Source organism: Cupressus sempervirens, chromosome 9, assembly GCF_028749045.1.
Source record: "Cupressus sempervirens isolate cs-2001-9-10 chromosome 9, ASM2874904v1, whole genome shotgun sequence".
NCBI classification, from domain to species: Eukaryota; Viridiplantae; Streptophyta; class Pinopsida; order Cupressales; family Cupressaceae; genus Cupressus; species Cupressus sempervirens.
Genome location: NC_143126.1, coordinates 256,160,325 through 256,282,220, shown reverse-complemented (window position 1 = coordinate 256,282,220; position 121,896 = coordinate 256,160,325). Strand labels below are relative to the sequence as shown.

General features: G+C 33.6%; 1 pseudogene; it reads right to left on the bottom strand.

Moving 5' to 3' along the window:
• Positions 1-750: 750 nt before the first annotated feature.
• On the bottom strand, positions 751-85,068 carry LOC149538419 (putative sucrose-phosphate synthase 2; annotated as a pseudogene).
• Positions 85,069-121,896: the final 36,828 nt, after the last annotated feature.

Sequence of the window (121,896 nt, the reverse complement as noted above, 5' to 3'; positions counted from 1 at the left end):
CAATGAAATTGTCTTCTCATCAAAAGTTATTATGTAGTCGAATAGACCCAAGCATGGACTACACACTTCCAACTAAAAATACAACATTATGCAAATGAACCCGATATAATTGAACCATCAAAACAAATAAAAGTTATGCTAAAGCAACTGATATAATTGAACCATGCTACACTACAAATAAAATACAAAATGAATGGGTAACAAGGTGACATGAAAATTAAATAAGACTGACCTTAGAAGGAATTAATTTTCCATAGCCCATAGAAATAGATCACTCTTTTTGAGTTATACTGTGTATACTTTTTAAGCTCAAAAAAAGTGTTCAGACTTAACCTTGCCTCAGAGATCTTCACTAAGCAATAGACCAAGATGACATGTTTACCTGGAAGAGAGGAATTCCTAGTATTACCATTTCTCAGAAAGAAAAAATGACTTATTTTTGAAGTAAGTAAAAACCACTCCTAAGGGTTCATATACAACTTTATGGTTTCACAATGAGGTAATCCTAAAATAGGGGTGTTACAATCAGTTGGAAAAATTTCCCCACCCCTTGATCCAACTACTTCATCAAACTTCACCCATGCCATGCATGGACTCATTCCCCTAATTTTTGCACCAAATTGTTTATCTTATGTTGTTACAAATTCAGTAGGTTTATTGTGCTACTTTGACTGATCTAAGGTTGCATATTTTTCCTTCTAAGTTACCAAGGCATGACAAACATTTTCCATCAGTTTCTTCTTTCTTGTGTCAAACAAATCTTTTTATAGAAACTATCAACTCTTCACTCTTAAAGCCTTCATAGTCTTCACTTACAGTAACTATCATTATATTTGGAATTTCTGGAGGAACAACATCCTCTCTTCCATAACTGTTGGGACTCCTCCCCATCTTTTCACTTCCACTCTTAACAATATTAATTAGTATTATTGTCTTGTGCATACCTAGAATCAGCTCTTCATAGTCTGTGCCATCTCTTTCTCCCATTAACACACACATGTTAGCTATATCCAGACTCCATCTGACATATAAGTACCTACCATCACCAGATCTAGAAATGTTAAGTGATATTAATAATAGGTTTATATATCATCAATACTTGCTAAGAATAATAAATCTGTTTGAATTGGACAAGGAATGCATGCAAATCTTTTGGTCCTAATTACCTCAAAGCTTGAGACCTAGAAGCATGCAAAGGCAATATCTGCAATCGAGAACAATTTTCCTCTTATTCTTAGTTGCTTCAAAAAATCATCTACTCTGGGAGCCTACAAAAATCTGGAGGATAAAGCTTATAATATCAGCTATTGTCAATCATGGACTAAGATACTCTCTTAATAGTAAAGTTTTTCCTTGGGAATCTGGAGTACTTTCTAACAAAAACAAGTTGTGCCTATTGTTTCATCAGACGGATTCAATTTTTGTGTTAGGTAGGTTGGAACAATACTAGGAAATTATTCTGAAAAGCAAGAATACATTGAAAACTATAAATAACATAACCTTACAAAAACTTAGTCATGGTAACCATAGATTTGTAACTCATAGTGGATATGTTCTTCACTTTATAGGCTAAACAATTAGAATTAGATGTTGACGCATCTTGTTCAAAGAATGGAGAATCCTTTGGTCCACATAATTTTAACATATGTTTTCTCAATGCTACTGCATTCTCCCAGTGGTAATCTATATGAGAATCATAATCTGGATCTGGAAATATGGGTGAATCTACATTATCACCAGAGACATAGAAGAGCTCACTTCCACTGCTACAAATTAGGGCATCAAAATAAGACAAGTTGATTGAACCATACTGGAGCAAAGAAAGTGTTTCTATAATTGTCAATGAAGTCAACTTGAAACAAATTCAAAGGATGTAGAGGTGTGTATAGAGAAAATTGCTTTGATAATCTCTTGCATCATATTCACTAGTTTCTAAGCACAAGGTTCTTCATTGGAATCATAACAATCCACTACAATCACATATAGATGCTTTCTTCTTCTTAGATGCAATTTTGCTGGTGAGTTTAAGCTATTACCATGTTCAAGATTTTTTTTTTCCCATCCATTCTCATTATGCCTTTCTTGTGCATTGGATGATCTTCCCTTAGATCTCTCTATAACTTTCCTAATATGCTCAGGAATGCCTTCATTACGAGAACTATCATCTTGCACAAGTCTATCTAAACTATTGAATGAACTAGAGCAATAATCTAGGTCCAGAGAAAGTTTGAGAGATGTATCTTGTGCATCCTTAAATGAACCAGTCTCTGATTTTGATTTTGCATTTTCAATAGGATCACTCTGCCACTGTGGATGTCTCATCTTGCATTGTGAAATTCTTAACAAATATACTTTGTAATGTTGAGGCCAAGAATAGAGGTGAATCTTCCTCAAGCCATTTTGTCTGCACTTAGACCAGAGATTCTTATTGGCTACAAGTCTGTAGAGAGAAGATGCAATAGACTTGTCATCATGGGGATCTATCAATAACCTATTTTTTAATGTCTACACATGAAGTGATTGAAATCACTCAAACACTAATATATTATATGAAAACTCTGTTACAAATTCTTGAGCTAAAATTCTTAGATATAGAATATACTCGATGAATATCAACTGATCCTCCCTTATTTGTGGCTACCATGGGCAATCCATGTGCAGCTGCCTGCACAAAATTAATTCTTTACTATGTGAACTTCTTTTTGATGATGTAGATGGCACTGGTCATGTGTTGAGACTTGTTTCATCATTCCTTATGATTTTCAATAATACTCATACACTCTCTCTTAGAATTCCTCACATGAATTGTACATTTTCTTCTTAAACATCAGTAAAAGCTATTATTTTTATTATGAGATAAAACACTGTTGACAATAAAAAGTTTGTTAACCTACCTCAATGAGAGTCAAACCAAAGGGTTCCACTAAAGTTGGATTAATGAAAAACACCTTGCACATTGTAACACAATAATTTTGAAGGTACATGCATTTCATTTATCATGGAGAATGCAATGTAGTTTAGAGTTTTTATCCAATATATAGATAGAAAGCTTCACCGACCTTTGTTTTTGTAGCTATTCTATAGATGTCACTGACAACTGATTGTTTGTGATGCTTTGGATATGCCACTGCTCTGTACAGATCATACTTGTCAATTAGCTTTAGAATAGTAGTAAGCAAATTTGCACTTGCTACAGGCATTAGATCAATATCATCTCGATTACCCATGATTAACATCTATCAGTTCATAACAGAAACTAAAAATCATTAGCTATAGAAGTAGTGCATCATGTCACAAAAAGGAGACAAAATTTTAGAAAAAAGGCATACTAAATTTGCTAATTTCCTCATTTTGTTGCACTCCCCAAAAGCCTTCACTAAAGTTGTGATATTTTTTTAAAGATCAGGTCGAGCATGAGCCAATATTATTGGCTTTGAAGTATTGTTCAAGAATCACAGGGTCTAAAAATTAAAATATGGGTGTCAAGTCCATATCATTTATGCTAAGCTCATGACAATGCATTAGACCTAAACATGCTTGTGTTTCCAATTAGAGTGCACATGTTTATGCAACCAATTTGTAAAGTATACCAAACCCCATCTAGAAGTAATGAACAAAGTTTGTCCCTCTCTTACCTCAGCCCACAAAGGGCACTCAGATAATGGAGCAAGACCATTCTCCAAATCTTCCTCTATGCTATCACATTGTACAACAACATTGCCGAAGTCCATTCTAGGAGGTATGACCTAAAAAAGTATAACCATTATTAGAAAATTATGACTTCAAATTGTAACAAGCATCCATACCTAAGAAGTCATTGACTATTTCTCATACACATAAACAAAACAATCTGGAGAAGGTGGGTCTGAGGCCTATGTCAAAAGATGAATTTGACTTTTGAGATATTGTACTAAAATTTGGTGAATGCCTTATTATCCTTTCAAAATTTGAGTGTGGATTGAGTAGAGGTTACAAATAATGCAAAGTGAAGATGTTTTATGGCAAGAAATAAATGATTTATTTTAAATTTCAAACCTTCCCACTGTATTACTAAAGTGCCAAGGAAGTCCTCAATGATTTGTGGAGACACAAAGACTGCTTATAAAGATTGCTTATCGGGTGATAGATTATTTGGTGCAAAGATTCTAGCGAGGAAGAAAATGGTATTGATCCACCACTAAAAAAAAATAGAGCTTTTCTATCAAATGACATTTATGTAATCTGAAGTTAAATGTTGAATTGAATGTGACAATTCCTTGGAATGACTGGTGAAGTGGTTTCAATTTGGTAGCAAAGACTAGATTTCTAAGGCCATCCCAGTGGGCATTGAAAATGCCATAGGTTTCTCCAAACCTTGGCTACTTGTTCCAAATATAATAGTTCCCTTGCAACATCTACAGAGCCGCTCAAAGTCTATAGATCAATGCACGTGTTTTTTTTCTATGTTTCTACAAATGCATCCAATTTGGGAACCTTAATAGAAGACATTCTTTATTTGATTTCTGATGATGATGGACTTCATGGAGAGTGGTTATGCTTGTTCTCACTCAACTAAAGCTTGATTTGATGTAGGAGCCTACTAATTGTACAAATCTCAGTCATGTGCTAATGACCTTGATTGTTTTATGAAGGAGCTCTTAGTTTCATACAGAAATATGTGCTCGCCAAAGCATTCAGAAACAAAATTAGTTGAATAGAGCTCACATCTTATTCACATGGAAATCCATACACAAACACATAGCCTTAGTTGTTCTACTTAATGGGTTTTACTAATCAGGCCAAAACAAAAACCTAACTATATAGACAAACCCTTCTCATATGCCAATGCACAAAAAAATGAATAGCTATGATCTTCTCCCTATTTTAGAAAAATCCCTTATTGTTAGCAGAAAGTTAAGTCCATTTTATGTGGATCTGGGATTTTTAAGTTCTCTTTCAGTCTTTTGATTTTGATCTTGTTGCTTATCCCAAACTCCACTCCTCCCAGATGGATCTTTTAAAGAGTGATAAGTGAGAAATATCAGCCAGGAATATGATTTTCAATTTGTGATATGTAGTGTCATAGGTGATTTTCTTGCATTGGTTAGGACTACAGACGAGCACCTCAATATATCCTCGTGACTTTCATCAATCGCATACATGGTAATATGATTAAGATTGAAGAAAATTGAACAAACTGTATTAAGGGTAATATGGTATACAAAGGAAAATAATTGCATCAATCTGAAGCAGAATGTCTGCTCTTGGTGTCTTTTACTCTTCTATGTTGGTAATGGTGCACTTTGAAATTCAGTGGTGAGGGCAAGTGGTTCTCTTACATTCTTTAGGTGTCAGTTTAGTCCTTTAATGAGGCTTCTTTCAGCCTCTCTATCTTCTACAAATTTTGGTCTCCATCCAAAAAAAACTCATTTGATTAATGAGAAAACTAGAAAGAACCTTAAGCCCTTGTTTGTTTCCTTTCAGAACATTATTTAGATAGCGTAATTGAACCTCATCTTCCAATCTGTTGATAAGGAAAAGTAACAAAAATAACCAGTAGTAAAACCTTTTGATTCACAAGAAGGTACAATATCTTAGAAACCAATTTCTAATAGTAACTCACAATGAAAATGCTAATTCAATCCATATCACAAGAAGCCTTTTTTAACAAGAATAAAAGAGAGTGTTTCTTGAGAATAAAAGGCTATGTGCATGTAGTTCCTAAGTTTTCATGCATACATTCAAATTTCCAATCAATCTCCTATATTTAGAAAAAATATTTTTGAAATGTAGGGACAAAAGCAGGTGCAGCATGACAAAAAAACTCTTTAATATTGGATTTGATTTGTATGGCATATAATGATGATTTCTTTTTGAAAGGAGAGTGACAAAATATTGTGATATTGCTACCATGTTTCAAGTGTGCAATTTTTGAGTCAAATTTGACCTAGGCTTCATGAGTAGTATGTGGTTCACAAGAACCCATCTCTCATGAGAATGAATGGAACACTTGGCACTCATGGGAGACTGCATATGTCATCTTGGAGTTAATTAACATAAAAAGAGATTACAATTTACTCAAATTTCAGCCAAGGCTTGCCTTATAGACATATCAGATGTTATTGTAAGAATCTAAAGGAAGCATTAAATAGTGAAATTTTCAATAACCACCATTTTGGCAGGGGACTTACCATCACAATTTATGGCCATACAATTTGGTAAATATATCCTCACTTTTGAATCAATGTGTTTTAAAATAGAAAAATAAAAAATTTGAATAAAGAATAAGCAATCCCATAAACTTCTTTCTATACATTATAGTACAGAAAGGTTTTGACGATACAAGTTATTTCTGCCATTCGCGGGCCTAGATGTTTCATTAAAACAATTTAATGGACTATCAAAGGATAAAAAGTGATGGTTAATCTATTATTACCATAGTCTCTAGGAGGCAAGGGTACTTGAAGACTAGTACTAGTACTGGCACAACTAATTTTAAAAAATTGGAGATAGGTACTTGGACACCATTTTGACTAATAGTGGAACTTTGAAAACAATAATAGTAAATTACAAAAAATAGTCATAAAGAACTAATAAACAGTAAAGCAATTCTCTATACAAAAATTAGTCATACAACTGTTTTATGCCCAAATGTATACACTGTCAATAGACCTGATCATACTATTACTTTGCATGGATTTTTGTGGCATCAAGAACATCAAAATGAAACATTATACGAGCTTATTTTACTTATTTAGCTTCTATTTTCTCTTTTAATGAGTTTTTCCCTAAGTTTTCTGGCAGGGAGCATAAAATTTCAGAGAATCGGAGATTGCAGGAGATAGCAGCCAATAGAAGCTTGAGTAAGGAAGTTTTTGAATATCTCCAATATTGGAAACACAACACATCTCTATCTCTCATGATGATTATAATGATGATTTGCAGTATCTACTCATGTTACATTATTTGCAAATCGTGATTGCTTTAAAAAAAATAGATCTTCTCTCAAGACATGCTTTCAAAAAGAGTCTTGAAAGATCAAGATAAGATGGATGGAAATAAGAAGCATAAAGGAAACAAGAGAAAACCCATTCAATACTAGCTAAAAAAAATTATTTTTCTCTTTCAACAGATTTCAAATTTGAAATATATATAAGTGCATGCACATTTTCCACATTTGACGTGATTACATGGTAGAGAAATATTACAAAGCAAACAACATGTGTGATCATCACTAATTAGGGAAACATTTTTGGAAAGAAATGTTTGTGTGTGCGCACTCATGCTTGTTCTACATAACAAGACACTCTTAAATGCCACATTAAATTTCATTGACAATTGTTCTTTAAAGAAGCACTTGAACTTAACGCCTTGTTTGATTTCCTAGATAATGTGTATTTTCTCCTATAAAATTATTCTTCCATGCATCAAAAGAACTTTGAAAGAGAGATTTTTTTGAAATAGCTTGAGTTCATATTAAATATTATTTTTCCAAAATACACAATAACAACTTTGTTGATGAATAATGTCAATGATGACATTCCATTTTTCAGGTTGCTTAAACAAATACTATGAAAACAAAACAATCAATCATCTGCGATGTTCTCAAACTCCAAATATTAATTAGCTTTCCTTGATTCAATAGTTCATCCTAACTACTACATTCAAAATTACAAACCTAATCTATAGTCGAATTCAATCTTGCAAAATACCAAGAGTGTCATCCTCTCGATACAAGTGATACCTAATTCCAACATTGACAATAAAAGATGACAATCTGCATTAGAGAAATCTATACATGGGGTAATCTGCAAATTCAGTGTCATTTCTTGGAACTTTTCTTATATAGTAAAATTTGTATATAAGACCAAAGCATCCATTATACAAATCACACTTTAAAACCATAAGAAATTAAATATTCAATGATGCAAACTTACTCTTTGTCTCCTAGTTTGATTTCACTACCACCATATTCAGGTAGAAGAACATGATCACCTTCCTTAAAGCTAACAAGAATGGTGTTTCCTTCCTTACTGTGAGCCCTTGGTCCAACTATTACAACCCTGCTAGAGTTCAACTAAACATAAAAAATTCAAACCACTTAATCCCAAACCATAAATAGAAATATTAACAACATGCTACCTATGTATAGACCACAATGTAGGTCTTTAAATAAAGTTGAAAGAGGAAAGGATTTGCTCTGCATTCAAATTAATTCAACCTAAATGGAATGTGGAAGTCAATTATATTTTTACAATGCAGATATAAGACAATTCTATTTTAAGAATTTGTTTATATGTCAAGTTAAAATTATAAGATTATGAGAACATGAATCATCTATTTATTTCTATGATTACAATGAAAATAGGAGTATCCATTACAATAACAGAAAAAAGCCTATTGATTGTACAAATCTTAGTCATGTGCTAATGACCTTGATTGTTTTACAAAAGAGCTCTTAGTTTCATACATAAATCTGTGCACACCAAAGCATTAAGAAACAAAATTAGTTGAACAGAGCTCACATCTTATTCACATGGCAATCCACACACAAACACACAGCCTCAGTTGTCTTACTTAAGGTGTTTCAGTAATCAGGCCAAAACAAAAACCTAACTATATAGACAAACCCTTCTCATATGCCAATGCATAGAAAAACAAATAGTTATGATCTTCTCCATGTTTTAGAAAAATCCATTACTGTTAGTAGAGCCACAATGAGAAAAGCCAGGTGAATTTTTCCTCATTGGAATGAAGTCCCAATTTTTCTTCCACCTGTGCTTAGGCGAATTTTTCCTCATGGCAATGAAGTCCCAATTTTTCTCCTGCCCATGTTCATACCTATAGAATTGCCCATGAATTAATGAAATTTTTTCTCTTTTACCCGTGCGTGAATGAATGAAACTTTTCTTTTTTTACATGTAAGCCCCATGTTGGTCAAAATTTTGACCAACACGGGGCTTACATGTAAAAAAAAAGAAATTTTTGCCTTAACATTCCAACCAATCTAAAGTTATTTAGCTGATGGTCAAAAATTTTGGTAGAAAAATGAGGTTAAATGTAGTAGTGTATAACATTAACAAGCTCTTTGATTCTTCCACAATACTAAATAATATTTCTCAACTTCCATCATTCTCATTTCATCAAACTTACCTCTCAAGATTTCTGATTTTTCCCTCAAGATGTTTTTTGTCTCCTCTATAGATGGTCTACAGTGTATCCCACATCTTCACAGTAGTTTTGTAGCATTTTATGTCATCAAACTTGGTGTAGCTTAGGGTTGATGCAATCTCTAACATAGCTTGGTTGTGATCTTGCTTCTCTTTTAGTTGTTGAGCTATTAGATGAAGAACTATTATCTCCACATATGCATTATCCACAAAGTGTATTACACCGTCTCTAATTCCTAGTAGATGTAGCCTCATCAAACTTTTCCATCCAAAGAAGTTCTCTTTGTTTAACCTTGGCACCTCATTTTTGTACATCTTGATCTTTAGCTTCAAGTACCTTCAAACTTTTCTCTGTAAGCACCAAAGATCTGATACTAATTATTAGAATGTTTAGAATAACTGAGACGAGATGAATCAGTTATACAAGGTCCAAATGTACCAATACAATAAATAAAATCTTCAACTACTTCAGATTTAAGTACCTATCAGCTTGGCTATTGTAGTTGATTATCAATAACATCAACTAGCAGTCCACTATCCTTATAATAATAGACTTGCAAAAAGTAAAACATTAACTAGTGAATCATCACAAATAACATCCACACAAGTTGACACTAGGATTGAACATGGAAACCTAATTTGGGAAAAAAATACTAGTAACATGTCACTAGTCTTTCACTCTTTTTAAGTGAGCTCTACTAGGAGTAAACCCTGTTAAATTTTACAAAACACATTGTTAAATTTTACAAAGCAAAAAAAATTAATCACATTGTTAGGAGTGGCCTTGTTAGAGGACTTTAGAACATTCCATTAGAATGCTACCTTGATTAAAGGATTTACTTATGATTGTTAGGCCAACCTTGGTTAAAAGGTTTCAATATTGATCCAATGGTTAGAAAGTAATAGTAGGTTTTGATCTGACTAATACAACTCACTTGCAAATACAAATCATTGTTTGTCTCACATGTTGATCCATTGACTAGTCTTCATTGTCATCTTTGTCTCCGATCTTCTTAGCAACCCTTCAAGCAATCACTCTTAACTTCTTTAGAACTCTTATTAGCCTCCTAATCAAGTTCACCGATCAATAGCATCAACAACTGCTCTAATGTGTATTGGGTCTTCACCAGTTTTGCTAACTACAGACACTTAAAATTGTCCTAAACACTATATTAATTGATTTAATATCTCCCTTAACACTATAATTATTTATTTATTAATTAATTATATTTTTCATGTTCCTCTACTTATTTAATTAAATAGGCTCACTTTCATAAAGTATTTAAATTTAATTTAAATGCATCCCCTCTAATGTGTTCAATTTATTTAATGCATAGTGATCCATAAATCCCATTTTAAATAAATTTCAATTTATTTATTTCCCTCCACTTTATTAAATTCTATAATCCTATGATTAAATTAAATCCTATTTGATTTAATCATAATCTCACCTAGAACCTAGTCTACCACCCATCACTCTCATCCTTCTAAGCCTACCCACTAGTTAATCCTACTTTATTATCATAAATATCATTTAGCCCCTAAGTGGTTTCTCACACATGTGTGAGAAAACCTTGGGCCATCTCTATCACCAAAAAGGCTTATGTTGACCTTTTCATGGCTTGTCTCCTTAGCCCATGTGTCTCCCTTGTGGCACCTATGTGGATGCCACATAGATGCCACCTCCCCAAGGCCTCTCTCAAGCCTATAATTAGAGCCCTTGTCTCAAGCATTTTCAATCTCCCTCATTCGCATTGTTATCATGCTAATAATTCTAGAGCTCTTAGTAGTTTCATGCATTGTTGATAACTCTTTTGTAGTTGTTAGATTTCATTCCTTGCATTGATAATTTAGTTTACTTTCTTGCTTTCATCTCCATTTCGTAGAATTTTTAAAGAATGGCTTCTTCCATAGCCTCCTCTTGAAGCATTCATCACTCATCTAGCTTATGTTCACATCTTAGTTTCACACTTTCATCATCTTGGGTTTCATTAAATAGTTGTTTTTGGGAGAGAACATCCACATCCCCCACTATTGAGCACACCAATAAGGCCTCTTATGGGTGCCCTTGTTGAGCTGCTTTGAGGTTGCATGAAGACTCTTTCTTTTCAGTTGTATTATGTTGTAAAACTTAATTATAGGATTAGTTGTATTTTGATTTATTTTGAATCTTTGATATACATGTACAACTAACATTTTCTTGTTTACACGTGCTCTTGATAGGTTAGGTTTTCTTGTATACACTAACATAAACAACTTATAAAGTTAACCCTTACACCTCCTTAAATAGGTAATTCTAATGTTTTTCCACTTAAACACCACCGTAGATCTTAGGGTTAGGTCATATTCATTGAATCCTTCCAACATTTTGTCTCCTCTTTTCTCTTCTAAAAATTTCTCCAAACTTATCCTTAAATAAATGTCCAAACAAAATTTTCCTTTATTTAAATGATCAAACTCACCAGTCCTTATCTTTAGCACATTTTACATATTCCAGGAAATCAACTGTATTAGTTGGAAACCACAATTTCCTCATAAACACTTAAATATTGTCCCTCAACCAACACTATGTTCTGACACTCAGTCATCACTCGGTTATTCGATTGCTACTTTATTTTATGTTCAACACATATCCTAACATTTGGTCAATACTAATTCTCGGTCAACACTACTTTTTCTCAACACACACTAGCTCTTGGTCAACACTAGCATTACTCGGTATACACTTCAGGTTCCTTAATATTTTGCTCTTTTTCTCAGTCAAACCTATGTATTTAGTCATTCTTTGATCACTTCTTCAAGGCTTCAATACAACTGTCTTCTTCAGTTGTATCATGATTAAACAATCACTCTATCTTTTCAAAGTCTAACTTATCAAGTGTCCATTGTAGTTTCATCTCCGTAACTCAACCTTTCCTCTAGGTGCTCTTGTTATGTCTTCTCTCAAATCCTCTTCATCAATCATCTAGATATGAAACTCAAATCAGATAGAAAATTGTCTTACTAATAAGGTTTGACATCAATGACAATATAACAATTGTTCCAGTTGTAGTTTCCATCATGTCGGTAGTACCTTGCATTAACACCTGAGATCAATTTGGACCTGGGACTTAAGAAGCAGACCCAAAATAGGTCATTAATAGGGATGCATTGTATCCCTATTGAGGAAGGATTTGATGTGTTCTTGCTAACCAGGCCCCTAAAGGGTTTTGAAATAGTTCCCAATCTTAAAACATTAGGTGCAATTTTTGAGAAAAGTCCATTACGATGTAGAAAATAGATGCCAAGTGATTGATGGAAGGAAAGGGAGGACACAAGTGGTTAGATCCTACTTCAAGCTTTATACTATGAAATAGGATACCAAGGAGGATCTATTAGGTCCTACCCTAATTCTACCTAGGAGAAATGAGAAGAAAATAGGAGAAATATAAATAAATGATGAGTCAACATTAAATGAGTTCTAAACCATCATTAAATTTAAACGCATTAAATTTAAGATGGTACAATGATGTACTCATATAAAATTTCCTTGTGAAAGGATGTGAGATTATTAGGAGCCAATTACAATACAATTAGTGCATTTAGTCCCTATTAGTAGAATTTGAATCCATGTCAAATGATTCTATCCCTATTAGGTGCATAAGGAAGAAAACTGAACCCACTATCCCAATTGATTCAACAATGTTATACAAATGTATCTTCAAGATAACAATCCAAGTAGTTAATTGACCAAACCTAATATAGTTCCTTTGAAATTATCAAACCAAGATCAACATAATCATGTGCTCTACTTTGATCAATTTCACATCCTTAGCATCCAAACATAACATCTCACATACACAGTCACTTAATCACACTTTACTCCAATAAAATAAACTTTCCTTTAAATCAAGTTTGGTTGATATATTATAATCCCTACTAAGGGAACCCTAGCTTTAATATCCAAATTGAAAGTAATGACCATGAAAAAAGTGTATTAGAGGAAAACATCATTATTGAGGAAAATATATCCCTCACTAAGCATACAAAAAATCATTGTAAAGAATTAAAATTATTTTCTAGATGAAACAAAGAGGGGATCCCTGGGGGGGATGCAACAAAATGGTCCCAAAACCACTATAGGAATAAGTTATGTATTTTTGTCTTATCTAAATTTTTCTTTTATGTTGATTATTGTAATTGCAAACTAAAATCAGATCTTTTGGCCAAGAAAAGCTCCATGTTTTAACCTAATTACGATAATATTTTCTTCTTAGTATACAACCTGATTTTAACCCTAGTAAACTAAATAACTTCAAGGTAAAGAAAATGGATATGTTCCCAAATCTTCTTATAGAATTAATAAATATAGACAATCCTAAATATTTAGGAAGAATACATGAGGATGTCATTATGCTAGAATATGATCCAAAAACATATTTAGATGTTATAATGGAAATTAGGATGGAAATTATTATTAAAACTCTATAAAAAGTTGAGATTAAATTGGACAAGGCTATAAATGAGATTCACCCTTCATTCTTAAAGGACTTACCAAACCCTATTGGAAGTTGTATATGTGAAAATGCGGCCTCTGCTAACACACACACACTTCAACATGGTCATTGTATGCGAATTCATCCTGGAATGAACATTGGATTGTTCATCTGAAAACCAGCAGGCAAAGCGACCTGTTGCCTTCTATCTAAAGGGAATTGCTTGTCAAATATCCTCAGATTCGAGGTGATTAAGCAACCAGACCCTGTAAGAATGAAGGATTTGAAAGAAAATGCGACTAATCTATATGAGAATGCAGATTAATCTAGAATGAGAAATGCATTCTAATCTAAGAACAAGTAAAAGAAAGCTATGCTAAAATGTATGCATATTAAATCTATATGAGAATTAAACTAGAAAATGAATATGAAAGTAGGGAGCTCAAATGAATGCACAATCTAGCAGCAATTCGATGCAAATTCTCCAAACTCATCCTCCAAAATGAAGAGATGAGGGTCTCTTAAATAGACTGTCCTGGAATCCATCAACGGTTGAGATCGATTTCAATCAATGGTAAGGATTAAAGGTGAAGTTCAGTCATAAAGGGAGATTCCCAAATTAAAGGGAGTTAACAGACTTGATTTGAGTAAAATAAGGAGTTAACTGATTCAATTTGAGTAGAAAAAGGAGTTAATTGATTTAACTCATTTTTTATCAATAGTGAACTAGAAATTTCCCTTTTTGAACTGAAGAGAGATTTTGGTGAAATATTTAATTTAATAAAATGAGATATGCTCTCATAATTACCTTTTCTATTTAATTAAATAATCTTTTAATTAATTTAGAGGCACTTTTCTTATTTAATTAAATAACTTCATTTAATTAATTAGGAATGGCTTCCCATTTAATTAAATAATTTTGTTTAATTAATTAGAAGTAAGTTCTCCATTTAATTAAATAATTTTGTTTAATTAATTAAAATAGGCACATTTATTAAATTAAATAAATTTAATTCCATAGTACATTAGCCTTTAGGATATAATTTAATTTAATTAAAGTATAAATACTTAGTAATTAAATTAAATATTAATCAATAGGTTTAATGTGACTAACATGAGTACGTACTATAGAAATTAAATAAGAAATATGATGAATGCAGATTAGGGTCTTCTGCATCTAACAATTAAGTCAAGTAGCGAATAGCAGAATGATAATTGCCTATTAGAATAGGTCTTAGGATTGATCAGAAATAGACCAGAATTGGTTAAGATGGCAATGAGCCAATTTTGGGGTATTATAGAAGTGAACCCAAAAAGTTCAAGATGGATTAATTTCTTATTCAAAGCATCTAAATAAGCAAGTAGTTAATATCAAGTTTTTAGAAAAATAAGGGTTTAGAATAGAAGAGCTAGTGGGAGATCCTCATCCCTTAACCCTACAACTCCAAATCTAATCTCAAAGGGAGGAAACCTCACATAAGTTAGAATTGGAATCTCATGATCAAAAAAAAAAAATGATTAAATCCATTCAAATAGATAACTAGGCCCAAGATTCCCTTCTACACAATACAAAAGAAGAAATATAGTTAATGATAAAACACAAAATCTAGATGTTGACATTACAAAAGAATGGAGGTATATTGTCAAGGATATTAAGCAAAAATTTGATAGAAGATTAAATATCATGCCTATTTCAGAGGAAGTAGAAGGAGATGTCATCAGTAATCAAAACCTAGGTGATACACTTACTATGGATGAATCCCTAAACAAACCACAAGCAATTAGGAAAAGGAGAAACAATGGTGAACAATTTGTGAGAAGGTCATGGAAGATAATATCAATAATAGTATGGTTGAGATGGTTGATATGGAGATAATAAATATAGTAAAATAGATCAAAAGCTCTAGAATACCAAAATTGGAAGAAGAAGAAGAGAGATCATAGGAAATCTTTGAAATAGAAGAGAGATAATAGGAAATTTTGAAATAAAGATAGTGGAATTAGGAGGAAAGGAAGAAATTACCCCTCCTTTAGGATTGGTAGTTAAATAAATGGATAAAGTCACCCTTAAGTGTAGAAAAAATAATGAAAAAAGAGGAAGAAAATCCCTTAGCAAGTTAAGAAATAATGATGGGGTGGTTGAGAATCACTTAAAGATCACCTAACTTACTTTATACAGGGAAGGATAAGGTCCTTCCCACAAAGATATAAAGATCATATCATGGAATGTTAGGGGACTCAATGCCCATAACAAATAACATCTAACAATGTAAAGATATCATTAAGAGAAAGTCAAGATTATGGGAGTTCATGAGGATTAAATTAGAAGTTTCCTTGAGGGTCCTTATAGTTGGATGGGACCCAAGATGGTCAACCATCACTATTATTAAACAAAAAAAAATTTGGCAATGTGGAAAGGCTCAAAGTATCCAATCTAATTTATATTTAATAATCATTAGCATCTGAGGTCCCATTTAGAATAATGACAAAAGGAAGGTATGGAAAGAAATTGGTGAATATATGCAAACCATTAAAAATCACTTGTGTATCATTGGAGGAGACTTCAATTCAATATTAGAACCAAAAGAAAAATATGGAGGATCAAATAGAACTACTACATTCATAATAGACTTTATATCTTGGGTCAACAGGATTAGCTAACAAAAATCAACATAGATAAAGAAGGGTATACAAAAAATAATATAAGAAATTTCTTTATCAATATAATGTAGAAATTGGATAAATTTTTCATCGGTGGTAATTGGGCCAACTTCCCTTTTAATATTTTATATAATATTCTACCTTAATCTAGTTGTTACGATTATCCTATTCAAACTACGTTAATGGAAGAATCCCCCCAGAAATAGTCCTTTTAAATTGGAGGAATTGTGATTCAAGGATGAGAATGTACCCAAACTAATTTAGGAGTGGTGGGGAAGTGTGCAGGTAAAATATGATAAAATATTTTGTCTTATTACTAAACTTAAAGCGATTAAAAATAGGATTCTTACCTAGAATAAAAATGTCTTTGGTAACATATTTGATACCAAAATCTCTCTTAAGGAAGAATTAGACACCCTTAACACTTTGGTAATGAAAAATGAATGAATATTTTTCTAGAAATAAAGGAAATTAAAAATTCACTAAGACATTTTAGCAAAGAAATATTTTGGAAACAAAAATCTATAGAGACTTGGCTAGAAATTAGGGACAAAATTACTAATTTTTTCTTAACAATGCAAAGAAACATAGGAACATTAATAAAATTTCTTGAATCAAAAAAGAGGAAGGAATTTGGATGGAATATCCCATGGTTATAGCTAATACCACTATTGTTTCCATTGGCAGATTGTTAGAAGTTTGTTGGCATCACCTATTGGACATTAGTGCTCAAGGAGTTTGGAGGATTGTCAATATTGAGTGAAAAGCATTATGTAAATATTTATATGGTTGCCATTGATGGAAATCCATAGAATTGATTGGTGATAAATAAGTTAGTTCATCACAACAAGATGATTGGTATAGATAGATGATGATCGATGAAGACAGAGGATAATCAGTAAAGGTAGAACACAAGTAATGATTGGTGATCACAAGAGATGATCGGTGACTATAAAAGAATGGTTGATAGAGTTTAGAAATTTCACAAACCAGTCAAGGAAGAAGTCAAATCTAGAAATGTGATCAGGTTGGATAATGTGATACTATAGAGTGAAGGATTCAAGATGTTAAAATTGGTTTTAATTAGATCGTTGGATTAATGTAAGGAAAAGGTAAGATGATACATTGGGAAAGGTAATACATTTTGGCTTGTCCAAGTAATAGACAAGTAAATCTAGTTGAAGGCTGACAAGACCAGAAAAAATTATAATGATAATTTGAAATATGTAAATACTTAAGAAGAATATGTTGGAAGTTTTAGATTTTAATGGATGGTAAATATTAAGAGGCAAAAGAAAATAGTTATCAAAGAAAGGTTTGTAAAGGAACAAGCAAATAAGTAAGAGAGTGTGCAAGTAGAGAAGAAATGTAATCCAAAATTTGATGCTAACCATCTTCTAAAAGGATCTGACAAGAAAGGAGTTCCACAACTAGATTAGTAATTTTTTTTCCCCTAATAGCTATAATAGGTAAACCCTTGAATTGGGTAAACCCTAATAGGTTCTAGTTGTAATTTCCCTAATAGGGTAAGCTCTCAAAAGAGTTTTGTAAATCTTTTGAAAATGTAGATCCTAGTAGATACATTGTACTTATAACAAGGTACAATCTACTCATAATAGGGTGAACCCTTAGAAAGGGTAATTGTATGCTTGTAACAAGGAAACTCATTTACTACGATAGTAAGCTTTGCGGGCATCATTCCCACCACATTTTTTTACCTTCTAAAAATCATTCCATGATACCAAAATCATTGTTTCATGTATGATGAATGTGTGGTGACTTGATATTGTTATGTTTATTACTAATGCTATATGTATTCTTTATAGTTTGGAATTTTACATTTTAATTTATCAGAATCATGGGTAATTTTTTGAGTTACTTGTTTTTATTGATTCACCCCCCTAGTAAGAATTAACCACTATAATGCACTAATGAATAAATGGGAAGGGTCTAATCTATCATAGTGGAGGATTATACTTGATAATATCCCCAAAATAATTTTAGTAGAACAAAATAAAAGCTTAATTTTAGGTTTACTAAGGAGGAAATTGAACTAGCCTTAAATCATATGAAAGGGGATAAACCACGAGGACTAGATGGGTTCTTGGCTTTCTTTTTCCAAAGGTTCTAGCATTTCATTGGGGAAGAGGTAAGAGATACATTGGAAGGAATTAGGAACCATCACATTCTACTAAAAGAAATAAATAACACCTTATCTCTTATCCCTAAAAAGGAGATATCAAAAAACTTTGAAGATTATAGGCCAATATATCTTTGTACCACTATTTATAAAATACTAACCAAAACTTTGGAAAAAAGACTTAAAATTAATTTACCCTACATTATTAGTGAGGAAAAAACTAGCTTTGTTCCAAGTAGATCCATATATGATGGAGTTATTATTGTTTAAGAAGTAATACACTACACTCAATAAAACAAAAACCCTAGTATGCTCATTAAATGGGATATTAATAAAGCTTGTGACAAAGTTGACTGAAATTTTATCTATAAAGTAATAGAGAGCTTGCATTCTCCAAGCAATGGATAAATCTCGTATATGAATGCATATCTACCCCCAAATTCTTAGTTTTGGTTAATAGCTCTCCAGTAGGTTTTTTAGCATACTTAGAGGTATTAGATAAGGAGGCCCTATTTCCCCTTTCCTTCTCATTATTATGGTAGAATCTCTTGGTAGGTCCATAACTAAATCTAGGGAGCAAGGTATTCTCCAAGGTATCAACATTACTAGAAACATGCAACCCACTTACCACCAATAGTGGATGGCATAATTCTCTATGGATTATGTACTATTTAAGAATCCAAAAAATTTAAAAACCACATGTATTCATACTCTAAAGAATATAGTCAAGAAGTAAACAATACTAAATCAAAAATATATTCTTCAATATAGAGCCTGAGTTGGAAGAACAAATTCGCAGCATCCTTAATTTCAAAAAAGGCCACTTACCCAACAAATATCTAGGTCTCCCTCTGGATTTAGGCTCTAGATCCAAAACCCTTTGGGACAACTCTATTAAAAAACTAAAACAAAAAATAGAATCTTGGAAGGGAAAATGACTATTATCAACAAGAAAAGGAACTTTATTGAAAGCAATATTGGCATCCATTCTCATTTATCATATATCTTGCATCCAACTTCCAACAAGTTAAAGGGATGAAATTAATTGTATTATTAGATTTTTGTTTTTTGGAAAGTTTTAAAAGACAAGAAAAGGCTAGCATTAGTTTCATGGAATAAAATATGTAGACCAAAGGAAGAAGGAGGCATGGGGATAAAAAGAAATATTAAAGAGAAAAGTAGGGCTTTGGGAGATGTTGGCCAAAATTGAATTCAAATGCTTAAGCCCACCCAATAGTCACTTTCAAATATTTAAATATGAAATAAATGAATAAAAATTTAAATATTTCTATATTTTCCTAATTTTATTTCTCGCACCTCACAACTTTTTGCACCGTCAGATCCTTCAAGATCTACGATGGTCACTTTACCAATTTCTAAAGATGCAAGTTCTTTAGATAATGTGGGGAAGCGACATCATGCCACATGTACTCGTGGGTCCGTTCTTCAGTGTGGGCTGTCAGGGTTGAAAGAGAGGTGTCAAAAGATTGTCAGGTGGATGTTTCTCATTGGGCAAAGGTACTACTTAGGTCAAATGATTGCATCATGATCCCACCCAAATTTGAGCCATAGATGATAATAGCATCTATGGTTGTCACTTCCCTACTTTATGGAATTGCAAGAACTTTAAGGAATGCAATGAAGTGACTTTGCAACATGTGTATCTGTGGGTCCAGTTTCTCTTTGTGGGTTGTGATGACTTTTTGGGCATTTCAGAGTTAACATATACAGTGTGATATTGTTGGTTGGATGCAGTTTTAGTGATTGATCTCCACCATCAGTTTCTTTCAAATCTATGCATCCCACTTTCCCACATTATGGACTTGATCAGTTTTTAACCAATGTAGGGAATCAATGTGAGGACATGCATCCTTGCAGGCTTGGGTGACAATTATAAAATCATAGAGGCTTAGGTCAAATGCGGGGTGACTTTTCTCCATTATTGAGCTAGGAAATAAAATGGTCTTCGACCAATGAAAATTTAGGAAAGTCCTATGGTGGTGATAGAATACGTTGAACTACTAGTTTTTCAACTCGACATGTTGTTGGTAAGGAAGAGGTGATTCTTTAATGGTGAATCTGATCTATCAACCCTAGGTAAATTATTTGTAGTGTTCCCCATGCCTGGTAAACAAAGAAAACACTCCACTACCCTAGTTTTATCTATCTACCCAATTGGAGTGTTAATGGAAGTCATTTCTCAGAGCTCTGTTGGTGAAATATTTAATTTTTTTTCCTCTAAGGATGTACAAAAGATCTAATTTTCTTGATCTACATGATTTCTCTCTACAATCTTAATGGTTGTTGTTGTGCTTTGCCTTAAAGTAGAAGTCATTGGAATTATGCTGGAACTATAAAAGTAGATTTTGTAATCTTTGTTAGGGTCCATCCTTCTCTATTTCTTTAGCATTGCTTTGGTGTGCACATTATAAATTTCCTTTTCCTCTAAACTATTCATGATATTCTACCTTATCTCTTTCATCTATTGATGTACTATACAAGATCTATTTGCCTGTCTTCAATGTTTTGTTGTTATCTTTCATTCTACATGACTGTATCTCTTTTGGCATATGAATGATATATAGTGAATCTCTTCTTCCTTGTATCATTTGTATGGTTTTCTAATATGCATGTGATTGATAGGTTAAACAAGTCTAAATCTATATATTTTGGTGTCATGATAGTGAACTATGCATGTATTGGCAGAGATAGGGTTAAACACTCTATTTTGGTGCATCACCCCTTAGGGTAGAATAGGTAGATTTGCTTTCACACATTTCTTCTCCCTTTTCCTCTCCAAGTGTAGTTTAGGTGCACCCTAATAGAAAAGGAAGTCGGCCTTCTCCAGAGACTCAACCTCATAGTTCAAGTCACACATCTTGGAGGTTGTTTCCATGTTTCAAAAGGTTGACTAAGATGAATTACCTTAGGCAGGGTGCAAGCCTTTGTGACAACAATTTTTGGCATGCCTAGTGGGACATATTAAAGAATATTACAAGTTTACTAGTGTCAAAGAAAGATTTCATCTTCATGCTAAGGAGATAGTACTGACTTCAACATTCAAGCCTTCAAGAGGCTCATTTCTTCAAGTACTTAGCGACTCCATCTCTACATCCTAGTTTCCAAACCAAATTTGTTGTGATTCAAGCCCAAAGTTCACACAAGAGAATCTTCTGGAGGTAATTTTTAGTATTCTGACCTTTCATTTTCAAATCCTAGAAGAAGGAAGTCTAGATTGTCTCTATCACTAGTTAGGAGCACAAAAGAAGTCAATACACCTAAAAGATCCATCTCTACCCCTTCTACTAGTAGATATCAACCTAAAATACCATCTACTCATATCAATAGGCCACTTGTTTATATGGCACAACCTAGAGCCCATGCCTTTTCCACCTTCAATGGTGGAAGTCCTCTCCTCTTGGCTCAAAGACATGACATACTAGTATCAGCTCTAAAAAGTATACCTGACTTTACTGGTGAGACTTCCAACCCCCTTGTTGATCACATTCAAGAAGTTTCAAATGTTTGTAACATTCATGGTATCACTAAAGATGATGTAGTAGTTAGGCTTCTATCCTTATCCTTGAAAGGAAAAGCACTTCAATGGTATAGAGGGTTTCCTTATAACTCTATAATAGATTGGGATGGGTTAGGAGTAGCCCTACACAAAAATTTTGAGGATAAAAGTGATCACCTGTAAGTTTTAGATCAGCTAATAACTATAAAGAGGGCACTCCATGAATTCATGATATATTTTAACTAGAGATTCCAAAAAACATGGAATAGAATACCAACTACAATAATGCCTTGCCCTGGTAATTCTTTCTTACTTTACCTTAGAGCCCTAAATAGTGATATTGCCACTACAATCCAAACCATTGGAGGAGACACTCTGCCTGCTTCCTATGAAATTTCCATTAGGGCAGAGAATATCTTGACAAAGGGAGAAAAGTTAGCTCTAAGGACTCCTATGCCCTTCTTCTCTGATATGCCAAATCACCAACCAATAGTAGCCCCTATTCACACATCTTCTACCACAACCCCTTGCTCTAGCCCCTGAAGCCACTACATCCCCAAATGAGATAGATAAGATTGAGGTCATGATGCAGATGTTTATGCAAAGTATAGATAAAAGACTTCAAGACCATAGTTCTAACATGGGTAAGAGATTCCAAGATCAAAGCTTAGAAACACAATCTATTTAGTAGGCTATTAGTTAGCAACAATCATTGATTTAGAACCTTGGAAATGAGGTAACATCCCTCAAAGGAAAACAATCCTAGATTGTTAGGTTCCCTCAACTCTTACAGTCATATGGGCCAGTACATCAAGGATCGGCTCCATGGACACAAAATAAATCTTTGAATGCTATGCCTTATGTAGCTCTAGACTAGTCAAGGGCAATTTTTCATCAGAACAATCTAGCTTAGGAACAAAAAGGATATAGATACAGTTTTCCATCTAATGATCAAAGTTCATTTCCTCAGGCCTTAATTGTACAAGATATGCCAACAACTTTAGGACAACAATGCAATACTAATCAGTCCAATGTTGGATATCAAGTTCAAGTGCAGGGGAATGCTTCTTATGCTATCTTTGGTAAAGAGGATTTTGGTAACAGAAGCTAGAGGAGAAATAGTAATGAAAATCATGCATGGCATGGACCCAAGGATAGCAAGAGGGGCAACCACACTAGTTCAAGATCAGAGTAAAGGATAGGGTTGCAAGAATAAAGAAGAGCCTAAGGTTGCTTCTATATCAATGCAAAGTGAATCTTCAAATACAACCACCCATACATAGCCCCACAAGGAAGGAAATCAAAGTAAGAAAATGAAGCCACATCTTTTTTATATCTATTTAGTCATAGGAGATAAAATAGTTCATAATTTCATGATAGACTCAGGTGCTTGCACCTCAATCATGCCTAAGAGGATTTTTGATCAGCTAGGCATAAAATATGAGCCTGTGACTAATGGGATTATTTAGTTGGATGGCAGTTCTTGTAGGATTATAGGAGTATTCAAATATTTAGAGGTGACCCAACATGCATGTCCTGGCTATACTATGTTGCAAGATATACCTATTATAGATCTCCCTGCACACTCTATCATTTGCTTATCCAAAGATTTCACCGCTAAAACTAGTGGTGGATGTATTGCTACTAATTGGTCCTAGATCTTTTTTAAATATAGGAATGGTACAAAGAACTTCATCATGGAAGAGACATTCAATAATAGGCATGTGAAACCCTACATGATTGACCCTTCAAATATGAATTGTACTATCTTTGATAAGGAGGAGGACCACTGGTATCCTTTTAGGCATAAGGATGGAATTGAGCCAGGGGTCTATGTTATACATGAACAAGATGTTGCCATTCGAAATCTGATCCAGGCTACAAATGAAGAGGCCCTACCCAAGTCATCACTAATTGGATGGTTTGAGCATCAAGAACAAGCAAAGAAACTAGGGGAATCATAGTTCTCTCAAGGGTTCAATGATGATATTTTTGTCTTCAAGGACATTGAGGATAATTCTATTCATCAGGGTGAGAAGCATAAATGCAATGGTAAGCCACCTTTTGTATTAGGTTTTGATGGAGTATGGCATTGCAGTCAGCCACTAAATGGTGGAAGGATGATGTTTGAACATGTCAAGCATTCCAAGGTTAGAAAGAAAGGGAGTTATTTCAATAAGCTAGTCAACAATTTTATTTGACTTATTTTCTCTGTTGTTCATGTACATAGTTAGAGTAGTTTTGTTTTCTATTCTTTCCTATTTTCCAAGAAGTGCACAAGCACATGGTATTTTTTGAAGTCTTGTAGAGGTTGCAGAGTGTTGTTTTTTGGTTTTATAGTTGTAGAAGGGCAATTTTAGGATTTTCACAAAGTGGATCTTCACATTTTTTATGACCCCATAGTGCAATAGATGTTGTAGGTCACTGGTTGTATGTATAGCAAGCTTGCATCCCCCTTGAGTCATCGAATTTTTTGGTCAACATTGCCTTCTTGCCAAAAAATTGTATTCAAATGCCTAAGTCCACCCAACGGTCACTTTCAAATATTTAAATATGAAATAAATGAAATAAAACTTTAACTATTTCTATATTTTCCTAAGTTTATTTCCCATGCACCGCAACTTTCTCCACCGTTAGATCCTTCAAGATTTGTGATAGTCACTTTCCTATTTTTTGAAGATGCAATTTCTTTAGATAATGCGGGGAAGCAACATCATGCCACATGTACTTGTGGTTTTTTTCTTCAATGTGGGCCATCATGGTTAAAAGAGAGGTGTCAAAAGATTTCCAAGTGGATGTTTCTCATTGGGCGAAGGTACTACTTAGGTTAGATGATCGTTTTATAAACCTTCACCCGAATCTGAGCCATAGATGATAATAACATCTATAGTTGTTGCTTCCCTACTTTATAAAACTATAAGAACTTTAAGGAATGTGGGGAAGTGACTTTACAACACTCGTATCTATGGATCTAGTTTCTCTTTATGGGTTGTGATGAATTTTTGGGCATGTCAGAGGTAACATACGTGGTGTGATCTTGTCAGTCAAATGGTAATTATTGTATGCATTTTTAGTGATTGATCTCTACTGTTAGTTTCTTTCAAGTCTGCACTTGCTGCTTTCTAGCATTATGGACTTGCTCAATGTTTAACCAATGTAGTGAAGCGACATGAGGACACATGTCCTTGTGGGCCTAGGTGGAAAATATAAAATTGTAGAGGCTTAGGTCAAATGTGGGGTGACTTTTCTCAGTTGCTGAGCTAGGAAATAAAAGGGTCTTCAACCAATGAAAATTCAAGAGAGTCCTAGGGTGGCAATTGAATATCATTGACCTACTGGTTTTTTGACTCAGCATGTTGTTGGCAAGGAAGAGGTAGTTCTTTAATGGCAAATCTAATCTATCAACCCAAAGAAAATTATTTGCAGCATTCCCCATGCCTGGTAAATGAAGGAAACACTCTACCACCCTAGTTTTATCCATCTACCCAGTCAGAGTGTTAATGACAACCATTTCTTAGAGCTTTGTTGGTGAAAGATTTAATTTTTTTGCCTTTGAGGATGTATAAAAAATCTTATTTTCTTGATTTGCACAATTGTTTTCTACAATCTTAATGGTGGTGGTTGTGCTTTGCCTTAGGGTAAAAGTCATTGGAGTTATGTTGGAACTATAAAAGCAGATTTTGTAATCTTTGTTAGGGTCGATCCTTCTCTATTTCTTTGGCATTTCTTTGGCATGCACATTGTAAATTCCCTTTTCCTCTAAGCTATTCATGATATTTTTTCTTATCTCTTTTAGCCATTAATGTATTGTATATGATTTATATGCATCTCTTCAATGTTTTGTTGTTATCTTTCATTCTGCATGATTATATCTCTTTTGGCCTATGAATGATATATAGTGAATCTCTTCTTCCTTGTATCATTTGTCTAGTTTTATAATTTGCATGTGATTAATAGGTTAAACAAGTCTAAATCTGTATATTTTGGTGTCATGATAGTTGTGCATGTATGGGCAGAGATAGGGTTGAACACTCTATTTTGGTGCATCACCCCTTAGGTTAGAATAGGTAGATTTTCTTTCACGCATTCCTTCTCCCTTTTCCTCTCCAAGTATAGTTTAGGTGCACCATGATAGCAAAGGAAGTTGGCCTTCTCTAGAGACTCAACCTCACAATTTAAGTCCCATAGCTTGGAGGTTGTTTCCATGTTTCACAAGGTTGCCTAAAATGCATTACCTCAGGCAGGGTGCAAGCCTTTGTGACAGCAAGAGATATTCTCATTTGGGGTATTTATAACAATCCAAAACTTAAATGGGTCAAAATTATAAGTAACAAATATATAAATGGTAGTATCCATGAATCCTATTTATAATGGAAAATCCTCCCAAAGGGTCTCATATATGGAATTTCATGTTGGATTGAAAAATCCTAATCACTTAATTGTTGGAAACATAAGAGGAGTAGTTGAGAGGGGAGGGGTGAATCAGTTACCACTAAAATATTTCCCATATCCCTTAGATTTCAATACAAATCAAAACTATGTGTAAACTGTATTCTGTTGTAACTTGGCAAATACACATACACTTGGTTTACACAAGTAAATGTTGTAACTCAGTAAACACTGCAATAACTTGGCATATGCTTATCATAAATTTTTAAAGATATTATTTACGATTAATCTTACTTTAACCTAGCTGTATACACATGAAAGAAATAGCATAAACACAATTGACACCAAGAATTAACATGGAAACCCAATTTGGGAAAAACCACCAATTGCAACTAGTTACTAATTTTCACTCTTCTAAAGTGAGCACTTTAGGAACCAACCATGTTAAAGGCTACAAAACACAATGTTAGGTGTGACCCTATTAGAGGATTTAATCACCTTGTTATCTGTGGCCTTGTTAGAGGTCTTGAGATAATTCAATTATAAATGCCACCTTGTTAGAGGATTTACAAATAGTCATTAAGCCAACTCAGTTAAGAGATTTAGATCACTACTACAATGGTTAAAGAGTAACAATGAGATGAACTAATTTCTAATGCAATTGAATTGTTGATTATAGATTTCAATTATGGTTGTATACTTGATCCTTCTTGATCGAATGTATCTTTGCAACTCAACAAGGATATTTTGGTTATCCTTCTAGTTTGTTTCCTCTAAACATCATCAAATCTTCTATTAATTCCACACATTCAATCCTCAACTTGATCTTATATTTATAGCTTACACATTATCAAGTTGGCTTGAATACAACTTAGAATTGTTAATATTCATATTCTCATTTGGCTAGAACCAACAAACAATTCAATTGAACTCAATATGCCAAAATAGGAAAATCCTTCAATAGTTGACCCTGCTTAGTAGATACTAACACAACAAAAAATTTCTTGTGTTAACCAAGTGAACTCAGTTAACACTACATATTTACACAGTTCCTTTGGTAACCAAGTGAACTTAGTTAACACTGGTTCCATCCAACATTTACTTCATTAATTGAGTGAGCTTGGTTAACATTCAACTTTTGTAAACTTTCCTTTGTCGCCCAAGTAAATTTGGTAGACACTATCTTCTAAACTAGGGAGACTTTGGAATGCTCGGTAGACATAGGAAACTGTAGACATAGGAAACTATCTTCAATGCTTGAGTGAGCTTGACATTACGACATTTTGTGTAACATCAAAGACAATACACAATTAATCAATTTATTTCCAACATGAACATCTAACCATGAACTTGGGAAAATGCGAGGATGTTCTTTGATGGGATGATTCATGAGGTGGTTATAGTAGGATTTCAACACTAGAGAAATTTGAAGCCTCCAAGATCACCTTGGTAGAAATATGGGGTAAAAAATCAAATATTATGATGAATTCCCAAACCCAAATGATCCTTGTACTTGAAATTATATAAGCATGGATGGTATAAACATAAATGAGGTAGAAAAGGAGAGATTTAGGCACATTTTAAATCAGATAAGTGTAACCTTTAATCTATGAAAATATAGATTATCTTGGATTGGTGATAAAATAAGAAATTAGTCCCCTAAGGATGAATATAGTTTTCTTCAAAAGAAATATCTAGGGAAAAAATAACTATCCTTCACACCCATCTATGATGGGACAAACTTTATATTTCAAAAGTTGGCCTCTTCACTGCATTACCCTTGAGAAAAAAATCCTTATAGTTGGCCAGTTTACCAAAATGTGTTATAAAGGGCCAAGTTGATGACTCTTATGTCAGAAAAATGAAGAGACTAGTGATCACATTCTTCTAAATTATGAATGGGCTCATAAATATTGGGCATGGGGTTGCAAGCTTTGGGTTTAACTGTGGAGGAAACTCCGTAGTTAAGCGCGCTCAGGCTGGAGTAGTACTGGGATGGGTGACCTCTCAGGAAGTCCCGATGCTTCACCCCTGTGAGCATCACCTAGATCCAATGAGTGCTAAGTGTTCCATTTATTCTAATGAGAGATGGATTCATGTTGAATCACTACTCATGAAACATGGGTCATCGAGTTTGACTCAAAATCACACAGTTAAATCCTGATATTCACATCACAATATTGGGCATGTCTATGCAAGAAATTAGGATGGATCACAACCTTTCCAAATAATATGTTTTCCCTCTTTCAAGGATGACTTAAACTACATAGAAACAACATATATAATCTAATAGGATAATTTGACTAGCCCTCATGTTATGAGAAATATGAAAAGAATAGAACATGAGAATTTTCAAAGACAAATATATGACTATAGACTGATTGATTAACAAGATTAATGCTTATAGAAATGGTAAATTAATATAATCCTAAACCACCCTATTAATAATGTTACCATGACCTACTGGAATAAATGGATTAGAAATATACAGGATAATCTAAAACTTCTTGACTTCATTTTTCCAAGAATCAATGACTTGGATAAAGCTAGAGCTAAATGCATATGGGAAACCCCCCAAAAATAATTGGTACAAGTTAAATTTTAATGGACCTTCTAGGGGAAATTTTTGGTAAAGTTAGATTGGCAGTTGTCATTTATAATTGCAAAGGGGAAGAGATAGAATCTATGTCCAAACCATTGGACAACGCTACCAATAATATGACATGAATTTAGGCTTTAGTAGAAGGTCTAAAATTTTATAAAACATTAAATACTAATAGGCTTGAGATAGAGGAAGACTCAACCATTGTCATTAAGTCATTAAGAAAGGGTTCCACAGTGAATTGGAAATTAAATGCCTTACTCTCCAATGCTCTAGTTCTTCTATCTGTGAGGCCTCACCCAATCCGTCGTAGTATAGATGACATAATTGCATTGTGGTACTTTTAATTTGGCATTTTGATATACTTTCGAGACTATAGGGTTATGTTATTTTAATATCTACATTTTGATGATCCACATTTATGTCTGCACATTAAGGCCTAAATGATATAATTAATCATTTCGTTCATGAACTAGACCTTTTCTATTGCTTTGATAGAGGCTGAATTGCAGAAATGCTTGTGATTCAATATTTATATTCGGTATTTGGAAATTTGACATTATTCAAGATCTAGTAGGAAAATGGCTTACTTTATCTATTGATTTTGACACTTACAGTAGTGTTTTGCTTCTACGATATGCACTACGAACCTGATATTGTGAATGGAATGATCGAACACATATGGATGCAACTTTATGACATGATAAAATTAGATTATAATATGATGATTATGATGATATATGATATGTAGATAAATGATAATTTGATTAAGATGGCTTATGATTTAAATGCGGATAAATGTTTATTTGATAATGATGATTTAGGATTTAATGCGGTATACAGATAAATGTTAATTCGATTATGATGATTTATGATACACAGATAGATGCTGATTTGATTTTGATATATAGATCCTGATATTTTAAAATTTTGAATGATTTACTCGAAATGATTAGGAAAGGAAATTTATTTGAATTATGTTAATAAGATTATGTAACGTTTGAAATTATAGGCATTTATGATATTTATTTATATAACCTCCTTGGACTACTGATGCTCGAGTTGAATGTGCAAGAAGTGGAACCATGGATTTTTTTTTGGGGGGAAACAAGTTCCAAACCTATGTGAACACAGGTTAACCAAGGAGAATCTTTGGAAGATTCAAAAGCCTTATTGTGAAAGTGTTTTGTTTTGTAATGTAAATTTGTTTGCATGAGGAAATGTTTAATCATAATTTAGTTGTATTAAGGACATGTCATGGTGAAGTGTAATGTATTTTAGTATGTCACTTGACACTTGTATTTGTCTATGTGTTGATGGCATGTCACCTAGAGTGTTGGTCATAAGGTCACTTAATCTTAGTTATTTCATTTTCTTCAATTAATGTTTAAGTACACCCAGTTGGGAGAGAGTGTTAGGATGGGTCAACGCCATGTTGATTTTCGAATATAAACTTGTGAGGGGTTTTAGGAGGCCTAAATGGGATCCTGGAGTGTCTTTTTATTGAAAATAAGCCACCGTAATGGTAGTATAACATGTTAGGGGCTTAAATTCAACCATTTTAGTGATTTGCTAACTTAGGGGACCCCTTAAACAATGCCCTCTTGAACCAATTCGAAATATGGGGTTTCCCCATGATTTTACCCTCACTATCCCACTTGATCAACTTTCTTATTTGGAAGGAACAAAAATGTAAGAAAAAGGAGGCTAGATGTTCCTACTAAAAAAAGGTTGGTAGAGAGTCTTTTTAGTGGAGGGGTGACAAACTAATGAGTTGTTCACCCACTCTCTAATTTTAGAGACAATTAAGTTTGGAGGGAGATTAAGGGAGCTCTACTAAAACTATCATTACCCTAGCTTGGACCAAGGTTGGTGTTTTTCAACTATGCTTCACTTTCCTTTATTCTTTCTTTAGTATGGCAAGTAAATCTGCAAGTGTGAAGGTTTTGTTGATGGAGTATGCATTGTACCTTGAATCTTGCATCATGGGCATGGCATTTGGTTGTGTAAATGTGATTATGTTATGTGATCTTGAATATTTCCTTGGTGTTTTGTTGCCTTCTTGATTTTCTGGTTTTTGAATGTGAGTGTTGAATGTGTTTATGGGTGTGAAGGCTTCACTCACCCTTGGGTGAAGGGCATAGTTGGGCTTGCATAGTTGAGGAACTTGGAGTATGGGCTCCATTGTATGTCATTTTCATTCATATTCTACTTTGGGGGTGATAAGGGAAAAATGGTGAAGAAAGGAAGTAAATGAAGTATGCATTTCAAGGAAGCTAAAGTTGTTGGTAGTGTGTGGTGGAGGATGTGTATGAAGCCCCGAAAGGGCATGATATTTTGTTGATTTGTGAAGCCCCGAAAGGGCATGAAAGTTGTTTATGGCAGATATGATATGATATGGCAAACCTCCTTGGAAGCACACTTTCACCCTATGTTCAAGGTTCCAATGGTGAACCTTTATGAAATACCTTGGGATGGGATTGTTAAGTGTTGAAATGTGATGTTCATGCATTTGTAAGGTTGGAATGAAACTTGATTTGGATCTTGTTTCCCCTGCTCGGGGGTGGCTAAGCCTAGGTTGGGAGGTGAGCCTCCATGGTTCCTATTTGTGTGTGTTATGTGCAAGTTTTGTGAAGATGTATGCCATGAAGTATTAGGGTTTCACCCTTGTCAAAGTGGAGAAGATCCAAATGTGAAAGGAAAGCTCAATGTTCGTGATTTTCAAAGTCTTTGGTGTTGTTTCAATGTGATGTAGAGGGATTGTGCTATTGTTACCATGTGAGTAGGTAGAGAGAGGAATTTGAGAATGTTGTACATATATGTCTCCTTGTAAAGAAATGTTCATTTTAAGTTTTATGTGTTATGAAGCATTAGTATGAGTTGTCGAATAGATTGATATCATTGTTACCAATTTAAATATTATAGAAGGAGGGATGCAAGACTATATGTTTATATATATTTTTACTTGTAATGGAATTCTCTATGTTAAATTCCATGTGTTATGAGATAAGATTTTATGTGATTCTTCTCTCTTGGATGTATTTGGAGATATGAATTTCATAAATAACATGTAAAAGAATGTGATGATAGAGTTGATAAAATTAAAATATATTAGTTATATTGAAAGGATATATGTTGTGCATTTCATAACTTGGAATAAAATTATTAAGTTGATACTTCATTTTCTATGTATAAACATCTATACATTGGACTCTTAAGTTCTATTAATTTGCTAAGAAATCAAAACCATACTACTAACAAAGATGTTCACAAAAAAAAAAGGGGGGAGAAAGTTTTGTTGTAACGAAATGAAGTATTACATGAGTAGAGAAAAATGCATATTGCAACCCTACTGTAGGTCCTCATTTTTCTCTCTGGAAAATGTATGAGGATTGGCAAAATGATCTTTCCTTATTACAGTCCATTAAAAAAATCAAGGGAATATACTAAGATCTTGTCAAAACAAATATATATATATATATATATATATATATATATATATATATATATATATATATATATATATATATATAAGGAGAATGAAATGGGATTCCAAGGACATAGCTAGATACCTAAACTTATGTCCATTCACTCCTAGGATGTACTAACAACCTATCACCTAATAGAGTCATGTGAAGTAAACAAAGACAAAAAAAGACTCATCAAAATGCCACATCAAATATAATATTATCACACTACATATATGAAATCACCCATTTTAAACATTTTATCTATAGCCTAGACATGCATTTAAACATTTCATTTTACTTTACAATGGATCAGACCAACTTGGTGTCAGCTTAAATGATGAGCAAAGAAATGACTTCCAACAAAAAAAGTGGTCCCCATATAGACAAATTGTTTTGCTTTACCTTGGTACCTTACAAAAAGGTAGTCATGAGTGCTTGTTGACATGACATCTCATTCCTTTTCCCCTCTTCCTAGGTGACCAACATGGAGATTTGTTGCAGATTTTGTTTGGTTGAAATTCACTCCACCATGCCTAGGGAATAATGAGCCCTTACATATGGAAAAGGTGGGGGGGAGATGGTAGATTTGATAGGAGAATGCCCTGACAAATTTGACTCCTAAGGACCAATCCCCACAAGCCTTGAGTCAGGAGCACTTAGGATGTACATTCATGCTAAATTAAACTTTTAAGTTGAGGGGAGAGCTAGGCACGTGACCCTAGGATAGAAGAGAGTACACCTAAAGGGAGTTAGCTAAAAAAGAAGAAAGGAAAATGTGTCAAATGGGAGTTGGGGTATGTGTAGCTCGTGTAGGGGCTAGGTAGATCATAGGAATTTCTTTTTGTTGAAGGATAGATATATTTATATTATGTAATGCGGCCTCATGTGGGAATAAGGTATGTTCTATTTGTAATTATGTTTACAAGGGTTAATAATTAAGTAGTAGGATTATTTGCTACTAAGGAATATTAGTTAATAGAAGATTGAGTATAGTTTGTACTTAGGAGTTGTTACTAACTAATGATGTATAGGGATAAGAGAATAATTAGAAATGCATTTAATTAAATTGATTTTTTTTTTTATTAGAAATTAGAGTTATAATTTAAATATTTTATCGAATAAATAAATAATTAAAATAAAAAATTAATTAATTAAAAAAAATTGGTTATGTTTTTTTTCTGGTTAAATCTTGGGCATGACACTATCTTACATCCCTAATTTAACTATCAATCACATTTTTAGAGAAGACAATAGAAGAGAAAAATTCTTGGTAAACCAAGGACTTGATGGTACTAGTTCCTTTATATTAATCCTTTAGCCTCCTTACTTAAGTCGTTGTAATTAGTGAGGTATCTTGGAATTTTATTTTGATGACTGTATCATTGTTTCTTATGGTTTACATTTTCTCTTTTACTTCATTTATGGTCTCATTTCATCCTTTTGTATCTTTCACACTTCTCTTATTTTTCTCTTATCTATCTACATAATAGTTAGGTTTGTTATTAGTGACACACACTTATTTATATTGGAAGTATCTAGCAAGCATATTGTATAGTTAACAGAGTTAACCAAGCATGTTAGACTCTAATGAGTTCTACAGTTGCTACCAAGTTCAAGGGATAATATTCAGTTTACGTTGAGAAAATTCTACCATGATGGTGATCAACAATATGAACCAAGATTCATAAGGTTGACCAAGTTCCTTAGTTCAAACCAAGTTGTGTAGTGCTTACTAAGTTCGCATTTATTCACATTTATAGTGATGTGAATCTAGTGTTTATTGAGCCACTCAATGTTAACCAAGTGACTCAGTTTATACTGAGCTTGTTGTGATAGCATTGATTGAGCTATGAAATGTGAATCAAGTGATTCAGTTTATATGCTAAGTTTCATAGTGTTCACCAAGTCACCAGTGCAAACCATGTTCAAACTACTTGGAAGTGATTAGTATGGACTGGGCTTCTACATATATCAAATGCATGATGATGTTGAGCATTGATAGTAGATGTTGAGTATCAGAACCTCACTGAGCTAGTCTTCAGAACCTAAGTTCCTGCAGTTGTGGCCAACTTTGTGTATTTTGTGTAAACTTGTATTGTAGCTGACTTTGTTGATTTGTAAATTGGATTGGTATATATGTAATGTATTGTATCACATCTAATTGGAAGTAAGTATGTAGTGTAACTAGCAAAGAAGATGCAAAATATAAAGGCTATAGCAGTAAAAGGAGCAACAATGATTTATCTATCAAAGGAAGGTGATCAGTACACTCAAAGGACGGTGATCCTGCAATAATGGGTTCCACTTTTTGACCAATTTTGACATTGAAATCAATATTTTTGCAACAAACGTCACGTTCAACTGACTATATCTCGAAAACTATAAATAATTTCAAGATGACATAAACTAATGATTTTGAGTACTCTGTTCCTACTTTGTAACCATATTTTTTAATCTAAAAAAAAAAATTATTTAGGTCAATTTTTCATCTCCTTCCAAAAGTGGTACATAATAAAATTCAATATTTTTAAAGAGTGACAGTCTATTTGACACACATAACTTTTTTTCTAGAAATGATAATGATGTAATTATTTTGGTGCTAGATTCCTAACATCAATATCCAGAGGATGCATTTGGTTTGATTCATTTTGGTTGAATATTGTATAGTTTATGAAGTTTTGAAGTGACATGAATCATAATTCAGACATACATTCTGTTTGACACAGATAATTTGAAGTCAATTTATCAGAAACCTTTTTTTTTTCTGAATAGAAAGGTATCTCAATAAGCTAGTTCCTACATATTTTTCAAAAAAAAATTTGACCTAATTTACTAATTTTCCCGAGGTGTCGAAGTCAATTGATGCTAAATCAGTAATGAACCTATAATGAGTTAAACTCATATTTGAAAGTCTTAATGAATATAATATGTATTACAATTATATTCATTGGAAAGCTTGCTCTGAGTAGCACAAATTGACATTTTTTATTTTATAGTAGGAGATCATTCAATCTCAATTTTTGGGGTCAAAAGAGCCAATTTTATTTTTTCTCCAGAAAACAACACCAAAAATTTGTAATTTGAGATGTTTGCATGAACACAATGTTCGTGCGAACTTGTCTAATATGGTCGTGCAAAAAAATGTTCACACAAATATATGGGAAAAATAATTTGGCAGCTAGAAATTTAATTTAACGTGTTTGTGCGAATATTTATAATCATTTGTGTTCGCACGAACATACAAAAAAGGCAAATTTATCAAGATCTCAAACAGAAAAGTGGAATTTTAATTGCAAAATCGTCATTACAAATATGTTCGCATGAACATATTAACAAGGTATGTTCATGCGAACATACCTTATTTAAACTTAATATGTTCGCACGAACATAGCACGCTTATATGTTCACACGAACATAGTTAGCACGTTCGGGCGAACATACATAAAATTCTACATGCAAAATTTTAATCATTTCGCAATTTCCTTTGTCCCCCAAAAGTGGTACCTAGTATTGTGGGTTCACCCAGGAATCTCACTCAGTAGACCAAGTTACAGATAAGAGGCCAGCCACTGTTTCATCCTAACAGGTGGATCAATTAAATCCTTTCACAAGGTAGACTTAACAGTCTTTTGTAAATCTCTTTACCAAGAGCATATTTCATTGCATGTTTGTAAATCCTTTTGCAAGGTGGACCTAGCAGTCCTTATTGCTCCTAACAGGGAAGATCATTAGAAGTGATCATTGTAAGCCTTAACAGACCAACTTTATACTACAGTACTAAAGCTTGTGGGTATCATCCCCACCCTAGTTTTACTTTCTATTTGGAAGGTTTCTAGGTCACTATATTGTGTGAAAAAGTGTTATGAATATTTTAATGCTTTCAGTTATTCATGCATGCAATTAGACCGGAATAAACATGAAGGATTAACCGTTAATTAAGGATTAAGTTTTATTGGTTACTGATTCACCCCTTTGCTCTTAGTAACTTAGCTTATCATATATATTTCCAACACCTTTATATTAATCATTTAGCCTCCTTAATATACTTAAGTTTTTGTAAGTAGTGAGGCATCTTGGCATTTTATTTGGATGATTGTATGATTATTTCTTAGGGTTTACATTTGTTCTTTTGCTTCATTTATGGTCTCATTTCATCCTTTTATATCTTTTTCACTTCTCTTATTTGTCTCTTATCTATCTAACCTCATTTTGGTCAATCTCCTTTGTTTGTGTCTTTTGGATCTTGTTTCCTTTCTCTACTTAGTTGTATCTTGTTAGAATTTAGTCTTTTCTCATCTTCTTTACTAGGTACATCTTACTTTTTCAAGAGTATCCACTCATCTCCCCCCTTTCTTAGGTTGATTTTAAGTTTAACCTTTATAGGTGTATCTTAGTAATGACTTGAAGTCTTTGGTTTCCTTGTGGAATTTCAAATGTATAGAATATGTTTCTATTGCATTCAATGTGTATCCATCACTCTAGTAGTTTGAATGGAATAGTTGTCTTTTATAAAATTATTGGATGCTAATGATTTTTAATCAAGCATGTAGGGGTTGATCATAATGGAAGTATTTCTAGGAAGGTTCAATGTGGAAGATTATAATTAGAATATTAGAATGTTGACAATCTTCTATTTTAGATGGTGATGTTTTTCATGATTTCTAGATAATGTGAAATTAAATCATTTCACCATTTTATTTTCAAACTACATCCAAGACATTTTATAAAGATAATGTTGCATGCTATATTATTTGTAGCTTCCCAATTTAGATTGTATTTATTAAGGCTTTGGATATTATCACAATATCAAAAGTTCATAGGAAAATTACATACTAAATCTTGTGTGGAAACCGAGTCATGAGAAATAGATATTTCTATTTATAAACAGCTTAAGGTTTTTTTTTAAAGCTACTAACACTGATCCTAGTCAAAAAGAGTTGAGTTTTTGTCTTATAGATGTTCATGACCAAGATATGTCAAAAGGTCCAAAATCTAATTTACTAAAAAATCATATAACTAGCTATTATTTAATCTTACAAGCACCAATTTATGTATAAGCTTCAAATAATGTTATCTATTGATGTAAGAGAAGGAAAGCCTTCTCAAAGACCCCTTATTCAAGATAATGAAAATGTAATGGACAACTAGTATACAAGATAATTTGTCCCAAGCTACACTAGGGGTTTTCTTCCCTAATATTTTTCCCTTGGTGCCTGCACTTTGGACAAGGTTCTAATTTTTTTTTCTATATTGATAGAAATATGAAAGGCATAAATAGTAATGAACTAAAAAAGTAAGAAAGGGTTTTAGAGGCATTCAATGAAAACATATGAGAATAATGACAAATATAGGTGGCCTTTCAATAGGTGGAAAGATGATAGGTTAGGTTATGAATGGAAATTAAATGATAGAGACAATTGGAGAACTAGAAGAAAAGATCTAGAGTTGAAGGTAATGTGTTTGGGAGTTACAAAAATGGGTCCCTAAGCTATCATGTTATCAAATATTTTATATCTACAAATCTGGGAGGATGGATCAATTTTAGGGACATACAAGAGAAGTTTTAGTGACTAAAACCAATGAAGGACTGGGAGGCTTCAGTAAAGGTATGTTCAAATTAGATTCAAAGTAATGTGATGTCCATAATAATAAATAAGAAAGAATGGTTGGAGTATATTACCTATTTAAAGAGCCACATCCCATTTTTGAAATGGGGAGGGGAATGAACAACTTTGTTAAATATTGAAAGTTAGTTTGATAAAAAAAAAAGGGGGGTGAAATAAATAGTTTGAAAACCTGAGAGAATGGGTTTTATTTGGTCATTATCTTGAATGAACATGATAGAGAACTTATCGTGACCAATGACACTTATATGTTAGAGAAAAAAGGTTTTACTTGAAGATATGGAAGATAAACTTTGATCAACTCAAGGAAGAAATAAAGGAATATCTAATATGGATAGGGTTAAGAAATCTCCCATAAGAATATTGGAATGTAGAATCCTTGGAAATAATAGAGAATAAACCAAGCATTTATGTGTAATTGATGGAGGAAAGAAACCAAGTGACCTTCCAAATGTTCCCATGGATCTGTGCAATATGGAAGTCAAGACATCATCTATTGGATATGATTTAATTAGTTTAACTCAAATTAAGGGACATGGATACAACATTTGTTAATAGATGAAGATCTAAACTTTTATACATATTTCTTGAGTGAAGATCATGAGGTGGATAACTATCTTGTGATAATAAAGGGTAAACATTTGGTCCAAAACATGTTAGGTGAGATAATTGTTGAAACAATTGATTAATTGTGTATTGTCTTTGATGTTACATAAAAAGTCATATCATTTCTAGTTAGTGTATGTTGAGCTCGCTTAGGCATTGAAGATTCATTTTTTGTGTCTACCAAGCATTCTAGAGTTTGTCTAGTTCAAAAGGTATTATCTACCGAGTTCACTTGGGCATCAAAGGAAAGTTTGCAGAAGTTGAGTGTTAACTGAGCTCACTTAGTTAATGAAGGAAATGTTGGATCGAACCAATGTTAACTGAGCTCACTTAGTTACCAAAGGAACTTTGTTAATATGAAATGTTGACTAAGTTACTTGATTAACATAGGAAAATCATTTTTGAGTTAATGTTACCAAGTAGGGTCAGCTAACAAAAGATTTTCTTATTTTGGCATATTAAGTTCAATTGAATTGATTGTTGGTTCTAGCCAACTGAGTAGATGAATATTAATTATTCTAAGTAATATTCTAGCTGAATTAACAATATGAAAGATATAAATATAAGGTTAAAGTTGAGATTTAGAATAGTTAATGCATGGAAGCTAATTGAAGATCTAATGATGCTAAGAGGAAGCAAATTAGAAGGATGAGTAGAATATCATTGTGCAGTTGAAAAGACACATTCGATCAAGAGGGATCAAGTATACAAGCCAGAATTGAGATCTCTAATTAGAAATTCAGTTGCATTAGAAATTAAGTCATCATTGTTACTCTCTAACCATTGTAGCAGTGATCTAAATCTCTTAACAGGGTTGGTTTAACAGTTATTTGTAAATCCTCTAGCAAGGTGACATTTCTATTGAATTTTCCAAAGACCTCTAACAATGCCACTCCTAACAGGGTGATTAAATCCTCTAATAGAGTCACACCTAATATTGTATTTTGTAACCTTTAATAGGGTTGGCTCCTAATAGGGCTCACTTCATAAGAGTGAAAATCAATGACTAGTTGCAATTGGTGGTTTTTCCCAAATTGGGTTTCAACCTTAAATCTTGGTCTCAAATGTGTTCATGCTATTTCTCTTATATTTTTGCACATAGATTAAAGTAATAGTAATTACACATAATATCTTAAGATTTGCATGTTAAGTATTTTCCAAGCATTTTCAGTGTTTACCGAGTTACAACATTTTTTTGTGTGCTTGTTAAGCATCAACGGAGTTTATTTTGTACTAACATCTAAGGGATCTAGGATTTTTTTTTTTGTGGTAACTGATTCACCCCTCCCCTCTTAGTTACTCCTCTTATATTTCCAACAATTGGTATAAAATATTTTTGGTGCTTGCAAAGAAGGTTTCAAGGACCTAAGATAAAGATCAGGATGTCTTACAGAAGAGCGATTCCCAAGTTAAACTAAGACAATTTTGTGTATGGAAAGGACTAATGAGACATTTGGAAACTATTAGTGACTTAGGTTGTAATTATCTTGATACTAAATACAAGAATCCTACTAGAACATTATCAGTTGAAGATATTGCTGAAAATAAAAATTATAACATCATGATGATTGACATTGCATCTACTCTCAATTATGTTGAATTTGATGAAGTCAAAAGTTGTACTATAGCTCATAGTATGTGGATCAAACTAAAAGCTATCTATGGAGGAGATCACAATGTAAGAAGAGCCAAAGTAGAAAGTCTTGGAGAAAAATTTGATTAGATGAAGATGAGAGAAGATGAAAACCTTGCAAAATATGTAGGAAGAATCAAAGCAAGTGTGAGTGCGATCAAAGCATCTAGAGGAGACATTGATGATAAAATAGTTGTAAGAAAGGTCCTCAAAACCCTTCTTCCTATCTATGTAATTAGAGTGTCTACTATTCAAGAGATGTGACATGATCTAAATAGCAATATAACTTTGGATGCTCTAGTTGGAAGATTGACATCCTTTGAGTTGGATAACTATGTTCCTTGTTCCAAAGGTATTGAGTCTCCATTTGAAGCCAAACACTCACTTAAGAAAAGAGATAATAAATCAAACACTAATCAATTAGGAAGTGAAGAAGAAGAAGAAGAGAGTTCAGATAGTGATCTTGAAGTTGTTGAAGCCCTACTTGCAAGGAAATATTCCACAAAGGCAGTGAAAAGTACAAAGGTAAGATTCCTCTAATCTTCTTTTCTTGTGAAGAAGTTGGTCACATTGCTACAAGGTGCACAAACATAGAAAACAAAGATGAAAAGAAATGAAATAACTACAAAGGCAAGAAGGAATTCAAAAACTACAAGGACTACAAGGAAAAAGGTAAGAAATCTTGTTTTATGGCTAAAGACTCTGATAGCAATGAAGATGAAATGGTATATATTGTTTAAAAGATGAATCTGATGAAGAAGGAGATGGGATGGCACTTATCTCTCATATTAGTAAAAATGATACATGGATTATTGACAATGGCTACTCACATCATATGATTGGAGACAAAACAAAGTTTGAGCATATGGAATATTATGATGGCGGTAGTGTGAGATTTGGAAATAATGAACCTTGTTGCATAAAAGGAAAAGGATATATCTCATTGACCAATGAGCTTATATGTGATAATGATTATTGGGTTCAAGGACTAAAGCATAATCTATTGAGTGTGGCATAGTTGAATAACATTGGATTCAAGGTAGATTTTATGAATGGAAGGGCCAAACTATTGGATGGAAAAGGAAATATGGTTGGATCTGGCAAACAAACAAAGGTTAACCTATTCTATCTAGATCTTAGAAAAGTTCATGTTTTATTGCTCAAGTAGAAGAAAGCTAGTTATGGCACAATAGATTATGTCATGTAAACTTTGATAATCTAGTTAAAATAAGAAAAAATAGAAGAGTAAGAGGTATTACTAGCTTGAGGAAACCTGATATGGGTCTATGCAAAAACTGTCAAATTGGTAAGATGGGAAAGACTAGTTTCAAAAGAAAGAACTATCATTCTGAAGAAGTCTTAGAGCCTATGCATATATAATTATGTGGACCTATTGGAATAGAGAGTTACAGTGGAGATAAGTTGTTCAATTTTTTTGTTGATAACTATTCTAGAATGATGACTGTAATGTATCTAAAAGAAAAATTTGAAGCTTTTCAAAAATTCAAATGGTATTTGGCAAGAGTAGAAAAAGTAACTGGAAAGAAGTTGAAATGTTTGAGATCAAACAGAGGTGGTGAATTCATTTCCAATGAATTCAATGAATTTTCCATTGAAAAAGAAATTAAAAGACAAGTATCAACCCCTGGTACACCTTAGCAAAATGGTATTGCTGAAAGAAGGAATAGATCCATCATGGATTGTGCAAGAACACTGATCGTAGAAAAGAATGTTGCAATCAAATACTGGAAGCAAGCAATCAACACTATAGTACATACCTTGAATAGAGTACAATTGAAGAAATACTCAAATCAAACTCCTTATGAACTATGGTATGGCTACAAACCTAATGTAAGTTACTTGAAAGTATTTGGTAGAAAATGTTATATCCTGAAATAATTTACAAAAGGTAAATTTGATGTCAAAGGTGATGAAGGCCTATTTCTAGGATACTCTTGCAAAAGTAAAGCATACAAATGTTTGAATTTGTCTACTCAAAAAATCATAGAAAGTGCACATGCAAAAATTGATGAGTTTGTATAAAAGAGTGAAGAAGAAAGCAACAAAGAGCTTGAGGATTATAGAAGATTTGTTTACTATGAACTTGATACCCTGCCAAATCTATCTAGTAGACAAGATGCTTCACCTCTCAAGTCCTCAAAATCTCCAAAAGATATTGAGTTACAATTAGTGAAACTTGAGTCACAGTCTAAAGGACCTAAGTCACAGTTAGAAGCTATTGAGCTATTACTAGAGCAAATTGAGTCTAATGACCCGAGTCACAGACAGTGGGACTTGAGCTTAATATTGAAGTTCATGAAGAAATTAGTAAAAAAAATTCTAAATCCAAAGAACCTATACTAGCAAGATATGTCAGAAGACATCATGCGCTTGATCAGATCATTGGAGACAAATCAAATGGAACAATAACAAGAAACAAATTAAAAGGTACATGTTTACTTGTTGAATTTGAACCTAGAAATGTTAAAGATGTTTTGGATAATGAAAGTTGGATTGAAGTAATGAATGAAGAAATAGAACACATAGAGTAAAAAAACACTTGGATTCTTGTTCCTAGACCCAAGGATAAAAATATAATTGGCACAAAATGGGTATTCAGAAATAAGGTAGATGAAGATGGAAAATTTTCCAAGAACAAAGAAAGGTTGGTACGTAAAGGATATTCTCAAGAAGAAGGTATTGATTATGGTGAAACTTTTTCTCCTATTGCAAGATTAGAAGGTGTTAGAACTTTACTAGCTTATGTAGCTCACATAGAATTTAAAGTTTATCAAATGCATGTAAAATATGCATTCTTGAATGGAATTCTTGATGAGGAAGTCTACATTGAACAACCTAAAGGTTTTATACATCCTCGCAAAAAGGACATGGTCTACAAATTACACAAGGAATTATATGGTCTCAAGCAAGCTCTCAAAGCTTGGTATGAAAGACTCCATAACTACTAGGTACAGATTGGTTTTGAAAGAATAAATGATAGCAATAAGTCTATATATTAAAGAAGGACCAGACAAGAAGATTGTGTTGGTAGAAATATTTGTTGATGATACCTTATTCATAGGAAATGATGACTTGTGCAAAGCATTTTTAGAAGAAATGAGCAAATAATTTGAGATGTTTATGTTTGAAGAGATAAAATTCTTTGTTGGATTGTAGATCTAGCAGAAGAAAGATGGTAGTTGCATTACTCAATCTAAATATATCAATGAAATACTAAAGAAATTTGGTATGGAAAATTCAAGACCTATAGGAACCCTATGTCTAATGGACATAAAATTTCCAAAAATGATGATTCAAAAGAGGTAGGTCAAACCACATATAGATCAATGATTGGAAAATTTTAGTATGTAGTGTACACAAGGCCTGATATTACATTAGTAGTTGGTATAGTGGTAAGATTTTAGCAAATCTCAAAGAAAATCACATGATGGAAATTAAAATAATCATGAGATATCTTAAAGTTATTGAAGAATATGGTTTATGGTACAAAATAGGAGGCAATTTGGATTTAAAAGTATTCACAGATGATGATTGGGCAGGAAGTATTGATGATAGAAAAAGCACTAGTGGTGGAGCATTCTTTCTTGGTAAAAGACTTGTGTACTAGAAAAGCAAGAAATATAATTATATCTCTCGATCCATAATAGAGGCAGAATATGTGGTAGCAATAGTCAATTATTCTAATATTGTTTGGTTCAAACAACTGTTGGTAGGAATTAAGATATAAATCAAGGATCCAGTAGTTATATACTGTGATAACACCAGTGTAATCAATATATCAAAGAATCTAGTGATGCATACCAAAAAAAATACATTGCTATAAATATCATTTCTTAAGAGAATTAGTACAAGATAAAGAAGTCAGATTGGAATATGTAAATACAAAAGAACAAATTGTAGACATATTCACCAAGCCATTACCTAAGGATGCATTTTTGTATCTAAGAGGTAAGCTAGGGGTCATTCCCCTATCTGAACCTCACTAAATGAAGTTTAGTGATTCTTCAACTAGAGCATATTGAAGATTAATCAATTGGTGCAGTATTGACAAAGGCATATGGAAAATGAATCAGTACTTGAGGTACATTGATATTTATTGTTTATTGTTTTTGGCATGAGATGTCAAAGAGAAGTTTTCTATCATGTCTCATAGAAATTTTGCAAAGAGATGTAAAAGGCGAGAATGAACTTGGTTTGATATCAAAGGCAGAAGAAGTTGTAGCAGACAAGAAGTCTTTAGATAGAGGGAGAAACTAAAGGTAGAAAGAGTTCAAACTGATAGACGGAGTTCTCATGGATGAGAATCAGAATGAAACTAAGGATAATTCCTTAATTTATTCTTACTCTAAAAATTTCATTATGTTATGACATGTTGTGTTGCCATCAATTCCAAAGAGGGAGATTGTTGAAATAATTGATTAATTGTGCATTAACTTTGATGTTACACAAAATGTCATATCATTTCCAGTCAGTGTATGTTGAGCTCACTTAGGCATTAAAGATAGTTTTCTATTTCTAACAAGAATTCCAGAGTCTATCTACTTCAGAAGGCAATATCTATTGAGTTCACTTGGGCATCAAAGGAAATTTTGTGAAAGTTGAGGGTTAATTGAGCTCACTCAGTTAATGAAGGAAATGTTGGATGAAACTAGTGTTAACCAAGCTCACTCAGTTACAAAAGGAACTTTTCAAATATGTAGTGTTGATCGAGTTTAATTAGTTAACATAAGAAAATAATTTCTAAGTTAGTGTCTACCGAACAGGGTTGACTAATAAAGGATTTTCTTATTTTGGCATATTAAGTTCAATTGAATTGATTGTTGGCTCTAGCCAATTGAGGAGATGAATATTAATTATTCTAAGTTATATTCTAGCTAACTTAACAATATGAAAGATATAAATATAAGGTCAAAGTTGAGATTTAGAAGAGTGAATGCATGGAAGATAATTGAAGATCTAAAGATGCTAAGAGGAAGTGAATAAAAAGGATAAGCAGAAAATCCTTGTGAAGTTGAAAAGACACATTCGGTCAAGAACGATAAAGTATACAAGCCATAATTGAGATCTATAATTAGGAATTTAGTTGCATCAGAAATTAGGTCATGTCATTGTTACTCTCTAACCATTATAGTAGTGATCTAAATCTCTTAACAAAGTTGTCTTAACAACTATTTGTAAATTCTCTAACAAGGTGACATTTCTATTAAATTGTCTAAAGACCTCTAATAAGGCTACTCCTAATAGGGTGATTAAATCCTCTAATAGGGTAACACCTAATAGTGAGTTTTGTAACCTTTAACACTATTGGCTCCTAACAGGACTCACTTCAGAAGAGTGAAAATTAGTAACTAGTTGCAATTGACAATTTTTTTCCAAATTGGGTTTCCACGTTAAATCTTGGTGTCAAATGTGTTCATGCTATTTCTCTGATATGTTTGCACCTAGATTAAAGTAATAGTAATTACACACAATATCTCATTATTTTCATGTTAAGTATTTGTCGAGTATTTTTAGTGTTTACCGAGTTACAACATTTTTTTGTGTGTTTATTAAGCATCAACAGAGTTCAATTTTTAGATTTTATTTTGTACTAACATCTAAGGGATTCGGGATTTATTTTTGTGGTAACTGATTCACCCCTCCCCTCTCAGTTACTCCTCTAATATTTCCAACAATACTAATTTATCTTAAAGAGAAGTGGAAACAAGAGAAGGAAAGGGGAATTTCAAGAAGCTTGGAAAAATTAATGGAGCAAGAAGAAGCTATGATGGAAGCAAGGTTGTTGATAAAGGTTAGTTGATCAAATAAAAAATAAACCATTGATATAATTTTTAGAGAGGAACATGCTCCTCAAAGTAGGTGTGGGTAACACAAAAATGGCATAGTAGAATATAATAATGGAGGGTTTCAACTTTGATACAGAGGAAACAAAATCAAGAAAAAATATGGAAAAGGAGCAGGAGTTTTCCTAAATTTCCATTGAAATAGAGGAATTGTGGAATGTAGACCTAGAGGAATAGGGTTATGTTGCAAAAGTTGAAAATCAAAACCCCTAAGTAAAGAACATTGATGAATAGTTAGGGAGTGACAATATGAATGTTTGGTCAAGAAGATTGGAGGAATCAGAGGATGCAATGGAAAATCATCGTAGAGATAGTGAAAATGGGGTTAGCGTATCAGTTGAGCTACCCTCAAACTTCATGGAGAATGAAACAAAGGACATCTAAATATCCATAATGCATGAATTAGCCATTTAATTTGATTATGTAAGGGATTCAAGTGGATTTAGAGAAGATTCAAGCTCCTACTATGAATTGAAAGGGCAATGACAAGAATAATTTTTGTGTGGGAGACTAACAAGGTGTAAGTACCAAATTTTTTTAGACAAATCATAAATAAAGGAAAATAAAGTCAAGGTGGGGGAGAAATGGGAGAGGGGTATAAAATCAAACCATTCCTTTCTATTGAAAGTAGGGAGCACTTTTGGACAAAGCAAATCGATACTAGTAAAAGACTATTCCTTTTCTTGATAACCATGAGGTTACATTCATGGAATGTCAGGGGTTGAAATTCCCATGACAAGATTTTCTTGATCAAAAGATTTTTTGATCAAGTGAGACCATATTTTGTTTTATTAAAAGAGACTAAGGTGAAAGATCATGATATTGAGTGATTTGGAAGAGTTTTTAGTAGATGAAAATTTATTTTAATGGGAGAACAAGGAGCATTAGATGGTTTAGGGGTTTTGTGGGAAGATGAAACAATGTGAATGACATTAGTAAACTAGGCTCAAAATAGGGAATGGATGAGAGTTACATAAAAATAGTTGGGAGTGTAGTTATCTATTGTAAATTTATATGGCCCAAATAGTAGTGCAAAAAAGAGAACCTTATAGATGAAATTGTTGGAGCTAATGAAGAATATGGAGGATGAGGTATATATTTTAGGGGCTGATATATATGCAATTATAAGCCCTAAGGATAAGCCTAGAGGGGTGGGATGGAAGAAGCAGAGTCAAAAGGATTTTAATGAATTTGTTATGGAAAATTGTTTGGTGGATCTTCCCTTTAAAAAAAAGGAATTCATGTGGGCCAATAGAAGGTTTGACTTTTTAAACATAGAAAAATAATTTAGATTGGTTCCTTTTGGAAAGAAATTGGGCAAATTCTCATTGGACTTGTGATGTTGAGATTGTGCCAATATACAACTCTAATCACTTCCTTATAGGATTGCATATTTGAGAAGTGTCCACCCCAAATAGATGCCCTATCAAATTTTAAGCAACGTGGTTAAGGGAAGAAGGTTTTAAGGATTGTGTACAAGGGTGGAAGCTAAAAGCTTCAAAAATCTAAAGATAACAAAACTTTTGTTTTCTTTAAGAAGCTCCAATATATGAAATTAAAATTAAAATATTGGAACAAAGAACACATTAAGAACATTTTTGTGCAAAAAATAAATTTGGAAAAATATCTTATTCTTCTATATGAGAAGGTGATTGAAAAGGGCATGAGGGAAGAAGATCATGAGTTGGAAATATAGTTAAGAAAAGAATATGAAGAGGTTTTGGCCATGACAAAGTTGTTTTGGAGACAAAGATTAAGAGACATAGGTAATTGATGGAGATTAGAACACATTTTTTCCCATAATTCTGCTAAGATAAAAGAACCCATAATAATAATAAAAGCAATTGAGGATGATTCAAGAAGATTGCTTAGTGAGAAGGAAGAGATCAACAAGGAAACAATTTCTTATTTTACTTTGAAAGGTAGGAGGAATAGGGATGATGAAGTAGATTTGTTATATGTCCTAAATTTGATTCTATCTTGTATGAATGAAGCCTAGAATAGGATGTTAACAGAGGTATTAACAATGGGGGAAGTGAAAAAAACATTAATTGGGCTAGAGAAAGAAAAAGCACTGGGCCCTGGTGGCTTTTTTCCTTTGTTCTTTCAATTATTTTGGAATATTAATGGAGGTTTAGGAGGTCATAAAGAGGAATGAAGAATGGGTTTTTTTAAAAGAGATTTAAATAATACATGCATAGCTCTAGTACCAATGAATACTGAAGTGTTGTTTTTTGATGATTTTAGGTTGATTGCTCTTTGAAATAATATATGTAAGGTAATATCAAAAGTGATGGAAAATAGACCAAAAGGGTCTTAGACTTGGTTATATCTATTGAACAGAGTGATTTATCATCCAAAAGATATATTAATAAAGGGTTTATAATTGCTCACAAAATGATTCATTCAATTAGGACCACTAAATCAAGAAAAATGATAGTAAAGTTGGATATTAAGTAAGCATATGATGAGGTGGATAGAGGTTTTTTATTGAGGTTTTTTGAGAAGTTTGGCTTGGATGGTTCTTTGGATAAAGTGGCTCTAAAGTTGTATTAAAACACCCCATCTTTTAGTATTGGTCAATGATAGCCCTCAAGTTTGCTTTGAGATGGAAAAGGTATTTGAAAAGGGGGTCCCTTATCCCCTTTCTTATTTATTATTATGAAATTTTTTTGGGGTGACTTATTTAAAGTAAACTAAATGAAGCTAGTGTTGGAATACTTTAGAATAACTAAGAGGGTAGGGGGAGTGAATCAGTTATCCAAGGTCCAAATGTAGAAATAGAACTTTTCACAACTTAGTGAACCCATAAAACATTCATACCCATGCATGAATCCATTATGCAATCATTAAAACTTGTATGTTACTATCAAATCAATTTGTAGAAATGTAAAGCATGAAACACAACAAATTCATCATCACTCTTGACACAATGATTTATGTGGAAACCCAATTTGGGAAAAACCACCAGTAACATGCTACTTCTTTTCACTCTTCTGAAGTGATGCCCCATGAAAGGTCAACCCTATTAAAGGTTACAATGCACACTGTTAAATGTGACCAGGTTAAGGGATTTAAAACACCTTGTTAGAAGTGAGCCTTGTTAGAGGACTTTAGGCCATTCACTTGGAATGCCACCCAGTTAAAGGATTTACAAATGACTATTAGTTCAACATCAATCCAAAGGATTTACCCTAGAATGATACAATTGTTAGAGCATAACAGTAGTGCTTTGATCTGATACAACTTATAAATTCTCTTATAGATTATAGATCTCTATTTAGTCCTTAATTCTTCTTGGCCTTCATACTTTACAGCTTTGACAGCTTGTTCACCCTTCAAGCATTCATCTCCTTAAGCCTTCTTGCTTAACATGCCACTGCAAACTCTTCTCTTGGGTCACTTGATGAAGAAAAACCCTTATCTCCTTCTCCTCCTTAGATTCTCGTACATGACAACTTTGCTTCATGACCAGACATTCCTATAGATAGGAAATTGGATATTTTCTTGCTCATTTTCCATCGTCCAATTTAGGATTTTGATAGATTAGGTAGGATACAATGCATCTACCCCATATCTTGTATCTCTTCTAGAAAATTCTCCTAGAATCCATTTGAATTCACCTCAAAATGGTTTACATCAAATTATGTGCCACCAACTCATCAACCTTATCTTCCTCCTAGTTCACAAGTTTCAAGAAAACAAACTTGTCAGCTTAGATTCGATGAATCTTCAATTTTTAACATAATTCAATAGCTCAACATTATCAACCTTCTAATGCTCGACATATACTATGTTGCTCGATATCAACCTTAAAATCACTCGACATCAATTAAAGATTTCTAATGTTTGGCATCAACTAAACTTTACTAGACATCAACTATCTTGCTTGGTATCCACTAGAATATGCTTTCACTTAGCTCCAATTGACTTTCTACTTGGCTTGTACTGACGTTGCTCAACACCTACTATCCACTTAGTCAAGCTTGGCAGACAAACTTTGTGTAATTTGTTCTTCTAAACTTTCTTAGTGTAGCCAACATTTGTAACCTTAAGTAGATTATCAATACATCATTTCATCACTATCTTAATTGATCCTTATACTTCATTACATAATCATAACCCAAACTTTCCTCTAGGTGCTTTTTTTACGTCTTATTGATCAAATCCTCTTCATTAATCAACTAAGTGATAGTACTTGAATCTTGTAAGAAATTGTCTTACTAGAAAATAGAAGGTTTGACATCAGTGATAAAACAATGATTGAAACACATAGTTTTCTTCAACAATCTTCCTCTTTCAATAGCCTCTCTCAATAATGATCTTTTCAATCAGTTTTCAAAAATCTCCTTCTTTAGCATTGATGGAAAACCAAATTGGTCAACCAAGTCAATCAAATGATGAACATCATGTTCAACCAACCTAACTAGGTTAAAATAGTAAGACAATACCAAAAAGAGAACTTGTATCAAAATTTATCCCTCTATCAACAACTTCCATCTTCTAATTAGGTTACAAAACTCTTTCTTATAACTCCCTCTAGTTTCCTTCTTATATCTCCCTCTTACTAGGTAGATTAGGATTTCTCCCTCTTTCTCACATCATTCATGTGTCTTCTTCTAATCAGCAACATTGACAATTATATGATCTTCCTCTAAGATTAGTAGCTTCTCCAACTTCTTTGACAATAATTTCTTGTACTTTCTCCTTCAATATTTATAAGGAATATCTCCCTCTATGATTATACATTCTAGCTCTCTGATCAATATCTCTGTTCTCTAATTAAATTTTATTTCTTTGATGTACTTTCTCTCTTTTTGGTCAGTAGATCTCCCTTTCTGATGGTGATCAGTTTAATGTACTTTCTCCCATTTTGATAACAATGCCAAAGACATGTACCAAAAACTTTTCATCTTAAAACATGTAGATATAAGCTTTTCAATTTCTTCAACTTCTCCCTCTATCACCTTGCTTGTGACTGATTTGAAGTTTCAATTTTGTGATTACTTTAGGTGGCTCCTAAAGTAAGATCCATTGCATCAATTTGTATTAAATGAACATCAACTTGTTCGATGTAGGGCAGTCCTCTTGTTACTTAAATGGCCTTTGATAGGGGTATCACCTGTACTTTACCTCTTGGATAGTCATGGGCATCCTTAGGTAATGGTTTTGTAAAGATATTAGCAATTTTTTCCTTTGAGTTAACATATTCCATCTTCACCTCTTTGTCTTGAACTAATTCTCTTAAGTATGATACTTGATTGCAATGTGCTTTATCTTTGTGTGCATCACTGGATTCTTTGATATATTGATAGAACTTGTATTATCACAATAAAGTATCACTAGTTCTATGATCTCTTTCTTCATTCCTTTGAGTAGCTATTTGATCCATACAATGTTAGTGTAGATTATAGCAACAACAACACATTCACCCTCAGTAGTAGATTGTGAAGTACAAATTTGTTTCTTGCTAGTCCATGTAACTAGTCTCTTGCCTAAGAAAAATGCTCCTCCACTGGTGCTCTTTCTATCATCAATTTTTCCATCCCAATCAGCATCAGTGTAGGCTCTTAGATCAAACTTTTCATTCTTCTTGTAGTATAGACCAAACTCTTTTGTTCCTTTCAGATATCTCATTATTCTCTTTACAACCATTAAATGATTCTCCCTAGGATTAGCAGAGAATCTTGCAACTATCCCTACAGATAATGCAATATTAAGTCTACTATGTACTGCATATTGTAATTTTCCAATCATAGACCTTTATAATGTTTGATTCACTTCAGCATAATCATTATTCTTTGACAATTTGTGTCCTACCACCATAGGTGTACTTACTAGTTTGGAATCTTCTAATCGAAAAGTTTTTAATATTTCTTTGACATACTTTGACTGAGTGATGTAGATACCATATTTCATCTGATATACTTGCAATCCCACAAAAATTTTGATTTCTCCAAACATAGGCATTTCAAATTCTTGCTTCATCTAATTTGTAAAATCCTTACATAAAGCATCTTGACCTCCAAATATGATATCATCAACAAATGTTTTAGATAACAAAATACCTTTTCCTTTCTCTATCTTTATGTGTATATTTTTGTTATCATTAGCCATTTCAAATCCAATCTTCACAAGATAAGTATGAAGTCTCTCATACTATGCTTTTGGTGCTTGCTTCAAACCATATAGAACTTTGTGCAATCTACATATCATATTCTTATTTTTATCATCAACAAAATTGTTCTCACTTAGGTTTTCACCCTTGTCCAAAGCCTATGTGTGAGGACAACCTAGTGAAACATGGAAACAACCTCCAAGCTATGGGACTTGAACTGTGAGGTTGAGTCTCCGAAGAAGGTCGGCTTCCTCTTACTATCAGGGTGCACCTAACTACTCTTGGAGAGGAAAAAGGAGAAGGAGAGCATGAAAACAAATATACCTAATCTAATCTAAAGAGGTGATGCACCAAAATAGAGTGTTCAGACCAATCTTTGCCCATATATGCACTATTGAACTAGAATGAAACTAAGGATATACACATTCAGACTTGCTTTAATCAAATAACCACATGCAAATCAGAAAACCAAGATGAATGACACAAGGAAAGAGATATTGACTTATATATCATTCATAGGCCAAAAGATATACAGTCATGCAGATTATAGACTTTCACAAAACAATGGCGAGGGCAAAGAGTTCTTGCACTTTCATACCAATGGCTGAAGGAGATAAAATAGAGAATCATGCAGTTCAGAGGAACAAGGGAATTTACACTATAATTGTAGAGCAACAACAGAGAAAAGTTAGAGAAGGGTCGACCTTTACAAAATCTATAAAATTTGCCTTTATAATGCAGGCATAACTGAGATTTTCCCTCCAAAACTGTCCTGCAACCATCGCCATCAAGGCTCTGCCAAGGACAATCATGCGGATCTTAAGAAAATTTGATCTTTTGTGTCAAATAATGCCTTGAGAAGATAGAAACGGTGCCATAGTTGTGCTTTGACCAAGTAGATAGGTTGGATCGGAGGGGTGGAGTGTTCTTTCTTGTCTCGTATTCACTTTTGGATGGTTGGGATTGATCATAGATATCAAATCTTGCAGAAAACCTGATCTCTTATCATTTTTGGTGCATGAATCAGTAGAGTCAGCAAGTTAACCGAACTCTACATCCAAAACGGGCCACGTGGGCCAATAACCCTCTTTCTTTTTGCCACCTTGCAATGTCTTCCCATGTTGACCACTCTCTTTCTTTACTAACTGCGCCAACCTTTTAAAACTTGACTGCGACAGCTTACAACATAATCGCCAACACTTAACTATTACTGACTGCATTGGACCCACTAGGACACGTGTCACCTAGGTGCTATGTCGCTATGCGTGTCCTCTGAGTAGCTTTCCATGGTGACATAGCGCCAATCATCGATTTCCTTAGATTCGACGATCGTGAAGACTCATCATAATGCTGCGCTATCCTCTCAAAATTTTGGGCCCACTGATCCATATGGCAAAAGGGTGCTATGTCGCTAATGTTAACATCCTCGCAGTTCTCCATAGCGAGATAACACCTACCGGGGATCTTCTTTTAGATCTACGGTGAGCCACAAAATTGTACCACTGCACATCGGGCTGGCTGAATGGACCAATGAAAAATCACCACCGTACTATGACCTATCTGACAACTTCCACCAAGGATGAGCTGTACTATCACTTTGGAGAAGGGCGAGCCCATTATGTCATATGTGCCACGCATCACCTAGGTGCTATGTTGCTATCGTTAAAATTCTCGTAGCTTTCCATAATGCCAATCGTGGATCAGATCACATCGGATGGTGAGGGTTCATCAAGTACCTAGCTGTGGTGAGGGTGGGTAAATGGTATCAACTGGGACACATGCCCTCCACCCTCTTTCCCACATTGTCAGAAGGTCTGACAAAGCTTAGAATGCAGGGAAGCAAGCACCAATCGATCTGCCAGCTCAGCCACCACCTGTTCGTCCTGTGGCCCACAAGATGGAAATGGACCCACTTGCCACGCATCACCGAGGTGCTATATTGCTATGGTTAAAATTCTCGTAGTTCTCCATAGCGATATAATGCCTACCGTGGATCTGGGGAAGATTTGATGGCGCACAAGATAGATCTGACTTATCAGTGTATCGACCAATGAGAATCGACCATGTGCCAACCTGTCTAACAACCCTCATTTGCGACCCACTAAGTGAAACAGGACCCACATTTTGCACAGTCATCTTTAGCCAATGAAAACTGACCAACTGCAACACGTTTGACAAATCACATCATGATATCTAACGGGGCACACTTGGGACCCACCGTATTTTCAAACCTTGCTGCAGGATCACTTTCCATCTGGGTGCTATGTTGCTAATAGCGAGAAGCCCAAATTTTTTGATAGCGCCATAGTGCCCATCGTAGAACTGGCAAAACTCGGCACCAGAGAAACAATCAAGGAAAAGGGGACCCACCTGACACGCAGCAGAAGGGCGCTATGTCGCTAATGCAAAACATCATGCAACTTTCAATGGCGACATAGTGCCATCCGTCGATATCCTCAAATATGATGATGGAGAACTTGCAGCCCGCAGAAACATATCATAAGATTTGATCATTTAATTTTTTTTGATATCCCTAGGATTTTAAAATAATATTAAATTGGGGGAGTGATCGTTGGTGGGGTAGTATTTAAAATTCAAATATTGGCGAGGCGCAAAAAATGAGCAACAAAAACCTTTTGGCTATTCTATGTAAACTTCCTCTTCTATTATGCCATTCAAATATGTAGCTTTAACATCCATCTGATAAACTTTGAAACCTTTGTATGCAGCATAAGCAAGTAGAGTTCTTTCTCCTTCCATTCTAGTAACAGGAGAAAATGTCTCCCCACAATCAATTCCTTCTTCTTGTGCATATCCTTTGAAAACTAATCTTGCTTTGTTTCTTGTGACTTCACCATTTTCATCTACCTTTTTCTGAATACCCACTTGGTGCCAATCAAATTCTTGTCTTCTAGTCTAGGAACTAGACTCCAAGTTTTGTTCTTCTCTATTTGTTCAATCTCTTCTTCCATGGCTTTGTACTAGTCCACATTTTCTAATGCATCTTTCATTGTTTTGGGCCACTTCATGCTTAACAAGTCTGATTCACTTCTCAATTTATTTCTTGTCATTATTCTAGCATCTCTATCTCCAATGATTTGATGAATAGGATGATGTCTTTTAACATATTTAGACAAACTTAGCTCAGTTCTTATTTCTTCATTTTGTCTTTAAGCTTCAGAATCATTGTGTATCTCTTTGTTAGGTATCTTAGCATCTCTTTCATGTGTACTAATCTTAGAATCAAAATGTGCACCCACTTCATTCTGTAACTTGGCATCTGAATGCAACTTAGTTCCTAAATGTAACTCGGCATTCACAGGATGTAACTCGGTAGTTATTGAAACTTGCTATTGGTTTTTAACTTGATTTGTAGCATCTTATTTAGTAGGTATTCCTTCATAAAAGTATACAAATGATTTGTATTCTTCTAGTTCTTTCATGGGTTCAGCCTCATGTATTTCTATAAATTCATCAAAATTCACATTTTCACTTTCCACAATTTTGTTAGCATTAGTATTCAAACACTTATAAGCTTTACTTCTTATAGAATAGCCAAGGAATATACCTTCTTCAATTTTTTCATCTAGTATTCCATTCCTAACATCTTTAAGAATGTAACACTTACTTCTAAATACCTTAAAGTATTTTACATTGGGTGGATATCCATACTATAGTTTAAAAGGTGTTGAATGAGTACCTTTCATTATTTGCACACGGTTCAAGGTATATACAACAATTTTTACAGGTTCTCTCCAGTATTTCAAAACAATATTCTTCTCCACCATAAGTGTTTTAGCACAATCCATTATAGAACTATTTCTCCTTTCAACAATCCCATTTTGTGGAGGGGTCCTAGGGGTAGATGTCTATCTTTTGATTCCTCTGTCATTACAGAACATCTCAAACTCATTTGATGTAAATTCTCCTCCTCTAGTTGATCTCAAGAATTTCAAACTTTTACCTATTTCTTTCTCAACTTTTTCCAAGTACCACTTAAACATTTGAAAAGCATCAGATTTTTGTTTCAAAAACATAACTGTCATCATCCTAGAATTATCATTAACAAATAGCATTATGTACTTATCTCCTCTATAGCTTTGCCCTTCAATTGGTCCACACAAGTCAGTATGAATGATCTCTAGTATTTCTTTAGAGGTATAAGCTATACTCTTAAAGCTTGACTTTGTCATTTTTCCTAGATGCCATTGTTTGCACACTACATTATTAGGTTTCTTCAACTTAGGAAAACCTCTAACTTTCTTCATGTTACTGATACTAACCAAGCTATCAAAATTAACATGACATAACCTCTTCTACCATAGCCATACATTATCAAATTTTTCAACAAGACAAGTAGCGTCCTCTATATCAAGATAGAATGATCACTTCTAGTTTGATCACCTTTTCCAATCAATTTCCCATTTGTGTCATTTATCTTATCCTTCTTGTTTCCATTTTCAACCTTGCATCCCAAATTATTCAATTGTGACCCACTCCACAAGTTATAGTTTAGTCCTTCAACATAGTAAGCATTGTCACGTGAAATCTTGTCTATGAGTTTCATAGAACCTTTTTATTTTATCAAACATGGTGCAGCATTACCAAATCTTGCACTATTTCCATCATAACAATTCAAGGTAATGAACTTACTTTTGTCTCTAGTCATATGATGTGACGATCCACTATCAATGATCCATCTATCATTTTTGTTCACACAAGTCACAAGTGTAGTTGCCTCATCTTCATCAAATTCATCCTTCATTGCAACATACACCACTTTATCATCATGTTCATCAAAATCATCCTTGGTTTCCTCTTCAGCAATGTAGCATGACTTCTTCCCTTTGTCTCTATAATCTTTGTTGTCATCTTCTCTTCTATTCTTGTACTTGTTTCTATCTCTATAGTTCTCCTTCTATACATCTTGCAGCAATATGACCAACCTCATTGCAATTGAAACAAATGATGGGTAACTTACCTTTGAACTTGCCTTTAGCTCTGTGAAATCTTCTTGCTAGTAGTGCTTCCAATTGTTCAACATCTTCCTCATCTGTATCATTGTCACTAGATACATATTTTATCTTTCTCTTCTTCTTCTTCTTCTACTTCACCTCATTAAAGTCCTTCAATAACAACTTGGCTTTGAAAGCAGATTCAAGACTCTCAGGTTTGTAATTATCAAAGTTAGATAGCTCGAAAGCAATGAGTCTACCTACCAAACCTTCAAGAGTTAGATCATTTCCTGGAATACATCTCAGTTCTTGAATTGCAGAAAATCTATTAGCATAAATAGACAGTAATGTTCTCAAGACTTTACTTAGCACAGTATCATCATCTATGTGACTAGAAGCTCCTCTTATTGCACTAACAACTTCTTTAATTCTAGCAACATATTGAGCAATATTTTTACCTTCCATTCTCATATCGTCAAACTTACCTTTGAGACTCTCAGATTTGGCTCTTTGAAATTTTTGTCTCCTCCATAGATAGTGTGTAGGGCATCCCACATTTTCTTTGTAATGTCACAATCTTTAACATCATAAAATTTGGCATAGCTTAGGGCAAAGGCAATCTCCAACATCACATAGTTGTGTTTTTTCTTCTTCTTCATATCTTTAGTAGTTAGGGCTCGGACTGGATCAACATGTTCTACTAAAATGGTAGATTGTGCATGATCTCCAAGTCCTCCAAGGTGTAGCTTCATCAAACTTTTCCATGCAGGAAAGTTATCTCTATTGAGCTTGGGTACTTCTCTTTTAGACATCTCGATCTTTATGCTTCTAGTACCTTGAAACTAGTCTTCTTAAGTAGATGGATCTAATACCAATTGTTGGAATACTTTAGAATAATTGAGAGGGGGGGTGAACCAGTTCTCCAAGGTCCAAATGTAGAAATAGAACTTTTCACAACTTAGTGAACCCATAAAACATTCATACCCATGCACACATCCATTCTGCAATCATTAAAAGTTGTATGTCACTGTCAAATAAATTTGTATAAATGTAAAGCATGAAACACAACATATTCATCAACACACTTGATGCAATGATTTACATGGAAACCCAATTTGAGAAAAATCACTAGCAACATGCTACTTCTTTTCACTCTTCTGAAGTGATGCCCTGTGAAAGGCCAACCCTGTTAAAGGTTACAATACACACTGTTAAATGTGACCCAGTTAAGGGATTTCAATCACCTTATTAGAAGTGAGCCTTGTTAGAGGACTTTAGGCCATCACTTGGAATGCCACTTGGTTAAACGATTTGAAAATGACTATTAGGTCAACCTTAATCCAAAGGATTTACCCTAGACTGATACAATTATTAGAGAGAAACAATAGAGCTTTGTGTTGGATACAATTGTTAATTGTGTATTGTCATTGATGTTATAAAAATGTCATATCAGCCATCAAATAGAGTCTATCGAGCTCAGATGGTTAGCAAAGCAATTTATAGTGACTACCGAGCATTCCTGAACATTACACAGTAAGTTAGCTCTTACCGAGCTCACTCGGGCATCAAAGGATTTTGTAGCAAAAAGTTAATGTTAATCGAGCTCCCAAGGTGAAAAAAGGGAAAGAAAATGTCTACCAAGTTCACTCAGTCATCGAAGAGAAAGTTAGCTTTTACTGAGATCACTCGGTAAGCGAAGGAAGGTCAGTGTTTACCAAGTTAACTCGGTCTCCAAATAAAGTTGCAAGGTTTGTAGTGTTTACCAAGCTTCACTTGGTTAACATTGGGGAAACCATTCTGGAGTAGTGGTCACCAAGCTGGGTCGGGCAGCGAAGAATTTTATTGTTCTAAAGAATTAAGTTTAATTGTTTGGTGCAATGTTTGCAGCCGACTAATTTAATGTTTTTCAGTTGTTGTAACTTGTATTTGAGTCGACTTGACAATCTGTAAGGTATATATGAAAGGTCAAATTGTGAATTAATGAATATGTAAGAGTGTGGATGCATAAGAGTGCAAATGTATGGATGTAAATAGAATGAGCGAATGTTGTGGAAGGATTAGATATCCTTATGGAGCTGTAAAGTTGTATTCAATCAGTGAGGATCTAGTGAAGCAGAACAAAGATTTGTATTCAGCAAAGATAAGTTGCATATATTTTAGATCACTTCATTGTTTCTTTCTAATCATTGTAATAGTGATTCAAAATCTCTTAACAGAGTTGGTTTAATAGCCATTTTGTAAATCCTCTAACAAGGTGACAATTTAGTTGAATTGTTCTTAAGATTTCCAACCAGGCCATTCCTTACAAGGTGATTAAATCCTCTAACAGGGTCACACCTAATAGTATTTTTTGTAACCTTTAACAGGGTTGGCTCCTAACAGGGCTTACTTCAGAAGAGTGAAAATTGGTGACTAGTTACAAGGTGGTTTTTCCCATATTGGGTTTCCACATTAAATCTGGTGTCTCTTGTGTTCATATTATTTCCTTTATGCATGCATGTTAATCACTTTAAATGCTTAATAAGTTAACAACACATCTATCAAGTTTCAACATTTATTTGTGTGGCTACCGAGTGTTAGCAACAACTATATTTTAAGACATCTAAGGATCTGTGGATTTATTTTTGTGGTAACTGATTCACCCCTCCCCTCTCAGTAACTCCATCTCTATTTCCAACAATTGGTATAAGAGATTTTGGTGCTTGCAGGATAAGATTTCAAGGATCTAAGCCAAAGATCAGGATTTCTTATAAAAGAGAAATTCCAAGACTTAACAGGAACAACTTCTCAGCATGGCAAGGGTTGATGAGACTTCATCTAGCTTCTGTTGGAGACACAGGACTAAAATACCTCGATGAAAAATATGCAGAACCAGCTGGTACACTATCTATCAATGATATTGCTGAAAAGAAGACCCACAACATTATGATGATGGATATAGAATCTGCTCTGAGTTATGAAGAATTTGATGATATCAAGGACTGCAAATCTACTTTTGAAATGTGGGAAAAGCTAAAAGAGATCTATGGAGGAGATGATAATGTTAAAAGAGCCAAAGCAGAAAGTTTGAGAGGAAAATTTGATCAAATGAGAATGAGAGAGGATGAAAACATTGCAAAATATGTTGAAAGAGTCAAAACATGTGTCAGTGCAATCAAAGCATCTAGAGGAGATATCAAGGAAGAGACAGTTATAAGTAAAGTTCTCAGAACTCTACTTCCCATTTATGCAATCAGAGTCTCTGTAATTCAAGAAAGAAGATGTGAATAAAATCATAAGATAAACCTAGAGGCCATAGTTGGAAGATTAATTGCATTTGAACTAGACAACTTTGACAACTATGTTCCAGCTTCCAAGAACATTGAATCAGCATTTGAAGCCAAGCTTTCACTCAAGGAGAAAGGCAAAAAGAAAAGGGAATCTCAGTCAGAAAGTGAAGATGAATCAGACCAAAGTTTAGATAGTGATCTTGAAGTAATAGAAGCCCTTCTAGCAAGAAAATATTCTAGAGGCAGAGGAGAATACAAAAGTAAAGTACCTCTAATCTATTTTTCATGTGAAGAAGTTGGTCATATTGCTGCTAGGTGTCCAAACAAGCAGAATAAAGATGAGAAGAAAGGATAAAAGTTCAATGGCAAGAAAGACTTCAAATCATTCAAGGATAAAGGTAAGAAAACATGTTTTATGGCTAAAGATTCTAATGATTCTAATGATGAAGAAGAAGATGAAATTGTCTACATTGCTATGAAAGATGAGTCTGATAATGATGAGGAAATGGCACTCATTTCTCATATGAGAAAAAATGATACATGGATCATAAATAGTGGTTGTTCTCATCACATGACTAGTGACAAAACTAAGTTTGAATACTTTGAAGACTACGATGGTGGCAGTGTAAGATTTGGTAACAATGAACCTTGTTGTATAAAAGGAAGAGGGAGAATCTCTCTAACCAAAGAACTTATATGTGATAATGCCTATTGGGTAGAAGGACAAAAGCATAATTTGTTAAGTGTGGCACAACTACTCAATAATGGATTCAAAGTAGAATTCATGCATGGTAAAGCAAGACTGCTGGATGGCAAAGGAAAGTTGATTGGATCAGGTAATCAAACTAAAGGTAACTTGTTCTATCTTGAACTAGGTGAATGTTCATGTTTCATTGCTCAAGTTGAAGAAAGTTGGTTATGGCATAAAAGGTTGTGTCATGTAAATTTTGATAATTTGGTAAAGATAAGCAAATTGAAGAAAGTAAGAGGCATTCCTAACATAAAGAAACCTGAGGTCGATCTATGCAAAAATTGTCAGATTGGTAAAATGGAAAAGACTAGTTTTAAAAGTAAAAACTATCAGTCTAAAGATATATTAGAAATTGTACATACTGATTTATGTGGACCCATTGGAATTGAAAGCTATACTAAAGAAAAGCTCTTCATTCTTTTTGTTGATGATTACTCAAGAATGATGATAGTCATGTATCTAAGAAACAAATCAAAAGCATTTGAAAAGTTCAAATGGTATTTGGCCAGAGTAGAAAAGGAAACAGGGAAAAGATTAATTGCTTGAGGTCAGACAGAGGTGGAGAATTCATTTCACATGAGTTTAATAACTTTTGTATTGAAAGAGGAATCAAAAGACAGGTATCAGCCCCTAGAACACCCCAGCAAAATGGAATAGCTGAAAGAAGGAACAGATCCATCATGGATTGTGCAAGAACTCTAATGATTGAAAAGAGCATTGCTATCAAATACTGGAAGGAAGCTATCAACACTGCAATTCATACCATGAACTGAGTATAGCTGAAGAAAGACTCATTCAAAACCCCCCATGAGTTATGGTATGGCTATAAACCTAATGTAAGTTATCTTAAAGTATTTGGAAGTAAATGTTACATTTTGAAAGAATCTAGAAAAGGAAAATTTGATGTGAAAGGTGATGAAAGTATATTCTTTGGATACTCATGCAAAAGTAAGGCATATAGATGTTTGAACTTGTCTACTCACAAAGTCATAGAAAGTGCACATGTGAAAGTTGATGAGTTTGCAGAAAGGACTGAAGAAGAAAGCAAAAGGGAACCAAAATATTATAAAAGGTTTGTCTTCATTGAACCTGATACAGTACTAGTTACATCAGAGAATCAGGAATCTTCTACTCCCAAGTCATCTGTAACCGAGTTACAGGAAGTTCAAATCAAGCCACAGCAAATCGAGTTAAATTCAGTGACTACCAAGCAAGTTTTTATCGAATCTGAAGGACCCAAGCCAACATCTACTGAGCAAATATCTACCAAGCCAGAACAGACAGAACCTGAAGTTGAAATGTAAGAGGATAATAATGAAATTCATTCAAAAGGCAAGGAACCTGTATTAGCTAAGTATGTCAGGAGACATCATTCAGCAAATCAGATCATTGGAGATAAATATGAAGGAACCATGACAAGAAATAAGTTGAAAGGTACTTGTTTACTTTCTGATTTTGAACCTAAAAATATCAAAGATGCATTGGTAAATGATAGTTAGATTGAAGCTATGAATGAAGAGATAGAACAGATAGAAAAAAACAAGACATGGACTCTTGTACCTAGACCTAAAGACAAAAATGTGATTGGAACTAAGTGGGTATTCAGAAACAAGTTGGATGAAGATGGTAAGGTATCAAGAAACAAAGCTAGACTAGTATGCAAAGGATATGCTCAAGAGGAAGGAATAGACTATGGAGAAACTTTTGCTCTTGTTGCAAGATTAGAAGGAGTTAGAACCTTACTAGCATATGCTGCTCACAAAGGATTCAAAGTTTATCAGATGGATGTCAAGTTAGCATTCCTCAATGGTATACTGGATGAAGAGGTTTACATTGAACAACCTGAAGGTTTTGTTGATCCAGATAAAAAGAACATGGTATGCAAATTACACAAGGCATTGTACGGTCTGAAACAAGCCCCTAGAGCAAGGTATGAAAGATTGCATAACTATCTTATTCATATTGGTTTTCAAAGAACTAATGATAATAGTAGCTTGTATATAAAGGAAGGATCAGATGATAAGATTGTTTTAGCAGAGATATTTGTAGATGACGCTGTGTTCACAGGAAATGATGATCTTTGCAAAGAATTCTCAGAACAAATGAACAAGAAATTTGAAATGTCTATGTGTGGTGAAATCAAATTCTTTGTTGGTCTTCAAATTCAACAGAATAAAAATGGTATCTACATCACTCAATCAAAATATATCAAGGAGATATTAAAAAAGTTTGGAATGGAAGATTGTAAACCAATTGGGACTCCTATGTGTACTAGATTAAAACTTACCAAGGAAGATGAATCAAAAGAAGTAGATCAAACATTGTATAGATTTATGATTGAAAAGTTGCAGTATGTAGTTCATACTAGGCCAGATATTGCCCTTGTAGTTGGTATTGTAGCAAGATTTTCAGCAAAACCAAGAGAAAATCACATAATGACAATCAAAAGAATAATGAGATATTTGAAAGGAACTGAGGATTATGGTTTATGGTACAAATTTGGAGGTAATATGGATTTGAAAGTGTTTACTGATGCTGATTTGGCAGAAAACCTTGATGACAGAAAAAGTACAAGTGGAGATGCATTCTTTCTTGGAAAGAGGTTGGTTTCTTGGACAAGCAAAAAGCAGAATTATACATCTCAATCTACAATAGAGGTAGAGTATGTTGCTACAGCAGTAAACTATTCTAATATTGTTTTGTTTAAATAATTGTTGGAAGGCATGAAGGTGGAAATCAAAGAACCAGTTGTTATGTTCTATGATAATACAATTGCAATCAACATATCTAAGAATTCAGTGATGCATTCCAAAACCAAGCACATTGCAATAAAATATCATTTTGTCAGAGAATTGGTGCAAGATAAGGAGATCAGATTGGAATATGTTCATACAAAGGAACAAATTGCTGACATATTCACAAAACCATTACCTAAGGATGTATTCTTGTATCTAAGAGGTAAGTTAGGGGTCACTCCCCTATCTGAAGTTCACTAAAATGAAGTTTTAGTGATGCATCAACTCATACTAGGTTGAAGATCTATCAGTTGATGCAGCATAATCAGAAAATATTGCATATGAATCAGTACTAAAGGTACACTGAAATTCATTTGATTTGAGTTGTCTTTGTCATGTGTTGTCAAAGAGGGAGAGTTTTACCGTCATATCTATTTGAAATTTTTTTAAAATAAAGAGTTTGCTATGTAATTCCTTCACAGAGGGAGATTACTGTAAGAGGGAGAGTTTTCTATCTTAGAGGGAGAATTGTTATGTTGACATGTTGTGTTGCCATATAAGAGAAAAGACTTGTTTTCAAATTTCATTCTGCTATGACATGTTATGTTGCAATCAATGCCAAAGAGGGAGATTTTTGGATACAATTGTTAATTGTGTATTGTCTTTAATGTTACACAAATGTCATATTAGCCATCAGACAGAGTCTACCAAGCTCAAATGGTTAGCAAAGCAATTTATAGTGACTACTGAGCATTCCTGAACATTACACAGTAAGTTAGCTCTTACCGAGCTCACTCGGGCATCAAAGGATTTTGTAGTAGAAATTTAATGGTAATCGAGCTCCCAAGGTGAAAAAAGGGAAAGTCAATGTCTACCAAGTTCACTCGGTCATCGAAGAGAAAGTTAGCTTTTATCGAGCTCACTTGGTAAGCAAAGGAAGGTTAGTGTTTACCGAGTTAACTCGGTCTCCGAAGGAAGTTGCAAGGTTTGCAGTGTTTACCGAGCTTCACTTGGTTAACACTATGGAAACCATTCTGGAGCAGTGGTCACCGAGCTGGGTTGGGTAGCGAAGAATTTTATTGTTCTAAAGAATTAAGTTTAATTGTTTTGTGCAATGTTTGCAGCCGACTGATTTAATGTTTTTCAGTTGTTGTAACTTGTATTTGAGCTGACTTGACAATCTGTAAGGTATATATGAAAGGTCAAATTGTGAATTCATGAATATGTAAGAGTGTGGATGCATAAGAGTGTGAATGTATGGATGTAAATGGAATGAATGAATATTGAATATATGAGCAAATGTTGCGGAAGGATTAGATATCCTTATGGAGCTGCAAAGTTCCATTCAATCAGTGAGGATCTAGTGAAGTAAAAAAAAGATCTGTATTCAGCAAAGATAAGTTGCATATATTTCAAATCACTTCATTGTTGCTTTCTAATCATTGTAATAGTGATTCAAAATCTCTTAACAGAGTTGGTTTAACAACCATTTTGTAAATCCTCTAACAAGGTGACAATTCAGTTGAATTGTTCTTAAGACCTCCAACTAGGCCACTCCTTACAGGGTGTTTAAATCCTCTAACAAGGTCACACCTAACAGTGTGTTTTGTAACCTTTAACAGGGTTGGCTCCTAACAAGGCTCACTTCAGAAGAGTGAAAATTGGTGACTAGTTACTTGGTGTTTTTTCCCATATTGGGTTTCCACGTTAAATCTGGTGTCTCTTGTGTTCATATTATTTCATTTATGCATGCATGTTAATCACTTTAAATGCTTAATAAGTTAATAGAACATCTATCAAGTTTCAATATTTATTTGTGTGGTTACCGAGTGTCAGCAACAACTATATTTTAAGACATCTAAGGATCTGTGGATTTATTTTTGTGGTAACTGATTCACCCCTCCCCTCTCAATTACTCCGTCTCTATTTCCAACACTTTGATCTGATACAACTTACAAATTCTCTTACAGATTATAGATCTCTATTCAATCCTTAATTCTACTTGGCCTTCATACTTTGCAACTTTGATAGCTTGTTCACCCTTCAAGCATTCATCTCCTTAGCCTTCTTGCTTAACATGCCATTGCAGACTATTCTCTTGGGTCACTTGATGAAGCAAAACCCTAAACTCCTCCTTAGGTTCTCACACATGACAACTTTGCTTCATGACTAGACATTCCTATAAATAGGAAATTAGGATATTTTCTTGATCATTTTCCATCATCCAATTTAGGGTTTTGATGGATTAGGTAGGATACAATGTATCTACCCCTTGTCTTGTATCTCTTCTAGAAACTTCTCCTAAAATCCATTTGAATTCACCTCAAATTAGTTTACATCAAATTCTATTCCACCATCTCATTAACCTTATCTTCCTTCTAGTTCATGAGTTTCAAGAAAAGAAACTTACAAGCTTAGATTCGGTGAATCTTTGATTTTTAACATAATGCAGCAGCTCAACATTATCAACCTTCTAATGCTCGACACATACTACATTGCTCAACATCAACTATTAAATAACTTGGCATCAACTAAAGTTTACTAATACTCAACATCAACTAAACTTTACTCGACATCAGCTATCTTGCTCGACATCCACTAGAATTTTCTTTCACTCGACTCCAACTGACTTTTTGCTCGGCTTGCTCTAACTTTGCTTGACACCTATTGTCCACTTGGTCAAGCTTGATAGACAAACTTTGTGTAACTTGTTCTTCTAAAATTTCTTAGTGTAGCCAACATTTGTAACCTTAAGTAGATTATCAATACATTATGTCATCATTGTCTTAATGGATCCTTGTACTTCATTACATAATCATAACTCAACCTTTCCTCTAGGTGCTTTGTTACCTCTTATTGATAAAATTCTCTTCATTAATCAACTAATTGATAGTACTTGAATGTTGTAAGTAGTTGTCTTACTAGCAAATAGCAGGTTTGACATCAGTGACAAAACAATGATTAGAACACATAGTCTTCTTCAACAATCTCCCTCTTTCAATAGTCTCTCTCAATAATGATCTTTTCAATCAGATTTCAAAAGGTAGATGGAAGGGAATAAGGGTGGTTGAAGGCATAAACCCTATCTCTCATCTATAATTTGTGGAAGACACTTTTGTAGCTAGAGCGGATTCATTAAGATAAGAAAGAGTTATCAAGGCAACTTATAAAAGAGCACATGTCCAATTTATAAATTGATGGAAACAAAAAAAATATTTTTCAAAACTTGGATGTAGAAAAAGAGGTATATGTATAATTTTGAACATGAGGTGTGGTTATTTACCAAGTAAGAATCTAGGGATTCCTTTTCTTTAAGGTGCGAACAAGACATATTTGTGGAAGGATTGTAGTAATCGGTGTTTGAAAAATGGATGGTGGAAGGGTAGATGACTTACTTAATGTGGAAGAATATTCATGTTGAAAGTAGTTATCTCTTCTATTCCCATTTTCTCTATAATGTCTTTGGAAATACCTAAAAAGGTCTTAAAGGCTAAAGGGAAAAGAATTTGATTTGCTTTTGGAATGGAGAAAATGATGAGGACAATATCATATTATTATCTTATGATAAAATATGTAGATCAAAGGATAAAGAGATTATGGTGTTAAGAGATTTGAATATGTTGAATGAGGTTTTGGGAGAAAAATTGGTATGAACATGTATGAATGTTCAGACTAACTATGGGTGAAGACTCTTTGAGAAAAATATTTTTATTTAAATGAGATATATAGGATATTTATGATCTAAAATCCACCCAAGGGTTTGACTATTTGGAATTTTATTTGATCTTGTAGACATCTAATCACAAACCACATTTCGTGGAAACTAAGGAATGGTTCCACTATGAAGTCTAGGGATGATTCTTAGAATGGCATATCTACATTATCTAAGAATTATGAGATAAGGAAATTGAAGGAATTTTTTTTAGATAGGTGGGGTGAAAAGGTTGTCGATTATTTATATAAGAGATGGTGTTATGTTGGGGTAGAATGGGTATGGAAATATTATAATTTAGAAAATTTGGTTGTTCAACAATGTGAAAGAGTGTAAGTAATTTTTAAACAAAGGAAAGTTTTTCTAATAGAAGAGGAGGATAAGGTAGTGTGGTATGTTGCATCTTTAGACTACTACTTAGTAATTTGGTATATATAATGTGTTTTCATAACTGTAAAAGAAGAAAGAATTAGAGACTAAGGAATCTTACCAGTAAGACCATTTATATTATGGTTATAATTGATGTCAAGAAAGCAATGAAGTATCAACAATTTTAGAAAAGGAAACTGATGAGATAAGGAATGAGACTAGTGCATCCTAGCTAGAGGAAGATGGAGTATGGTGATACTGGACAGGTGAATATGAGTGATATTCACAATCACACTTTGACTAAGTAGGTTAAGTGAAAGGTAACATCAAGCAAAAGTCAAGATAGGTAGACAAGAAGGTAAGATTGGTTGTCAAACAAGAAATATGAAGAGTCATCAAGATCAAAAGGAAAATGAAGAAAACACATGAATAGACATGTCATGGGGTAGGTGTAATTCATCTAGCACCTTGAAGAATGGGGAGGTATTCATCACATCATGCTCCAATGAGAAAATAGGTAGGAGGATCCAAATTTGAATTCTTCCCAGCAAGTAGACAAGTTTCATAAAAAACCAATGATTTTCTATGTTAGGAAAATACACTTGACACACAAATTGCAAGAATGACACATGTTAGAGAAAGGAAAACATGCATGAAAGAGGTAGGAGAATTAAAATTTTGAATTCTTAGATTAGGGTTTGAAGAAGATTGATTATGAATTGAATATAGTTATTCATTTTTTAAATTAACCAATGGGGATTGCACATTTGAGAAGGTAGAAGGCCAAAGTGTTAGGTTGATACAATCATTGAAGAAACGAATAAAAATTTGAATGCTTATATAGTATAAGTGAAGTTTGTTGATTGAGTCAAACAATTTATTGAGTAGAAGTGTTAAAGCTATGAAGAGCCAAGTACTGGAGTAATGAAGTCTAAGTTGTAGAGTTGAGGTGACCTGATAAATTTGTAAACCAGTAAATGTGCATCAAGGTGATCTTAAAAAAGCTAAGATAAGTATTTATCTCTCATGGATTAATAATTGTGTTCTTCTCTTATAATTACAATACTAAATCCTATCGAGGGTGGGCTCTAACAAGTCTTTTGTATTAAATCTCTTAATTGGGTAACACATTCATTTGTATTCTAAGACCTTTAACTAGGATAGCTTTAACTGGGTGAAGACTCTAATTGATCTCTTTCAAATCCCTTAATTGGGTGGCACTTGATAGTGTCTTTGTAATATTTTAATAGGGATAATCTCTTGATGCAACACACTCTTGAAGGGTGCAAGCTTTGTAAGCATCGTCTCACAATAGTGATTTTCACCCAAATTGAGTTTCCATGAGATATATTAGTATTATGTGTGAATGCATTTCTATCATGCATGTTTATCTAATAAATGTTTGGGTGACTGTTAATAATTTCATAGACTAGTGAAAGGTAAAAGTTTGAATTAACCAGTATTATATTGATTCTCCCCTCTTTATGGAGCAACAAATGGTATCAAAGCCTCCTCTGAGGAGAATTTTACAAAATAAAAATTCACTCAAATAAAATGAGTTGTGCTCAATTTAATGAAGGAAACTTTTCTTTGTAGGCATTAATGACTTTTAGATAATGTTCTTATGCTTTTACATATTCATTTAAGCCTTATAAAAAATTTCCATCATGAATTCTTTTTGCATATCTATCAAATATTTTTGTCTCCTTTTCCTTGTGAAAATAAAGAATCCAAAATGCAAGCTTCTTTACCTTTTTATGTCCTATCATCTACAAATATTTTATAAGAAAATAGATCTAAGAATTTTAAATTTTTAAAATAATAGTAATAGGTGCTATTTAAAATTTGACAAGCATTGTAAATAAACTACAAAGTGGTAAAACTTATAGTGTATGTGCCAAATCTTTTCTATTATGTACTAAAAGAATCTTTACAATTAATAAGCACTATAGAGAATAAAGAGAAGAGTCAAAAAGTCTTATTGTATGTGTTCTAAGAATATTAGATAGAAGATGAAGAAACTTTGCATGCATTGTAATAAATATAGGAGGTGTCAAACTTTAAATTGTAGGCATCATTATTTGTTGCATAAGCATTATTCTTTACTGACTAGACATCAATATTTTATGTGTGCTTGCTCATGTACTTGAAAATGTCAAATATACAACACGAATTCATTAAAGATCATAAGAAAAACGTTAGTATTGGAATCACCTCATGTTTTTCTATCTAATATAAATGAATGCTCTCAACTGAAAGAAACATTCCTAAAGTGACAATCCTTAGAATGAGAGTGAAGATTTAAGGTACATGATGTGCAGTTATGCTAGATTATGATGAATTAATCTAAATTATATATTCTACACGCTCAAATTTATCTAAATTTGCTATTATAATGTTGAACTCTTATGCTAAAACATGAATATATTTGACTATCATATGCATGTGAATGTTAATGAATGATCTCAATTTGACTATAATTGTAATGCAAATGACAATAGATAATTTTCTCAATTCAAGTGCATACTATTTGTAGGATTGCTTAAGGGCAGGGGTAGAGATTGAGTTAGGTTAGTATAACCATGATTATAGACAAGTGGTTATTTGTGTTTGTTGACATGTCTCAAATGAGGGGACAAGATTGAGTTATTTAAATTAAGTGACCAAGATAGAAAAGCCTCTTGTGAATCCATGTGTTCCAAATCCTCATTCCTCATTGGTTGAATTGATTTTTTCCCATTAGTGGTTGGTGAGGAAGATGTAATTTATTTAATTTAAACAATTAACTAATTTTGTAATGTATATGATTTAAATGGGTCAGATTTAATTATTGAGTGAACTATATAATTCATTTACTAAATCAATTATACAACTATTTAATCTTTGTATTTAATTTAAATTTCTTTATTAGTAAAAGGCTATTGCCAATAATTATATTAATACTTTTAAAATTATTTACAATGTATTTTCCACCTTTACTGTGCAAGCATTGGGGGAAAAAGAATGGAGAAGAAACCACCAATCTAACCTAGGATGCTATTATCATGGTTACGTGTACATACAATTGCCTTTCCTTTTATAGAAAAGAACTTGGGAAGACATTCCTTCTCTTTCATAGTGATGAATTGAATATTAGAGTAATTAGATATTTCCTAATTAACTCTAGTTTTCTTAAGCTAAACTTTAGGCATCTATTAATTAATTCTTTTATTAATTATTATGGTGCAACCTAGGTTAGACCTTTTTAGAGTTTCGATCTCCTTTATAAGGACAATCTCTCTTTGTAATTATTAGATTAATTCACTTTTGATAATAGAAATCTTGTTTTTTCTCATCAAGAATATCTCATTAGTGGATCTTGAAATTCCAACCTCCATAGTTTTTGCTTCTCTCTTTATGTGACAAGTGTTTGCATGAAGGTGATTCTTGGGAGCTATGTGGTTGATCTTTCATCAACTTCAACATGGTATCAGAGTCGAGGATCAATTTTATTTCTTTAGATGATTTTTCATGACTTGTACTTTCTATTCTATTAGTCTCATGTCTCTTCTAGTCTATTTAGACATCAATTGTATACATTCTTGCAAACACACTAAGATAAAGTGCCATATTGCATCTATATTTTTTGTTTTAGTTATTTTTCCTTACTTTACCTTCTGGTTTGAGTAGTGTCATTTGAGGACACTCATTTAAATTATTGTATTATTGGGATTCACCATATCTCATGCCTTACTATACATGCATTACTCTCATTAAAGTGTAATGGGGGGTTGATGTTTTGCCTTTGTTTGCCATCTTCCTTTGTCCAATGAGTTTCCCTTCTATGACATTAGCCACATGACATGTCTAAGATTGATCACCTCAGTACACACATATGTACTCTTTTGCTCATCTTTATCATGTTTTCTTGACATGCAGTTATTTTGGCCCACTTTTCCAATTGCATGTCACCTCACCCTTGTTTGCATTAGGGGGGTTCTTTTGTTGCTTCTCATGCTTCCTTGGTTTGATGGAGTGAGTTATGTATTCAATTTTTGTTCTTATGTACTAGGTGGATGTATTGGCTAGGCAACTATGCATTTTGGTGAGATGGATCATATACCATATAGACACTCTTCATTTTGTTCCTACTTTGGTTGTAGTCTTCCATGTTCAATTGATCAACTCTTCAGGCTTTGGTGTTTCATGTCATTTGTATCTTTAAGTTCAATTGTTTTCCTTTGTGTGCCTCCTAATTTAATGTTGATTATAGTCTTCTCTACCTGGTCAGGTTCTATATTAGTGGAGGTTTTTCATATCAATAGTTACTTTTAACAGACCTTTGTAGCTTCTACATGATTCAGTGTTGTTCTTCATGATTATCTTTTGTTCCTATCTTTTGGTGCATTCCCTAGTTTAGAGACTTTTGTCCTTCACTAGTTCTTTTCAGCATTATTTCCATCTCTTTTTGGATTATGGCTTTTCCAATGTGGTTTTCTCTATTTTTCCTCTTTCTAGAGATTTGATTGTGCTTGGGTAACTTATCAGGCTTGGTTGTTGGGACCAAAATCTACTTTCTGTAGTGGATTCTAGGTTTTTATCTACTCACTAAGTTTATCTTAGGGGGGTGTTAGAGTAATTAGATATTTCCTAATTAGCTCTAGTTTGCTTAAGCTATACTTTAGGCATCTAATAATTAATTCTTTTATTAATTATTATGATGCAACCTAGGTTAGACCTTTTTAGGATTTTGGTCTCCTTTTTAAGGACGATCTCTCTTTGTAATTATTAGATTAATTCACTTTTGATAATAGAAATATTTTTTTTTCTCATCAAGAATGTCTCATCTATGGATCTTGGAATTCCAGCCTCTGTAGTTTTTTCTTCTCTCTTTCTATGATAGGTATTTGCATGCAAGTGATTCTTGGGAGCTGTGGGGTTGATCTTTCATCAACTTCAACATTGAATACATCATAACTTATTTTACCTCCTAAGGTTGGGAGTAAATCCCATCACTTACAATAAATTTTATATACATCAAGGTTTTCTACAATTTTATGAGAGAGGGTGTCGTGTTTTGAATTTATGCTCAAAATCTGCACCATGTCCATAGTGTTTTGTTTTCTTTAGTCATATTTGATGTTGAAATTTTAAATCTTGCAAATTCCTTTATATCTAAGATCATTGTTAGTCCTTAATAAATAGAGAATTGTACATAAAGTAAGTTTGAAATGGAAAAGAGTAACTCATTTCATATTTATCACAATATAAGTAAAAAGGTGGATAATTCTTCAATTTTTATTTTTGTACCAACAATCTGATTAAGGTACATGGTTGTACAAAATTTCTAGACCTACCAGTATTTATGAAAGTTCTAATTTTACTTATAAATGCTAATTTTCCATATGAGGTAAATTACTTTTTTATTTATCCCATTATCCCAAATGTGCAAATGTCTTTGCTCAGTTATGTAATATTAACCTTTGATACTTAATTAAACATTATAAGTTCATATCTAATTCAATTAATTTTTTACCATTTAATTTAGGTCTTTGACCTTGTGATAGCTTTATAGAAATATGTTAACAAATAAATTCACTATCAAACTTTTCTTAGCATTTCAATATTAATAGTCAGAATTATATTTTAAATCTTAACTCTAATTATAGGTTAATCTAATTATTGAGTGGATTATAGGATGGCTATTTTGTTTAGCTATAGATAAATGCTATAGTTTGGGGTATAACATCTTATTAAAGGTGTTGACCTAAAAAATGATGCTACTAATGAAAGGAGAAGTCAAATACTTTGATCTCACCCTCCCTAATCATTAACATTAAAATCAGAGGGGTGATAAGGGAAAGCCTATAATTACTAGGATTAAGATATCTAATTAGGAAAGGACAAAAATAAGAAGCCATAATAAATCTATTAGACTTGTTGACAAAAGAGCCTAATTCTAATTACAAGTGAAGGATACTTATAGGGCTACCTTGATCTTGAAAAACTACCTACCAAGGTCTAGAAGAATTAATGTTATATATTTAAAATGTGATTCTAAATGATTTCTATGCAATGTCTTTAATATATTAGAATTATAATATATGGAACATGTTTTATTAAATTATTCCTCTTGTTATGATATCTTAATAAAATACTCTTTAATGTCTAGCCCATTGGTGCCTCAATTAGTTAGTTCATCTTCTTGTTTGATGCCTTCCACACACACACATAGACACAAATGTGTGTGTGTGTGTGTGTGTGTGTGTGTGTGTGTGTGTGTGTGTGTGTGTGTGTGTGTGTGTGTGTGTGTGTGTGTGTTTGTGTTTGAATTCAATCATTGTGAAATACTTTACCAATTGTAAGGTGTGTCCTAGTATTTAGTTTAATTTCCAATTTTTCATGTGACCCATCTTGATTGCAATTATAATAATTTGAGAATCACCTTCTACTATAGACTATTTGAGACCTATCTTCTTACTAATTTGTAGTCCCTCTACTAAAGTTGGGATTTCTTCCATATTGTTAGTGGTTTCTCTTGTTTACCTATTATCTGACATTTACTATTGTGAATAATATAGACTATGCCATCCACTCCTAGGTTACCTCTTGAATCCCATCAAAATTCATTTTAAACCATCCCACTCTTGGGGGTTCCCAACTACCCAAATTGGTGGGATAATTATCCCATTCAAATTTCACTAGGTCAAGCCATCCCATAATGAAAAAATTCCTTCATTGTGTTTTGTGTTCCTTAGTCTGTTGTTCAAGGTTTCAACTGTATTGGCTTCTATTTTGTTCCCAGGAGATTATACATTAATCAATTTATCTTGGAATAACTTTCTATTCCTCTCTTTCCATAATTCCCATATGATTATTGAGGGGAAAATGGTCCAAATGTCAATATACATACTATTAGGCATTATAGAAGGTCATTGTTGTAAGAACTCTTTAAGGTTATTAGAAAACATTGTGGACCAATTCAATTTATTACAAATATTTGTTGGATATCTAGTGGGAAAGTAAGATACTAAGAATTTGTGGGGAAGGGGGGGGGGGGGGGGGGGGGGGGGGGGGGGGGGGGGGGGCGGGGGGTGGGTGGGTGGGTGGGTGGTGAAATCTCTAATACCTTTGCTCCAACACATAACACCAAATTTGGTAACATAGAAATCCTCCAAAGTGAATGTAAAACTATAGTGGGGATGACACCGACACAATCTTTACTACTAGAACAATAAAGTGTGCCTTTTAGGGCTACAAAGTTTGATCACTTCTAATGATCTACAGTATGAGGGGTTTGCCTCATTAAGAGATCACAAGACTGTTAAGTGTACCTTGATTAAAGGATTTAAACTACATAATTAAGTGATTACTCTGTTAAGAGATTAACATAGGCTTGTTAGAACCACTTTTTAAAGAGATTCACCTTGATACACCTATTATAATGTAATAGTACCTTGATCCTTCAATTTTCACTTGAATGCTAGTGACATGTCACCTCTATCCAAACTATAATCACCTCAATATGATTGATCTGCAACAACTGCTCTCTGCACTACTCGGTCTCTTTACTTCATAACTTGTTGATTCACCTTAGCTTTACACACATGCAATCCTTCAACTCTCAATAACAAAATTATGGCTTGGAATTATGCTTAAATAGCCATCTTAGAAGTTTCTAGATCTCAAGCAATGATCCAAATTCATCTTTTTTTTCGCTCAGTTCTTCTAATTTTTTGATTGGTTGATCTCATTGAATAGGGACTTAATGATGCACAATTATAGACATAATTACCTCCTTGATTAGTTCCTCAATTATAAAAATGTGTTTCCAACTTGGTAAAAACAATTTACATAAGATTATCGTTCCCTCGATAATAACGGGAATGAGAGGGAGATGGGTGTTACAAAAGGAATTATTGGTAATCTTGGGAACATCCTAAAGGAATTTGTATACTTTAAAAAAAAATGTAGGATATTTTAAAATATTTTGAGCAGTTTACTAAGATGACCAGAGGGGAACGCACTTTGGGTCAACATATTGACTGATTATTAGAAGTAATTGGTAATGTTGAAGAGGTGAAAAATTTAATGAAAAAGGTCCTATGTTTGAAGATAAGAATAGGGTCTTAGAGAAGGCTAACACTAATTTCAATAAGAGGTTGGAGAGTCTGGAGACCAGAATGTGAAATATTCAAAAAATGACTAAGAGGATGACTGAGCATAATAGTAACATATTAAAGACAGTGGTGGATAATGTTAACAGTCTCTTGAAAAAGGTTGAGCAAGATAAAGGGTAGGATTCTCCTATTGTGACTAACAACCAAGGACGAAGCAAGTGTAAAAGGGATCATTCCAAGAAGGTTGGGGATGTGAGCAAGGCAGAAGAAATGAAGGCTACCGCAAAGAACTTGCACATTCTAGTGGATCAGACTGCTGACTTGTTGTAGACTACATAGTTGTCCGGGTGCTGGCTTTTTGCTGTCCTTTTGTTGTTTCTTTCAGTTTTGTTTTAGGGTGGCCTCTTACTTTTTTTTGGTTTTTGTTCTTTATCAGGCCTATTATTTTGTGTTCTATGTGGTTTGAATTTCTATGTTTCATCTCAGACTCCACTTGTTATACTATTTTTACTTCTTGATACTTTGTTAAAGGTTTCGGGTCCTTTAAAACCTATTTTTACTTAATCAAAATAATTTACATTTTTTTTTGTACCTTTTGAAACATATATAAAAAACTATCTAACTGAATGCATATACCTTTTGATGCTACCTCATGCATGTTCTTCATGATGTTCCACAGTGCATACTAAACTTGGCTTCTATAACACTTGGCTCATGTGTTTCCTCCTGTACAACTCAACAACCTCTGTATACTCAGAAACTATTGATTTTCTTGGCAATCACTATTGCTCAATAACTACTAAATGTATCCACTTTGTCTTTACATAACTCGACCTATATATAGTAACTCGGTCGTAGTGTTGACGAACCAACCCTTCGTTGTAAATGACTAAGTGTTTTGTACTAACTGACAATATTATGATTTCCCTTAAGGTAAATAATATTTTCCCAACATTAGGTGGCTTAGGGATAATTAAGGAGAATGTGATTGAAAATTTATGAGTCTTCTTTGCATAGAATATATCTAGGTGAACCTTTATACCTCACTTCTATAGTTAGAATACACTCCTTTAAAGTTTCCCATAACAAGTTGTCTACTTTTGGTAGACATGCATTATGTCGACATAATTTTAATGTGTATTCAAAATTTTTCTAATTGACCAAATTTATAGCTTGACTATATCCATCTTTCACCTTATAATTACCATCGTTGTAACCACACCAAATATTTTTTCCTTTCTATCTTTTAAGATGGAAGTTCTATTTTTGAGAGATACTTAGTAGTTCTATTTTTTTCATTTGAAAGGTTCATGTCATATAAGGATCTCCACTTCCACCCTAAGGTTGGATGTTTTTCATCCACTTTAATGTAATTTCTTAATTTGATACACTACAATTGTTTTAAAGTGATTTGAACTTAAGGATTATCCTGGGTTGAACTGAGAGGGGTGTATCCTCCCCAAGAGTCTTCCCATAAAGAACATACTTCCCATCTCCAATATCCCAAGATAATGTGTTGTTAATCATTTCTCTACAAGCTAAAATGAAATTTCAAATCCTATAACCACATGGGTGATTTCTACATCTAAAAAGATTGATGGGAACTGCATCTAAAGCATATCTATCTAGAAGAATATCATCTCATTTCCTATAGGGCTTTGTTAACATGTTCTAGCATAGCTTGGCTCCTAGAGCTAGGTTCTAAAAGGTCAACTTTTTTATGCCAATACACCCTACCTCTTTTGGTTCACAAATGTTTTCCCATTTTATCATTGGTATTTTCTTAGTTTTCAAAGTTCCTTGCCAATAGAAGTTCCTAATTTTTGAATTAATTTTCTTGCAGACATTTGAGGGCATATGTAAAATGCACATTTTATATGTTGGCATTGATGAACTGATTTTATCAATGATTTTCTTCCCACATTAGAGAGCCATTTTCCTTTCCAACCGTCCATTTTGTTATGGATCTTGGTCATCGATTTCTATAGGAAACTACTCTTAATATCTTTGTCAATTTCAATGCTCAGATATTTACATGGAAAGTTACCTATTCTAAATCCCATTATATAGTAGATATTTATTTCTATTTTAGGTTTGGTGTTGAGGAAGAATATATCTAATTTATTGGGATTAACCATTTGCTTAGAAGCATATATATATATATATACATTGGGCCTCTTTTTTGGTACTAGCATATAGTAATATAATGTTATCCACAAATTCAAAGTGTCTGATATTATTGACATTCTCTAAAATTTTGATGACTTCAATTTCATCTTCTTGTACTTATGTATAGTTCTACCTAAAGCTTTGACCATGATCACAAAGAGGAATGGGGACAATAGATTGCCTTGTCTAATTCCTCTTGAGATTTGAAAGAAGCCCTCTATGTTTCCATATACTAGGATGGATAATTTGGGAGAAGAGATGCAATTAAATAATAAATTGACTCATTTTTTAGAAAAGCCAAAGGCTTCCATAAATTTTCAGAGAAACCTCCATTTTACTTTATCATAAGCTTTTTTGAATGTTAAATTTTATCAGTATGCATGGTTCCTTATTAACTTGAGTTGAGTGCATTATTTATTTTTCTATTATAATACCTTCTAGAATGGATCTATTTAGAATAAATCATATTTTCTCTTCACATATAATTTTAGCTAAAAGAACTTCAATTGGTTTTCTAGTGATTTACAGAGGATTTCATATATAGTGTTATAAAGAGCTACAGGTCTGAAATCTGCTAATTTAGAGTAGTTTGATTTCTTAGGTATTAAGGTGATGAATGTGTTATTGATCTCGATTAATAAATATTTTGAGTTAAGAGTAGGTTCTAGGGCCTCATATAAATCTTTGCCTACTATATGCCAACATTTTTGAAAAGAATTAAAGTTGAAACCATCTGGTTCTGGTTCTTTATCTAGGTGTTTTTTGAATGTAAATTTTTTATTAAGCCAATTTTTGTCACTTTCTAATATGAGTTTCAACAAATTCAGTATCATCTTTTGTTGATCTTTAAGGTTTGAACCTTTTATATCACTATATATATATTCCAAATATTTCACAAATTCTACTACAATTTCTTCTAGGTCTTGTATCACGATGTCGCATGTTCCTTTAATTTGGATGATTCTATTAATGATTCTCATTTGTTCCATATTGTTGTGCAAAAAAAATTATTCCTATCTCCTTCCACTAACCATGTTTCTTGATATTTTTGTTTCTAGAATCTCTTCCTTTGCAACTATATCTTCATGTTTGGCAAGCAATTTTTTTCTTTGTTATATCTTTCTATATTCATTCCATTTTTTATTACTTCATTGTTAAGATCTTTATGGTGCCATTCTATGATGTGTTTGTCTTCAAAGATATGGTTAAAGTTTTCTCTATTCTAGATTAGAAGTTTATTATTTCTAGTTTTAAGTTTTTCCTTGAAGAAAAACATCTTGGATCCTTTAAAACTTTCTTCATTCCACCATTTTGGTATTAAATCCTTAGCTTAATTTCCTAAAGTGTTTAGTAGGTTCTAAGATTACTAATTTAATCATAAAGTGGTTAGGACTTGATAGTTTAAGTGATTTAGATATAAGAGAGTAGTTGAAATCCCCTAAGTCTCATTTGAAAAGAAATTTGTCTGATTTTTTTTTCTATGTGGCTAAAACCTACACTCCTATTGTTACAAGTAAAGTTACCATTAATGTTTTCAATATCAAGAAAATTATTATTGTTAACCCAGCGATTAAAGTCTATTTTTCAATGCAATATGAATGTAGACCCCCCAAATTTTTTATTGATATTGAGGGTTATGTTGAAGTCTCCTCCTATTATGTGATTTTCTAGGCTGTGTGCATTAAGATGATTACTTAACTTTGCCCACAGTGCTAACTTATGACCATTTTGTGTAGGGTTATAAACATTAGTCAATTTTTTTTTAAATTAGAATTAGTACTCCTAATTCTACCCGACATCCAGAGACTACTCTTGGTTAGAGACTCAAATGAGATTTTCCTAGGATCCCATAAAATAGATAATCCTCCTGATGCTCCTACTGACTCCACCCACTCTGATTTCTATATTCCTATCTTTTAGTTAATTTTATTTGTCTGTTCTATGCTAAGTTTAGTTATTTATAATATTATACTTTCTGAATAAAAAAGTTTTATATATCTTTTGATTAATAAGTGTTTATTAGGGGCATTAATGCCCCTAAAATTTAATGTTTTAATCTTTATTATCCCTTGGGAAGGTACTGTCGCTTCCTTGCATAGAATAATTCAATTTATTTGGCTTAGATTTCTTCCTCTCCAACCCTACATCTGAGCTCCATAAGTGATTTTCTACCTCTCATTTTTTGTTTTTTAATAATCTTTTCTTTTCTCAATCCATCTTTGACTACTACCAAACCAAGCATATCTATTGTAGTATCTTTTTTTGTATTATCTATGTCATCTTCTTTCTAATTTCCTTCTAGTTCCATTTCTTGAATTAGGGCTTCATTCAATGTCTTGTTAAAAAAAATTATGTTTTCCTCCCCATTTTTTAGATCTTCTACATCTCTTCTCCCTTATTATGGTTCTTTTTGTGGATGAGTCATGTCTTTTATCCTTTTATTTTCTTCCTCATACCTTGTGTGTGAATCTAATCCTACCTCCACACCCTTGAAGCATACTTAATTTCTTACTTCTCTATTAATTTTTTTCATGTTTGATTCTCTTTGCACTTGCTTAGCATAATCTTGATCATTTTTTCTTTTTATGCTAGCAGTTCATCCCTTAAAACACTATATTGACTACATGCTACTTCTTCCTTTGGTGAAATAAGTTCATTGTTTGAGCTTCTATATGTTATTGGTATTATTGGAATCTGACTATTCTTATGAGCTTCTCGCTAATACTTCAAGAATAATTTCATTTTTTTCTTTTTTCCCTTTTAACTACTATTAACTTAACCCATTATAGTGCATTTTGTGGTGGACTGTCTTGTTGATTTAATAGTGTTCCTTTCCTTATTTCCATTTCTACCCATACTATTTTTTGGTTAAAAATCATTCTTGTTTCTTTTTTAGTATGCAGTCTTCACTTGCATTGGAATATTCCACTATTGTTCTTGGGTTATTTTTGAAGTTAATTTTCCTTTTGGCTTTTTGATATGAGATTATCAAAACTATCATATTTTTCTTGCTCATTTGTGTCCAATGATGAATTCCCTCTATTGGATTCCCTACTACTATTGTCCTACATCTGGTTGCACATATTTTCCCTTGAATCTTTGACATTTCTTTCTAAACCCTCTCCTAGTTTTGTATTTAATTTTACATATTGTATCTCCCTCATATGTTATCATGAAGTCCAAAACTAGCTCTTTTTTGGATGATCAATTTTTTGGTTTCTGGTATGGTTTATGAGCATTTTCCCATTAAATTAGTTGGTCACACATGTCATTATGGATAAAATAATATCGTTGAACAACTTGTGACTTTTTTTTTATATTATCTCCACATCTTTAATAAATAAATTTTTCTCTTTGCATTTTTTACATTTCTCTAGATTGTATAGTTTCTCATCATAGAAAGTGTTATCTTGGATATCTATTTTGGTAGTTTTCATATTTCTTTCCTTGTTTATTAGATTGAATATTACTTCAACCTAGTTGCTACATTCTTTAATTTTGTTGTGAGTTTGGTCATGTTCTTGATTTACTTCTTCTCTTCACTATTGGAAATAACAACGGGAAAATAAATTCTGAGAGGGGGAGGGGTGAATCAACACTTCAAAAATTTAACCATAAAATATTCACCACACATCCATCTCATAATTTAGCATGTAAATTGAAATAGATAACTACACATGTTCATCCATAGCATGAAACAAATAACACACGACACAATAATTTTTTTAACTATAAACCCTCCAATGAGAAGGTAAAAATGGGGTGGAGATGACACCCACACATATTCACTACTGCAGTTGTAAAGTGTAGCCAATTAAGGTTACAATAAGTTTGACCATAGACTATGATCTACCCTATGAGGGGTCATCCCTGTTAAAGGCTTACAAAGACTATTAGGTCTCACCTTGTTAAAGGATTTCAACACCCTACCCAAAGTGTGCATTGTTAGAGGAATTAAACTTACAATAAAGCAAGCACTTGGTTAAGAGATTTACACAAGCCTATTAAGACTACTCTATTCGGAGATTTACTCTATATCACCTGTTAAAATGATTTAGCACCATGATCCTTTGGTTAGCACTCTATTTCTAGATGTTAGATATATCTATTTCTTGATGAATCCTTGATCCTTTTGATTAGACATGTCTCCTCTGTCCTCTATTTTCTTTCCTCTGTTCTCTCTAACTAATTTTGCAATTCCAATCATTGTCACAACCTCCATAGCCACCATGAATTCTCTCTTTGCACTTAGCATTCATCTCCTTTCATGCTATAAAAACTCTTTAGGGTTTGCCTCCTTAAGTAAACATAGGTGGGCTAGGGTTAGGTAAGAATCAATGGTTGAGGTATCCATATTTCTACTTAAACATCCCTTAATTTGATTGGTTTCATGTACTACATAGCGATTCATAATATACCTCCATAAATATCTTCTATAGTTGTAAAATAATTGTTATGTTGGCCCAAAAATGGTTAACATAGAAGTTTGTGCCATTACAAACAACTATGTCCAAAATTATTCACTTGGCATCTGAAGGCTCTGATGCTCAGCCATCACTACATTCTCAATGCTATAACTTGAAATTTTAATGGCTCGACATATACTGTTTACTCAACTCCTAAATTACTCAACATATATAGACTACTTGGCTCATGAGTGACTCAACACATACTATTTGTTCGACATCTATTGTCTAGAAAATGATGCTCAACATGCTTTGCTCACTCAGCTCACTCTGATCACTTGGCTTGCACTATAATACTGATAGATAATGACTAAGTGTTTTGTCACTGCCTTGTCAAAACCAATATGAGATTAAAAATCCCCCCCCTTTGACATGAGTGGCAAAAAAACATTTTCATGCATATACAATCCTTATTATGAGCATAACTTAGACAATATATATCTGTGACTCGGCTCTCATACAAAATTTCAAAACTTCAAAATTTTGCAAAATGGATGACTGTCATACCTTAATTCTCCTTTACTCTCCTAAGTAAATGTTTCCTTTATGTATTTGAATTTGATACTCCTATTGAGTAGATTTTTTGTTCCTTACTTCTTCATTATTACTCCCCCTTACTCAAAACTTCACAATCCCTTTGTCAACAGAAACTTCATAATCTCCCTTTTTTAACACTTGTGTCATGGGTGGTACACTGATAGTGTGTTTATCCAAAAATTATTTATGGATCTCCATTATAATCTTCACGGCTGCATCCCAATTGTTGCATGCTACCTCCAGAGATTAATATTGAATATCTAGTTGGGCAGCAAGGTCAACTAAGTTTTCATGAGTTGAAAGTTGGTTATCTCTCTTCATCAATGTCTCAGAATAGGTTAATTCCTTATGCAACAGTTCCATGTGTGGGGTCATCATGGATTGAATACTTAACAAAGGTAGCTCAAATGTTTTCATCTTGGCAAGTGTACCTATGGTTTGTAAATCTCCTTGCAATTGGTCAATAGCCCTTTGAACTTCCATGTGAAATGATTCACATCACATAGCTTGGTGTAGAGAGAGAAAATATTCTCTAACACCATCTTCACACTCTCCATTTTGGTTGTTAAATCAACCTGTCTTAGTGCAATAGCACTAGATATCTTCTCCAGTACCTTTTGTGTGAAATTTCCTTTTAGACCATTCTAAAAGTTTAACATTTGTGTCCAGTTATTCATCTTTTATTTTTTCAACAATAGCAGCAATTTGTTCAATGATGGGCTTGTCTTTATTCATCTCAGGGAGACTAAAAGCATCATAAAATATGTTTGTTATCTCATGCAAAACTTGTTTTTTCTTATACTCCCTTCTCATCATTTCATGTGTCTTCATTCTATGTAGACCTTCTTGTAGAATGATCATCTCTTTAATTGTGATTTTTGCCATATCAAACTTGGGCAACTCAATCACCTTATCTAAACTGATATCTCCAAAAGATGTATCATCTATGCTCCTTGATGTACTAGCACTTGACCTTGATATTTGCAAAGGTTTTACATGTATGCTCAACCTATGAAGAGCTTGACTACTAGTAGGAGTAATAGAAATTGATAGGGTAACCAGAGTCTATATGGAAATTTTTTCCTTTGGTGTAGTAGTCACCTTCAACTCTTTAGGCATATCATTTTTACTCTCTTCCTGTCATACTTCACCTTGTGATTGTGGAGTAGGTATAGGACTTTCTTCCTAGCCTAATTTCACTTCACTTCCATCTTTCACAATTGTTACCAAAGCTTTTAAACTATAGTTATTGAGACTTGGCATTGATGGTGTGACATTTTGTGCTTCTGCCTCTTTCAATTCAAATGCAACAGTAGGCATAACAGATTGTATCTTGTGTGTTGCATCTTGTCTTCCTTGGTTTACACTTTGATCTACTTGTTTATCCTATGAATCTATCTCATCCACCTTAGTAGATTAAGGGGGTACACTGGATGTTTCTTGTGGTTTCTACCCTACAAATGCAAGTTTTTCCTTCTTAATCTCATCTGTTCTCACCAGTATAGGATTAGTACATAACTGCATTGCCATGGTGGAATCTTTCAATATCATTCTCAAATCTTCTTCTGTTAAGGGATTGATTTTTAGAGCCAAATTATCAAGAACATCCTTTATTTGTATTGAGTTCTAGTGACTCACTTGGTCTACATGTGGAGGACTAGCACTCAACACTTGTTCATTTGGAATAGCTTGTTGCTTTTCATCCGCTATGGTCACTTCTGTTGCTAACTCCTTAGTGCCTTCCACATTACCATCCATGGCTGGAACCTCTTTTGCAATATTTTATGCCTCTTGTTCACTTTTCTTAGGATCTTGCAATCCTTTCTCACCTTTTTCTTTGATTGCTATAGTGGATGACCCATATATTTATTTCCAAATTGTTGTGCTTTTGGTACCACATCCTCAATATTCTTTGTCAAGATATGGAAGGCTCTATATTTGTGGGAAAATTTAGTCTTATGATTTTTCATAGCTTTAGCAATCTTCCTTTTGTCTAATTCTGGCATAACTTGGGCTAAAGTTGATTCTCTAATCTATCTTTCAGTTTGAAAGCTATATTGCCATTTTTGCTCAACTTGGTAATATAGACTCTTGGGTAGTGAGTTGGAAATTTCTAGAAGAGTTGATTTAAATGTAGCCATCGTGACATATGTAGCTTCTTCAACGATATTTTGATCAACTTTCCCTAGCTGATCAAATTCAATATGTGTGAAACCAGATAAATTTGCATTCGACTTGATATTATCACACAAATTGCCCAAATCAAAGGAGGGATTGTGGCTTACCACTTTAAATTGACTCATGTCATCTCACTCCATTTTCTCCTCATCTAGATCTGGTTGAGGCACTAAGTTCTTCTTTAATATCGTGTATGTTTTCTTGACAGGCTCACTTGGCTCTATTGTGCCAGGTGTCCTCTTGCCTTTAGGTTTGACAACTTCTTTTTCTTGAATAGTGGTGCCCTTGTGCTTGACCTAGTAGTGGGCATTGTAGCTTCTTCATAGGCTTCTTAGGTTGCTCCATTGTTTATTCATTTTCCTTTCTCTTCTTCTTAGTTGGTTGAGGTTCTTTCTTAGCTTCTTCTCCCTTGGCACCTTCTACATTTTCTTCTTGATCTTCTCCTTGACCTTGTGTTAATGCCAATGGGGCTTGGCTTTGTTCTTCCTCTTCTTATTCTTCTTCTTCTTCTTCTTTTTCTTCATCATCTCCTTCACCAAATCTTTCCTTCATCTTTTTCAATAGTTTTTTATTGTTCCTAAGAACAGTAGTTGTTTTCAAGTCTATTGTTATACTTGGTTTGGCTTCCTCATAATTACCAAATGAGGTGGCACTCTTGTCAATATCTTCTACTAATAAATATGTAATAGCTGCAAAGGCCTCATCTACATTTATCTCATATAGCAAGGGCTTCATCCATCTCACCCTAAATATAGTTGCTTGCACATATGTAGAGTCAACATCCACTAAGAAAGACACATCATCATAATCTTTTTCCACAAGTGATACAGGTATCCTTAACCTCTATTTCATGGATTTCTTAAAATCCTCAAAGTAACTTTTCAACACTAAATCAAAATTATCACTTAGTTGCTCTATGAATTCTAAAATCTATTGTGCAATTGGCCTGCTGGTCTTCCAAGCAACTATACTAAAGGTGGATAAGGTATTTTGCACATAAAATAATCGGCAAACAAGTAAAGAACCAAATTTGCATGATGCACTTTTTGCTTTCCTGATGGTCTCCAAGTTTTCTGGTAGTTTTTGTAGTTGCAACTAGGCAAAGTCATAGGAATGGTCCCTCTTTACTATCTTGTAACCCAAATCAATAGCCATACATGATACATTGTTCAATTAACTAGACTAAAATAACTTGTGAGCAATCACTCTCACTGCAAAGGTAATTAAGGGACATGAGATTGTGCTAATAGATGTCCCTCTCTTATTCCATACTACACTTGTATTCTTCTCAATGACCTCCTTAGCATCACCTTACATGCTTTTAGGTTGATCAAGGGTAGGGTACCCTAATACTTGGTAATGATCCCCTTTGTGAGATTAACTAGTCCACCTTCCAACTAGATATAGTTATCATGTATGTGACTCATAACAATTCATATCCATTCAGTCTTAAACACTTGAGGAAAATCTAGGGCATAGTTTAACCCTTTACATTCAATAATTTTAGATTCTTACCTCAAGAATTTATTATCACACAGTTTTTTGTAGGCATCTTTATCTCCATGTCACCTACTTCTCCTATCTTTCCTATGTAGCAAAACCTAACATCTCAAATCATGAGAACTTTTGGTGGTATCATTGATAATGCACCAGATAGGTCTCTTTTATATGCTATCTCAGGTATTTCTTAGAAAGGTGGTTGTCTTACATCATTAATTATTAGCTAAAAATTAAAAACCTTGTTTCCCTCTTTTCTAGCATTCACATAAGAGTTGGTTTCCATATTGACTACTTAAGATTTATGAAATTTCAAACAACATAACTCGATAGTAGTTAAATACCTTTCAATCTGATGAATTATGTCGAGTATTAGTCAAATATAGTTTGTATATGCTATAATATCCTTTTCCAATTCATCTTCATGTTCTTCATGCTCTCTTCAATCATTGATGGATGTAAATGAGTCAAAAATTGACTCTATAACCCTTCATATTCAACAATATATGTTCAGTTCTTACACAACTATAAGCTTGGATATCATCGGACTTCCCACTCACTCAACTTATACATGATCTCCAGTATGCTTAGCTAACATAGTGAGCTCAGCCAATACTAACACAATTCCATCACTCAACAATAACTATGAAACTTTCCATGCTTAACAACAACATGAAAAATAACAAAACTATAGATTTTTTCTAGGTTCTAATCAATAAAATGCATTTTATTTCATGCATATATAATCTTTTTTAGATCTTATATTCTTGCAACTGATGTATAATATAACTTTTGAAATATCAGTACCACACATACCTCTTGATTGCCTAGTTGGGGATGATGTGATCACCTAATCCATTGGATGAAGTGACCTCATCTGAGCTTGATGTGCTACAATCTTCCTTCTTCCATGTCTTTTTCATCTACACTTTACCTTCTCAAAAATGACCTTTTACTTGCCTTTATTGTTTCCATTAGTCAGTGCTGGTGACCTAGTTGGACAATTTCTATTGACATGACTAGTCTTAAGATAACTAAAGCATGTAGTCTCACTCAACCATCTATTGTAGTTGCCTCTAAAATGTATTCTAATGCAATTCCTAGGAACATGTCCATACTCTTGGTAATAGTGACAATTGTATCTTGTATTGTAATCCCAATCATAGGATTTTCCATTTTGTTGTACCTTTGTCTACTTGTTTGATGTCCACTTGGCATTAGATCTATATATTAGAGTAAAGCATTAATTTTATTTTATTTATTAAATTTTATTTATTGCCTTCTCAAGATTTCACTCTATGCATCTTTTTCATTCTCATTTAATAATTAATTAGTAATTATTAAATGACATTTACCTTTTAGGTTACCCTTTTTAGGTTTTGATCTCCTTCTAAAAGGTTAGATCATTTGTAATTATCTTGTATCTTTTTCATTTCTAAGAATACAATTTGCATATTTTTAGAGCAAAACCCTTGTCTCCTCTTGTCTTTTTCTTCTCCATGATAGGTTTTTACATGCAGGTACACTTTGGGCTTCATACATTTGTATTGATCAAATCCTTCATGGTATCAAAGTTAGATATGATGTAGCTTGTTTAGTATTTGGATAAAATGGAGAATGAGATTTTGTCAGAATAGATCTGGAGTTTTTTAGGTATTTCTTGTGAAAATAGGGGGTCACTATTTTCATAGCACTTTGAGGCCAAACAAACCTCACATATGGATTATTCATAAGACATCAAAACCCCCATTTTCATATAAAGTTTGTTGATTTTGGACAATGTTGATCTGGGAGGCAAAAACAATTCCCAGCAAGGTCATACAACCCTTGAACACACTCGGAGGTGATTCAAAAAAATTGCAAGTGGCACTGCTACAGTCATCACATCAGTTACCACTAATGGTCTAAGGTTTAAAAACCTGCACTGTCGGCCACTGCTAGAAGCGCCTCCTGCCTACCAATTGCTCTCTTGCCCTCCTCTGCTTGGGTTTCACCTCCACTCCACTCAAGGGTGTTAATTTTATTTATTTATTTATTTTTAAAAGCACAAATTCATTTTTATGCTCATATAGGGGCCCTGTTGGTTTTTTTGCAATATCTTAAGCATACAGAGGTATGTTTTCATTTTGAAAGAAGTGCCAGAATGATGGTTCCAAGATGGAGATGATGGATCATGTATTTTTGTGATTTATCTCCAATTTTGTACCTATTTTGGTGCTTGAATTCTATTGATAACTTCTATCTTTTAGGGGGCATAACTTCTTCACTTTGGCTCTATTTTTTATTTCAAAAAAAAGCACCAAAAAGTTCTTCTTGAGAACTTTCTAAATTCTTTGTCATTTCACCAATATTTTGTACTAGTTATTTTTATTCATATCTGAAGCTATTTTTCTCTTTTCTCATTTACACTTTCCTTCTATAAGCTGGGGTTTAGTTATTTGCATTGTGGGGGTTGTTTTTATATTACTTTCGGTTATTATATTAGCATATCAAAAAAATTCTAAAAAAATGGTTGAGACCTCTTCTAATATAGTACTTATAAGCCCACATAACAATCATACATGGAAATCCCATATGTAGCAGCTTTTCCATTCAAAGGGTTTGTGGTCTTGTCTAGATACAGTGCAACCAATTTTTCAAAGTCAATACCAAACTTTGCAACATAGGAATAAGATGGATGAAGCCATGGGTCTGATTTCTTTGAGTGTTTTAGATAGCTTAGAGTTTCATCTTGAAGAGTGTTCCACTCCTCAAGAAATGTGGGACAAGTTTAAAGATTTGTTTGGCACCATCAATGAGTTCAGAGCACTTTAGATTGGGGTAGAGCTTACTTATCTTGTACCTAATGCTTTCCCTCTATTGATGACTTTCTTATGAGGTTCAAATAGCAGAGGACTTTGTTATAGGGATACAGGAAAGTGAAGACAGATAAAGAGTGCATCTACCTGATTCTCTCCAAGCTTCGAGGAAGCTTTTAGATTTTCTCTTCTACCTTCCATTTCACTATGGATTCCTTGGGTCCTAGATTTACCATGCCCACCTTTGAGGTCTTTTTTAATTGATTGACTAGAGAGAAATCCAAGCTTACATAGTTGGATACTATCATTGGTTCAAAGATTTCGGCATTGGTTGCTCAGATATCTATAGGGAAATAGAAGAAGAAAGTGAAGCCCAAGAGAGATTCAACAAATAGTGAGAGTTCTTCCAAGCCTAATCCTAAATCAGATGCTTAGAAACCCTCTTAGAAGGGTAAATCTTCTAAGTTTGGTGAGTCTTCCTCCAAGACTAAGAAGTTCATAGGTGATCCTTGAAGTTTTTGTGGCAAAGAAGGAATCTAGTATCCAAGTGTTGGAAACATCTTAAGACTTTAGAAGAGGCCATGCAGTAGCATAGTATTGCTTCTTTGAAGCCACCACCTCCTCCTCCCTCAGGGAAAGGAAATGCTCTTTCTACAGGAGAATTTTCCTCTACAACTAATTGGATTCTTGATTCTAAAGCTTCACATCATATGAAAAACTCACTTGATTTGGTTACCTCACTTTCTCAGAGTGTTATTGCACAAATTTCAGTTGGTGATTCTTCTTAGCTTTTAGTCATAGGTTTAGGAACTATCTCTTTAGAAGGTGGTTCACTATATGATGTTCTCTTGGTTTTGGCCATTTCTACAAACCTCCTATATACCTTTTAGATTTTTCATTCTAGCTCTAGAAAGACTATTGAGTTCTCACCACATCATGTGTTTATTCGAGATCTCCATGATTTTCACTTGGTTATTATTGTAAGGAGTGTTGATCTTCAGTCTCACTTATATCAATTTGATGGCTCTAAGAGCTCTGATTCTATAGCTATTTCTTGCATTGCTCATGTAGACACAGTGAGAAAACTTTGGCATGATCATTTTGGCCATGTCAACTACAGATATCTATAGCAAATGAGTACACAGGAGCTAGTGATTGGGTTACCTTAGATCTCTTGTACTAATGGTGTGTGTCAAGGTTGTGCACTTGGAAAACATCATAGAGATCCTTTTCTGGTAGGTAGAACCACACTTGTTAAGGCACCATTAGAGTTGATACACAATGATCTTATGTTATTTCCTACTCCATCTTTTTCAAGTTCTTGTTATGTGCTCACCTTCATAGATGACTTATCTAGATGCACATGGGTGTACTTTTTGAAGTACAAGTCTAATGTCTTTGATTCATTTCAAATCTTTAAGACATTTGTGGAGAAGTAGACTGGTCTTTCTATCAGGCATATACACACTGACAATGGGGGGGAATATGTGAATTATTCTTTCAAATATTTTTGTACTAAGCATGGTTTACAACATTAGTTCACAATATGCCACATAGCAAAATGGGGTTGTAGAGAGAAAGAATAGGACATTCCGGCAAATGGGCAATTGTAGGATATAGTTTCAAGATATGAGTTCTTCATTTTGGGCTGAGGCTATCAATTGTGCCAACTATATTCAGAATTGGATACCTCACAGAGCATTGTGACACTTGACTCCTGAGGAGGCTTGGGCTCATATCAAGCCCAATGTTTCTACTTTTCACATTTTTGGTAGTAAGGCTTGGGTATTTATTCTAGATGTGTAATGGAAAGCCATGGAGAAGAAGAGGCAACCACTCATTTTTGTTGGCTATTGTGAGGATGTGAAGGTGTGTAGGTTGTTTGATCCTAATTCTAGAGATATCTTTTTTTAGTGAGATGTTCAATTTGATGAGCATTATCTTCCATCTCCAGCTTCTTCCTCACTACCTAGTACTTCCTCTACTCCACCAGATTATGCATCCTCTAAGGAAGATCTTGATATTGATCTCCCTTCACCACCTCCACTAGATGTTCCATGAGTGCCCAAGTGGGGTCATGATACTATTGATGCAGTTGGACCTTTGGTAGGTGATCCTATAGATGCTCATCACACTTGTGCTTAGACTATAGGTAGTGGCCTTTTCATTCATATTCCATTTTAGATGATACTCAAAGTTTTTCATGGGTGATAAGACACTCAGAGTGGGATAGGGATATGGATGAGGAGTACTCTTATTTAATGAAGAACCACACATGGGATCTTTGTCCTCTTTTGAAAGGAAGAAATTTGGTTTGGTGTTATTGGGTGTACCATACCAAGTATGTTGTAGATGGTTCTATTTTTAGGTACAAGGTACATCTTGTTGTAAAGGGTTTTTCACTAGTTGAGGGTATTGATTACTCTGAGACCTTTTCCCCTTGTTCCAAGATGAATTCTATTCGCCTTGTACTCTCTCTTGCAACTTCACAGGGATGGACAGTTTTTAGATGGACATGAAGAGTGTCTGTTTGCATGGAATCCTTCATGAGGAAATCTATATGGAGCAGCCTCATGGTTTTGTGTAGGACTCTTCATTGGTATGTTAGCTTTGGAGGTATATATATGGTCTCAAATAGGACCTTAGGGCTTGGTATGAGAAGATGGCTTCCTTGTTGCTTGCTTCATAGTTCACTTAGTGTCATTTTGATCCTACATTTTACATTTAGTGTCATAGGGCTGACTTATTGATACTTTTGCTTTATGTATATGACCTCATCATTACAAGTAGCTCATCTTCCATGATATAGAGTGTTCAACAAGCATTGAGAGAGAAGTTTGAGATGACAGCCCTTGGACTTCTGCACTATTTTTTGGGCCTATAGGTTGATCAGTCATTGGATGGGATAGCCATACTCTAGTAAAGTATGCTCTTAATATGCTTTAGATATTTTGCATGCTTGATTGCAAGCCTGCTCCCACACCTATTCAGTCAGGTGTTGTTTTATCTACCACATTCTCTACTCCTACAGTGGATTATGCTCTATATAAATAGCTTGTGGGTAGTTTCTTGTACTTGAGACACACATATCCTAATATTTCCTTTGCAGTTGGTCTTGTCTCTCGATTCTCCCATGATCTACATGAGAGTCATTGGCAATCTTCCAAGCATATCTTGAGGTATATTAGAGGTACAACATGTTATGGCATTCTTTACATGTCAAGGGATCCTACATTATTAGTTTCATAGATTCAGATTGGGTTGGTGATATTGATGATCACAAGTCTACCTTTGTTTTTGTATTTTGTCTTGGTTTTGGCCCTATCACATGGTCTTGCAAGAAGAAACATTCTCGTGCATGATCATCTACAAAGGCAGAATACAAGGAAAGTGTATTGGCTAGTTAGGAGGTTTTGTGGTTCAACAGTTGATGACAAAGTTTGGATTTCCTACTGATAGTCTCACCTTTAAGTGGTGCAACAATAAGAGTGTTATACACATTTCCCGCAATCTAGTTGAGCATCAATAGGTGAATCACACTGAGCTTTAGATGCACTTCATCGAGCATCTCATTCAAGATGGTGCCTTGAGCTTGGAGTACATTCCTACTACTGAGCAGGTTACAGACATTTTCACTAAACCTTTTGTATTACCGCAGTATCTTCAGATATGTTCTATGCTTGGGGTGAAGGAAGTTGTCCTTGGGAGGTCTCAATGATGAGTCCTTCCTTCTTTTCATATTATATCTTTTTTGAGTAGATTTTTTCCCATTGGGTTTCCTCTATTTCTCCATTTTATAGAGATTTGGTTATGACTGGGTACTTCATCAGGCCTTGTTGTCAAGACCCAAGTTTGCTTTTAGCATTGTATTGTAATTTCCTTTCTTTTTGTGCATTGTTTATAGCTACATTATTTCTCATCTTGAGTCGGGGTGTTAGAGTAAAGTGTTAATTTAATTTAATTTATTAAATTCACTTTATTCCCTTCTTATGATCTCACTTTATGCACCTTTTGCATTCTCATTTAATAATTAATTAGTAATTATTAAATAGTAGTTACCTTTTAGGTTACCCTTTTTGGATTTCAATCTCCTTCTATAAGCATAGATAATTTGTAATTATCTTGTATCTTTTTTATTTCTAAGAATATAATTTGCATAATTTTAGAGCAAAAGCCTTGCCTCCTCTTGTATTTTTCTTCTTTGTGACAGGTTTTTACATGCAGGCATTCTTCAGGCTTTGTGGATTTGTATTGATCAAATCCTTCACTGCATTCATATGCTTTATGTCCATACTTCTGACAATTGTGGCAATATCCTCCAAATCTCTAAGTGCTCATGGTTTTGGTCCTGTATTCATTTGCCTGATGTCCTTGCTTGTTGCACTTATGATAGTAACCCTTGAATTTCTACTTAGGGTTCTAATTTGCATTGTTGCTCCTATAAACATTAGCAGTATGACCTAGCTTTTCCCAATTATGACAAGTGGGTTTATAGTTCTTATCTTTGTTATTTCTATATTCACCACTTTTAGATGATTCTCCTTTCTCAGTATTAGTGTACCCCAATCCAGTAGTATCATTGTTAGGTCTTGGAGATCTCATCAGTTTCTTAAAGTATTTGATGGCTTCACTAGTTTGTTGAAACTTTCAGAAAAATCCTTTTATGCTCTCAATTCATTCCTCAGTTGATCATTTTGTAACTTTAGGGTTGTGATCTCAATTTCCTTTCCATTCAATTCATGGTTTGCAATCATCAATTGGTTCATTGTATCCAATTACATGTTAGCAAGCTTTTGCACATTAGATGTCTTGTCTTCCAATCTATTGGTTAGTGTCCTTTTGTCATCTTCAATCATGACTTTTTCTTCCTCATATTTATTTTTCTATTCAGTCACCTCACATAGTAATATTGATTGGACTTCTTGTTCTATCTTAAGATTTCTAACCTCTTTAGTTAGGGCATTGTTCTTTTCCATCAAATCTGCAACTGCTACATCAAACTCACTTGAGTACTTCCATTCTCAAATGATTTAGTAGTGTCTTCTTGGTAATGAGTTTCATTTAGTTCAATAGCTAGTTCCTTTCTTCTCTTTAATGAATGTTGTATTGCATCTTTTACTTCATTGAGTTGGTGTAGGGCATGTCATACTTCAATCTTCTAGTTCTCAATAATCTTTCCCAACTTGTAGACTTCCATCTTCAAGAACTTTCCTCCAAAGCTGTAAAGCTTCCCTTCAAGAGAAATAGGCTCTGATACCAATTTTTAGAAATAATAATGGTAATGTAAACTCTAAGAGGGGTGGGGGGTGAACCAACACTTCAAAACTTTAACCATAAAATATTTGCCACACATCCATCTCACAATTTAGCATGTAAACTAAAATAGCTAGCTACACATGTTCATCCATAGCATGAAACAAATAACACATGACAATATAATTTTTTTATCCAGAAACCCTATAATGAGAAGGTTAAACTAGGGTGGGGATGACACCCACAAATCTTCACTACTGTAGCTATAAAGTATAGTCAATTAAGGTTACAATAAGTTTGACCATAAACTATGATCTAACCTGTAAGGGGTCTGCCCTATTAAAGGCTTACAAAGACTATTAGGTCTCACCCTGTTAAAGGATTTCAACACCCTATTAAAAGTGTGGCTTGTTAGAGGACTTAAACTTACAATAAAGCAAGCACTCGGTTAAGAGATTTACACAAGTCTGTTAAGACTACTCTATTAGGAGATTTACTCTATTTCACCTGTTAAAATGATTCAGCACCATGATCCTTCAGTTAGCACTCTGTTGCTAGATGTCATATCTTCTCTTTATTGATGAATCCTTGATACTTTTGATTAGATAGGTCTCCTTTGTCCTCTCTTTTCTTTCCTTCATTCTCTCTAACTGATTCTGCAATTCATATCATTGTCACAAGCTTCGTAGCCACCATGAATTTTCTCTCTGTACTTAACATTCATCTCCTTCTACACTATAAAAACTCTTTATCATTTTCCTCCTTAAGTAAACATAGGTGGGCTAGGGTTAGGTAAGAATCAATGACCGAGGTTGATCCATATTGCCACTTAAACATCCCTTAATTTGATTGGTTGCATGTACCACATAGGGATTCATAATATACCTCCATACATATCTTTTAGAATTGTAAAATAATCATTATGTCAGCCCAAAAGTGGTTTACATAGAAGTTTGTGTCATTACAAACAACTATGTCCAAAATTGTTCACTTGACATCTGAAGGCTCTGATTCTTGGCCATCACTACATTCTCAATGTTGTAACTCAACTTTTGGATGGCTTGGCATACACTGTTTACTCAACTCCTGAATTACTTGGCATGTATAGACTACTCATCTCATGAGTGACTTGGCACATACTATCTGTTTGGCATGTATTGTCTGATGACTGATGCTCGACATGCTTTTATCACTTGACTCATACTGATTGCTTAGCTCGCTCTGATCACTCAACTTGCACTATAATACTAATAGATAATGACTAGTGTTTTGTCACTACCTTGTCAAAATGAATATGAGATTAATACTTCACAGTTGTAGGAAATTTAATTTATTGTTTAGATTTATCTCTTTCTCAACAATCTCCCTCTTGTATCTCCCTACTTGGTATCTCAATCTTACTAGCTAATAATGTTTTCAAACTCTTACTTCTATTTAGAATTTCTTCCTCCTTTGTATACTACTAGTCCTCTACCCTCATCCTAATCATTTATATTCATTATTTCTTGCTTCTTTGAAGTTATGAGATAAAACTTATTCAGATTTGATGTTCTAAGAGCATATGTAAAAGAATCACAATCATTATGTCTATATTTTGAGTCAAATAATATTATTCCTTGAATGTGACCTTGGAAGCGTATAAGACAAAGGTTTCAAATTGATCTATTAGTAATGACTTTGATTGGTTCTATATCATGGATTTTTGTCTTCATATTAATCAGTATTTTAACTTCATTAGAAGCTCTAAGATGAGATTTTGATGAAGGGTGCTCCCCTTAATACCACAAAAAAAAAAAAATATAGAACAACATTGAGAGAACAAAATATGGGCTTTTTATTATTTCTACAAATGCATAATTACATAATTAAAATATGCGAACCCACATGGACACCTTCCTTGTAATAGTTTGCATGATAGAGTTGTGACTATCACCTAGAACTACCCTAGACAACCTATAAGCCTTCCTTATATAGGCACTTCTTACCACCCGAGAAGGTTCTAGACATTAAACCATAACCCTTGCGGCCAACCAATCTCATATTATATATTTCATTACACTTTATTACATATGATCAACTAAGGATAATTTACAAATTATATTTTTGGATGGGTGCACTTCTAGAGACCATAACTAGCAAACTGTTGACATTGGAGGCTATTATAACTCAATTCCAAAATCCTTGATTAATGATCTACAACAACTTGATACAGGAGCATCTTGGGTTAAGGGAAATCTTGCATCACCCAAAAATATTTATTTTCAGTCTTTTCTATTTTAATAAGGACTAGTAGGCAGGGGGTTGTTATTTATGGGAGCTTGCTATTTTAAGTAAATTTTTCATATGGGCTTGGGATGTTCTCATTTTCTACATGAAGGTTCATTTTAGAGTTATAAGCCTACCATAAAAATCTCATTACTCAAGCTTAATTATCAAAGAAGTTATTACAGATTTTTTGTGGAAAAATTTGCAAAAAAACTTTAGGCTCACCATTCGAGGCCTTAGAGTGCCCAAATGAGGTTTGAAAACTCAGTAGAAGGGTGCTTTCATAGTTCTAAGCCTATAGGTCAAGAGTTGGCATTTCCAAAAAGTGATTATAATACCCAATCAGAGCAATGGTTTGAGAGTTATGGCCTTCCAAAGTTGGGCTACCTAAAATTTCTAAAATAATTGTCAAAGATGTATTTGGCTGACTCTATATGTATTGTTAGGGTCTATCAGCCCTAGGTATTAAGTTAGGGTCTGTCGGCCCCAGGTATTAAGTTTAATGACTAGAACCTTCTTGAGCGGCATAAAATTTCTTATTTAAGAAAGGCCCAAACATTGTGTAGAACAAATTTGGGTGATAGTTCATAGCTTGTCTTGTAGATTATTATAATGAAGGCATCCATGTGGGTTAGCATATTGTACTTGTGAATTTTTTAATTTTACATTTGCAGTGGAAATAAGAAGTCTATATTTTGTTCTTGTATTTTTTGTTGTTTCTTTGTTTTCTATTATGGTTTATGGTATTATGGGGAGCACCCTTCATCACAACTCATCACACAAGCATCCATCAGTCGAGGTTTCATCTTATTTCAAAGCCATTTAGGCCTTCATTGTTGGACCCAAGGTATGGATAGGCAAAACTCATACTGAAAATCTGTAATGACTGCACCAATACATATGATATGACAATAAATCTCATTTGATAGGATTATATGTCAAAGATGAACCTCTACATATGATATTAGAACAATTCGAGCACATAATACCAACTTACTAAAATTAGAAAGCTCCCACAAATAGCAAATCTATACAAGAATAACCCTTACTAAAAACACAAAAATTGAAAAACTGGAGATAGAAATATTTTTGGGAGATGCAAGATTTCCCTTACACCGAGGATGCTTTTGCATTAGACTCAGATCCTAAGAATTGAGCTATAGAATTTCCTATTCATTAATTATCTAATTATGCATCAAATCTACTGAGAAACTTTTCATTATTATCCATGTTGGAAATATTGTTTTATTAACATCCATTTTTGTGAATTAGGTGCCTATTTAAAAAAATTATACTATACCCTTTAAGGGAAACCTAGAGGTCCATACAATAAGCATCCTTAATATTATTATTTTTACAATGTAAAAATACTAGACAATCTGAGAGGGAAGAGATACGTGGTCACTGCAACATGTGCTTAGCCATTCCATCAAACTAGATTCTTTAGGTTTTGTAGTATTCTAGTATGCGAAGAGGCCTAGAGATTTGCAGTCAAACCATCAATCTTTTGAGTACTTATTTCTTACAATTATTGTATTTCCTCTATTGTTTTACTTGTTACTGGGACATGCCTGAGGCTCTTTTGGATTGGTGTCTACTATAGTGTTTGTTACTATTTTATGCTTCAAGATGGCTATATTAGCTTCTTCCACTATATCTCTTTCTAATTGTTACAAAATCCTAACACTTCTCTTTTATGTTATGGGCAATATTAGTTTGATACTTCTTTCAGGAAGGTCCACCTTTAGAGAAATTTTGATATTGTTTGATGTCGATGTTTGTGATAGATGGTAATAGCTTGAATTAGGGCTTTTGGGTTAGCTTTTGTCAATTTTCTATATTTCTCTACATTTGATCTCCCTTAATATTGAGCGCATCATTTTGAGCTTCTGTCAATGCCTAGTGGGATGAAATTAACCTCTAAAATCCTTCCCGCCCTACCAGTAAATCTTAAGCTCAACTATCTAGTCGACTAGGTGTATGTTATTAGAAATGAGTTAGAATTAGGGTGACTTTTTCCCAACCATGTATTGGAGCCCATAGCATGCATTGGGGTTTTTATATGTCAGTTTGCACCCTTTTACAGTGCATCCAAAATATTTTTTAATAATTGGTGATTAAAGTCCAATTCTTTTCCCTAATTTTACTTTGAATTTTTTTATTGCAAGATGGTTGTGGATTCATGTTCTCACTCCAAGTTCTGTATTTTTATGAATCCTCAACTGGAACATCATGTGAATTTGATTCTCTTAAATAAGTGAATTCCTCTTTGCAACATTTTATTTTGTAAAAATACACATGTGAAATATTCACAAATGAGTTCTCCCCATTTTATTAACCCTTGAAGTAGCAATGTGTCCAACTCTTTAGTCATAGCTCTTTTTGCCTATTCATTGGTACTGAATCCCAATTACCCATATCATTGGTGGTGGGATTCTTTACATAAGGTAAAGAAGGAGTCGTTGTGAGATGAGAAGAAACCACCCTATTCTCCTTTGCACCTAGGTTTAAGACTTCAAATGGGTTTGATGTTTTCAACACATAATTTATTTTGACAAAGTGAGCATAGTTTCTTTCTACTGAAATTCAGACTTGTAAACATTATTAATTTCCTATGTAGAAGTTAGACAAAAAGTTCAAGAGTTACGAGCAAAACAATTGCAAGCCATTATAGAATTCTATTTTAATCCTTGTATTTATTTTAATCCAAATGACTTAAACTTAATTAATCGAGGGCTTTTATTTTCTTTGACAATTTTGAGGTGTATATAACTATCATTATCCAATATATTGAAATAAACACAATCATCAAAATGACATATGTTTTAACCTTATTGATCCATAAAACTATCAAATTTTAGATAATATTGTTCAGGTGCTTATTTCATCCCATACAAGCTCTTGTCAACTTGCATACTAAATTTTATTTACCTTTGAACTCATATCCTCATGATTTCTCCATATAAATCTCTTCCTCCAAATCTCCATGGAGAAAAGTTTCCCTAACATCTAATTGGTCCAAATGCACATTTTTTGTGGATGCAAGGCTTAGTATAGTTCTAGTTGAGTCATTTTAATAATAAAAGAAAAGATCCCATCATAATCAATATATTTTAAATGCAAAAAATATTTTACCACAAGTCTTTCATTGTACCTCTTCTTTCCTCCATGTTCTTCTTTTAACCTATAAATCTATTAGTTAGGAAATGTTCTTTTATCTTCGAGAAATTCAACTAACCCCTAAATTTGATTCTATGTTAAGGAACAAATTTCATCATTCATTCTTTGCTCCCACTTTTGCCTAGTTTCAAACTATATTACTTTGGCATAATTATTTTGTTCACCAGAATCAATAAATAATATATAATATAATGAAGGAGAATATTATTTAGTGGGTCTACTTATCTTGGAATATCTTCTTACTAGAGTTTGAGGAGCATGTTGTGGTTATGGTTGTTCAAAATTGATGACAATGTTGGGATTATATTTACTAAGATGTCACTAGGTACCATAAAAAAAATTTATTCCTCCTCTTCTTTCTACTTTCCTTATATCATATCCATGTGCATGACCTTCTCATTGAATATGAAATCTCTAATCCTAATGATTTTATGTTTCTCAAAATTCCATAAACAATAATCAAAATCATTAACACCATAAGTATAGTACTTGGATTTTGCCTTAATCTTTGATCAATTTTCAATAGTTATTGATTACCAATTGGTGATTTTATTTGTATATTTTCCCTTTCCAATAACTTTGAATGGTTCATCATCACCTAAATAAACTTGTCCAAAATCACCTTAAATATAGTATAGAAAATGTTTTCTATGGGATGTGGCATGAAAAGAAGCTCCGCCAAAGAATCAATAATATTATCTAAAGAAAGTTTAAAATATATTGTAATATGCCACCTTCTATATTGTCTTCCTTTTTATTTTCTTATTGTTTGTCCCCTTGTTTTCCCTTTCAAGACATACAGATTCCTTTCCTTTAACAATGTCCACTCCACATTTACCCTAAATTTGGATCTACAATTTCCCAATTTCCCATGATTACTTGGGATGTTTCCTTTCTCCCTCTATTGTCCTCTATTATGAATAATCAAAGAATTACCTAATGTCTCCTTTATTTTTTTCCATCATAAAGGATAACATCAACAACATCATCAAACTTTAAAGTGTTTGAACTAGAGATAGAGTTAGTTATAGCCATAACCAAGCCATTCCAACTTTCATGCAATGAGAATATAATCAAGAGATCCCTAACCTCGTCATAAAATTACAATTTTATTTTTTTAAATAGTTGAATAGAAACCATATTAAAAGCATTCAAATGATCACTAACAAACCCACTTTCTAGCATCTTTGTAATAAATGATTGTTTCATGACAAATTCCTTATTTGAGGTCGAGAGTTTCTCATATAGTTTGTCTAACAACTTCATTAGATCTATTGTTCTTGTTGATTTTGTTGTATTTAAAGCCATTGATAATGTCACATACAATTGTATTGCTCCTAGTGCATTCCTATCAAGAACTTCTTATTGCTCATTTGACATAGTCATCAAATTCTTTGCTTGTCCACCCAATGGTAAATACATATTCTTTAGATATAGATAATATATCATTTGCATCTTCTATAGCTAATTTTTTTGTTTTTGAACTTATCAAGCTTAAGTCTACCTTCTTCTTCCATTGCCCCTACTCAAATATGAGATTTCTTGCCAAATTAGTAAAAACATAATACACCACTCTAACACCAATTGTTAGGGTTTGGGTAGATATGAGAAATTAACAATATTAAGATAATGCAAAAAATATAGAAGACAAAAGAAAATAACACAACAATGTAACTTGGTCACCCAATATGGCCTATATGTTGACCTTATGGTCAAATCATTTGTCAATTAGTGCCAAAACACTTGATCATTTGGTTGGTCACATTTCTACTGAGCTTCATAGTGTAAATTGAGCTATTTTAGTGTTAACTGAGCCTCACAGTATAAACTAAGTTGTTGCAATATCAACCAAGTAGAAATTAAGTGTTAACCAAGAAAAACATAAAGATAATTTAAACCAAGCTAGTTGTGTTAATCAAGTAGAGAAAATGTAGTACTGATCGAGCTTCAATGTCAACTGAGCTCTACAATGTCAACCGAGTTCTAAAGTATTTGTCAAGTCATCACTGTTAAGAAATTTCATGTCTACTCTTGAGTGATCAATGTGGACTAAGCACCAATTTCAACCAAGTTCTAGAGTTTCCCGAGTTCAATGTGTTGTTGAGTGTCAATATATCACCTAAGTGGTCTTCAGAACTTGAGTTACATCACTGAGCCAACTTGGTGAAGATTGTTGAATTTAGTATTATAGCTGACCTCAAAAGGTAATTATTTGGATTGGTATATATGTAAGATATCTTGTCATATCCAAATGAGAGTGTGTAACAAGTATGAATACAAATTGAAGAGTAAAGGCTACAAGAAATACAAGGAAAAGTAGAGTCTCATCTATCACAACAAGGTGATCATTTCTACATCAAAGAAATCTTAATTAGAAAATTGAGTTGTAGAGTAGAGATCAGCCACTAGTTCATCCAAATAGGTATATTAGTCAAATCCTCTAACAAGGTGGACATCACAATCTTATGCAAAATCTCCTAACCGAGTGCATACTTCATTGTATTGTATAAATCCTTTTGCAAGGTTGAACTCATAGCCCTTATTGTTCCTAATAGGGTAGATCACCAAAAGTGATAATTTGTAAGCCTTAATAGGCCAACTTTATATTGTATTACTAAAGCTTTTGGGTATCATCCCCACCCTAGTTTTAATTTCTTTTTGAAAAGTTTTTGTGTTACCAAATATTGTGTCAACTGTTCTAAATGTTTTATTGTTTTTAGTCTTTCATGCATGCAATTAGATCAAATTAGCTTAATGAGGATTAATTGGTGAATTGAAGTTAAAGTTTTATTGGTTCCTAATTCACCCCCCTCCCTCTTGCCCTCTTAGTCACCTAGCCCACCATACATTTCCAACAATTGGTATCAAAGATTTTGGTTCTCACATCAAAAGTTTAGCAACTTGAGAAAAGATTAGAGGCGATGGAAGTGCATAGATTGGAGAAATCTATTGAAAATGAAAAATTGGATCTGTAATTGGCCATGGAACAGTTCAAGAAAATGAAGGAGTATCTCTCTAAATCTTTACAAAGAAGAAAAGAAGTAGCACTACGAATGAATTACAATCTCACCCTCTCCTTATGTGAGTAGAAGAGGGGAACCATATTTCACATTTTCCTTCTGAATCTTTTCAACCTTCTTCCTTCCTCTCTTTAGGGTTTGATGAATCTTGATTTCACTTGAAATCCTAGTTTTTGCCTCTTCATATATTCCAAAATATGGTGCTTTAGGTCCACAAGTTCATTGACAAGAGCCTCTATGATATCCTTACTATCATTAATGTTTACCTCATAACCAAGAGGTTTTACTCATGCAACTCTAGGTCTAACTATCTATATATGTACCTTGTCATAATCCACAAGGAAGCATATGTCTTGTTCATACCCATCCACTAGCTACTTATGTATTCTAAACCTACTTTGCATCCTTTCCTTGAAAGTCTCAAAATGTCCATCCATGATGCCCTCAAAATTGTCTCATGTTTCTGCTATAAACTCATTGATTTGATATAGAATAGGTCTTTCTTTCTTCTATACTACAGTACCTTTTGAAGGGAAAAAAATTTGAACATAAAAGAATAAATATATAAGAAGTGATCCAAACTTATACAGATTAGTCTTGGATGCTCGGATGCTCTCCATGTTCTTGGTTACCTAGCTCAACTACAACTCGACGAGGTCAAAGGATAGATTGTTCTTGACCACCTTGAATGCTAAGTCCATAGCTTCACATGGGACATTGTGCAGTTAGCTGGAACTATATATCTTGTGAGCAATCACATGAATTCAAAATTGATCTCCATGTCTATGACACTATCAAGCTTCATTCCCCTTTCATCCCACTTGGCAAGAGTCTTCTTTTCCAACTCAACCCCACCTAGAGTTTTTGTTGTTTAGGGTTTTTGTTGTTTTAGGTTTTTCAAGCATGGGAAACCCGATACAACTATGAATAATTTTCTTTGTGATCTGGATGGGTTGGTCAATCCAAAATTACATGTCATAAACATGGCTTAGGATAAACCTAATCCACTTAATTTGGAAATCCCTAGCATATGTAGAATGTGGGTTAAACCCTTTGTTATTAGGTGTTTATGCTTGGGTTTTAGGTTTCCATCCACACATAATGCTTCATACATAGGAAACTATCTTCAATGCCTGAGTGAACTTGGAAATCACTAACTTTCTTGGTAAGGCTTGACATTTTGTGTAACATCAAAGATAACATATAGTTGCATAATTGTTTTCAACAATCTCCCTCTTTGGCATTAATTGCAACACAACTTGTCATAGTACAATGAAATTTTAGAGTAAAAGAGAAGTAAGGATAATATCCTTAGTTTCATTCTGATTCTTATCCATGAGAACTCCCTCTAACATGAAACTCTTCCTCTAGAATGATTCTTTGATTTCTTTGACTGCAATTTCTCCCTCTGACAGAAAACTCCCCTTCTTTACTAATACAAAATTTCTAATCTAATATGACATCAAACTCTCCCTCTTTGAAATCTCATGCCAAAGGCAACAATCAATGTATTTTCCATGCACTTGATATATTGATTCATATGCAATCTACTCTGACAAAATTGCATCAACTTGATTGATCTTCAAATGCTCAATTAATGCACCACTAAAATCTTCTTAGTGAGCTTCAGATAGGGGAATGACCCCTAGATTACCTCTTAAATACAAATCATTCCCCTAGATTACCTCTTAGATACAAAAATGCATCCTTAGGTAATGGCTTGGTGAATATGTCTGCAATTTGTTCCTTTGTATTCACATATTCTAATCTCACCTCTTCTTCTTGCACTAATTCTCTCATAAAATGATATTTTATTTCAATGTGTTTAGTTTTGGTATGTATCACTGGATTCTTGGAAATGTTCATTATGATGGTGTTATCATAGAAGATAACTATTGGATCCTTGATTTCTTCCTTCATACCTGACAATAGTTGTTTGAACCAAATGATGTTGGAAAAATTGACTATTGCTACAACATATTATGCTTTGTTTGTAGACTGAGAGATACAATTATGTTTCTTGCTTGTCCAAGACACTAGCCTCTTTCCAAGAAAGAATGCTCCACCACTAGTGCTTTTCTTGTCATCAATACTTCCTGCCCAATCAACATCAGTGAAGACTTTCAATTCAAAGTTTCCTCCTTTCTTATACCAAAAATAATAATCTTTAGTACCTTTTAGATACCTAATAATTCTTTTTATTGTCATAATATGGTTTTCCTTTGGATTAGCTAAGAATCTTACCACCATACCAATTGCTAATGCAATATTAGCTCTTGTGTGTACCACATACTGAAGTTTTCCAATCATTGATCTATATGTAGTCTAATCTACCTCTTTAGAATCGTCATTTTTGAAAATCTTATGTCTGGTAAACATAGGTGTTCCAACTAGTTTGGAATCTTCCATTCCAAATTTCTTCAATATCTCCTTGATGTACTTTGATTGAGCAAAGTAGATACCATCTTTGTTCTATTGAATTTGCAAGCCAACAAAGAATTTAATCTCTCCAAAACATTGACATTTCAGATTCTTTACTCATTTCCTCATAAAAATATTTGCATACATCATCATATTTAGTGACTAATGTATCATCTACAAAGATTTTTTCCAGCACTATCTTCTTATCTTGTCCTTCCTTGATATATAGATTGTTATTGTCATTTTTCCTTTGAAAACCAATCTTTACCATTTGACTGTGAAATCTTTCATACCAAGCTCTAGGGTCTTGTTTGAGACCATATAAGGCTTTATGTAGTTTGCAAACCATATCCCTTTCATTAGGATCTATGAAACCTTCAAGTTGCTCAATGTAGACTTCTTCTTCAAGGATTCCATTCAAGAAAGATGACTTACATCCATCTAATATACTTTGAATCCTTTATGTACAATATGAGAAAGTAGTGTTCTCTAACACCTTCTAGTCTTGCAACAGGAGAAAAAGTCTCTCCATAATCAATATCTTCTTCTTGAGCATAACCTTTACATACTAATCTAGCTTTGTTTCTTGAAACTTATCCATTTTCATTCAACTTTCTTTTTAATACCCATTTTGTGAAAATTACATTTTTGTCCTTGGGTCTAGGAACAAGATTCTAGGTTTGTTCCTTTCAATTTGATCAATCTCTTCATTCATTTCCTCAATCCATCTTTCATTTTATAATGCATCTTTAATAGTTCTAGGTTCAAAATCAGTAAGCAAACATGTACCTTTTAATTTATTCCTTGTCATTATGCCTTTTGAGTAATCTCCAATGATTTTCTTTGGTGTATGATAGGTACCTTCTTTATGAATTCACTTGGTTCACCATGCTCAAAATGATCTTTTGAATCATGCTTGAGTTCGACTATCTGCAACTTAGGTCCTTTGGACTATGACTCAGGTTGTGTTGGGTACAACTCAAGTTGAACTAGAGATTTAGGGGACTCAAGTGGTGAAGACTACTAATTTCCAATTGAATTTTCTTGAATCTCAGGTATAGTATTAGGTTCATAGTAGACAAAGTTTATATAGTTTCCAGGTTCTTTTCTACTTTTTTCTTCACTCTTTTTTGCAAACTCATCAATTTTCACATGTGTTTTCTATGACTTGTGAGTATAAAGATTCAAACATTTATATGCTTTGCTCTCTTTGGAGTATCCCAAGAATATTCCTTCATCACTTTTCACATAAAATTTTCCTTTATTGGATTCTCTCAAGATATAACATTTGATTCCAAATATTTTGAAATAACAAACATTAGGTTTATAGCCATACCATAATTTATAAGATGGTTGATCTAAGCCCTTCAACTAACTTTAGTTCAAGGTATGAACTATTGTGTTAATTGCTTCCTTCCAATATTTGATTGCAACATTTTTCTCTATCATCAATGTTCTTGCACAATCCATAATGGATCTATTTCTTCTTTTTTCTATGCCATTCTACTAAGGTGTAGAAAGTGTAGATATCTTTCTTTTGATTCCTCTTTCATTGCAAAATTCATTGAATTCATTTGAGATGAATTCTCCTCCTCTATCTAATCTTAGATATTTTAGTTTCTTTCTTGTTTCTTTCTCTACTCTAGCCAAATACCACTTGAATTTTTGAAAGGCTTTAGATTTATCTTTTAGGTACATTACAATCATCATCCTAGAATAATCATCAACAAATAAAATTAAGTACTTATCTCTACAGTAGCTTTTTATGCTAATGGGTCCATAAAGATCTGTATGACCCAGCTGTAGAACTTCTTCAGAATGATAATTCTTGCTTTTGAAACTTGTCTTTCCCATCTTCCCGATTTGGCAATTTTTGCACATGCCCATATTAGGTTTATTTAGACTTGGAATGCCTCTCACTCTTATTTTTTTTCTTATGTTGACTAGGTTATCAAAATTAACATGACAACCTTTTATGCCATAACCAACTTTCCTTTACTTGAGCTAGAAAACATGGACTTTCAATTAGATCTAGATACAATAGATTACCTTTTGTTTGATTTCTAGTTCCAACTAGATTTCCTTTCCCATCCAAAATCTTGGCCTTGTCATTCACAAATTCTACCTTGAATCCAATATTGTTCAGCTATACCACACTAAGTAGATTATGTTTTAGTCCTTCAATCCAGTAAGCATTGTCACACCTAAGTTCATCAATTAATGTAATGTAACCTTTTCCTTTTACATAACAAGGTTCATCATTTCCAAATCTGACGCTCCCACCATCATAGTGTTCCAAGTGCTCAACTTTAGATTTATCACCAGTCATGTTGTGAGAACAACCACTATCAATAATCCAGGTGTCATTTTTTCTAATATGAGAAATGAGGGCCATCTTATCATTTTCATCATTTGATTCATCTTGTACAACAATGTAAACCATTTCATCTTCATAACTACTATCAGAGTCTTCAGCCATGTATCGAAGTTTCTTACCATTATCCTTGTACTCTTTGTATCTTTTGAAATCTCTCTTGCCTTTGAACTTGTCATGCTTATTTTCTTCTTTGCCTTCTTTGTTTGGACACCTTGCAGCAATGTGACCAACTTCTTCACAAGAAAAATATATTAGAGGTATTTTACCTTGAATTTTCCTTTACCTTTAGGAAATCTTCTTGTAAGCAGGGCTTCAATGGCTTCAAGGTCATTATTAGACTTATCTTCATCTTCACTGTAAGACATTTTGCTTTTGGATTTTCCACCTTTCTTCTTGAGTGATAGTTTATCTTGAAATGTAGACTCAATGCTACCAGAGTTAGGAACATGGTTATCAAAGTTAACTAACTCAAAGGTTGTCAACCTTCCCACTAGTGCATCCAAAGTTATATCATTTTTAGGATCACATCTCATCTCTTGAATAGCTAACACTCTAATTGCATAAATAGGAAGAAGAGTTCTGAGTACCTTATTGATCACTGTTACATTATCTATTTTCCCTCTTGTGGCTCTGATTGCACTTACACTTGCTTTCATTCTTTCATTATATTGTGCAATGTTTTAATCTTCACTCATCTTCATCTGATCAAATTGACCTCTTAGACTTTTTGTCATAGCTCTCCTCACATTTTCATCTCCTCCATAAATATCTTTTAGCTTGTTCCACATTTTATGAGTAGTAGGACAATCTTTGACTTCATCAAATTCAACATAATTGAGAGTAGAGGCAATGCCAATAATCATTATGTTGTGATTCTTCTTTTCCACAATTTGATCCACAGACAAAGGTCCAACAGGTGCCACATATTTGTTATACAATTCTAAGGGCAAGTGTGAACCAACTATCACTTGACCCTAGCACTAGCTCAATACATTTTGCAAAGATTAGGTATCTAACAGACTTGTAGGTAGAGTTACTAAGTGAAAAAACAAGAATTAGGGCCACACTAGTAGAAATTTAGTGTATGATAATTCCAAACATGGATATAATGTAGAAACATATCGTTCATGCAAAGACATTAATCCATGACAACAACTTTTCTATTGTTGATCATATGATGGAGTTATCAGATGAAGTTTAGATAGCTTTGCATACTTCAAAATTTTTGCAAGAAAATTGGGAAAAAATAATCTCTCTAATTTTGAAGGTACATAGTGATTTCCTCTCACATTTTGGTGTTATCTTGTAATTATGCAAAAAAAATTTGGCATTTGTGTCACAAAAGGGAGAATATATCGATAAGAGGGAATATAAAATATAGCATATGTATATAAGGAAGAATACAACATCCAAGGGGGAAATACAGTAATTTACAAAATAGCTACAAAAAAATTGAAAAATAAAAAATAGAGTCAATGTCAGTCAAGTATCGGCACAATAGTCAAAACTGAGTTATAGACCTAAGTACATTGATAGGGGGAGTTTTAACTTTTCTTTTTGAGCATTCAGAATTTTTGGTATGATAAATTCTTTTGTCACTAATGCACAAGGGGGAGATTTTTGACCTTATGGTCAAATCATTTGTAAATTAGTGCCAAAACACTTGTTCCTTTGGTTAGTCACATTGCTACCGAGCTTCATAGTGTTAACCGAGCTATTGTAGTATCAACTAAGCAAAAAGTAAGTGTTAACCGAGAAAAATAGAAAGACAATGTAAACTAAACTATCCATGTTAACCAAGTAGAGAAAATGCAGTGTTGACCAAGCTTCAGTGTCAATCAAGCTCTGGAGTGTCAATCGAGTTCTACAGTGTTTGTTGAGTCATCGGTGTTTACTAAGTTCATGTCTTCTCCTAAGTGATCAATGTGGACCGAGCACTAGTTTCAATTGAGTGCTAGAGTTTTTTGAGTTCACTGTGTTTCCAAGTGTCAAAATATCACCCAAGTGGTCTTCAAAACCTGAGTTACAACCTTGAGCCAACTTGGTGAAGATTGTTGAATTTGGTATTGTAGCTAACCTCAAAAGGTAATTATTTGGATTGGTAATATATGTAAGATATATTTTCATATCCAAATGAGAGTATGTGTAACAAGTATGAATGCAAATTGAAGAGTAAAGGCTACACAAAGTATAAGGAAAAGAAAAGTCTCATCTATCACAACAAGGTGATGATTTCTACATCAAAGGAATCTTAATTAGCAAATCAATTATAGAGCAGAGATTAGCCACTAGTTCATCCTAATAGGTGCATCAATCAAATCCTCTAACAAGGTAAAATTGATAGTCTTATGCAAAATCTCCTAACTGAGTGCATACTTCATTGTATTGTATAAATCATTTTTCATGGTGGACCTAATAGTCCTTATTGCTCCTAATAGGGCAGATCACCAGAAGTAATAATTTATAAGCCTTAACATGCCAACTTTATACTATCTAGTTACCAAATATTGTGTCAACAATTTTGAATGTTTAATTATTTTCAGTCTTTCGTGCATGCAATTAGATCAAATTAACTTAAAGAGGATTAATTGGTGAATTGAAGTTAAATTTTTATTGGTTCCTGATTCAACCAACCCCCCCCCCCCCCCCCCCCCCCAACCCCTGGCCTCAGTCACCTAGCTCACCATACATTTCCAACACTATATCCACTAGAGAAACTATTATCGACTAATTTTATTGTCTAGAAAAGAAAATTATAGTTTGATCTATTTTACATTGCACCAACACTTATTTATAGGTCCTCTAGGTGGTTTATTAATGTTGGTTAACAATTTAACCCTAAAAATACTTGTCAAGCTAGCCTAGGAAAATCCTTGATGAGTCAAACAAAAAATGCTTGATGAGTTCACCCAATTTTTTTATGATGAGTGTATAGTATTTTCTTAATTAGTCACCACAATAAATAAAAAAATGTGTGCCCGAAATGGTGATTTGGATTGGAAGAAATTATGGAAAGTTTCCTTCTAGATTGAGGTTTCGTGGTTGATTATGGTGATTTGTTTGGATTATCTAGTATTCCACACCATTTGCACCTCATTTTTTCTACATCAGGTGCTTGATAGAATTTGTGAGAGGAAGGTGGAGGCCCAAAAGTATTGGGCTCATATTATGGATTATGTCACAGTGGAGAGAGTGTAATTACTATTGGTGTTCCCAACAAGCAACTAAATCAAAACTTCTTCAAGTTTAACATTGAAAGGGTTTGGATGGAGATGCAAAAGTAATGATGTTTGCATGGTTGTGGTGCTAATGGATTTATAGAAGGTCATGGGTGTGGGCATGAGAATTGAGGTTGGGGTGGTTCAATACTCCCTATAACTTTTTGAAGTTTTAGTTTCTTTCACATACTTCAAGTTCTAATTTTTTTCAAATACACACTATTATAAATTTTAATGGCATTGAATGATAATGTGCAATTTTTGTGGGTTTCTAGGAAACAACCTACAAGACAATGATACTTTTCTAAGTGTTGGTGCAGCTAATGGTAACCTTGGGTTGGATGGGTGTGGGAGAGTGACAAGGAATCATTATGGTCATTGTTTGGAAGTAGTGGCACTCCCCTTGGGAATCCAAAATAACCACTTCGTTGAGGCCATGGTCACTCTCCAGATTACCATGTTGGCTAAGGATCAGGGGGATTTCTAAACTCTAGTTGGATGGAGACTCAATGGATATTGTTAATTACCTAAATGGTGTCTCTAGCCCATCTTGGAATATTGAAAATATTATTAAGGAGACAATTAACATGCTTAATTCAATGGAGAATTATTTCATTTCTCATGTATAACATAAATCAAATATGGTGGTTGATTATATTGCTAATGTGGTGGTGAGGTGTGATGAGAGGATGTCATGGCAGGGTAACGATGACTTATCAATGGTTGTCAAATCATGCATTGATTATGACATCATTACTAGAAAAGAGAGAGTGATTATTAACCAGAATTGATGCACTTAGAGGTGACAAATTATTGATTTTGAGACACAAGAACAAGAGAAAGTTGGACATATGTATTTATGATTTTTTTCTTGTGCATGCCTTCTAGGTCTTCTTGAGAGAATTTGTTTATATTTTGGAGTTTCAAATCCTTGCAAAGTCTTGCTACAATTTCTCTTTGTTCACCAAGCACCATTACAAATCCATGGGAGGCTAGTGTAGACATCGTGAACCTTGTAGTTGTAATAAATTGAAACAACACACAATAGTCTGGGAAATTATGGAGAATGGTGGCTTACCACTTTCATTAAGAGGCTCTATGGAGGAAATTAGAATGTCACTCAACTTTTTCTAAGAAGGTAGAATGAGGGCACTTTGTAGGTTGGAGGAATGAGCATTACTATTATAGAGGAGCTTATTTCTAAGGTGATGAGCATTCTAATTATTGGAAGGGAAATCTATAGAGGCTAAAAAAAATTGGTTTCCACCATTGAGGAGTTTCCTAAGGAACCTAGTGAGAGTGAGGCTCTTGTCAAGAAAGAAGGTAAGACCTACTTTCAGCCTGACTAAATTAAAAATATTTGGCACTTTGATTAAAAATCTTTGGCACTTTGTACTGTGTGCAATTTTTTACTATATAACTTTGGATGGGAGGTTTTCTAAGGTTTGTTTGCATCATTTTATTTTATTGAATCACTTTAGGCATGGAATGAAGTTCTCCATCCCATTTTACCTTTATTGTTCCATGAATACAAGCATCAATGGGGTGAGGGAGAAATCAATAATCCTCCTCTCCATGATGGTTTAATGTAACTCATCTATAAGCATATAAAAGTTCATTTTATGGAGACAATTCCTTGAGGTGAAAGCTATGGAGGATGTTAAAGAGGAAATTTTAGATGACTCTCTAGGTCTCTCTGACATTGAGGATAGTGAAGGGATGCACTCTAAGAATGAGATGGATATGCCTAAAAGTAAGGGAAAGGGTAAGGGCTTTGTTTCTAAAACCCTTGTGAAAGCTTCTTTGAAAACCCTAAAGAAAAAGTTTAGTGCTCTGCATAGTAGGAAGTAGACTAAGAAAATGGTGGATTTGGGTGAGGAATTATTTTAGGTTAATGATTATATGGTCACTGACACTAAGGATGTAGGATAAAGGAAGAGGAAACAAGTGAAGGGGATGGACAAGAGAAAAAGGAAAATATCAGCCTTGAAGCTTAGGAAATCCCCTATGCCCCAAAAAGAAGCCAAAGTTATTATTTGTTTGATGACTATGAAGATGATGGAAATGAAATGGAGATTGACATAGATGGGGAGGGTACCTATAAGGCCACCATGCCTTTGAGGAGGAACCAAAAAGAGGAGAAAGATGATGGAAGAGGCAAAAAGGTCTTGAACTCCCCATTGGATCTTGTCAAGGACCAGTATGGGGATGATTCTCCTATCGCAGAACATGACCCAGATGTAGCTCCCTCCCATGTTGCTAAGATAAAGGCTACTAGTGATACCACAACCCCTTTCAAGGGGAATAAATTGTCATGGAAGAATATGAGCATGAATACAATGAGGTTGGGGATAGCTGAGGAAAATATTGATCTCAAGGTTGGTGAGGTGGAACCAGGTAAAGTAGAACTCTAGGAGTTAATTGATCCTTCTATGATAATTCTTAGTGATTATAGTAAGGAGGAGAATATACACTTGCTTAAGAATGCCAGAAATAGTCTTTTAGACAACTTTAGGTCCATTAAATGACTATTTCACCAAGTCATGGATTTAAAAGATAGAATGGGATCACTAGAGGGGAGGATTAGTGAACATAATACTCATGCTAATGTTGAAAGGGAGGATCCTACCATGGGTTCCTTGGTTGATATGGCGGCTTTCTATAGGCTAGAGGTCAGGGTGTTGGAACTGGACAACAAGATTAATAGTATTAAGAGAAACCTCAAAAGTGTTGTTGATCAAAGCTATAGAATCCTAAAAGTCTCCAATGAACATGTCAAAATCTTGATCAGTAAGTTGGAAGGAAGCCTTAGGGAGAAAGTCACTATCACTATCTTTGAGGATCAAGGTGCTACCATAGATAGAAAGGAAGGGACTGGGAGGAGGACTAGAGCCAATACAAGGAAAATGGTAGCGGGGGCCTCTTCAAACATTAGTCAAATTAAGGAAGTTGTAGATAAGATGGATCAACTAGATGCATAGGCTACAAAGTTGATAAAGAAAATAGGTTGATTCCCAAATATTCTCCTTCTGTCTTTGGTTTTTTATGTATATGTTGTATGTTTTGGGTTAGTGGTTAGTGGTCGATATGATGTCCTTTATAGCTAGCTTTTGTTTAGTTGTCAACTTTGTTCTTTTTTTTTTTTTTCTATATTTTGTCTTTTGTGCTTAATGTCATATCTTTAAGGTTTTATGTGTGGGGTTTTAGGGGCCCTTCAAAACCTATTTTCCTAATTAAAAACCTACAACACAATGACAAATTTTGAGTCTCTCATCTAGGAAGCCTTACGTTCAAGTCTACTTGATCTTAACAAATAATTGATCTTAGATTCAACCCATTACTAATAAAAAAACAATAATTGTGAGTTTGTATGTAATTAGCTAGAATGTATGTAGGTATGAGAGACTGGAATGCGATTTGAAGCTCTATATTTTCATGGTGCAAATCTGTAATATCAATATGATGGGTGTTGGGTCAATATGTATTTGGGTAGTATATATCTAGGCAGGGGTGGATAGAATGTAAATATTTTTTTTATTATTATATAAATATTAAAAATAAATATATTTTACCAAGCAAAAAAATGATGATAATTTTTTATGGATGTCAATATCCCTTAAAACTTCTATATAAATGGTATCCTATAAAATAAAGCAAATGCAATATGACTTAGATGATAATCAAAAAAGTTATTTAAGGGGTGCGATATATTTAACTAATTAAATTTTAAAAATATATATTAACTAATAAGAAATGATAACAAAATAAGAAACATATTTAGAAGTAAAAAAGAAAGCAACAATGGTAGCTAAATTAGAAGCATACTAAGAAATCTTAGAAGGAAAACTTAGCATTATATAAGAAGAAAAAATAGAAGCAATTCAAGTAGCAAACAAAGGAGTACTAATACAAGCAATTTTAGAATAGACAAAAGATGCAATATTAGAAGTCACATTGGAAGGAACAAAACATGTACAGAAGGAAGAAAAACTAAACACAAGTGGTGCTATCTTAGAAGCAAAAACCATGAGAAAAATTGGAAGCAACACAAGAAGAAAAACCAAGAGCAAAATGGAAATCCAAACTAGAAGCAAAGATGAAAGAAAATTTGGAAGCAAAAAATATTTTAGAAGAAAAATTGGGAGCGGAAATGGAAGCAAAAAAGGAAGAAAAATCAAAAGAAAAATTAGAAGCAAAACTAAAAGCAAATATGGATGTGAAATCAAAAGAAAAAATTGGAAGAAAACCTAAACGAAAAATTAGAAGTAACACAAGAAATAAAATTGTATGTCACAATAGGCAACAAAGAATATTATGATGGAAGAAAACTAGAGAAAACAAAAGTGTATGAAAAAACAAAGAAAAACTCAAAAAAAACTTGGAAGAAAATAAAGAACCAAATTTGGAAGAAAAATTAGAGGCAAAATTGGAAGAAAATTGAAAGCAAAACTAGAAACAAAACCAAATGAAAAACTGAAAGTAACATGCAAAGAAAGTATAAAAGCAAAACTAGAAGCAATAAATGACATTATAATGGAAGAAAAATTAGAAGTAACACAAAAATTAAAAAAGAAGCAAAAATGAAAGCATAACTAGAAGTAAAAAAAGAATAAAAAAAGAAAGTAAATTTGGAAGCAAAATTGGAAGCAAAATTGAAAGAAAACCTAGAAGCAACACAAGAAGCTGTAGTGGAAGCTAGAATTAAAGCAATTAAGACTTATTTTGAACCCTTGGGCCAAAATGAGGATAAAGATATCAAGACTCAAGGTGAAGGGCCCAACCCAGATGGAGACTCAAGAGGTGAAGGTCTTGGCTGATTTAGAAAAGGAAAAGTCTACTGACCATAATGCCCTTGTGTTTAATAATTATAATTTAAATAAGGAAAACCAAGAGGAAAAGAATGGCCAAGAGGGTTTGAACAAGGAAAATCAATTAAAGATGGATGAGAACTAGGATGCTACCTATAATCCTGAGAATTTTGTTGAAGATGAGAATAATGAGGGGAAGATTACTTTCCTCCATAAGGCCAAATTAAAGGTTGATGCTTCTCTCTAGGTTGATTATTGGCTCTATAATGAGATTATTATTCCCAAGAAAAAGATGGGAGAGCTTCAGAACAACCTGGATGAAGAAAGAACAAAAAGAATACCATTAGAGAATTAGGTGGGCAACATCCCTAAGAAGCTAAAGGCTTATCAAATGGATTTTTGTCAACTGGTTAAGGGCAATGGTCAAAGGATGGATATGGTTACCTCGAGTTTGTGTGTAGCTTCTATGAGCATTGGTAGAAGAAGCAATGAGGAAATCATCTCCCATGTTGTTGTTCAGTTGATTGGTAGCCCTAGTAAGAAAACCAGGCAAAGTGCAAAGAAAGTTTTTGTTGCTGCTCTTGGTTTGATTGTGGAGGAATTCCTTCAAGGGACTGTGGTTGTTGGTAATGAGATAGCTAAGGTGACCAAAGAGTTGGCTTCATTGTTGGCTCTGATTTCTAGTCTTGGTTATCTGTGTGTCATTTTCCATTTTCCAATTTATTTTTTCTAATATTTTGTTAGGTTCTAGGTCCTTGTAAAACCTAGTTTTGAACTCTGATCGATTATTTTGTAGGTTCTAGGTCCTTGTAAAACCTAAATTTTGTTGTTGTATTGAAACTTTAGGTTCTAGGTGCTTGTAAAAGTTGGGGTACTTTTATCATTTATTCCTTTTTTGTTGTTGTACGGGGTTTTAGGTCCCCTCAAAACTTGCTTTTACCATAATCTAAAACAAAGGACATCATTATAGAAGAAAAATTTGTTGTCAATTAAGAAGCCAAAAATGAAATAAACATGGCATAATTCCCGATGCTCTACTCAACACCAAAGGATACTATTGATCAGTCTCATTTTTGGTATGAAAAGGTGTTGAAAATAATCAAGACTAGCTAGATTACTGAGAGGGGAGGGGTGAATTAGTAACCTCAAAAACTTTAAATTATTTCAGCACTTAATCCATTCATCTTTCATTCATCTAATCTACTGCATGCATGAGAAAAGATAAACATTCATAACACATGAACACAAAATTTGGTGACCCAGAAACCTTCCAAATAGAAAGTAAAACTGGGGTGGTGATGACACCCACAAAACTTCACTATTACAATATAAAGTTGGCCTATTAGGGCTTACATTGACCACTTCTGATGATCTACCCTTTTAAGAGCAATTTAGAGTGTTAGATCCACCTTGTTAGAGGTTTTACAAACATTTAATGAAGTATGCACTCTATTAAGAGATTTAAAGAAAGATTGTTAAGTCTACCTTGTTAAAGGATTTAGAAAACCGATTCACCTGTTAGGATGAAGCAATAGATCTGACTTACAACTTGATTGTTGATTAGATCCTTGAAGTATAGATCACCTCTTGTGATTGATATAACTTTACTGCTCCTTGTAGACCTTGTTGAATACTATGCTTTGCTACTGATTCCCATTCACTCTTCTCAAAACATTACATATCCATTCCTTGATACACTTATGCATACATTGCAAATGATATAATACATTACATATATACCATTCCAATATTTATAATTACAAGGTTGGCTAAAACACAAGTAAACAAAATATTACTGAGTCAGCCAAATAGTAGAAACTCAAGTTTTGTAAGCTGACTTGATGACCTTATGATACTCGACATCCACTGTATTACTCGGCATTGTCATGGACTCAATAGAAGTAGAAGCTCGATCCATACTAATCACACAATATAGCTTCAAACTCGATAACCATTGGAGACTCAGTGGATATATTGTCACTCGATAGATATAGAATCCTTTATTTACCTTGCTTTCACTCGGTAAACACTACACATCCATCACTTGGTACACACTGGCTTCTCATCACACAAGTTGATGACTTGATAGACACTGTGAAGCTTAGTGACCACTATCTTCTCGGTGAACATTGTAGGCTCAGTAAACACTGCTGGACTGCACACTCACTCGATAGCTTCAGGAATGCTTGGTGTGAAATACTTTACTGAGTGCTCTTACTTGGTAACCATTGAATGCTTGGTATAAGTTGTAGACTGAGTGATAAGCTCAGTAACCATATAGAATTGAATCAGTGTTGTCAAAAATGACAAATACAACATAATGCCAATAATCTCCCCCTTTGGCATTAGTGACAAAAACACTTATAAGCCTTATGTATAGTAACATACTAATTTTTTATTTTTGAAAATTGATCTTTGTAAAGCTGTTGTATATACATTTTCACATATCTCCCCCATACATATGGCATAATATATACATAGTCTCTCTATACATATATCAATCTATTTTCTCCCATATTGTCTCCACAAGTCTCTTATGATCTCTTACTCCCTCTTTTTGACAATAATGCCAAAGAGTTATGCAATATATTCCAATAGAGACACCAAAATGTGAGAGAAATTTGGAGTGTACCTTGAGAATAAGAGCTAAAGTCTTATCCCAGTTGTCTTCAAAAATTTTGCAGGTAGAGAGTGCCACTTGAACTTTTGCTGAAAGTTCAATCATATGATCTGCAATAGAAAAATTGTTATCCTGGACCAATGTCTTTGAATATGCAACATGTTTTTGCATTGTATCCATAACTAGAAGGATCATGTTTTGGATATCTATCAGTGTGGACCTAATCCTGGTTTCCTCTTTTAGCAATTCTGCTTGCATGTCTGACAAAATCCTCATGTTAATGTGATCTGATGAGCTTGAACTAGGTTCAAGCTGTAGCTTTTGAGCACTAGCCTTCATATCTACATCAATCTTATTCAATTTCTCCTTTATCTCCTTGGTATACTTGGTAACATCACAAATTTTAGCAAAAAGTGATGTCACATTGGAAAAAGAATGTTCAAGATTGCCCAAAATTGAGGATAGTTCTACCTAGTTTATGACAATGTGCTAAGCAATGTGCTCAAGCACCTTATTATCAAACTTTTTCTCTGCCTTCTCAATTAGCTTCTCTTGGCTAGAAGTATCCTCATTGAACTTATTGATTGCTTCTTCCAATTGTAGAAAAATGTGTTGAGAAGAATCCATATCAACACCTATAGCTTATGTTATTATATTCTTAGCATTCTTAATTGTTCTGAACTCTCTATCTCTTTCAGCTCTTAGCTATTTTTGCCTTGCCTTTTGCTCCAAAAGCCGACTGACTAGTCTCATTTCATCAACTGTAGCAGTATCTAGATCCAACTTAAGAATGGAAATTTCCTTGACGAAATCAATGTCTTCATCAATTTCCTTACTAGTAAGTAGAAGTTTTAGGGGTATCCTTGGTTCTACTTCTGCCCTTACTGTATTGGACTTAGGAATAGAAACAATTGTAGAAATAGTTGGACTTGTAGTAAAAACTTGAATGGGTCCAACTGAAAGAAAACTAAAAGAAGTGTTGATTGAATCCAAAATTTATGTGCTACATAAAATTGAAGTAATAGTAGGTGGAGCACAAACTAGAGTACTTACAACAGAAGAACTAACTAGAAAAAAAGTTGGTGCTATCAAAGCTGTTGTAGACAAAGCTATAGAACATGATGGTAAACTTATTGTACATGTTGCAATTGAAGAAGTTAACAAAATTGTAGAACTAGATGCAACTGATGTTGTTGACTCGTTAGCTGATGAAAAGGGTTGCAGCTCAGTAGATGAAGTGGTAGACACTTTCATTGCGGATACCTAGAGCTGTGAGGTAGCAAATAGTGACTAAACAGATGATGTGTCTGTTGTAGTTGCGGTCACATTTGCTGAAGCTATCTCCAACCCTGATGATGTAGCAATTTTAGGTGGAGAATGAGGAAGGGAGGCTATGACTTGTGCTACTATTCTCATTGGATCATTCTCTTCATCTCCTTCCTTGTCTTCCTCTTCAGCTTCTTCCTATTTCTCTTCATCATCATTCTTTAATTCCTAATAATCTTCAACATCAAAAGTGACACGTGGAGTGTTATCTTCTTCTTCATTGGCATTGTCATCATCATCCTTGATCTCCACTGGATCTTCACTGGGTTTTTTTAGATGATAGATGTTTTCCCACATAGATGTGGCATCCTTGACCACATGCTCAATTTCCTTTACCAAAATTGGGCAAGTATGAAATCTCATCATCATTTTCTCTTCATTCTTTTTCATAGTTGCCTTAACCTCTGCATTTGAAAGATTTGGTAGTAGTTTTCTCAAGGATTGCTCAAACATGTCTTTAGTTGTCTGCTCAACTAATTGCCACCTAACCTTGACTTTGTCTAATAAGAATGTAGGTATTTGTGAAGCAAACTAATCAAGAGAGAACTTCCATCTTCCTAGCTTGTCCATGATTAGATCTTCAACTTCCTTTTGTTCTATTGGAGTCTTGGATTCATACTTGAGTGCTTTAAAGTTATTAATTCTAGAACCTACTCTCAATTGATTGAGTCTTTCTTGAAATGTGGGAGGATGCTTAACAAGCACAACGTCACTTTCTCCTTTCCTTTTAGATTTTCTTGTAAATACAGTTGTGGAGGCCTTGGGTGGCTTGGTAATTATTACCCTACCTTTCTTTTTCATTGGCTCTTCCTCCTTCTCAAATTCCTTCTCTTCTTCTTCTTCTTCAGATTCCTCTTCATCCTCTCCTTTTCCCTCAGTAAGAATGAGAGGGGTACTTGCAGTTTTCAACTTGGCAACCTTCCTCTTGCCTTTGCTAATAGCCTGGGGTAGCTTGATTTCAAGCTCAATTCTAGCTTTGGCCTCTTCATAAGTTCCAAAAATAGGTTTCTTTGGATCTACAAGCTCATTTACCAATGCTTCAATGATATACTTTGTTTCATCAATGTTAACCTCATATGGAAGAGGTTTCACCCATGCAATTCTAGGCCTGACTGCCTAGATATACACTCTATCACAATCAACCATAAAACATACATCATCTTTATAGTCTTCAAGAAGCTTGGGAGGAATCCTAAACCTGTTGTTCATCTTCTCCTTAAAATCTTCAAAGTAATTATCCATAATGCTATCAAAATTTATACCCATTTTTGCAATGAATTCATTAACCTGATACAAAATTGGAGTATCTTTCTTCCATATGACTGAACCTTTCGATGGGAAAAAACTTTTGAACATAAAAGAAAAGACATGTTAGCAAAGAACCAAATTTGCAAGGGTTGTTCTTTGAAGTCCTAATACTATCCATATTTGTATTCAATTATTTCAACAATAATTCTGATAGATCAAATTCCAGATTCTTCTTCAAAACTTTGTATGCCAAATCCACTACCTCACACGACACATTGTTCAAATGACTGGAGCTATAAATCTTATGAGCAATGACATGAATACCAAACCTTAATTCAATGTCAGATACAATGCTAATCTTTAGACCTCTATCATCC